The following is a 144,179-nucleotide window of genomic DNA, read 5'->3' as shown; positions in this document are numbered from 1 at the left end:
GAAAATTACCTTATGACCTGCCCCACAGTTACACACACATTACAAATAACAAAAGGTAAAGTGGCTAACCCCATTAAGTCTTTGGGCCCCCAAATGCGTAACAAATGGCTGATCATAGATCCTATTGCTCCCTGCTCTGCCAAATCTTTAAACCCTATTGTTATCTTCGTCCCGCTTCATTGCCAACCAGCTGATCTTTTAACTATAAACACCCTATAGACGGCTACCCCTGTTATGGAGATGGTGAATCCTAAGCCCCCTGACGTGAGGGTCCCAATGCAGCTCCATGCTCTGTAGGTGCACCACTAATAGCGATGGCTGAAGAGAAGTTCTCGGCACAACTTGGCCCTGATTTATGAGCACAGATGGGATGTATTTGTTCACGTTGCCAGCGTGTGGTGATTTTTATCAGATTGTCTAAATGCCTGCAGAGTTCTTCCTCTAAGATTTACCCATTACATCATTTACATTCCCACCCTGACTGTGCTTATATAGATAGACTGTAGGATCCATTACCGGCCCAGGTGCCATATAACAAGAAGATGAAACATTAAAGTCATTTTGCTGCACAGATAACAATGTATTTAGCTCTCGCTGCTCGGATTTAATGAATGTGGCCCAGATAATCTGCGTTCCCATAATCAAAACCTTAATCTGCAGACCTTGATGTTATAATGCACGGATAATACTACACTATATATTCTATTAATTACATTGTCAGGTTCCTTGCAAATGCTAATTTGTTGCTGATTAATTTTCCACATCTTTAAAGATCAATCTATGTATATTTTATGTTGGGAGACAAAAGACTTTGACATAGCTGGGAGTAAAATCAAAATTCTTAAAGGGAACATGTTATTGGCTTTTACACCACTAAATTACCAGCTCCCTCAAGTAGGGTATGAAATGTCCCTTTGGGTATTCCTTTTTAATAGTTAAACTCACCCGCCTAGCTTCACCTTCAAAGCCATATGCAAATGAGTTGAGAAGAGCCACCATTTGCCTGCCATGAGTCAACTATAGCACCTAGTAGTGATGATTAGGTTAACCAATCACAAGAATGGAGGTAATCCAAAACTTTTCCAAAAATGTTGAAATGATTGTTTTCCCCCCAAAGCCAGCAGAAGGTTTCCTGCACCTGGTCTACACATGGACATCTAAGCCCAGAGTGAAATTGGAAGAGGAATGGTACGGTAAGTGTGCACGGAAGATAAAACCCCTCTAAGAGCCCTTTTGATAAAAGTTTGAATGAAACTGTGGCACTACATGTGTTCTGCTCCTTTCACATTGTTTTGGGATAGGATAAAGAACATTAAGTAAGTGTAAGATGGTATATTTCCTATTTGTGGTTGAAGATTGTTGACGGTGTACATTGGTAGCTCACTCCAAGACTTTGAGGCTTTTTTTAAAGACTGCCTTTCACCACCTCCACCGACCCGGTAACTATTTGCATTCCTTAATAGGCCACGATTCCTGACACTGTTGGAATTATTGCTTGACCACAGATTGGTAACAGGTGGTGCAGGGCTGTCTGCTTAAACAAAGATTGGTAAAGAATTGGTGAATCCCAACTGTGCCGGAATCAGTACAGCACCAAAATCAGTTGAAGAACTTTACAAATTTGTGTTTTCTATTTGAAAATGTTGCCGCCCCCCCTTTACTAGTTTGAGGGGCTCAGCATCAATTAGATAATTTGTCCCCTTTATGAGTAAATACAATAGTACCTTAAAGGTTTCCACCCAGGCTCACTGTCCATCTCTTTAGGAATTCTAGGAAGCGCTTAGAACAAAAATTCAGCTTCTTCTTCAGAGGAAATAGTTTCCAGGAAATTCTTCATCAAATGTTGAAGGCCCTGCATCTGAACACTTGACGCTACGGTTTATAATTGCGCTTCAATTATTAAAACTAAACCAATGTTTTCTATAGAAAGTTGACTACACAGTAAATGATATCTCCAACGTCCTTGAATATAAAATGTCAAGAGCAGCGATCGTGACTCTACTTACAGCTGGATTTCTTTGTTTGCTGGAACTTTTGTGGTTGTGGGGCACGTGATTCCTGTGCGATTTCCAATATAGGTCAGGAAAGAGTCTTGGTCTATTAGAAATAATTATTGTAACTTTTCTTTCACAAGGCATGACATTTTATAAAATAGGAAAAAAAATGTGCAAATGTCATCCGGTTGTTTTCAGGCTAAAGTGAACGTCTAATGAAGAGTGAATATCCATCCAACTGAGGCTTCTGTCACCCGAAATGCTACATAAGAAAAAAACAAAGCTAAAGTAAGCAGCTCCTATTGCTAAAACAAACGCTGCAGTGTTAGAATGATAGCGTTATAAGGCTATCTAACACTGCAGTGGAGTACAATGTAAACGCCGGACAGCTCTCAAAGCTGTCACCCCTGTCTCACCCCTCACCCCGTTCCACTTGCGATTGTGATGCGATGAACTCGCATCACACTCGCAACGCATTCTGCTCGGATCGCACGGCCCTAACGCTGCATACTGGGAATGAACTGACATGCTGAATTCACTCCCGGTTTGCAGCGTTCAGGCCATGCGTTGCGAGTGTGATGCGAGTTCATCGCATCACACTCGCAAGTGTGGAACGGCCCTAACACTGCGATGTTTGTTTTAGCACTAGGAGCTGTTTACTTTAGTAAGCAGCTTCTAGTGCCGAATTTCTGGGTGACAGATCCTCTTTAATGCAACATCGGGATTGTTTTTCAGACCAAAAGCTGCACAGATACCTCTAGTCTGTGCCAATCACTGCAATTGTTGCCTGTGTCCTTCTGCATACAGTTTAAACAAATCACCACTTCCCTACATCTCTTCTCTCATCTCACTCTATCCCCCAATCTGTGCTCTTCGATCTGTCAGTGATTTTGGATTATTTCCTACCTTAATTCGAACGTCTCATGCACGTCTCCAGTACTTGTCCCGAGCCGCACCATTTCTCTGGAATTTCCTTCCCTGGGCTATCAGACTAATACCAGACGTCCAAAGTTTTAAACATGTTCTCTTTAGGCAGATCTATCACACTCAATGGGCACATTTACTAAGGGTCCGAATCGCTCTTTTTCGTTGGGTTTCCCGAAAATTACTGGTTTGCTCCGAATTACCCCAGGATTTTGGTGCACGCGATCGGATTGTGGTGTATCGCTGCCGGCAGGCATGCGATGCAAATCGGGGGCCGTGGCCGTCGGAAATCCCGACGGATTCGGAAAAACCGAAAGTTTTTTGAAAAAAAAAATGTGTTGCTTGACACACGCTTACATGCACCAGGAATAGGTTGGTGAACTCCGGTGGACCTCGGTGCAGCAGCGACACCTGGTAGACATTGGGCGCACGACCTTAGTGAATCGCCGGAAGAACCGAATCCTCAATAGAGAACGCGCCGCTGGATCGCGACAGGACCGGGTAAGTAAATGAGCCCCAATAACTGCATGAGACTTCAACTCTCTATTTATTAATCATTTGTCCTCCTCCAGGCTTCTCTGCAGTCACATTCACCTAGGACTTTGTATATACGATGCGGCTGATGGCTGGTTCTAACAGCAGCATCTTTATTTATAATAATCTATACTTTGGAGTGTGTATGTGAACTAGGCCTAAGGCAGTCAGTGATCTAGGATTAGAAAGTCTGAATGTAAATTGACATTTTAATTTAACTCAAAGCTTTAGGACGGGCCTGGGGTTGGGACTTTGTGCTGCCAAGTTGCCACTTATGATTAAACAAAGTGCAGCGGGGGTTCACACACTCTAACCAAGAATTGGAAGGGGTAATGTCATAAAACTTTTTTTTTTATACTGTTGCAAATAATTACCCTTCACCAGAAATAAATGGCTTAGCCCAAAATCTAAAAACAGAAGTGTTCTCAAGGCAATGCAATGTTATCAATACTCCTGTAGCCTTCTGATTTACAATAATCTACAGTGGGCTAAGGCAAATTAAGCAAATCATACATTTCAAAAACTGAAATGTGGCATTCTCTGATTTTCAACGCTATGTTGGGTTCGCAAGGCAGACATGCTGCTGCTCTCCGGGAAGGGATGGTAAGGCGCGGTTTGCCCAAATGGGAGATAAGTCCAGGGAGTCAGGGTCTCCATGGAACAGTTTTCCTCTTTACTGAAGAAATTTAGGTGCAAAACAATGTAAGCAAATCAAAGGGTTGACTTCTTCAATCTACTCCCTAGCAGAATAAGGGTTAATGCTGAGGTAAGGCTAGCTGTCCCTCTTTTTCTCAGAAGGCTGGTACCCTAGTCACAGGCTGGAGCCCAGGGTCTATGGAAGAGTATCCCCTTCTTAGCTTCTTCTTCCGGTTGCTCAGGTAGCCTGGAAGTCTTCTCCTCCAAGCTCTGTTACCTAACTGCAAGACACTAAGGACTGGGACTATTCTCCTTATATACCTTCCACCAGGGGAGAAGTCGTTACATTTCAGCACAAAAACAATGACAAAGTGTTTCTCATAGACTTGCACTGAGTCTCCATTATATTCTATGGCAGCAAGATTCTAAAGTGTAAACAACTTTCCAGACACCACCTGTCATTCTAAAGGTCAAGGTGCCTGCTTGTCTGCTAAACAAGTCTGTTTTCTTCTAAAAAAACAATCTGTGGGAAAATACTACTACTCGCTTCTCTGAGAGATAGAGATACAGAGAAAGGTCTCTCAATATTCATGAATCCTTTCTACTAGTCTATACAGATACAGTAATAATAAACAGAATATATAAAACAAAACCCTATAGATAAATGCAAGTTAACCCTTGATGTATAATAAAGTAGGAAGTTCTGAGTTCGCATAGGGGAAATATTCAAATGTTGACAAATGTCCAACGTTCAATGCTCCTCTTATACAGAGCACTGCAAATGTCATGGAACTCTTGAGTACATCCCATACTATTACTACTTCTTTATAGAGGTTGTATTGCTGTGAACAATACAATAGAGACTTCTAAATTCAATCATCCACAAACATTTTGACATATAGTTTATTTAGTCTCCCAGTAGTACACTAAGGCGGTTAGCCTCACTATCTGCTTTTCTTGTGCCAATCTACACAGTATGTGATGTCACAGGGAGGGATAATCGTAATCACATGTGAAAATCACATACCATTAAATACCATGGACAGCTCCTGACTATATAACTTTTTGGCATAGAATGTAAACTTTATTAAGTCTACATTTTGATTCCTAGATTTCTGGGGGGTTTTTAATTGTGGAGAGGTAAGTGAGCCCGTGCTGGGACGCTGCCACCTAGAGAGGCACGGCCACGCCTGCGTTCCGAGATGTGGATCGCAGGGGCACCCCTGACACTGTGCCTCAGTTGGAAAACAGATAGAGCATGCTCTATCTTTTACTTTACATACGGCGCAACTGCACAGCTTCCTATGTAGACAGGAGGGGTGAGGAGCGCTCCCCTTCTCCAGCTAGCCATATGCTAATTCATTCCGGCATATGTGTATGTGATAGGATAACTGTGATAGGATTTTCTCTGCCCCCTTTAAGAGCCTATGTGGTACAGTCCAGTTAAGATGCTTGTAATAAGTGACACTTAGATCTGCGTAGTCTCACGTATATAATGTGTTGTCACCAGAGGCAGATTGACTTTGCTACAACATATCCATCCCAATGTGATATATAAGGGCTCGTTTACTAAGGGCCCCGCGGAAAGCACTTTCGTCGGTCAACCCCGACAATTCCCATTTTGCGCCACTAGGAAAGGGATTTAAAAGGGGTTTTTGGCGCACACGATTGGATTTTGGCACAATCGCACCGGCTTTCTTGCGACACAAATCGGGGGGCGGGCCGCCGGTCGATCCAAGTGATTTAACTTCAAATTTGTGTTGCAAGCCATGCACTTACATGCACCAAGGAGAAGCTGGTGAACTCCGGTGGACCTGAGCAGGGAAGCGACAAATGCAGGATATCGTGCGCACGATCTAAGTGAATCGCGGCAGAGTCTATTTCGGATGGAACGGGTAAGTTAATGTGCTCCATAGAGTTAGAAGCAGCAAAAATAAGAACAGGGGAATATATCATAAAAAAAAAATATTAAAAAATATGATAAAAGAGCTCATGGAAAATTTTCGTTTTGGTTTTTTGAGTGTCCCTTTGAAGTTCAATAAAAACATGTCTCTTGTACTTGACACCTAAAATAGTAAAAAAAATCAAAATGTATTAAATATATAAATATAATATATTCCATTTGTAGACACATAAAATTGTGTTATGCACATATTACCCAGTACAAAACTGTCTATGCCACGTTTGTGAAATCCCGCAATTGTCTCAAATCTTAGCCACCTGCAGAGAAACGTATAGGAATAATTTTTAGAACAGCGAGGAATTAAATCAATACTTATTACGAGAATTGACTCGCAGCCCGCAGGCGACGACTTCTGAGAGACAAAATTACAATCCTTCCAAGCATGAATGGAGTCGTTGAGGAGAGGACGCCCAGATCTCAGAACCTTTCATCAACCTTCCACTTTGGGAATGAAGACTAAATATTAAGGTTTTTCCAGTGATGCTCCATGACATTTCTGAACACCCGACAAAGGCAATATACGAGTCACAACAGCCATTCCTCCAGACGTCGCTGGAATTTTGATTTCTTTTGTGTGTGTAAGGAGAACTCGGTATTTTCTGCAAAACACTTAAAGGAAATGTGTCACACATCACTCACACTAATTTGTACCTACCCAGGCATATAAGCTATGCATCTTTTATCTTCCTATAATTGACTCCTTGTGTTATTTTGGTAAGAACATATTTACATGGAGATGAGTGGATGTTTGATGGTTGGGATACAAAGACACATGGGGCACATTTACTTACCCAGTGCGGAGGAGTTCCCGAAAGTGCATTGTCTGACAACAATGCACTGTGCCGCGATTCAATAAGATCGTACGCCCCATATCCTGCATGTGTCGCGTCCCCGCTCAGTTCCGCCTTCTTCTTCCCAGTGCATGTAACTTGCGACACAATTTTTAAGTTAAATCCTGCGGTTTGTCGAATTCGTCCGATGGCCCGCCATACGATTTATGTTGCATAAAAATTGGCACGAATGCGTCAAAATCCGATCGCATACGTCACAATCGCCTGCTAAATACCTGCCCCAGTGGCGCGATCCCCGAAAACGCCGGAAAACCTGATGGAAATGCAATCCACAGACCCTTAGTAAATAAGTCTCGTGGTCAGGCTAAGCAGGCAGTCAGGGCAGGCAGCAGAGATGGAATGGGAACACAGGAACACGGAACAGGAACGTAAGAACACGGGAACATGGGAACACAGGAGCAGGAACACACGGGAACAAGAACACAGGAACGGAATACAGGAACACTGTAACAGATACAGGGACGCAGGAACACAGAGGGCTTTCACTTCATAGAAATAGCTTTAAGATCCGACAGGGAGTGATGGGAACCGCTGGGTTATATAGCAACCCTGAAAGTGATCAACGCCAATCAGTGGTGCGTTGGTCCTTTAAATTTCCAAGTGCCGGCATGCGCACACTCTCTAGGGCCTAGCCGGGAGAAGAGCAGGATCGCAGAGAGGTAAGAGCGGGCGGGTAAGAGCGGGCCGGGGACTGGGGCAGCGCCGCCACGGAGAGGGGTACAGGTGTGCCTGCGATCCGAGGCATGGATCGCGGGGACATCCGTGACAACTAGTATTAAATGTGTGATGGATATCTTTTTTCTCTCCAGATGCCATTTTGTTCACTGCCCAGTGATAGCTTGTCCATGCAAACCTCTGTCTTTCTGTAGCCTTTGCTTGGAGGTCATGTTTTGACTTCTGGGGAACTTTCACAGTACATTTGTGGCTAGGATAGTGATAAGTTTCTGTTTCCTGGAGAACAGTGCTTTCCAGAGAAAATGAAATTTAGAGCCGGTCAACATTATTTTGGGAAAATAGTCTAGGGGAGTTTCTGGGAGGTGCTCAAAGTAAATTCAAGCTAACCTATAACATTTTAGTATTTTCTCACCTGTTACGTCTTATGCAAAGTATTTATGTTTTCTATATACAAGACTCCGCACCTTGAATAAAGTGTGATTGAGTGCAGTTACGACCTCTGAGGCCCCTTCCACACTTGCGTTGCAGATCACATCAGAGTTTGATCAGGGTGCTATCAGGGTTTGGTCAGTGAAAAACACACATTTGTGGTCAAATCCAACCATGGGTCATTGATGTGGCCATCTTGGAGCCTCCCAAAACCCCCTCATGATGTCATAAGGACACTTCAGGTTGGCCCATTACAAACAGCAGTCCTGCATCAATTGAGAGTACTTAGTGTGATGCAAAGGACCTTCAATGATGTCACAAGCATGTGACTCATCACATGCTTCATATCAATTACGAATATGCTTGTCTCTTCTGGTTTCAGTGAACCCAACTGAAATAAAAATATATAAAATAAAAATAATAAAACTAACCAAGTTATAAACACTCTGGGGGTCATTTACTAAAGGCCCGAATCGCACTTTTCCGGCGGGTTACCCGAATTTCACCGTTTTGCGCCGATTTTCCCTGAATTGCCCCGGGTCTTTGTCGCACGTGATCGGATTGTGGCGCATCGGCGCCGGCATGCACGCAACGGAAATGGGGGGCCTGGCCGTAACAAAACCAGACGGATTCGGAAAAACTGCCGTATTTAAAAAAAAAAAAAGGTCGCTTGACACGCGCTTACCTGCACCCACGATACCTTGGTGAACTCCAGTGAACTCCGACGGACTTCAGCGCAGCAGCGACACCTAGTGGACATCGGGTGCACTACCTCAGTAAATCGCCAGAAGACCCGAATCCTCCACAGAGAACACGCCGCTGGATCGTGAATGGACCGGGTAAGTAAATCTGGGCACATTTACTAAGGGTCCGCGGACTGCATTTACGTCGGGTTTCCCAACTTTTTCCAATTTGTGCTGCATTTAACTGGGGTTTTTGGTGTACGCAACTGGATTTTGGCGCAATCATGCCGACTTTCCTGCGACACAAATCGGGGGTGTGGCCATCTGATTTGGACTGAGTTCGGGATTTAATATTCAAAATTGTGTCACAAGCCATGCACTTACATGCACCAGGTAGAAAAGGTGAACTCCGTCGGACCTCAGCGGGGAAGCGACACATGCAAGTAATTGGACGAACGATCTTAGTGAATCGCGGCAGCTCCGAATCCTCGTCGGGCAACGCACCTCGGGGATCACGACTGGACGAGTAAGTAAATGTGCCCCGATGTTGGGTTTTTATCAGGAGTTATACACTACAAAAGTGTTGTAAAAGCCCTGAAATAATCCCCAATGGGCGTGACCGGCGGTGTTGTGGCGTGGGGTGTTCCTGTATGCACGCCGGTGCACTTGCTGTTGCCAGTGACTTCCTAAATGTGAGAAGTCGCTGGCAGCACTTATTTCTATGTCAGATAGCCTCAGGCTATATTCACACAACTGTAGGAGGACCTATATACAACTGCAAGCTTGTGGCCGTACATACGTCCCACATAGACCGGCAATCGGCGCACGGAGAGATGTAGTGCAGCACACGTTCGGCACTGTACCGCTCCGTACACGGGGAAAAGATAGGACATGTCCTATATTTCCCTGTGTTACAGCGCCGTACAGCATGCATATGGAGAGGGGAGTGGTCACCATTCTTCCTCTCCATCGTGGCAAACATACGCCGGCCGCATACGTTCGTGTGAATGCAGTCTCAGCAAGGGTTTTAATACGTTAATACGTTAACACCCTAATAGCTATATCTGTGTCTCAAACTGCCTTTTAAAAGATATAAATAATTATTCTAAATAATAAACATGGTAACAGAAAAAAACAATATCCAATTTTTTTTAAATAAAAAGTGATCAAAAGATCATAAAGATCCACAAAGCTAACTAGTAGAAAGCAAAGTTTTTAAAAAATACTGGGGCAGATTTACTTACCCGGTCCTGTCGTGATCCTGCGTCGCGTTCTCAATGGAGGATTCGAGTCTTCCGGCGATTCACTAAGGTAGTGTGCCCGATGTCCACTAGGCGTCCACTGAACGCTGAGTTCACCGTCCTATCCTCGGTGTAGGTAAGCGCGTGTCAAGCGACCCTTTTTTTTTTAAGTATTTCCAAATCCATCGGGTTTTCTTATGGCCACGCCCCCCCATTTCCGCCACGTGCATGCCGGCGCCGATGCGCCACAATCCGATCGCGTGTGACAATATTCCAGGGCAATTCAAGGGAAAATCGGCGCAAATTGGAAATATTCGGGTAACGCAACGGAAAACCGTGATTCGGGCCCTTAGTAAATGGCCCCCACTATTTATTTAGATATTTTTAGAGGTATTAAAATACAAGAAAACTATATAAGTTTGGTATCTCCCTGTTCACACTGACCCATCAAGAAAAAGGTTGGTGTCATTTGGACCTCACCGTGGAAGCTGTAAAAACGGAGCTTATAAGAAAATGTCATAGTTTTTTTTTTAGTAATTTTCACGTTTCCATTTGACATTTGGAATTTTTCTCTATTGAATTGTGGAACAGAATTACCACATCATTATGTGAATAAAAGTTTACGGGTCACATTTACTTTTTTCCGACGATAATGCACTGTGCATTCACTAAGGTTGTGCGCCCTACATCCTGCATGTGTCGCTTCCCCTCTCAGGTCCGACAGAGTTCACAATCTTTTTAGTGATGCATGTAAGTGCATGGGCTTGCGACACATTGGGGCAAATTTACTTACCCGGTCCATTTGCGATCCAGCGGCGCGTTCTCTGCGGTGGATTAGGGTCCAGCTGGGATTCACAAAGGTAGTTCCTCCGACGTCCACCAGGTGGCGCTGCTGCGCTGAAGTCTGCTGAAATGCACTCAATTACACCGGCCTAATTCCTGGTGAAGGTAAGTGCAAGCTCCGCGACACTTTTTGTTTTTTAAATGCAGCGGTTTTTCCGAATCCGTCGGGTTTTCGTTCAGCCATACCCCCTGATTTCCATCGCGTGCATGCCAGCGCCGATGTGCCAAAATCTGATCACGTGCACCAAAATCCCGGGGCAATACAGGTAAAATCGGAGGAAATCGGAAATATTCGGGTAACAAGTCGGGAAAACGCGAATCGGGCCCTTAGTGAATTACCCCCATTATTTGAAAGTTAAATCCCGCACTCAGTCCGAATCAGTCGGATTGTCTGACGGCACCCCCCCGTTTTGTGTCGCATGGACGCAGTGCAGCTGCGACGAGAAATCAATCGCGTGCGACACAATCCCAATCCCAGCACAGACACTTGTTAAATACCTGTCCAAGCCGTGCAATCCCTGAAAAAGACAACAGTCTGACGAAAGTGCGATCCGCGACCCTTAGTAAATAAAACCCAGAGGGGCAGATTTACTTACTTGTCGCGATCCAGTGGCGCATTCTCTGTGGAGGATTCAGGTCTTCCGGCGATTCACTAAGGTAGTTCGCCCGATGTCCACCAGGTGTAGCTGCTGCGCTGAAGTCCGCCGAGGTCCGCCGGAGTTCACCGTCCTACCCTGGATACAGGTAAGCGCGTGTCAAGCAACACTATTTTAAAAAAAAAATACAGCGGTTTTTCCGAATCCGTCGGATTTTCTTATGGCCACGCCCCATGATTTCCGTCGCGTGCATGCAGGCGTGTGCGCCAAAATCCCGGGGCAATTCAGGGAAAATCAGCGCAAATCAGAAATATTTGGGTAACGCAATGGAAAACCGCGATTCGGGCCCTTAGTAAATGACCCCCAGTGTGTTATCTTATGCATTACACTATGCTATATTTTTCCTTTGTAGTATTGACTCACATTGACATTCTGTGATGTACATTCTATGGGCCATATTTACTAAGCAATCCGCGCCAGTATTTTGGCGTAGACTGCACATAAATATATGTGCAAACTGCTTGCTCATGTATTTATGAAGTGTTTCCGCCATTGTTCTGTCGCGGCTTGTTCTGTATGACCTTTGCACACTGCGATACAGTACTGTGCACATAAAGGGGCGTTCTCAAACCATGCACCACAGTTATGTCGGAATTCCAAGAGGCGTATTCGAACCGTGCACCACAGTTATGTCATGTTATGTCCAACATAATTGTGGCGCACGCCTGTTAAACTGAGTGCATGAGGAATGAGGGAGTTGAGAAAGACGTTTGCTGTGTGCGAGTGGCTGAAGAGATTTCCTGAGGGAGGGAAAGTGACTGAGTTGAGAAATGTTATTTTCTGGTACCTCCCAAAACAATGAATTGCCCCACAGTGAATTAGATACAGGGGCACATTTACTTACCCGGTCCAGTCGCGATCCAGCGGCGCGTTCTCTGCTCTGCATTCGGGTCCGGCCGGGATTTATGAATGTAGTTCTTCCGCCGTCCACCAGGTGGCGCTGCTGCGCTGAAAGTCATCTCATCGCGCCGGAATTCACCACCTCGGACCAAGTGAAGGTAAGCGGTCCCCAAGCGACACTTTTTCGGTTTTTAAATGCGGCGGTTTTTCCGAATACGTCGGGTTTTCGTTCGGCCACGCCCCCCGATTTCCGTCGCGCGCATGCCGGCGCCGATGCGCCACAATCCGATCGCGTGCGCCACAATCCCGGGGCAATTCAGGTACGATCGGCGCAAATCGGAAATATTCGCGTAACACGTCGGGAAAACGCGAATCGGGCCTTTAGTAAATGACCCCCACAGTGTCCCTCACATGAATTTTATTATAAATAGTGCCTCCTATTACTTTATTATACATATATGCTGCTCAAAAATATAAAGCGAACACTAAAATACCAAATTTTAGATCTGAATGAACAAAATATTTCTTTTGAAATTCTTTATTTATTACATAGTGGAATAAGTTGAGAAAAAAAACATAAAAATGATTCATGAAATAATAATAATTTCGGACGTTGGTTTGGATGTGAAAAATGTTAATCTCAGGCCGATCAAACTTCAGGAAAAATGTCTCAAGAAAAGAAAATGAGGCTCAGTATTGTGTGTGGCCTCAACATCCCTGTATGACTTCCCTACAAAAACCTGGGAATGCTCCTGATGAGGTTCAGTAGTGTGTGTGGTTTCCACGTGCCTGTATGACCTTCCTACAATGCCTGGGCATACTCCTGATGAAGTTCAGTAATGTATGTGGCCTCCACGTGCCTGTATGACCTTCCTATAATGCCCAAGCATGCTCCTGATTAGGTTCAGTATTGTATGTGGCTTTCATGTGCCTGTATGGCCTTCCTAAAATGCCTGGGAATGCTCCTAATGAGGCTCAGTATTGTGTGTGGCCTCAACATCCCTGTATGACTTCCCTACAAAACCTGAGCATGCTCCTGATGAGGTTCAGTAGTGTATGTGGCCTCCACATGCCTGTATGACCTTCCTACAATGCCTGGGAATTCACCTGATGAAGTTCAGTAGTGTGTGTGGCCTCCATGTGCCTGTATGACCTTCCTACAATGCCTGGGTATGCTCCTGATGAGGTTCAGTAGTGTGTGTGGCCTCCATGTGCCTGTATGACCTTCCTACAATGCCTGGGTATGCTCCTGATGAGGTTCAGTAGTGTATGTGGCCTCCATGTGCCTGTATGACCTTCCTACAATGCCTGGGTATGCTCCTGATGAGGTTCAGTAGTGTATGTGGCCTCCACTTGCCTGTATGACCTTCCTACAATGCCTGGGAATGCTCCTGATGAGGTTCAGTAGTGTATGTGGCCTCCACTTGCCTGTATGACCTTCCTACAATGCCTGGGAATGCTCCTGATGAGGTTCAGTAGTGTATGTGGCCTCCACATGCCTGTATGACCTTCCTACAATGCCTGGGTATGCTCCTGATGAGGTTCAGTAGTGTATGTGGCCTCCACTTGCCTGTATGACCTTCCTACAATGCCTGGGAATTCTCCTGATGAGGTTCAGCAGTGTGTGTGGTTTCCATGTTCCTGTATGACCTTCCTACAATGCCTGGGCATGCTACTGTTGCGGTTCAGCAGTGTGTGTGGCTACCATATGCCTGTATGACCTTCCTATAATGCCCAAGCATGCTCCTGATTAGGTTCAGTATTGTATGTGGCTTTCATGTGCCTGTATGACCTTCCTAAAATGCCTGGGAATGCTCCTAATGAGGCTCAGTATTGTGTGTGGCCTCAACATCCCTGTATGACTTCCCTACAAAACCTGAGCATGCTCCTGATGAGGTTCAGTAGTGTATGTGGCCTCCACATGCCTGTATGACCTTCCTACAATGCCTGGGAATTCACCTGATGAAGTTCAGTAGTGTGTGTGGCCTCCATGTTCCTGTATGACCTTCCTACAATGCCTGGGTATGCTCCTGATGAGGTTCAGTAGTGTGTGTGGCCTCCATGTGCCTGTATGACCTTCCTACAATGCCTGGGTATGCTCCTGATGAGGTTCAGTAGTGTATGTGGCCTCCATGTGCCTGTATGACCTTCCTACAATGCCTGGGAATTCTCCTGATGAGGTCCAGTAGTGTATGTGGCCTCCACTTGCCTGTATGACCTTCCTACAATGCCTGGGTATGCTCCTGATGAGGTTCAGTAGTGTTTGTGGCCTCCACTTGCCTGTATGACCTTCCTACAATGCCTGGGAATGCTCCTGATGAGGTTCAGCAGTGTGTGTGGTTTCCATGTTCCTGTATGACCTTCCTACAATGCCTGGGTATGCGCCTGATGAGGTTCAGTAGTGTATGTGGCCTCCATGTGCCTGTATGACCTTCCTACAATGCCTGGGTATGCTCCTGATGAGGTTCAGTAGTGTATGTGGCCTCCACTTGCCTGTATGACCTTCCTACAATGCCTGGGAATGCTCCTGATGAGGTTCAGTAGTGTATGTGGCCTCCACATGCCTGTATGACCTTCCTACAATGCCTGGGTATGCTCCTGATGAGGTTCAGTAGTGTATGTGGCCTCCACTTGCCTGTATGACCTTCCTACAATGCCTGGGAATTCTTCTGATGAGGTTCAGCAGTGTGTGTGGTTTCCATGTTCCTGTATGACCTTCCTACAATGCCTGGGCATGCTACTGTTGCGGTTCAGCTGTGTGTGTGGCTACCATATGCCTGTATGACCTTCCTACAATGCCTGGGAATGCTACTGTTGCAGTTCAGCTGTGTGTGGCCTCCCTACAACTCCTGGGCATGCTCCTTATGAGGCTTCATAGTGTGTGTGTCTTCCATGTACCTGAATGACCTCCCAATAACACCTGGGAATGCTCCTAACAAGGCCTAGTTTGTGTCCATATATGTCCTTCCTATAATGCCTCAATGTACATAAAGTCACCTAGCTTCTGGCAGTCCTCTGTTTTCCAACTCCTGATTTTTTCAATTCATAAAATTGTTAACTTAAGGTTTATAGCAATAAACATACCATTATTGGGACACACTAGAATACAGGAAATCATACAATACTCGGCATCCTTGATCTGCATTACACTATACAAAGTGTTCGCTCAAATCCATCAATATGAATAGATACATAAAGTGAAATATAGACTATAAAAAACAGCTAATAACAATCCTAATGTACAATGATCAAAGTAATGTAAGATTTCCATTACTAAAGTGGAGCTATAAGGTCAGTTTGATAGTTGATGTCTTTGTCTCTAATGGCGTTGTTCTTGAAAATCCATTGACCAGGGATGACCCTGCATCTATGCAATGTGTCACTTACCTTTATGTATTATTATATATCACCAATAGATGTTGTACAATATTATGTCTTGTTAACATAGTTGTTGCGTCATTACCTTCAAAACTGCCTTTACCTTGATGATATGCTATAGAAAGTATTGAGTGGCTGAAACACGCGGAAGCCATTGATTGTGCTGCCATTGTTTGATTACCTCTGTTATACTGGAAGCTTTGTGTGTAATTTGTTTTTCAGATTGAGAATGAAATATACATTTTATATGATTTAACATATGCAGATTGACGTAAAATGAATTACAATAAACCCTACCCTGCTGCTCAGGGCCAGGGCCAGAACTGGGCATACCTGGGCAAGTACTGGGGCCCAGAGCTGCTGGGGGGCCCACATAAGGTTGTACATAAGGAATCCATGGGGGTGGGGGGTAGTTGTATATAATGAATCCATAGGGGGTGAGGGGGGCTTTATATAAAATAACCATGAGGGGGCTGTTTGGGATGATAAACTAGGGAATATTTTAGGGAAGAGGAGACTGTTTTAGTTTCTGAATTTTGTGAGTTCACTGCAAAGGGGCCTACTGAGGCTCTGTCACCCAGAGGCCTACTGAGGCTCTATCGCCAGGGGCCTACTGAGGCTGTATCGCCCAGGGGCCTACTGAGGCTCTGTCGCCTAGGGGCCTACGGAAATCTGGAGCTGACCCTGCTGCTGCTGGCCATCATCACTATTGGCCTCTAATGAGCAATCACATTAATGATTGGAGCACTCAGTGTAGGAGCTCAGGTAATAATAGGTACATCTGACAAGTTCCCTCCTGCCACTCTGGATCCAGTGCAAAGCATCAACCAGAGGATGCGTAGAACAGCAAATGGGGCATCTGGAGCCAAAGAGAAGAAAGGAAAATTTTCTTTGACTGGTTTAAATCTACCATCAAAATCCATTGTGATAAACCAGGGGCTCTTACTCATAGATCCAGGCACATCCGTCTTATATTTGTTATCCATTCTTCTAAAATTAACTTTAAAAGTTATTCTAATGAGCCAGTAGCGCTTGGATAGACATGTCATTTGGGGTGATCAGTGAAAGCCATACAATCCAAGCCCACAAGAAAATAGCAAAATTGTGTTTTTTTACCAATTTAACAGCATTTGGAATTTTTTTTCTGCTTACCAGTACACAGCATGGAATATAATATACCATCACTATGAAGTGCAATTTATTAGGCAGAAAGCAAGCCCTCACACAGCTCTTTACATAATAAATAAAAAAGTGATAGGTGTTTGATGGTGCTGAGTGAAAAATGGAAGTCCAAAAACAAGAAAAGGCCAGGTCTTTAATGGGGTAAGGAATTAAAGAATTTTATAGACTGGCATAGACAAAATCTAGCTCCTACAATAATATACAAAAAAAGAAGAAAGGCAGCACTCCACTAGTATTTCAAGATGAAAAAAAAATGGTTGCATGCTGTGGCTACATTTCGGCCTGCTAACACTGAAGCCTTTGTCAAGCAAGTCTAGGGCTTGGCAAAGGCTTCAGTGTTGGAAAGCCGCAATGTAGCCATGGAATAAAACAACCAGTTTTTTCATGTGGAAATACTACTGGAGTGCTGCCTTTCTTCTTTTTCTGTATGTATGTGAAATTTACCACACTTTGTTGGCTGGCACCAATTTCCAACAAAGATTATAGTTGATCATTGGGGAAGAGGAACATCTCAAGGAGTTGATATTCACTCTGTTTAGGGTTCTTTTGAAAATTTTCCTCAGATTAAGGCACAGTTGCTCTTCTTCGGGGTCACAGAGGAGGTCAGAGTCAGGTAATGAAATGTTATGGAAGTCATCAAAATCCTCAAGGTCACATTCTGAGAAGGAGTTGCTACTTGTAAGGGATTCAGTTTATTGATGGAGGATCTAGATAAAGAAAGAGACAATGGAGCTTATTTACTAAGGGTCCGCGGATCGCACTTTCGTTGGATTTTTAAAATTTTCTGAATTTGCGCCGTTGTGACCGGTATTTAACTGGGGACTGTGTCGCACACGATTAGATTCAGGCGCAGCTTTCATGCGACATAAATTGGACAATCCGACTGATTCGGACTGAGCGCGGGATTTAACTTTCAAATTGTGTCGCAACACAATGCACTTACATACACTGGGAAGAAGAAGGTGAACTCCGGGGGACCTGAGTGTGGAAGCGAAGGGAAATGGGGCACACAACCTAAGTGAATCGCGGCATTCATTCTCGTCGGACAACGCACTTCGGGGAACGCACCAGGGCCGGGTAAGTAAATGTGCCCCAATGTTGCACCACATAAAGGATGGCAGAGGTATAGTCCAAAAAGAGGTTAAAGGGGTATTCCTAAAAGATAAGATTCTTAAATATACGCAGGTTAACAAAATAATTCACTGTTAACAAAAATACAGCATTTTACAGATATAAATCCAACCTTTCTCTATCAGTATAATGAAGAGTACACCAGATTCATGATTTCTGGTGCACGTTCTTCATGAATCTGGCGCTCCCTGCACTGCTCCTACAAAGTGCACCAACATTTTTTGGTGCACCTTTAACATAGGGCGTGCAACACATTTCTGTCAGACTTTACCATGATAAATCTGGCGCACGGTTCGACAGATAAGTTCTTTACCAGGGGAGGGAGCTGAGAATGTTATATGCATCTCATGGATCTTATTATCTTTGATCTGTCTCATCGCTCTTTCAGGGTGTCAGATACTAGTGAATGTTCAGAAACTTGCCTCACTCATAATAAATCTGGGCCAATATGCACAATCCTAAGGTCGCATGGACACAAACATATGCTTGCCTTGGATGTAGCCCAGGTGCAAGAGGGAGGAGGGATGAATGCTCCTCACCCTTCCTCTCTCCATTGAAAGCCAAGCAGCTGGTGCCATAATACAGAAAAATATAGGACTTGTCCTACCTATGGCATGGGTGCCAGAGGCGGCACTCAGAGCCCTTTCTGTGGGCACCCGGGCCATCGCCCCTTCACACCAGACAGGACTCAAAGAATCTTCCTGCAGTTCCAAGCAACTTAAAAGATGCTGCTTTTGTCCTATATTAAAGTGATACTTACTTCACTGCTTGGGACTGTAGGAAGAGGGACAATGAGTAGATAGGGCCAAATTACCTGCTCACCCCACGATTCTCTGTGTGCAGAGGGACACTGGAAAGAAGCTAAAATGATGCAAATTTTCCATCTTGACCGCAGGAGGCCAATATGATCGAAAGTTGTTGAAGAACAGGCAGCAAAAAGTTAATGCTTTAATTTTTTTGTTGGCACCTCGCAATAAATAAGGGGGGTTTTGGTTGCAGTTTGGGTACTCGGCCACCAAAAGGTTCGCCATCACTGCTATAGGGGGATTCTATCATGCTCAAATATAGAATGTGGTACTGAAGGTCCCAGAATAAGGTGGACGTGTGACACGAAAATTAACAAGCTATAACCCAATGAATAAGAACCATTTTTACCTTCCTTACTTTGGGCTACATCAACCCCCTCTTATACTAATGACATGACAAGCATGACTCTGCCCCAGTCTATATTGCAAAGCTAAGAAGTGATTTTGAAAAAAGAGAATGTCAGCCTATCCTGTGAAAAAATGTATAATTATAATTTGAACTACGATCACGATTTTGAGAATATTATCTAACATATATCATGTTTGTCCATACATATGTCTTTGTGCATTTGTCACAGAAGCAATGAATTATACCATGGATTATGCGTTGTCAGGCATATATTTCAGGATGAGTTACGTTTCACATCACTTGTCAAGTTTTGTCACACACAGTTGTATGGAAGAGGGTCTGAATAGCAATGATACCCTCAATGTATATACTGTGGATTGGTGTGAAATTCTATGGCTTCATTGTGTATAGAAAAGCAATTTTAGAGGAATAACTAATGAAAGGTTTTCTGCATCACGTTGCCTGGTTTATCACATCAGGGAAAGATTTTAATTAAGGAGAAAAAGAGATGCAACTTTATGGATGATTTTCTTTTCCATCGATTTGTCATACAAGATACATAGCGTGTAATGCTGCTGCTTGGGAATAGACAATAAGATGGAAAAGGAAAGGGCAGACATTGACATGGAGTACTAAAGCTAGATCCCCCAGCTGTCACTACTTACTTGTCTATCCAACTGTCATGGGTGCCCCCGCGGTCCATGTCACAGATCGTGCACGCACCTGTGTCCCTCTCTGTGGCGCGGTCCCTGCTGCCCCATTCATAGGCTCGGACTCACCTCTCCACGCTCCTGCTCCGGACCCGACTAGGCCGTGCGCTCGTTCCCGTACCCTAGGGAGCGCGAGCGTCACCTCTTACGGATTTAAAGGGACAATGTCCTTGTGATTGTCGCTGGTTAATCCAACTCCGCTTTATAATCCGGCACCTCACTTCCTGCCTCGCTAGATCCTCAGCCATTTTCCAGTGAAGTGAAAGCCCTCCAGTGTCCCTGCGTGTTCCTTTGATTCCAGTATCCGTGTTCCTGTGTTTCCCATGTCTGCTGAATTCCCGTGGTCCCGTTCCTGCGTTCCTGTTCCGTGTGCCAGTCCGTCCCTGCGTTCCTGTACCGTGTGCAAGCTCCTGTGTCCTGCCGTGAGTTCCAGTGTTTCCTCCAAAACTGTTCTGATGCTGTCATCCCAGGCTCAGACTGTCTCTGCTTCTCCACTACCTTGGCTGCCATCGCAGGCTAGTCATGTGGAACGACCTGGTGGCACCCCGCCGCAGAAAGACCATCCCGCTTTGTGGTGGGCTCTGGTGAAGACCAGGTGCCACTTAGACTCCGGACCCGGGTGTCGGCTAGTAGCATCTCTCGCGGTGGTCCAGAGGGTCCACAGACTCCTCCTGAACTCAATGACTAGTCAGACTCCAGCATCTGCATCCTGACTAAGTCCTCTGTGACACCTACCCTAGATGGTTGGTGATAGCTGTTCAATGTCCCTTTCCTGTGCCAAAGAGAAAACACAGAAACAAAAACAGGACAAACAACACAATAGAATGTTCTTTCAGATATGGGTCAAAACCAAGAGGACAATACAGTACAGAATCAAGAGACAAACGGATGGTCAGAAGACTAGAAATGGTCAAAAGATCAGCAATTATGGAAGTCCAGAAAACACTAACAAGGTGGAAGGTAGGTAGACAAGCATCTTATCAGCGTGCCAGTCCATAGAGTGATTGGACTGGTCTCCTCACATCCAAAAAAGTCAGATTAGTAGGGGAAGAATGTGAGTGGAAGAGACATCTGCCTATCACAGTTAGCTTATCTGTCTACACTCCAGAACAAAGTCAACAGGAAATGGATGCGGTCAAAAAATCAATTCAAGACACCCAGGAGTGAAATAAGGCAGTGTTCAGACTAGTGCAAAACAGAATGAAAGTAGAACTTTGAAGCATCTGTGGCTTTATGGACAAAGGATGGTGCTGAACCCCAACCAGATGTTACACAGCAAGAGATATAAGAGATATAAGAACATGTCAAAAATTTTCTGCATATTGTAGCAAAGGCTTACACCCGCGATCGGTGCCGCATGGGCGCCGCCATCTTGCGCGTCATCAGGGAGCGGTGATCCGTCTCCATGACAGCCTCGGGTCTTCCGAAGAACCGAGTCTGCTCGTTTTAACCCATTCATTACAATGTGCTGTAAGCACATTGTAATGAATGAGGAGGAAAATCCTCATATACTGCCATAATGTAGTATGGCAGTATATGATAGGATCGATCAGACAGTATCCTAGGGAGTCTGAAAAATAGTAAAAGTAAAAAAAGTTTTAAAAAACTATAATCAAAATATAATAACATTTTTTCACGTGTTTTACTCCGTAACGAAAAATAGCGCCAAAAGTCGAAAATGGCACTTTTTGCCATTTTGAAAAATATAAAAAAAATCAATAAAAAGTGATCAAAAGGTAACACAGTCCAAATAATTATAGCAATGAAAACTCCATCAAGTCGCAAAAAATGTATGAAAAAGTTAAAAAGTCTGAAAAAGTTATTGGCGCCAGAAGATGGCAAAATGAAAAAAAAATGTTTGTACATTTTTGTAAATGTATAAAAACATTGTAAAACCTATACAAATTTGTTATCCCTGTAATTGCATCGACCCAAAGAATAAAGTAGACATGTCATTTGTGGAAGCAGTAAAATCCAAGCCCACAAGAAATGGAGCAAATGCGTTTTTTCACCATTTTCACTACATTTGGAATTTCCAGCTTCTCAGTACATGGCATGGAATATTAAATACCATCACTATGAAGTGCTATTTGTTACGCAAAAACAATAAGCCATCACAGAGCTTTTTATGTGGAAAAATAAAAAAGTTATAGATTTTTGAAGGTGGTGAGTGAAAAATGGAAGTAAAAAAAAACTAAAATGGGCCAGGTCGTTAAGGGGTTAATGTTATATCCGGAATCAGGGCCCCAAACATAATTAAAGGGAACCTGTCATAAGGCATTGACCTAATAAACCACTACCAGTATACACTCACCGGCTACTTTATTAGGTACACCATGCTAGTAACGGGTTGGACCCCCTTTTGCCTTCAGAACTGCCTCAATTCTTCGTGGCATAGATTCAACAAGGTGCTGGAAGCATTCCTCAGAGATTCTGGTCCATATTGACATGATGGCATCACACAGTTGCCGCAGATTTGTCGGCTGCACATCCATGATGCGAATCTCCTGTTCCACCACATCCCAAAGATGCTCTATTGGATTGAGATCTGGTGACTGTGGAGGCCATTTGAGTACAGTGACCTCATTGTCATGTTCAAGAAACCAGTCTGAGATGATTCCAGCTTTATGACATGGCGCATTATTCTGCTGAAAGTAGCCATCAGATGTTACAGGGTACATTGTGGTCATAAAGGGATGGACATGGTCAGCAACAATACTCAGGTAGGCTGTGGCGTTGCAACGATGCTCAATTGGTACCAAGGGGCCCAAAGAGTGCCAAGAAAATATTCCCCACACCATAACACCACCACCACCAGCCTGAACCGTTGTTACAAGGCAGGATGGATCCATGCTTTCATGTTGTTGACGCCAAATTCTGACCCTACCATCCGAGTGTCGCAGCAGAAATCGAGACTCATCAGACCAGGCAACGTTTTTCCAATCTTCTTCTGTCCAATTTCGATGAGCTTTTGCAAATTGTAGCCTCAGTTTCCTGTTCTTAGCTGAAAGGAGTGGCACCCGGTGTGGTCTTCTGCTGCTGTAGCCCATCTGCCTCAAAGTTCGATGTACTGTGCCTTCAGAGATGCTCTTCTGCCTACCTTGGTTGTAACGGGTGGCGATTTGAGTCACTGTTGCCTTTCTATTAGCTCGAAGCAGTCTGCCCATTCTCCTCTGACCTCTGGCATCAACAAGGCATTTCCGCCCACAGAACTGCTGCTCACTGGATGTTTTTTCTTTTTCGGACCATTCTCTGTAAATCCTTGAGATGGTTGTGCGTGAAAATCCCAGTAGATCAGCAGTTTCTGAAATACTCAGACCAGCCCTTCTGGCACCAACAACCATGCCACGTTCAAAGGCATCAAATCACCTTTCTTCCCCATACTGATGCTCGGTTTGAACTGCAGGAGATTGTCTTGACCATGTCTACATGCCTAAATGCACTGAGTTGCCGCCATGTGATTGGCTGATTAGAAATTAAGTGTTAACGAGCAGTTGGACAGGTGTACCTAATAAAGTGGCCGGTGAGTGTATGTTGTCAAGTGGCCGGGCAGCTTCTAGATCATATTTCTTCCATCGCCTATTGTGGATGAATCACCTAGAAAATCAACTTTTATGCCTTAGAACGTCCCCTTCACTATAATTGAGGTCTTACATCCACGGACATCATTGATCAGATCTCTTTATGTCTGGCTCATGATGTCAATCACATGGGAGGAGGTGTTATGAGGCAGGGAGAGCTTGACTTCAGTGCTAAACTCTCCCCCTCCCTGACGTAACCAATTCACATCTTCCTTCAGAGATGATTTTCTGGGTGATACCAACAAGCTGGGCCAGGAAATAAACATGATCTGGAAGCTGTTCAGCTGCTTGAAAACATACTGGAATTGGTTTATTAGGCCAATTTCTGATGACAGGTTCCTTTAAAAAACAGTTCCACCTTTTAAGGCCCCAAAATGAGTCCTCCCCATTGTAATAGACGGCACAAAAAGAAATTGAACAGTCGAGATGTCGAGATATGAGCTTCTGTCATGTTCTGTAATTCCATTCTGTACGGGGCATCAGGTAAGGGATTCAGATAAAATTTATCTGTAGTGCTGGTGGCATATGACCTACCTGACTCACAGGGGGATATTTATCAGGACCTCTGCGCACCGCCAGTGGCGCAGAGGCCCTGAAATAATCGCAAATGCTAGCTTATTACTAGCTTTTGCGATTATTTTCCCCAATCCGCCACCTTCACGCCAGTGGGGCGTGAAGGGGGAGGCGCAGCCGGCCGAGCGGAGGGCGCGACCAGACGGGAGTGGGCCGGCGCGGGGCGTTACTGTCCCCGTGCCTGCGCACTCGCTGCTGCCGGCGACTTTTTTTTTTAATGCCAGGCGTAGGATAAACGCTGCGCTGCTGGCAGCCCGATACATCAAGAGACAGAAGCCTCTTGATGTATCGGGCTGCGAATTTGCAGCGGCGGGGCTATCATACGCTGGAGCACGATGTATTATCGTACTTGCACCCCAAAATTGTCGGTTTCGTGGGGGGGGGGGTTTGGTACAAAAGTGTAATGTGTCATTTATAACGAGTTTGCGCCAGAAAGAACAGATGTTTCCGACTATCCCGACTCTTCTGTCTTTTTTTGGCGCAAGTGGGCGCGGCCTTACTTTTCCACATTGTCAGTCACATTTATGTGTATTTTGTCTGCATTTTTTTGGCGAATGTTTTGCCGCACAATGGATGGAGAAAAAATGGTCAGAAAGCAAAATTAAGGCGCAGTTCATGTAAACTTTTGGCGCACATCTCATTGATGTCAGCATTTTTATGCATCAGGCTGTGCTTTCAGTTGATGCCGACAGTCTTGCTTGCGCCTGAATTAGTAAGTCCCCCCAGTGCATCTCGTAGCTTTGTCAATACCATGGATAGGGATGAGGTGAATAGTTTGTTAAATAAGGCAATGCGTGACGTGCTTTGAGGGATGCATAGAAATAGTCACAGGGCGGCAGAGGGTCACGTCAATTTTTCATGGTGGAAAGTAGCAGTGACCGAAGTGTGACCTTGGGTTACATGAAGGGAATCCATCAGACACATAACAATCGTAGTTCGCAAACAGCAAGGTGACAAGGTAAATATTTCCAGCATGTCTCAAGGAATTAGCATCAAGTACAGAAGACACACGAGTATGTAGATTGTGATGAAACCAGCGCATATAGCAGCACATTCAGTGATCATTACAAGGGATTTCCAGTAAGACAATTTAGGTCAAATGCAGGGAATGGGTTAACACATTACTCACAAGTGACAGATCTGTATGTAACAGCGTGGTTAAGGATGTATGCAGAGCGCTCTTGGGCTGAGCCCCCTTGTGTGCGTTTGCTGCATGATTCTGGCACTGATAATAAAATATACCTCCCAACTGTCCCAGATTTATTGGGACAATCCCCGATTTCGGGATCTGTCCCACCCTCCTGCCCAGTGGGATCTATATCCCGGGACATCAACCCTATCTATGTCCCATGGCTGCTCTCTGGCTTATTACACCACAAATGTTATGGCTCTCTGCATGCGCCACTCTTTTTGACCTTCTTTCTGCAACGCAAAAGTTGGGAGTGTTAATTGTTTAAAGGACATCTACCAACAGATCACCTGATGGTAGATGGCGATTACTTACCTCCTCGTTCCTGTGTGTACCAAGGTAGATGTCCTTTAATAGCTGCAGACAAAGCTGCATGTATCATTTAAAGGAGATCTACCATTTGGTGGAATGCATTTGAAACCATATATATTCATAAAAACACCCAACCAAGGTTTCGCCTCTTCAGACTTCTTCCGGGGCATGGTGCTGAAGCAACAATGGGGCGTTTAAAGGAAACCTACCACTTGTAGTGGCAGGTTTCCGATGGCAATATCGGGCACCAGCTCAGGGTGAGCTGGTGGCGGAGCTTATTTTAGTAAGTGTTTTAAACCGCGGTATCGCGGTTTAAAACACTTTTTAAACGTTGTAGCCGGCGCAGGCAGGTACGCGCTCGGCGCTTACCGTGCACGCGGCTCTCATTCACTTCCTATGTAGCCGCGTGCATGGTAAGCGCCGAGCGCGTACCTGCCTGCGCCGGCTACAGCGTTTAAAAAGTGTTTTAAACCGCGATACCGCGGTTTAAAACACTAACTAAAATAAGCTCCGGCACCAGCTCACCCTGAGCTGGTGCCTGGTATTTCCATCGGAAACCTGCCACTACAAGTGGTAGGTTTCCTTTAAATGCAACACAGTTCCACATTTATATCCTAAATTTTCATTAAAAACATTATCCCTACCTTCTGTTATTTATTATCTAGGTCCTAAGACCTCTTGCTTTATAGCAAAAGTTCTTTATGTCCATAATTTTTCATAACATAAATCTCTACCTTATTCCACCAATTCATTATAAATTGTTAACTTATAGTCCTAATTCCCTTGTATATGGGTCATATCCAAAATTGCAGGTTTTTTTTTTTCACTTCACTTCAATGTCCTGCTTTCTAATAAGTCAATCCCGATCATAAGAGTATACACACCCCTCAGAATGAGAAACTCCCACCTTGAATTCTTTTTTCAATAGTTCCCCTTCAGGTCTGTTCACCTGTGTGGGATCCAATCAAAAAACGCAAAAGTTCTTTTTCTGGTCCACTCATTTATCAACCAATCAGAACCCATCTTAAATTTTCAAATCCCAAATACCCAGTCAACATAGCTAGAACTCCTTCCGATATCCACATTAATTCTCCACCCCAAACTCCCACCTTCCAATTCTTAAGACCAAGAAACCCATTAGTAATACCATTCCTAATTAAGGTTCAATACTTCATTAAGATAAAAAAAACTCTTCATCTCAAAATCTATATTCAAGCCAAACGGTTGTAAGGTTTTTAGATGGGAATTTTAAAAACCTTCTCTAATGTTAAGTTTTTCTACCCATATCTTCACCCATCCAATCAGTTTGTACCATCTCAAGCCCAAAAAATGTTAACCCTCTAGGATCTTGTTTATGTGTGGTTTTAAAATGTGCAGACAAAGTATGTGTTGTAATCCCCTTCCTAATTTTCCTAATGTGTTCTCCTATTCGTACCTTTAATTTACCCCCTGTCCCTCCTTACATATTTTAACACACACAGGAAAATAATCATGAAGATAACGCAACTCGTTTTCATTGCTATAATTTTGAGGACTGTGCGACCTTTTGATAATTTTTTATAAAATTTTTTATGTCATGTAAAAAGGTGTAAAAATCACGTTACAGACATTTGGGCGCCATTTGCTGTTCTGGAGTTCACCGCCGGCCGGAACCGTTTTTATATTTTGATAGATCGGGCATTTTGGGAAGCGGCGATACCTAATGTGTTTGTAATTTTTAATGTTTATTATATTTTATATCAGTTCTAGGGAAAGGGGGGTGAACTTTTAATATTTTATTAATTTTTTTACATTTTTAAACTTTTTTTTTTTTCACTGTTTCTTAGACCCTGTAGGGTACAGTAACCCTAGATGGTCCGATTGTTCCTACCATATACTGCAATACTTCTGTATTGCAGTATATGGCATTTTTGCACAGTATTCATTACAATGAGCCACTGGCTCATTGTAAAGAATCCTCAGAAGCCATTCAGCCTTGGGTCTCACGAAGGTTACCATGGCAACCGACCGCCGCCCCCCCCCGATGACGTTCGCCGCCATGCTTCCAGTGCTGCCTGCAACTTTGCCGGCGGCAATCAACAGGTTAATACCCGTGATTGGTGCAAGCACCGACCACATGTGTTAGCAATGATAGTTCAGAGGGATGATAGTTCTCCCTGGGGCACTCCCGATGTAGGTGTAGAGATCCCTGGCTTAATGGTAAACTGGGTGCCCTTGATGTTAGCAGCTTTAAGCAGGGATCACGGGGAGACTGGGGATGTCAACCATAAACAGTCCCATTCCTCCAGAACATGGCAACGGGGGTCAGAGTGGTGGGACCCCTCAGATCACGAAAAAGGGGCTCCGATGTACCCTACTTGGACCCCTCGTTGCTTCCAGAGATGACCGGAGCATCACTGAGACCCTCACGTTCTAACTTGTTTCCCGGGAAAACCCCTGTAACATCTGAGTTTTATTTCGTAACACTCAGCGTTGGCAGGGGTGTTACACCTGGTTGTATTTGCCAATATAGACCCATAATTCGGAAACAGTCTCAGATTTTTGGAACCAATTGTCCTTTATTGGGTGGTGAGAGGTATTTCCTGAAGGATAAATGGGGTATATTGCAAGTGGGGACCATATAGGTTGGCGAGTCACATTTGGGGGGTCTACAAGGAGCATTATACAGTTTCTAGGGGGGGGGGGGGGGGCACAGACAGAGTGGAGCCATTTTGGGGGGCATTATACTCTGGGCACACTGTGTGTTGAGATTAGGGGTGGGATGTGTTTGTTATCAGTTATCAGCCATTTGACCTATCAAAAGCAACACAAATATTTGAAACCAGGGATATATGATTTACTTCCATATATTTCACGCAGGGCAACATGCCTGAGATTTTGTTTTTCTTGAAAATGTATATATTGTGGTAGATTTCAGGTTTCACATCTTTTATTGTCATTGATATCAGGTTTACAATGTGCAGAGCCTGTTACCATGGTGATGTCTGGGCTTGCAGCTCCCTGACACCTTGAGCAGCTTGAGCAGCGGTCTTGATCACATGACCCGGTGACGTCACCAACGCAGGACCGTTCTGCTCACAGAAAGACAACACGTGGGTGTATGTGGAGAATGTGGAGAGCGATAGTGACGTCATAAGTGGGCGGAGCCACGTACCGCGTTCTGTTATGCGGACAGGTAAGAGGCGAGTGGGCGTGGTTGTTGTGAGAACACACGTGGAGGTGGGCGTGGTGTAGACTCTGCGGCTGCGCGGTGTAGTCTACAAGGCTCGGGGCGAGAAGAGGAGGATGTGGCGGAATTTCCGGAGCCGGAAAAATGAAGACAGACACCGAGCTGCTGCAGCGGGGGGAGGACATAGGTAGGAGACACCGGCAGGGGGCGCTGTCACTGAGCCTGCGGTCTCCTGTACCTACAAGACAGTGAGCCGGCGTACTACAGTGTTATCAACAGGCACTGTCACTGCTCCCCCTGACAGCTGCTGCACCTCCCCCTTCACCCGACTCGACTCACTGCCCCCCATACAAAGTTATATTTTTTTCCATAAAAGGAGTAAAAAAAATGTAATCATTTTATTTTTATATAAACCCAAACATTCCCCCACAGTGTCCCCAGTGTCCATCTGCATCCCTGCAGCACTTCCAATTTTTGGCGCCAGCATCATCCCCTCTTCAACGTTTACAGGACACAACACTCCATTAGCTAGTGGCTGAGCCCGGTAATGCATCTCTTTTGCTCAGTCCATATAAAAAAAATTGGACAGAGTTGCAATACCAGATTCGGGCCACTTACAAGTAGGAGTGCTGCCACTGGATAGTTCATAGGAGAGCAGCCATCAGGGGGGGTTTAGTGCGACTGTGTTCAGGGGTCCTGAGGAGGAGAAGGGGCCCCAAGTCACAGAAAACCCTCCTCCACAGGTGCAGGGAACTTGCTGTGTACACAGGGCCGGATTATCATTCTGATTTACCAGCTTGCTGACGCCTCCTGCTGGTTGCAGGCAGTGCCGCCACTAGGAAGTCTGCCCCCCCCCCCCCCCCCCCCAAAGTTTGCAGATTTTGTTTGCAAACTTCCACCCCAGCTTCCCAACTTTGCAATATCTGCAAACTTTGGGGAGGGCAGACTTCCTAGCGGTGGCACTGCCTGCAACCAGCTGGAGGGGTCAGCAAGCTGGTAAATCTGTTTGGTACATAGAGAAAGTAAAAAAAAATATAGGAATAAATGTTACTTCTTTACAGTTAGAACATCAGACATGTTGACCTGTCAGATATGTGACAGCAATGAGTTGTTCATATACGGAGGGTCAGATTGGTGAAGTCCGGCATTCGGAACCAGAATCGGAACACTCTATCTACTTCATAACGTTTCAGCCAGCATCTCCGCCTCCTCTTTGAAGCTGAGTGCAGTTCCCCAGCATGACCACTATAGGCTCTAGTGCCAGAGACAGTAATACCTGAGTATTGCAGGTTCTGAGTATGTAGAGACTGAATTGGACTTATGCAGACGTCAACATTTTGGTGTTCATTGACCATTGAAGACGGTAGGCAATCGTGGAGGAGAAAAAGAGAGCCCAAAATTCAAGTGCAACATATGAAAACCTTAGCGTAATTGAGGTTCCCCTTATAGATGTCCTGTATACAAGGTATATAGAATCAATGTCTGAGTGCAGCTTATAGTTCTGGACCGGAACAGGCCCGGCATCCAACAGGCAATGTGGTCAGCGTAATCCTGAAGAATAAAGCGTCCTCAGTGGCTGGAGGGGCCCAACATCCAACCACTGACATGGGAATGGTTATGATGTTGGAGGCCTGTAGACAGTATTTAGGGTCTTGCACATGAACGTGTGGTCACATGACTCTCTGCTTCCGGTAAAATGTAAAGGAATGCTCCAGTCAAAGCAAATTCTTTGAATAATACATGGTGCAAGACCGGGACGGAGGAGAATGACTCATTTTCAGTGGCGTAACTTGAAGTTGACGGGCCCCAGAGCAAATTCTGTACCAGGCCCCGACTATAATCTATGGTTTATAATACTAATCTCCTCATATGGGAAATTGACACCTTATGGGCCCCCTAAGCCTCTTGGGCCCAGTTGCAACCGCACCCTCTGCACCCCTTCAAGTTGCGTCCCTGCTCATTTTCATTGTTTACCTAGAACCTTACGGGAATGTTACAACGTTACAAGTGGTAAGGTATGGGCGCATTCACACGATGCGCTGCGCTGCGTTTTTTAACGCATTCCAAAGGCTTCAGCCTTGATCACATGCTAAGGTTACATTGCGTTTCCACTGCATCTGCTAAAACGCAATGTAACCTTAGGATGTGATCATGGCTGAAGTCTTTTGAATGCGTCAAAAACGCATCAAAAAACGCGACGCATCGTGTGAATGCGCCTTCAAAGAAATCTACCACCGGGATCAAGTAATACAAAACAAACACACTAATTTGCTGGTTCCCCCACCCCTGATCCGGATTCCATATTCCTTTTTTTTTTTTTTTTTTTTTTTAATACTCTTGTGTTTTGCCAAAAAAAAGCTTTTAAAATTCTACAAATTATCCTGAGGGGGTGTTTGTGTGTGTGTGGGGGTGTGGGGGTCATCACCAGAGCCTTCCGGGCTTCTTCGTCTGTTAATTATGCATTCCGTGAGGGGAGGGAGGCGCAATCCGCAGTTTTTTTTTTCGCATTTTTTTTAAGTGATTTTAAGCTAGATCTGAGCTTTGGGTTTTTATCCAAAAATATTGTGCAGTCTGAAAACTTGTGTGGGAATCGGTCATTAGGTTTAATGGTGAAAAGTTTAAGGCGTTAAAGGATGCAGAGAGGTGGAGTTGTTGGGGGTCCGCTGTAAACTTTTTGTTTGTGCTAATTTACCTTGTACTTCTGAGAAGCGGCGAGCGCTTTTCTTTTTGAACTCTTTAGTCTGCAAACTTTTACTGAACCTGAAATGAGTTTTGCATGAAGTCTCCCTAATGAAACTCCGTCCTTTTTTTTTTCCCCCTGTTATTTTTACTTCTAATTCAGCATTTCTGTGTTTTAATGAGAAAGTTAAAAAAATACATAAAAAATCAGCTTGATGTAATGACACCGTGTGGTGTACGGGGCTGGGAATAGACGCACAGATGTTTACAGCCTCTGAAGATGGAATGAATGGAGCTCGCTGTGGAAATAGGTGACGGGGGAGGGGGGGGGGCACAAATATGATGCTAATGTAATCGGGAAGAAATCCGATGAAAACATTTTCAAATATTTAATGAGAAATACATTTAAAAAAATGAAATATGAAATGAAAAGCGACTAAAATACAATTAATGGTAATAAAAGGAAATATCTTAAAAAAACAAATGAACATCCAATCTTATGTAAATTGGGGTAAAATTTAAATAAATGTAAAGTGTAAGTATAATTGGAAAAATGTTGATATACAGGCAGAGTAAGCGGCTCCTAGTGCTAAAACAAAATCCGCAGTGTTAGAAAGATAGCGTTATCAGAAACCTCCGATAACGCTATCTAACACTGCGGCGGAGTACAATGTAAACGCTGGACCGCTCTCAAAGTGGTCTCTCTTCCCCGGACCGCCCCGCTCACTCCATAGGCCCTAAACCCATCCACAATCCTGCCCCCTCATGAATACATGGGACCGCTTTGAGACTGGTTCGGCATTTACATTGTACTCCACCGCAGTGTTATATAGCATTATTGGAGGTTTCCGGTAACGCTATCCTTCTAACACTGCAGCGTTTGTTTAAAGAGGACCTGTCACCCCATTTATCGGCACTAGGAGCTGCTTACTAGAGTAAGCAGCCCCTAGTGCTTGATCAAACGCCGCAGTGTTAGAGTGATAGCGTTACCGGAAACCTCCAGTAGCGCTATCTAACACTGCGGCAGGGTATAGTGTAATTATCGGACAGCTCGCAAAGCTGTCCGACGTATTCATGAGGGGGCGGGGCTGGGGCGTGACTAGGGGCGGTGACTGCCGCCTAGCACGCGGCAGTCAATGCCGGCCTATGGAGCGAGCGGGGCGGTCCGGGGAAGAGGCAGCGCCTCGGACCGCCCCCTCATGAATACAAACACTGCGGCGGGGTACAGTGTAATCATCGGACAGCTTGCGCTGCCTCTTCCCCGGACGGCCCCACTCGCTCCATAGGCCGGCATTGACTGCCGCGCGCTAGGCGGCAGTCACCGCCCCTAGTCACGCCTCAACCCTGCCCCCTCATGAATACGTCGGACAGCTTTGCGAGCTGTCCGACAATTACACTATACCCTGCCGCAGTGTTAGATAGCGCTACCGGAGGTTTCCAGAAACGCTATCACTCTAAGGCTATATTTACACGAACGTTTGGGGGACGTATATACGGCCGCCGTATATACGGCCGATATATGTCCCCCATACACTTCTATGGGCGCACGGCACCCTACGGGAGCGGTACGGTGCAGCACACGTGCGGCACCGTACCGTTCCGTACCCAGGAAAAAGATAGGACCTGTCCTATCTTTTCCCGTAATACGGCGCCATGCGCCATAGGTTGCTATGGAGAGGGGCGGGGGTGAGCTGCGCTCACCTCCTCCTCCTCTCCCCGTACACTGCCGTTGCCCGCTACGGTACGGTACGGTACGGGCGGGCAACGGCAGTGTGAATATAGCCTAACACTGCGGCGTTTGATCAAGCACTAGGAGCTGCTTACTTTAGTAATCAGCTCCTAGTGCCAAATTTCTGAGTGACAGGTCCTCTTTAAGTTGAATTTGTATGTAAGTCGGAACTGTATATTTTATAATTGTAAATCCAGACAAATTTTTGGGGGGATTTTAAAAATGTTAGATTGTTAGGAACCAGGACTAACAATAAAGCTTAATTGCAGACACCTGTGATAACTGTTATAGCTGTTTTATTGTAGCCTAAGGCTAATGTACAGTACATCCGGGGGTCCGTTTGTAACTAGGGGTTGTCTGTAAGCTGGGTGTTCTTAAGTAGGGGACCGCCTGTACAACTGCAATTTTAGTGATCCACTTAATTTATTGCATATTTAAAGTTTTTTATGAACTGATGGACACATTTTAAAGAGACACCAACTCTTTGTGGGGGCATTTATTTTGGGCACAGTTATGGCACATATGCCATATGGTCCGAAGTGTTCGCCAAGTTGACATAGATTTTTAAAGACCCTCGTTGCCACCAAACCTCAGAAGCCCTTTATTGTTTTTTTTACGATTCCTTTTTTTTTTTTTTTTTGGCTCCCCTTCTTTAAAAATACCTAACTTTTATTTTTCCATTTACAGTGACAGTTTTTAATTTTTTAACTTGATAAAAAAAAAATGCTTCTGCGCCATATTCTTGTGGGCTCTGTTTTCTCTGTGCACTCCAAATGACACCTCCCCTTTTATTCTTTGGGTTGGTGCGATTACGGGGATAGCAAACTTCTAAAAGTTTTAATAGTAATTTAAAAAAATTAAAACCTTTTTAAAAAAAAAATAAAATACAGGCGGTCCCCTACTTTAGGACACCCGACTTACAGACAACCCATAGTTACAGACAGACCCCTCTGACCTCTGGTGAACCTTTCTGAATGCTTTGCTATAGTCCCAGATTGCAATAATCAGCTGTAAAGTGTCTGTAATGAAGCTTTATTGATAATCCTTGGTCCCATTACAGCAAAAAATTTTTAAACTCCAATTGTCACTGGGGCCAAAATTTTTTCGTCTGGATCTACAATTATAAAATATACAGTTCCGACTTACATACAAATTCACCTTAAGTACAAACCTCCAGACCCTATCTTGTACGTAATCCGGGGACTGCCTGTATATATATATTTTTCATTCTGGCATATTCTGATACTAATAACTTTTTGATACTTTGGCGTATGGAGCTGTGTGAGGTGTGTGTGTTTTGGGACATGATGTTTTATTGCTACCGTTTTAGGGACTTAACGACATTTTGTGTTTGCAGAAGGACAAAAAAAGTGGCATTTCAGTCATTTGGACACTATTTACAGTTATGGAGTTCACCGCCGGGAATAGAACTTTTTTGGAACCTTTTTACTGTATTTCGATACTTTAGGGAATCTGATCACTTATACAGTATGTTGCAACACTACAGTATTACAGTATTTTGTAAATTTATTGGATCTGTAGAAGACCCTGCTGACAGCTAAAACTACTCCAGTGCTCAACTGCCGTAGAGGCAGCAACCATTCCAATTTACAGAAAACGGACTAACATGTATCATGTAAAATAGGGGCACTTCGTGAATTGGACACATTGAAAACCGGCATTGGCTCAAGACAATCATATAATGGGGGGGTTGGATTCAAGCTAATGTACTGTAGAGATTCAGCCCCTCAGTCACAGCAGTTTGGGACACTGTGCAGTGACTGAGGGTCTGGATCTACTTGGTACAAAAGCTGGAATCCAGCACTTGGTCACATTGTGTAACGATGACCTCCTCTCAGTAGGTGACCCAAAGTAGTGAAATTTCTCTGGATAACTTCTTTAAGGTGGCTCATTAACTTTTTATTGTCGTGTATATATATCTGATGATGAAATGTCCTTTGAGCTCATATTAATTATGCCCATGTGAGTTTGTTTTTTTTTTTTCCTGGCTTTGCCATGTGTGTGTTCCCTTCTATTAATATATATTCTAATTACTTATCATTTTTCATCCATACTAGTATTATCTCTCTGATGTGCTTTGGCTCAGGAGTTTTTCTATGAGCGTTAATGAGCAATTATCAGTAGCGTTCTCCTCGTGTCGTTACTGAGCCCGCCGCCCAGGGTGTTCATAAAATGTAGACCACATTATGCATCCTGCATTGTGGCGTCTCTGATATATACATGGGCTAAGATGTTCACCACAGTGGAATCTCTTTCAGAGAAAGTTTCATTGAATTCGTTTACATTTTTCGGTGTTATAATTTGTTTGGGAATTTCATGTAACTTTACTGTTTTACTAGAATAATCTAGGCTGAACTTCCTGTTCTGTAGGGATCACTTTTCACCTGTCTTATTATCACTTTAGGTGAGATTTGATATATAATTTAATTTTGATGGATTAGATTTTTTCCTCTTTTAATTCATTTTTAAACTCTATTAAGTAAAATATATATAATTTATTATTATATATTATTATTATTATTTTTTTTTACTAAACTTATATGCCACTAGTGTCCCCTCTCATCTGTCTTTTTTTTTTTTTTTTTTTTTGATACTCCGTTTGTACATTGGAGAGGTCTAGGTTATTCTTGGTATTACTGTACAGGTGCTGGATTGGCCGATTGAAAAAATTTCCCAATTAGAGGTAATGACGTTGCACCTTAACCTTTTGGCAGGGACAGGGAGTTTCAAAATGTTTAAAGGCCCCCTCCTCTGCAGCCTCACCGGTGTATTCCTGTCCCGACCTAGGGTCATGGGTGTGACTCCGTCCTTCCTGTGGGGAGGGGAAACGTGTACAGGATAATCCCCTCCATAGTTTTGTTGCTCGCGATCGGGAATTACTCTTTACCTTGAGCTCAGGAAACCGCCTGTCTCACTCTGACTCTCCCCTCCTGCGGCTACAAGCAAAAGCTGGGGGAGAGCCAGGCCATTACTCCTAGCGTGGGACTAAGCATCCACTCTCTAGTGGCTACTTACACAGCGCTTAGGGTGGTGACACACATGCCGTTTTTAGTTTGGCGCGTTTTCAGATTGTAGAAACCGCATGCGTTTTTGACCAATTTCAATTAAGATAATTGGTCAAACCTGTCAAAAACGCATGCATTTTTTAACGCATGCGTTTTTTACGATCTGAAAACTAAAAACGCCACATGCGTCGCCACCCTTACCTGTTGCCTTGTGCCTACAGTCCTGCAGTCCTACAGTCCTGCGTGTACATCGCGAAGGCGGATTAGACGAAACTCGATACCAGAAGAGCTCCTTCTTGGGGTGAGACTGCGGCATGCTGATTGGCCTTGAAGGGGTATTAAGTTGAAATTTTACCACCCCACAACTAAAACTGTGAATGTGTCTATATGCAGGGCCGGATTAAAGGAGGGGCTCATGGGGCTCGAGCCCCGGGGCCCCCACCACTTTCACTTTATAAGGGGCCCCCACCAGTTTCCGACAGTCAGCGACTCAGCTCAGCTGACTCGCTGACTGTCTTTGTGTACAATGCGCAGCTGCCCGTGGCCGCCCGCAATGCACATACAGGTCTAGCTGTGTCAGTGAGACTGAGGGAGATCGCCGAGATCGCCATTTTCTACAGGGGACTAGCGGCTAAAGTCTACAGGGGGCTGGTGGCTTTATACTACAGGGGGGCTGGTGGCTTTATACTACAGGGGGCTGGTGGCTTTATACTACAGGGTGCTGGTGGCTTTATACCACAGGGGGGCTGGTGGCTTTATACCACAGGGGGGCTGGTGGCTTTATACCACAGGGGGGCTGGTGGCTTTATACCACAGGGGGGCTGGTGGCTTTATACCACAGGGGGGCTGGTGGCTTTATACCACAGGGGGGCTGGTAGGCTATATATCTCCAAAAACATTGTTGGAAGGGCCCCCACCAGTTTGCGCCCAGGGGCCTGCACCACCCTTAATCCGGCCCTGTCTATATGTCTACTCTAATGCTGTATATGTGTCTGCTCCACATGTAAGCTGGTGTATCGCTGTGGGTCCTGTTACTTATGACGGAGGATTTATCTTCATCCCCCATGTGCTGTTTTTTTTTTTTTTTTGTGGCACTTTCCCCACAGATGACATTAAAAATGCCCGGTGAGTCGTGAATCTGGGAATAGGACCTTCAATGGGGGCAGTGAATTAACTGCAATTTGTGTGGCTAGCTCACGTCCCTCAAATACAGTGGTGTGTATGAGGCCTCACATTCGATGCTTTACTTTGTTTTGAATGCTAACCAGCAGATTAGTGAACGCAGCTCTGAAGTACAGTATAACATGGGCTACATCTCAGAATCAGTACAACTTTTTATGTAGACGAACTCCCATCTAAAATTTTAAAATGGTGTTCAAAGCTGGACATGCCCTTTAATTTTAATATGATCTTCGCTGAGGGGATTGGGAATGCGTGGTAAATCTTACATGATTTCCGGACGTTGATGACAGAAAAACATCTCTGCTTGAAGAACTTTAAGCCGACAGAATATTAATTTTGAGAATTGACTGACAACTGGAATGGGGAGATGAGGAAACGAGACCTAACTATTATAATCCGCTGATGCTGGAATTCAGCGAAATTTACTTCTGGGGGATGAATCATTGCAAGTGATTTTCCTGAGGACCATGATGGTTGGAAGGAAAGTATAGAATAATAGAATGTTTTTTTGACACTTTTAGCGTTAACCCTTTCATAGTCTATGACTTGCATATAAGTATTTGCCCCTAGGGTGGAGCTTATGGCTACACCGGGGGCGTGGCTTACATCAAATTTGGGAGCTCATCCCTACATCTTGTGGAAGCTGCTTGTATTTTAGAGATCAGGAGACATCTAGAAACATGATAAACATAGAGGAGAAGAAGTAGTGGACAACAAAGCGAGATGCGCCAAAGAGAACAATGACTGTGGGGGAAATGGAGAGAATGTTGAAGTAGTGGGCTTAAAAATGCATGATGTCACGTTTGATGGTGAGGTGAACCCGTAGCCAAAGACTGGTGTCGTTTATTGGCCGAGACCATTAGGCCCCCATCGATGACAAAATGGGGTCCCTTAATAGAGCGGCAGGTCCAGCTCCATTCAATATCTATAGAAGTATTGAAAATTGCCAAGCTCAGCACCCGTTATCTCTAGTTCTCCCATGTATCGTCCATTTGGGTGCTTTGCTCAGCAATTCGTGGCCCTCCCTTAGACATTGAATGGAGCAGCAGGATACTCAACCTGTTGCCCCATTTATTATTGAGAGTGGGACCCAGTAAGTATATTTCCTAATTTCGAACACGTCCCCTGAGAGGGGCTATAGTTCAGGTGGGCCGTTGTATTAGACTAATGCAAACCGAATTATTGGTAAGTGATATCTAATTTTTGGACTTCAGAGTAATTTTTTGGAAGCTATAGTGTCCCACCCCTCGCATTTTGCGAACAAGGCACCATGTACAAGCACCTACAACTATAAATGGTGGTACATCATCTGAATTTAGGTGTTTTTTTTTTTTTGTAAGTTTTTTAATATCCACATTTTTTGGTCCCACATGTAGGTCTTTTGATATTAACAGTGTACGGCCGTGTGATCGATGATCTGACTGTTCTGGATGGACCGCCGCTCCCACTGTGTTCCCGTTAACAGAGAAGCTTGGACAGCTTGTACTTTTGACCGAGGCCCTCAGGCTTTTTTTTTTTCCTTTTCTTTTTCTTGTTTTTATCTCACAGGTCGGATGAAAAGCTAAAAATTTCAGTACCGTTACAGCAGAAAGGGAAAACGTTACAAAACTTTATAAAAGTTATAATTGAACTTTGAAGCCGTACTGGAAAACGATAGGATTGGTTTGTGTGTACTAATAACTTTATGATTCGGTGTATCATCCTTGTGTGAGTTTCACAGGTTATTACGTTGTGCAGGACCACTTATTGCCAGGGCCGACGCTATGGGTAGGCAAAGGGGGCAATTGCCCAGGGCCCCCTGAAAGGGGAAAGGGGAGAATCTCTTCTTTCAAATGAATCTTGAATTTTGTTTCTAGGTGCCATGGATCCAGAGATATTCAGGTTTAAAGTGAGAATATCAGGTGCCATTTTTATATATAAAAATCACTCCAATGGCAGTTTAACAGTTAATATCTCCATTTTCCTGACACTTAGAAACACAAATTTAGATTCATATAAAAGAGGAGACTCTCTTCTTTCATAGCAATAAAGAAGTGAGGTTCTATGTGTCACAGAGCCAGAGATACAGCCCCCTGAAGTGTAACCCCCTCCAGATTCTTAGCCATTAGGCTATAGGGAGAAATCACTGCACACAGGAGCTGCTGCTCCTCACAGACAATGGAAATAATCACTTTATATGTTACTACATTTTGAGAAGGGATAATATCAACTAATATTCAAGTTTTTAACCCTTCTCTATGCAGAACTATCTAATAACACACTTTCTCTCTTATTGCCTTTTATTTTGTGATCGTTTTTTTGTTGGGAAAATTGACTGATACAATGAACATTTGATCCTCTTCTCCTAATGTGACTACACCGCGACCGGAACATGTCCATAAAGTTAAATGTAACACCAACAACACTCACATGTTCTGGAATAAAGTTTTTATTTCCCACCATCCTCCATTATTTACACCTATGTTATGACGTTCTCACTCTCATTCTTATGATCCGCGGAGGGTTCTGTTATTGTGCGGATAATACAATGGCGCACATCTAATAGTGACTTTTGTTATCTCATTAGCCTGGTTTATGGATATATAGTTATTTATTTGTGTTTCCATTATGTAGGGGAACATACAATGATAGATCTGTGTGACGCTCAGTGCAATTTTCTGCAGTTCCCTTTGCTGCATATTTTGGTGAATATACACATGTGGGGCCTGTATGATTTCCTCACGTCTTAGGCTACATTCACACTGATGTATGGGGGACGTATATACGGCCGATATACGTCCCTCATACACGGCAATGGGCGCACAGCGCCCTACGGGAGCGGTATGGTGCAGCACACGTCCATAGTACGGCGCCATGCGCCATAACTTCCTATGGAAGGGGGCGGGTGTGAGCTGCGCTCACCTCCTCCTCCTCTTCCCGTGCACTGCCGTTGCCCGCTACGGTACGGTACGGGCGGGCAACGGCAGTGTGAATGTAGCCTTACTGTTTTAGGAAATTATATTTTCTTTATATAACTATTCTTGATTTTACATATTTGAATGTTAATTGCCAAATGCATCGTCTGGTTGTCTGCTTTATAGGTTTATATAATTATATAGGTTTATAATTCTATAGGTTTTATGGCGGTTTTACTTTTTATTCTGTTTTATTGCTATATTTTGCAGGTTGTGACTGACTTAAAATTTGTAGCTGAAAAGCAGATATCTAGTTATTACAGTTTTAGTGATATTATGTGGATTTATTTATGTAACCATATCAATATGGGACATTTGTGAACTCTACACATGTCCATCTATTACATTTAGGAGATGTGAAAGTAAATATTTTCTGTTTGGAACAAATTTTTAGCCATCAAAGTAAATTTTTTAAATATTTTTTAGAAAATGTTTCAGTTTGATTCAAAATTGCATGAATGCGCCTATGTCTATAAAATCTTTGATGCAATTTTGCAAATGGGGCAAGTGTCTGCTTTCAGAAAATATCAGTCCTTCTCCCCAATGGGCCTCGCAGTCTAATCAACCTACCAGTAATTTTTTGGCGTGTGGGAGAAAACCTGGAGGACCCAGAGGAAACCCACGCAGACACAGAGAGAACATACAAACTCTTTGCAGATGTTGACCAGCGCTGCAAGGCTGTAGTGCTAACCACTGAGCCACTGTGCTGCCCATCAATCTCAATATGATCGATCCTATAAAATTCTTCAAAATTACAGTTTGTTTTACCATACTAAAGGGAGCTTCTTACTGACTGTGACTGGTCATAAAATAGTTATATTTTGGGGCCCCACTTTTAGTTTTGCCCAGGGCCCCACTTTGTCTAGAACCGGCCCTGCTTATCGCCCACCCACTGTGTGAGATTACATCAGGCCGAGGGAGGGGGAAAACGTAATTGGGGAGACTAGCTCTTGCACAGTGTAGCGACCTGTGAAGCCAGAGGTTGATTAGCATGATTTTTGAAGTTGAATCACCAGTGATTATTCGCTGGCTTTAGAGAGTGGGCAGGAACGCCCCACAGCGGCCGCACCCCTTTCACGCCCATTCCATGCCCCCGCGGTGTAGAAATTGCAAGTCACAAGAATTATAACAGTTTCTTGTAGAAATTGTGTTTATTTAAGTGTTTCTACGCCAGGACTAATATGCCTGTAAAGGTGACCAGCAAAGGCTCCATAAGGAGAATGAATCTCTCTTTTTGAACTATAAGAGGAGGTTTACACCAGAGATTGGTTGCCATTCCTTCTCCACCACTCTATTTTTATTTTTTTCCTTTAAATTGGGAACTTTTGGGTTCTGACCTCTTAGAGAAGCTCCATATTTGGGACTTCTAATTACTCTAGAATTTCCAGACCTTTATTTATAATGGAGATCCTTTGGATGAATCCAATGCAGTGTCATGTCCCTTGTCGAGTTTCCCAAGTTCCCCCTTTCTCAGAATAGACCACCATACGTGATTTGTGGGGTACCACACCCTTGCCACATAGTGTTCCAGCACCAGAGTCAACTGATTGGTGTTGGTTGCAGTTGTCCCGTGCCCACAGGTCATACTCGAGCTTTCCCATCCATTGCCATTAAAAGCCTTTGGACTAGATCTCCCATCAGACATGGTGGTAGAGAATGATACACTTCTCCGATGTTGTGTGCTGGGCATGTACTGGAGGACGTTATCTGATTCCGTACTGACGACTGAGCTCGAGACGCGATTTTCTTTTAGGTGTCCAGTATCAAAGGCCGATGTGAGATCTGTGGATCTATCTTCAAGGAAGCGCGTAAAAAGCAGAAAATATTTATCAGCTTAACAAGAAACTTCGACCCGTAGAGAAGGTCTTCTGTTCTGCAAGTCTCTTTGCAGCGAGATGTCTCGAGCCGAGAACCATTTTTGGTGAAACGAGCGTCCGAGGTCGTTCCTTGAGCTTCATGCTCGCTGTTCGTATTTTTATTATATTTTTGCTCTTGATTTCACAGATAAAAATGTTATCCTCGAGATGGGTACAAAGTAAAGTCGTGAAATACACATGATCAGTTTACAGCACAGATATCCAAATTCTGATGCTCAACACTTGCTATCTTAGCTGCCACAGGCGATGGCATCGTTGCGGCCTTGTAGGCGTTGAACATCTTTTGATGGCAATGGGACTCTTTACCCCGTTGTAAAATTAAATGGTGATCTTGATTGCCTTGCCGTTTCCAAACCGCCCCCAAATCTCTCTACAAGACAAGCATTGTGTGGGGCAAATAATGCCGACATGCCACCCTTGGTTCCCAGTGCTTTATTTTCGAGATTATTTAACTTTTTTGGCTTTATTCTAATTAACATGGGTGGGTGTGGCCTAAGTACTTTTGCATTGGTTTTCTTAGGTTGTACAGGTTAGCACAGGAATATCACCAGCCTTGATATTTTTCTAAAAAATAGGAAAACGAGTGCACCGGTAAGCCTCCAGTAGAGCAAGAGGCTCTTTTTTTGCATAAGTATAAAATCATATATTTCTCTAAAATAAATAACAGATCGCTGGGAAACGGTATAACTGGAAATATTATCTAGAGTAATGAGTAATACGGCTTTACTAGTATGGGGCAATTTAGTAGTTTGGTTCCTGGTGGGAAAACCTCATCCTGACTGGGAAAGGAGATGACCCTTAATGTCTATTTACCCGGTGCGATATCTCATGAGGACAACCTGCAAAGTGGGACCCTGACCTAATGCTGAATCGTACTTTGCGCTCATCCGTTCACTTAAATTTGTTTAACCATACTGAAATCTGGAGAAGCCCCCTGACCCCCCCCCACTGAAAAAGTCATTAGTTTCTAATCTCGCTCTAGGTCAGGCAATCTCAGAACGATCCTCTGCGTACAATTGGTCTATAATTCTGCTCCTGGCGTGTGGCCTTCTATATGGAAATCCATACCTGACATTTGCATATCTACGGGGAAGGGGATTGCCTGATTTCCATTATTTATCCTTCTCAATCACTATTGTTGTCCATGTGATTCAACCTGCAGACATGGAAGTAATGAAGCCTCTGATTGGAGATGAAGGAAGTTCTGATGGAAACTCCGATGAAGATCAGTCCGCTCAGCGGGGTTACCACCAACGTGACGAGGACGATGGCCTGACGTATGTATAGTGACTTTCCAATTTCCTTGTTTGGGCATGTCATTAGTTTTATGCTTGGCTTGGGTCTAATTTAGGTGTAGAGTGTTACAGGGGGATAATATGCCCATGTCCACTAGTGGGCTCAGGTTAGCGATGGTCACAAAAAACACATTTTTTGGATTGGAGATAAATCTATCAAGACTTGTTTTGCCCCAGTTATGTTCTGTAGAGGGGGCATGTTGGGTGGTATAGTGTTCTGTGTATAGACTATTGTAGAATTGTATTATGGCAGGGAAGTTTCTACGTAACTTGTTGTACAGGACGGATCACAATAACCCATGCCCACGAGGTTCTTAAAATATATATATACGATGTGCCCAGATTTTTAGAAAAAACAACGCCCCCCCCCACAAATTAAAAATATTAGACATCCCCTCTTTAATTAAAATGTACAGTGTGTGTTAAATTATAATATTGTTCCTGTCATGAATTATTATTACAGCGATTTACATATATACTTCACCAGACCAAAGCTCAGTACATAAACACAGCACCAGTATGGAGTTCAATGCATAAGTACAGGACTAGAACCAAGCTTCATACAGAAATGCAGCACCAGGAACAATTCCTGGTCCCTATATACATATTTACAGTATCCCAAATGTTTTGCATGTATACAGAACCCTCATAATTAATCTACCACCAGGATGAAGGACTGTATGCAAATGAGCTCCATAGGTGTAATGGAGTCTGGAGCCCCTCAGCCTCATTTGCATACAGTCTTTCATCCTGGTGGTAGATGTCCCTTAAGCGTGGCACTCCTAAGGCATCACCCCTGCAGGAGCACCAATTACCAAAGTGTAAAAAACTAAAAACCAGTATATGGTTAGCCAGCACACTGCCCCAGAACATAAAAAATAAGCACTCACAATCCAGTGCTCCCTGCGGCTCCACTTGTATGTTCAGTAGTAGCGCTACCCAGCTCTGGGCACGCTGACTGAGCACATGGAGCTGGGTAGCGCTACTGCTAAACATCGAAGAGAAGCCGAGGGGAGTGCCAGGAATAGTCTTCGCCATTTTGAGGCAGGGACTTTAGTAACTCCTCTTTGCCACAACCATTCCCCTCTACGCCCCATCACTCCCAAAGTGGTGGCCATCATTATCAAAGCTTGATAAATTTTGGCTTATTTAAATATGTCCCTTTGCTGCAATAAGAAAGGGGGATGAATTGGCGAGGCATCTAATTGGTTGATGATTATTTTCTAGATTTGTTCAGACGCTCATACATGTCCTGAAGGGGAACATAGGAACCGGTCTTCTGGGGCTTCCACTTGCCATGAAAAATGCAGGAATTTTGGTAAGTTTGGCTGAACTGAACTGCTTTACAGCCCTTTCCTCTGAGTAAAAGCCTGCTACAGCTGTTACTAAGAGTAATTGAAGGGACTGTAATACAACTAGGTTAAATGTGGCACCTTAGCTTTTGGTAATATGTAACACAAGACATGGTCATATTTATGCACTGTACACTAGTTAATTAAAATTTTTATTCTCCTCCAGTTGGGACCTGTGAGCCTCTTATTTTTTGGCATTGTCTCCATTCATTGTATGAACGTTCTGGTTCGCTGCAGCCATTTTTTATGCCAAAGGTAAGCTAATGTTTCCACTTTTACTGTTACACCCCCACACACCTCAAACAGTACGGCCCGTTCCACACTTGCGAGTGTGATGCGATGAACTCGCATCACACTCGCAACGCATGCTGCCCGGATCGCGTGGCCCGAACGCTCGAACTGGGACTGAACTGACATGCTGAGTTCAGTCCCGGTTCGGAGCGTTCGGGCCGTGCAATCCGAGCAGCATGCGTTGCGAGTTCATCACATCATACTCGCAAGTGTGGAACCGGCCTTCCTTTCTATATATCCTTATACATGTTTCACTGATGTCTCTATCCATTGGATTAGAGCCACCATTCTTCTAAAAAAGACATGTATCTATTGAAGTCTTCTGTATCTCCGGTATACAGTTAAGCTATCTAGCCTCCTGACTGATGCTGATACTGCTTATCTGGCCAAAGAGAATTCCTGAGGGAGAGGTGAGGAGCACACAGCCAGAGTCAGTCTGATCCTCTCCTTCCTGAGGCAGTTGTAAATGATGTAGCAGAGCCGAGTCACACAACACAACTGCCTCTCACCTGCTACACAGCTCGCCTCATTCTCAGGAATTCTCTTCAGTCTTGCATAGAGACAGACACACCTTTTTGTATTTCAAGGTTCCATCAATGTAGTTGAATATTGGCAGATGGCCCCTAGACCCTGGTACAAGTTCATCCTGACGAAGAGACCTGTCAATGAGGAACAAAGGCAGAGCAGTGCAGGGGACAATTTTATCTTTTTTACATTGCAGCCATGGGAAGGAACCAGATATGTACAAAGACAATTCTTTTAATGAAGTATTTATTTATTTTGGGTGGGTTTAAAGTTGGTCCCCTACTTAAGAACACCCGACTTACAGACAACCCCTAGTTACAAACGGACCTCTTGATGTGGGTAATTTACTGTACTTTAGCCTTAGGCTACAATGATCAGCTGTAACGGTTATCACAGGTGTCTGTAATGAAGCTTTGTTACTCCTGGTTCTTATGACAACCCAACATTTTTAAAATACAATTGCGACAGAGACCATAAAATATTTATTTGAGGTTACAATTATAAAATATACAGTTCCGACTTGCATACAAATTCAACTTGGGAACGAACCTGCAGAAGCTGTCTTGTACGTAACCTTTTGCAAAACCCAGAGATTTTTAGGGGGACAGGGGTATGAATTTGGGATTCCTGGGAACCGAGGCTAAAGTTTGTCTTGGGGTTGCCACGTATACGAACTTAAACCCCATGTGCATCCCTGACTTTTAAATTTAAGTCTCTTACTCCCTACTCAATTTGGCTGGAAAATCTCTAGAATGGCAGGTTTACCATTCTTGCCTATCAAACTTTTCCAAGGAAGAATCTCAGAAGCGGTCGCCTTTGAGCATGCAACTGCTGAGCCAATAGCAGGCCTCATCAGTCACATGCCGTTAAGTTACCCGTGACTATTGAGGTCGGTGTTTTTGCTCCACCATCACATGCACAATGCAGGTGATTTTAGCACTTCAAGAAGACACAAAAACCATTTTTTTTTTTAAATAAAAGTAGTTTTTATTTTCTTTACAAATCTATATATTGAGCACCTTTTTAGAGGTCGTTTTGGGTCCATGTCTTAATGAATCCGAGCTGTAGTGATTGGACAGGCACAATACCATGTCAGTATATCTTTCTGTAATGGAGCCTGAAGGTAAAGTATAAATTCCTGTTGTGATTTTGATGATAAAGGCAATTTAAATTCTGCCTGGTGATGAAGGATCAGATCCGTACCATAGGAATTCAATAAAGGAGAATAGTCAGGAGCGTCTCGTATCCGGAGAGCCTCCTTTATTGCCTGTTAATGATGCGGTTATTACAATCCTGATGCCTCTAGAGCTGCTCCCAATAAGCTCTCTATGATTGCCTCGTGCATAGTTATTACTTCTGTATATATCACTGTCGTTTTAGGTACAAAAAAGCTCATTTAGGCTACAGCGAAACTGTCGGACTGGCCTTGGAAGTGGGACCTGTGAAATGCCTCCAGCAGTATGCCTCCGCAGGGAAGTAAGTCCGCTGCTATTAGTCTCATACAGTGTACAATGACAAGTATAGTCTTTTATTACTTGTGTCAGTTGTGAAGCTTAAAGGGGTGTTCTAGCTTCATGGAGTTGAAGGCCTCCTTAACGCTAGAGACTGCAACCTTTCTGCACCAAAAATACTATATATTCTCATAATGGTGTCCAGACAAGGAAACTATAGAATGGCTTGCATTCGAGTAAATACTGCACAGTGCTAAATAAAAGGTTAGCAAAGACCAACAATTTTTACATCTCTCTGTCATCTGAAGATGCCCCTATCCATCACTGATGCAGCCAGGGCTGATTCTACAGAACCCCGAAGATGGACATATATGAGACTCTCTTGATCTCTCCCGTACTTGATGGACATATACGGGTACAAAAAAGAAAGTAGGACCTGAGATATAGTATCAAACGGACACTATCCAAGATAAATTAAGGGGGTCTGGGTCCACATGGGATAGGTGTGGAGTTTGGGATAATATATATATAATATACATATGTTGTGTGTGTGGGGAGGGGGGGGGGGTTGAGTGAAGTGTGTGGTAAATATGGGGTTCAGGAAAAGCGGGGGTGGTTTGTGTGGGGGGGGAGGGAGGGAGGGAGGGAGGGGGGGAGGGGTGGGTCTTTGAGTAGTGTGCAATAGTTTAGGGGGGAGGGTTGGGTCACCATAACTAAAAAAGGTCACTTATATGTCTTCTATGTCACTGCACCAGCACTTTTATTCATGTTTATTGGAGTATAAATGCATTATTCAGTGTGCAACATAGATAGTTGTATTCACAACATTCATACAATCACAACTTATCACCACAGTATATCATACACAGCAACAATCTTAACACTCACACATATATATATTGTCATTTCGGTCACTTGCACGTTATCACCATCACATAACTCATGCACATTCATAACACTTTATATATCAATATCAAATCTACAATAGGATTTTAGTTAACATATACATATGTCTCAACATCCTTACCCAGCTCTTACTATTATGCCCTTTCTTACAAGAACCATGAATTTATTTTTTTCCCCCCTTCTCTAAATCTCGACTTCTCCCTCTACATTTACTATCATTTTCCGGCTTACGATGAGTCCAAAAAACTGCGTGCCCTGTAACCGACTCCCCCGTGCGGCGGAGGTGCACCACTGCCTCCGAGTAACATGTTCTCGGGTCCAGTGCTGTATTCTCCGTTCTGACACTGGGGGCGGGGACCAGGGGGGCAGCGGCGGATAGGGGAATGACGTCAGCATTAGGGCGGATCATGTGACACGGCGGTCGCCACTCCCGCGATGACGCGGTCGGGGGCGTGGCTTCTTTGCCCTGTCTGGTTCCGGCCGAAGTGGGGCGTTACCTCCTCCTGCCCACGTGACATGCCGTGATGTTTAAATACAAGAAGGCACACACATGCACACACAGGCCCCCTGAGGAAGCGGCAACGCGAAACGCGCGTCGGGGTATCAGCGCCCACACCTAACAGAACATGGGTAAGCCAATTTTGTTACTCAGTACAATGCAAAAAAAAGGCATATAACATTTAAAAACTTTTATTAGATATTTATGTCGGGTTGCACTGCCATCTATCGTTGCACTGGCACTTTACAGTATTTTCTGTGATAAGTTTACGCATGGAGTTTGTTGCACTGGCACTTTACAGTATTTTCTGTGATAAGTTTACGCATGGAGTTTGTTGCACTGGCACTTTACATATACCTCTCTTTGATAAATTTATATGTGGCTAGCAACCTGGATATATTCCTGTGTTTCTGTGGAGTGTGGACGCTATAGTGGAACTCCCGAGGACAACTCATTTCTTGTTTGTACTTTACAAACTTTATTGTCATACTGTTGTTTTTAATGTAATGATTAAATAAAAGTAATTAAATTTTAACCAAACGGTATAATGAGATTTCTATGAACCAGATTTCACTCCTGTGCTCTCTCGAGGTTGTGTTAGTAGCCTATTTGCTGCCTGAGCTGAAAATTTTTTATTAATTTATGATCTACTAGTCACCCAGGTCCTTCTCCCAGATTTACTCCCCTAAGGACACATGTTCCTTGTGGATTATTAGACCCCAGGTGCATAACCTTGCATTTATCCACATTGAACCTCATTTGCCAAGTGGATGACCAAACACTCAGTTTGTCCAAGTCCCCTGCACCCTATGAACATCCTCCATAGACTGTATTACACTGCACAGCTTTTACTACTACTCCCATTCTCCATAGACTGTATCACACTGCACAGCTTTTACTACTACTCCCATTCTCCATAGACTGTATCACACTGCACAGCTTTTACTACTACTCCCATTCTCCATAGACTGTATCACACTGCACAGCTTTTAATAAATTTCATAAATTTAATATATATACCGTAATCAACAGGGCAGTCAAAGAAAAGACAAAAATGACTTGGGTGCAGAGCATCATTCATGTACTTTTATTACCGCATGTCTAATGTGGACTGTAATTTTTGAACAGTACATGGTTTCTCACCTGAACCTTGGGATGTTTTCATATATCATATACAGCATCCTCTTTAATTTGTATATAGCCCACCATGTAATATGCCGGTCCACTTATTGGATAATATGCAGCCCCAAAAGTTTGTTCTGTCAGTGCATATCCACACTACTTCTACTTCTCAATAGTACCTCCAGACCAGGTACATCCCCAGCGTGAGGAGAACTACAGGCAGATAAGTTCTTTATCCGGGGAGGCAGGTGCATAAGATCTGATTGTGTGTAGTTGACATGTAGCAAGAGCTGGAGAGTCTCATTGTGTGTAAGATGCATCTCATGGATTTCATAATGTCATCTCAGTCTCATTTCTCTTTCTATTTGTCAAATACTGGTACAATGTTCAGAAGGTAAATTAAATTGTATATAAACCCTGCACCCTGATAATCTAAGCACATTAGCAGCACAGAGTATCTTACAGCGCTAGAAGAATCTTGAAGTTTTTGCTTAGAATCCCTGCCCACACTCTGGAATTTTACACTGACCATTACTGAGTGTCCATTTAACTCTTTACTTTTACTCTTATCAAACACCTTTAAGGGATTGTACTTACACTGGTAAACTTTCATACTTGGGGGTCATCCCCTATAAAGGAAAGCCCAGATGCAAGTGTGAACTGGGCCTAAGTAGATCAGGTGTAGGGTTTGTATCCCATGTTTGCATGGGAGATCAGTTTAAAGAAAGCAAGGATTCCAAAGTCCAGGTTACATGAAGTGGTCAGCAGGCAGAAGTACATGAGCGATACAGGAACCTTTTGCTCAGGCACCTTCCTGTGGTAAACATAGTCTTATGTAACTTGAGACTGGATTTTTTGGGGGAAATACTTGAACTAAAGTGGCGGCACATCCATTCTGGCCCACATTGAAGGGTGAGAATCTACATGGTGGACAGAGTAGGGAACCTGTCTGTTGGGTCCCCAAGAGGTCATAGGTCTCTGGTGGTCCCAATGATTGCTCAGTGTTCATGTTAAAAGTACTAATTGGTGATCCAAATTCATGAGATTTCATTCGCCCTGTGTATGCAGGTACGCTGCTGGAGGACTGTGGAGTATTTTCATCTTGGTTATCTTGCTTTGTCATGCCCCCACTCTCTTCGTATATTTCCTGCCTGCTCGTATCAGTGGTCCATATCTCTTATTCCACCTAACTGGGCACCTTCCTTCTCCTTCTTTATCTTTGTTTTCTTCATAAGCCACACATTTCTTGCCAGTCTCTTACGTGGCACGTGGTTCCTTGTGAGTGGAGCTACCGGAGCAGATACTGTATCTCCCCGCTCCAGCCTTGCGGAGTTTTGCTTCGAGATTATTTTCTTCGTTGATAAAACTTGGTTGACTTTACAGACACTAGCTCGTCTTCCTGACGGAGTCCTTGTTAAAGGCTCCACTCTTATTTTAACTACTTTTACGTCCCATTGTTGCCTGAGGAGGAGCGAACTGTCTGGAAGGAGATGGTTTGTTGGCTTGTTTTCTTGTCCCTATCTGATCCGGTTGTGACTATTGTTGAGTGCGCTGAAGGATATACAAAGGAAGACAATGATGCATAATGCCGAACCGTCTGGAAAGTTATTAGTCTCCATGGAAATCTTATCGTCTGTGTATTGAGCAAAATCTATGAAGCTTCTTGTAAGGTCACAGCCGCTGCTCTTCTACCATTCCAAAATATTGACTTTGTTATTCTTAAGCTACTTTGTAACCAGACTTGGAGGTAGCTTCACGTCATCGTCCATTCTGAAGACCCATTTGCACTCAAGCTTAAACTTCCTGGAGTCGTTGCTTCACTATTGCCACATAATGTTCTTTCTTCATGATGCATCTATTCTGTGAAGAGCTTCAGTCCTTCCACCACATGATTCCTAGTGTCAGTGGGGATGGTGTTCTCAGGCTTGTAGGCTTCTAGCTCCAAACGTAACAATGGTCATTCTCACCAAACAGCTCAATTTTACCACCGGACATATCTCCAAAGATGAAGGTCTTTGTGCCTGTGTGCATTTTCAAACATTTAATCACATTTTTTATGTTTTTTTTGGCGTAATGGCTTCTTCCTGGCAGAGTGGCCATTCAGAACATGTCAATACAGGACTTGTATCACTGTGGATAACGACACACTCTTACCAGCTTCAACATCTTTACAAGGTCTCTTGATTTTGTTCTTGGGTTGATAAGCTAATTTCAGACCAAAGCATGTTCATATTTGGGACACAGAACCCATCCCCTTCATGAGTGGTATGAAATTAACATCTTGCTAATATTTGCATATAATGGTTTGTATAGATGAAAGTGCCAACGTCAGGTATCTAGAAATTTCACCCATGGATGAACCAGAGTTGTGCAAGTCCACAATTTTCTTGCTGATATCTTGGCTGATTTCTCTAGACTTGATGTTGCACAAAGAAGCAGCTTGTTTCAAATGTGCCTTCAAATGCATCCACAGGGGTGTCTCTAACTCAGATATTGCCAATAAATCTATCAAACGTTCATAGACAAGCCATTATCATATGGGCTGTCACAAATAGTTTTTCCCCTTATCGATGCGTGACGTATCTATACGTTAGCTGGAGGGGGCTCACAGGCAGAGCCTTTACCATAGCCAGTGAGTATTTGCTGCTTATTGCAGCAAACACCCACCAGTAACACCTAGGATTGGTGCTAACGTGAACCCTGCAATCAACGCTGGCATAGCACCATTAAAAAGCTGGAGGCGGTTGGGCGCCGCCATGTTAGCTTGGATATTCACTCCCGGAGACGTCTCGTTTCACAACATTTTAGTACAATGTGCAATCATTAATAGATCATTTGGAAATTCCTCATATACTGCCATACTGTAGTGTGAAAAGTAGTAAAAGTAGTTAAAAAATATAATCAAATATCCAGTATACAAAAATACAATAATCAAAATATAATAACGGTTATTCCTGGTGTTTAACCCCATAATGAAAAATAGCGTCCAAAGTCGAAAAATTCAATAAGTGATGCCATGCAAGGCTAGGCAGTTGTGAGATGCTTTATTTGCTTTATAAAGTATTCTATAGAAATCTTCAGTGGGGCAGGACCTGGGCTTGGTTACTTAGTGATAAAGTAGTAATGTCCATAGTGCATTGATTGGTAAATTATTATATGGGTATCGCAGACAAAAAGGCTCTGTTTTCCCTGAAGTGGATCAGCTTCATCCATAGCCAGTCATCCTCTTAGTTTCAGAATCCAGCAAGCATGTACAAAATAAAAACATTTTCATTAAACATATAACAATACTTCATAACTGTGTGTAGTGGGACAGGAGTAAGAACGGTACAGCGTTGTTTACTACTCCCATAACATGGGCTTTCATGTACAGACACTGAACTAGCAGGGGGCTTCAAAGAGCTCGGAATATCTTGTAGTTTTATCGGGAGCCTCTGACGCAGCTTTGAATGTGACCAGAGCATAATGCATCACGTAACATCAGATCGATACAAGATGAGTTAAACTAAGTATTTACCGAGTAAATAAAGATTTAAATTTGAAAAACGGCGTTGTGAGCTGGAGCGGAGCTTTAGGCGATAGACGCTTCGTATACTGTGAGCAGAGCTCTGTGGGCGCCACATAAATAAATCATCTGTTTTTCTCAAGTTGTAGTTTCTATTAATTTTTTTGTCCTCACTTGTTACAATCTTGTTCCCCACAGGAATATTGTTGATTTTGCGCTGGTGGCCACGCAGTTGGGGTTCTGCAGTGTTTACTTTGTCTTCCTAGCTGAGAATGTGAAACAAGTGAGTATCTGTCCTCCGCTTCATGAGAAAATGGAGAGATTCAATTGAAGCCGAGAAGTTGTAGTATATGAGCGGAGCTCCACTATACAACAGTCATCGAGGAGATGCTTGTAAGACCAGAGTCAGATTAAGTAGAGTATGTACCTTGGTGGGGGAATTACTAGTTTGGGGACACCCTTCCCCAAATGTATACAGGCAGTCCCCGGGTTACATACAAGATAGGGTCTGTAGATTTGTTCTTAAGTTGAATTTGTATGTAAGTCGAAACGGTATACTTTATCATTGTAACCCCCAGCCAAATTTTTTTTGGTCTTTGTGACAATTGGATTTTAAATATGTTGGATTCTCATTAGAATCAGGATTAACAATAAAGCTTAATTACAGACACTTCTGATAACTGTTACAGATGTTTATTGTAGTCTAGGGCTAAAGTACAGTAAATTGCCAACATCCAGAGGTCTGTTTGTAACTAGGGGTTGTATGTAAGTCAGGTGTTCTTAAGTAGGGGACCGCCTGTATTGATTCTCCAGTGAATGCAAATTCGCCTTATTAGAGTTGCCAAGTTGTAGAGTTGACCCTCATCTAAGTAAATAACGTACTGATCAGTGGTGGTCCCTGCAATCCTATATTACGAGTAGAGTTGCAGGGTGTATTGATTTTTAAACCAGACCTAGTTCTTGTTATGGGTGGGTCAGCCCCACCCAAGTTGTTCCTAATTCTAAAAGGTTATGCCAAAAGTCCTGAAAAACTGGTGGCTGGAGCAGTTTTACGACTTCAACTTCATCGAGGCAGACTTGGTGGCGAAGACACACGACACCGAAATACTGCCACCACAACAATGTTATTTTTAGCAGGAGATCGGTTTCTAAAAGCCAATGCTAATTTTAAATATGCCATTGTCAGCATTCTGAATATTGGCAGTACTTTATAAAACTTTATTTCATATTACCTGCCAGCAGTGTGTGGCAAGACCCTGGGGGAGGGGGGGGGTTAATCGTATTGGCATCCTGAGGACACCAATACAATAGAAAGATGGAGAAATTTGAATAGTAGCTTCCCTCCAGGGTCTCCTGAAGAGAAACAATCAAGGGACCCACAGCAGGAGGTCCAATAACAATCCATCTCTATTCACACCTTCTCGCTCCTCCTGTAGGCCTGGCAGCCAAGGATGTGGCTTTAAAATAGCACTGAGCATGGCACGTCCTGGGCTGTATTGGACCACAGGAGGAAGCCCTGTGTTGGGATGAAGGCCTGGGTGCCCACATATTTTCTAGTGGGCCAGTAAAATTTAGTTGAGTCCACCATGGCCACCGGGCAAATCACCACCATGCCTGGTTGCTAGGGGTGTAAAGCCAGCTGATTGGCCGCTCTGCAGCCCATCCAGCAACATTTGAGGGTTAGGCGGAACCAGGGCCGATTCTAGCATATTTGCTGCCTGAGGCGAATATTAAAATGCTGCCCCCCCCCCCCCCCCCCGCTCCCTGTTAAGTAAATGTTGAAAACTTTACTAACAACTAACATCGCCACAGGCAGCTCCCTGACACTGTGTGACTGACTACAGGATCTGAGAGGCATTAGTGGCATCTAATACCTTATAGATGACAATCTCTTCCATCAGGAGGACTTTATTCCGGGTTCTCCAATCTATGAAGTATCACTGCTGAGTTCACGGCCAGATATATTCAGCTCCGTGCAGCATCTCCACCCGGCGTCCCTAAAAATACCACAGTCACTTACAGTATAAAGTCTCCTGGATAACAACACTGCGCTCCTAAATAATATATACCCCTCACAGCACAACTGACCGCACTCTCCCCACATATAAAATATCCCTGCATATATATTTCTACTGGAATTATAGCATACACAGCACCAATCAATATACAACACCCCCAATTTATTAATACAGACCCCCTAACATTTGGTTTAAATGATGCAAAGTAATCTATGGTATACTATAACTAATATATCCCACCCTGTTATTATGTCACATGATTTTACATACAGTGCTCCCCTGACCAATGTGAATATATAGCACCCCCTAATATACAGCCCCCCAGCTTAGTAATATACTGTATCCCATATACAGACACCCCCAGCTTAAATCTGGCCCCATTTAATATATACTGCACCCCCCCCCCCCCAGTATAAAACAATTCTGGCCCCATAAAATATATACAGTACCCCCCCCCCCCCAATATAAAACCATTCTGGCCCCATAAAATATATACAGTACCCCCCCCCCCCCAATATAAAACCATTCTGGCCCCATAAAATATATACAGTACCCCCCCCCCCCCCCAGTATAAAACAATTCTGGCCCCATAATATCCATATAATGTATACAGCATCCCCCACACACACAGTATGCAACAAATATGGCCACATAGAATGTATACAGTACTCCCCCCCCCCCCCCCCTCCCACGATAATGACACCTCCCTACTCCCCCCTTATTGGCCACATTTAATTAATGAAAATACATGAAAAATAATAAAAATCATACTCACCTGCAGGCAGCTGCTCCCTCGGTGCGCGGCTCCGGTCTTCACACGGCTCTCCTGTGAGCCGCGGCTCCGCACAGCGACACAGGCGGCGTTACGTCATGACGCCTGTGTCGCTGATTGGAACGGAGCGACGCAGCTGCCAGAAAGGCGCTGCGTCGCTCCGCATATAAATCGCGCCTGTGTCTTAAAGAGACAGGCACGATTTATTTAGCAGGTGGGCGATTTTCGCCGCCCTTTACAGGGATCCGCATTCTGCCGCCTGAGGCGAGATTTTCATCTCTCCTCATGGCAGATGCGGCCCTGGGCGGAACTAGCGAATGGAGGGCTCAGAACTTATATGTTTGTGTCTTCTCCTCTCTACTTGTGGCCATTCCAAGTACCGTATACTTCTGTCATCATTTGGGCCATATTGGAAGCTGGTAGTTCTACTTGACTGGAGCTCCGAGTATTTAATTTTACTCTTGTTGAGCAGTTCATCTGGTGGGAAAAGTCTCCATATCAATGGGACACCAAAAATAGTCAGGTGGGTGGCCTAGTTTGTGTCTTCTCAACTTGTTATAGCTGCTATTGGGAAGCTAAAAAGTGGCAATGACCGCTAAGATCACACCTGTTTCCATCGGGCAGGAAGCTAGCTGCCGCAGGAGCCCTTACCCACTGCCATGTCTGGTAAAGGGAACCCACATGAAGCTCCATCTCCTTCTGTAGAACAGCCAGCTGTTGTGGGCCTCCTATTCGCAGCATGTGGAGTAGTCTTAGAGTTGCTGTTTTGCAACACCTGGGTGACCTCAGGATGGAGACCCTTTGGGTTGGTGGATACCATCCTGACTCTGTAAGTCAGCTGGCGGTTGTGATCGTTCCATCAATGGGCACACAAAGTTCTCTGTAGAGGTGACTTTAAGGACACTGCAAAGTTGTCAAGTTTTCACATGGTGACACCATTAAGTTTTTTTAGTTTCCAATTACTTTCAGACTAAGAAGTTACATCCCTTAAGAAAAGCCAAAATAGCAATGTGTGACCTCAGTGACTTCTCCTGTAGTAAGGATGCAATGTTCTTTCAGGTATTTGAAGCTTCCTTTGAGAACCATTCCCAGCACACTGGATCAGCAGGGAGATGGGATCTTGATCTACGTCTGTACATGTTATCCTTCCTTCCCCTCATCGTGCCATTAGTTTTTATACGGGACTTGAAGAGCTTGTCTGTCTGCTCCTTTCTCGCCAACGTCTCCATGGCCATCAGTCTTGTTATCATCTATCAGTATGTATTGCGGGTAAGTACAGCTCCTCCACTCTTCTCACATCTCTGATATCCACCGCCTTGGGAAAGTAAAAGTCTTAACCTTGATCTTTTTGTTTCCAAAAACTTTTAACATGTTAAGTTTTGAGTGGTGAGGTTTGGTGCTGAGAAAGCCAAACAGAACAGGGAACAGAATCTTAACTTTTAGGTATAGATCTGTAGACTGGAAACTGCCTATCGAAAGAGAGGAAAGCAGAGACTGAAGGACCACAGCACTGAATGCACAATCTTTTAAACGTATGATAGGAATATCTGCACTCCACCCCAACCAATTAAAATGTATGTACACTGTGCCTACACCAGCAGCAGAATAGTGAGTGCAGCTCTGGGGTATAATACAGGATGTAACTCAGGATCAGTACAGGATAAGTAATGTCATGTATGTACACAGTGACTGCACCCGCAGCAGAATAGTGAGTGCAGCTCTGGAGTATAATACAGGATGCAACTCTGTACATACATGACATTACTTATCCTGTACTGATCCTGAGTTACATCCTGTATTATACTCCAGAGCTGCACTCATTATTCTGCTGCTGGTGCAGTCACTGTGTACATACATGACATTACTTATCCTGTACTGATCCTGAGTTACATCCTGTATTATACTCCAAAGCTGCACTCATTATTCTGCTGCTGGTGCAGTCACTGTGTACATACATGACATTACTTATCCTGTACTGATCCTCAGTGACTGCACCATGAGCAGAATAGTGAGTGCAGCTCTGTGGTATAATACAGGATGTAAATCAGGATCAGTACAGGATAAGTAATGTCATTTATGTACACAATGACTGCACCACCAGCAGAATAGTGAGTGCAGCTCTGGAGTATAATACAGGATGTAAATCAGGATCAGTACAGGATAAGTAATGTCATGTATGTACACAGTGCCTGCACCAGCAGCAGAATAGTGAGTGCAGCTCTGGGGTATAACACAGGATGTAACTCAGGATCAGTACAGGATAAGTAATGTCATGTATGTACACAGTGCCTGCACCAGCAGCAGAATAGTGAGTGCAGCTCTGGGGTATAACACAGGATGTAACTCAGGATCAGTACAGGATAAGTAATGTCATGTATGTACACAGTGACTCCACCAGCAGCAGAATAGTGAGTGCAGCTCTGGAGTATAATACAGGATGTAACTCAGGATCAGTACAGGATAAGTAATGTCATGTATGTACACAGTGACTGCACCAATAGCAGAATAGTGAGTGCAGCTCTGGAGTATAATATAGCATGTAAGTGTATAGTGCTATACAGTTTATTACCCAGGATCTACAGTGTGTGAAGCTGTGGACGGTGATGTGCTAGGCTATTGCACCAGCACCTTTTGATAAGTGGGATCTCTGCTATCAGTAGGTGTCTTAGTCCCAAATTTTTATTTGGATGTGTTTTTTTTTTTTTTTTTTGTCCTTTTTATGATGTTCACAAATTTTCCCTTCCGCAGAATATTTCAGATCCTCGTACTCTGCCTTTGGCATCGAATTGGAAAAAGTACCCGCTGTTTTTTGGAACTGCCATATTTGCATTTGAAGGAATAGGAGTGGTGAGTGTATTTTCCTTTTTAACTAGAGTTTACCACTAAGGAAATGTATCAAGTTTACACAAACCCCTTTTGTTTTATTATGTTCATACAAATAGCACCCTAAAAATACACAGACGGGCTTGGTCATTTATAGGGACCGGATTTCCCAGACCCCACAGCAAATTGTGGTGTAACATACCGTATTTTTCAGCCCAGTGCGCCTTATATATAAACCGTATTTACAGACAACAGCTGCCTTGAACTGTGCACAGGTCTGCCACTTGCTGGTCATTCATCCTTATAATCAGATGCGCCTTATAATCTGGTGCGCCTTATACACTCACCGGCCACTTTGTTAGGTACACCATGCTAGTAACGGGTTGGACCCCCTTTTGCCTTCAGAACTGCCTCTATTCTTCGTGGCATAGATTCAACAAGGTGCTGGAAGCTCCTCAGAGATTTTGGTCCATATTGACATGATGGCATCACACAGTTGCCGCAGATTTGTCAGCTGCACATCCATGATGCGAATCTCCCGTTCCACCACATCCCAAAGATGCTCTATTGGATTGAGATCTGGTGACTGTGGAGGCCATTTGTGTACAGTGACCTCATTGTCATGTTCAAGAAACCAGACACCACCACCACCAGCCTGAACCGTTGATACAAGGCAGGATGGATCCATGCTTTCATGTTGTTGACGCCAAATTCTGACCCTACCATCCGAATGTCGCAGCAGAAATCGAGACTCATTAGACCAGGCAACGTTTTTCCAATCTTCTACTGTCCAATTTCGACGAGCTTGTGCAAATTGTAGCCTCAGTTTCCTGTTCTTAGCTGAAAGGAGTGGCACCCGGTGTGGTCTTCTGCTGCTGTAGCCCATCTGCCTCAAAGTTTGACATACTGTGCGTTCAGAGATGCTCTTCTGCCTACCTTGGTTGTAACGGGTGGCGATTTGAGTCACTGTTGCCTTTCTATCAGCTCGAACCAGTCTGCCCATTCTCCTCTGACCTCTGGCATCAACAAGGCATTTCCGCCCACAGAACTGCCGCTCACTGGATATTTTTCTTTTTCGGACCATTCTCTGTAAACCCTAGAGATGGTTGTGCGTGAAAATCCCAGAAGATCAGCAGTTTCTGAAATACTCAGACCAGCCCTTCTGGCACCAACAACCATGCCACGTTCAAAGGCACTCAAATCACCTTTCTTCCCCATACTGATGCTCGGTTTGAACTGCAGGAGATTGTCTTGACCATGTCTACATGCCTAAATGCACTGAGTTGCCGCCATGTGATTGGCTGATTAGAAATTAAGTGTTAACCAGCAGTTGGACAGGTGTACCTAATAAAGTGGCCGGTGAGTGTATTTGAACCTAGACGTTTTAGCAGGCATTTATTGATGGTGCGCCTTATACTCTGTTGCGCCTTATAGTTGTAGCCATTTAAAGGGGTTCCCTTTAAAAAAATTTTTATAATGTTGACCTTTCCATAGGACAGTATCTTATAAGTGTGAGGGTCAAAGACCTGGACCCTGCACCTATTCCGTTAATAGTGCCAGAAGGTACCACTAAACAGAACAGTGGGCTCCCTACAGTGTATAATCTATAGGTTCTGGTGCCCAGAGGGCCTCCTGCACCTCATAATAAAAGTGGCATCTGGGTGTCAGGTCACCAGTATCCAATCAATGGGGGCCCAGTCTTGCACATGGGTTATCAGAAATCAATAGGGTATTACAAAGCGCCTTTAAAAATTTAAAGGCGTAGTACTGCTTTACAAAAATAGTGTCCAGCAATAAAAAAAAAAATCTGTCAACAGATTGGGTCTGATTTTTGCAGCGTAACAACTTTGGCTTTAAAGGAGATGAGCTGCAATACCAGTTGCAACCTATATGTAAGTGTGGCGCTATTTTGGAAGCCGCCAAATCGCCCAATCCTGTAGACCAGGAGTTAACCACCTCTTGTAATTTCTGGATGTGAGAGATGCCAAATAGTGGAGTGTCAATACCCTGCAGGCTCTCGGAGTTTGAGGTAATAGATGATTTGCATGGATATTTGCTTGGAAGTAAAGACGAAGCCAGAAAATAAACTTTATTTCAGTCTTTTAAAAACCTGCCATTGAAAAGTGCAATTTAGTATCTGCCACAGGCCTGTGCTCCGCGTCGTCTGCCGTGATAAATGGCTGCATTTTTGCTTTCAATTGATAAAAAGCACATTCCCGGCACCTCGGTGTTTGCCGTCGCTTCAAGGAACATCTGTGCTGGAGTGTAACGTGGCTATTTGTGAAAAAGGGAAAATGTTTTCTATTTAATCTTCCCAAATAGTTTGTTCTATTTTCCAATGTCTATGCCTTGGCTATTGAGTCTTTTTGGACCGGAGGCTGTCCTAAAACTTGTTTCATGTTGGCATTGGGCCAATTCTTTCATGCTATTATATGCCACTAATAAATATATATAATATATATATATATATATATATATATATATATATTTGTATTACGTGATAACCTAGAAAATCCTTAAAATCATTGTAGTCTTTCCAAACTTGTCTTGAAAATTTTTATTTGTATGCAAATTAGCTTCTTTTTCCAATGGTGGCCGACACATTCATTTTTTTCTTTTTCCGAGCAATTTCCCCTGCAAAGTGATTGTCTTCTTCCCAAGAAATAAGGAAGAAAATGAGTGTATTGGCAGGCATGACCACATCTCCAGTGCACCAAGAAGCTAACCTGCATAAAAATAAAAAACAGGCTTCAAAATAGTTTTACCGATTCCCAAACTGCATAGATCAATAGTGCAGATACTAATAGTAAACTTTTTTCGTTTTTTTGGGGTTTTTTTTGTATCTTTTGTGCTTTCCTTCCTGTACCCACACTGGCAGCCAATAAGGAGAAGCTGATAAAGTATCTAATAACTTAACTCCTTATAGTCACTATAGAATCGCATCCTCTCCCACGCAGTCAGTGGGTAGTCTAATGTTCTAACAGTCATTTAGAGATACTGGCGTACAAGCCCTGCAATGATCACATTGAAGGGGGAGCACCTGTTGGCGGAGTGGGCTGGTACCGGGCGTTCCTACCTGTGCACTATATGGTTTTTATATTGTGTTTAAGGGACTTATTCAGTATACATTAAATAGTGGATCCTGTCACACACCAGTATGTCAGTGTGCTTGGTTTACAATCCTTCATCCTGGTGGTAGATGTCCTTTAAGCTAGTGGCTATTTTTTCTATAAACTAATATTTGTCAATAAATATATTCTTCTTCGCCCTATATCAGTGCCTGCTTAATCACCCTCTAAGGTAAACTGAAAAATATTGAATAAATCCCAAAACCCGAAAGACAGGAACAAAAATACAGACTACACCTAGATGGACCCCATAGTTTCCTCTTATCTCATGCACTTAAAGATGCTATGCCTCAAAGTTTAATTACACCATAATAACACACCTCAATACAATGTTTGTTTGATTCCAGGGGTTAATGAGGATGCTCTACAATAACTTTATAATGACTATAAGGAGTTAAGTCATTAGATACTTTATCAGCTTCTCCTTATTATCCTTATTATGCTATTGCCAGCAAATTCCATAACTTTCTGATGTGTCCTGCTCTGTGGAAGTGACCTCTAGCGCCTACGTAGTTCCACCTCTTGATATATGGGCCTGTACATCATTCAGCCCCCCTTTTAATATTCTTTGGAGGAAGTTTTAGGAGTTGCAGAACTTATTATTCTATAAGATTTATTTTCACGTAAAAATCTATAAAACTATAAAAGACCATTTTCAGCATTTAAAGTTTTTCCAATATTTCCAAGTACACAGAAGATATTATTAGGAGCTGGATACTCATTTAAATATGTCAAAGCTGAGACACATCATCTACTTTTGCAATATATTTCTGTTTACAATGTGTTTTTTTTTTTTTTTGTTTCCCCTTCTGCTCGGAGGCTAAAACTTGAAATTCTCTGAAGTTTTTGAACTTTATTGGGAGGATCATTAGGATGCTAATTGAAATTAATAATAAATTGGCAACCTGCTCCTTTTGTGGAAACAGAATTCTGTAAAATTTAAATAAAGTTGCCAAACCTTTTAGGTCCAACCCATCATTCCTGATCATATTCCACTATTCCTGAAGTGGGCAGCGTGTCCTGATTGTGACATCAGCTAAGGGCAAGGGATTGATATGATTCGGGAAAACATGTATGTAATTGGCTTGTCTGTTTCACATGACTTAAGGTCCTTTGCCAGAACACTAAGGACTTTCAAATGATGACGGACAGCTGGTCTGTAATTTTACAAATCACATTCTTGTGACTTCACTCAGTGTCCTATTTTCTTGCATTTCTTTACTAGAGTCTCTCCCAACAAGCCACCGGTCTACTCTAGGTGTTCTATATGGTTTCCCATGGTTACCAGGAAGCATGGCAAATGGAGATTAGCCTGGGGGACAAGTTGAAGCCTTTGCTGGCAGCTAAACACCTGCAGATAGCTAATTGGAGTAAATTAGATAATTGTTGATTTTTGCTTAGTGCAAAGTTAGGGAAAAGTTTACATAATTTTGCAGTTGTACTTTTAAGGGATTGAAACACATTCGATTGTCATCACCTATCCACAGGATCGGGTCTTGCTTGGCTTTGACAACTGGGACCGCTACTGATCATGAGATTGGGAGTCTTGTTCTCACTCCTCTATGGACTTGGCAGGTCAAGCATGAGTCCTGCTCTTCCATTTAGTACTTTGGAAGCTTCCGAAAACGCAACACTATCTCCGGCATTCCCATACACTAGAGCAGCAGAACACTCGCTAGACCTCCTGCCCCACCCATCAGGGAGGACAGGACCCTGATTACTGAGGTTGGTGGAGGCCCAACAGTTGGACCCCCCACCGATCATATTGTGAATTCCTATACTTTGGATAGGGGATAATGCTTAAAAATGGCTCAACCCGTTTAAACAACTTAAAAGGGCAGGATGGGGGAAACCACAAATCTTTTGCAGCATACACCTGATTGTTGGCCTATAATAGGTCCTTCCGTAACCACACAAGTTTGCCATTGCTCAGGTTCATAATCTATGATGTATGTATGTATGGATGTATATATATGTATGTGTCATTGTGGTATAAGATGTTAAATTTCCTTCTATTACTTAAAGGTATTATAAGTAGGTCAGATGGCATGAAATGACGGCACAGCTACCGTACCCCCGCTTGTCTTCCCTATCGAGCCTATTACACTGTAATGCATGTCCGCAGATTCTGCTGTCACTTGTTATTCTGGACAGGCACAGATTGAACAGGACACATGTGTCGCTTCATGCTCTTCCTTCAATAATCTCAAACTGGGAAAAAAATCTCATGTATGACTTTATCGATTTTAACGGGAAAGTAGTGGAGTTTAGCGTGAATCATTTCTCAAATTACGCGGAGAAGCTCTCCTAATATAGATATTGATTTCTTCTGCAGTGGGTGATTTCTTAGCGGTATCTTACGGTCACACATTCATTTTCTCTTTTAAATTGGTTGACTTTATTTTATTTCTTTTATTAATTCCTATGAACTTCATGTGGTTAATGTTTACTGATTTATGTTGTTTTCTTAAAGGACAATGGAGCCCAGTATTGTCCTTCAAGATTTCTGTAAAGGTGTTGTGCCAAAATTCAAGTGAGCTTTGTCTGTGTTGCAAAAACAATACAAAAAAACCCTAATTGCTCCTGGTTTTCATTATCCGTTATTATGGCTGGATATTCCATAGAACATTAGAAGTGTTGATATCACATGCATTGTGAATGTCAGGACTGAACTGGTCTCTAGTCTTGACAATGACGTGAAGCTTTTTTTTTTTTTTTTTGCTGGAGGTTGAAAAATCTTGGCTGCATTTTTCCAAAAAAACACCATTCCTGATCATAATTTTTCTGGTATAGAAATGAAAAGAGTTTAAAGGAAACCTCTCGCGCAGCCAATTTGCTCAATAAACCCTGAACACTACCTTACACATGTATCGTAAAAGTATTAGAATGGTTCTAGCGCTGTGTTGGTACTCTGATCCACAAACTACTTTTATTCCCCCTTGTTTCCTTCATCGATCCAGTCAAGGAGGCGGAAAAATTCTTGGATGTACTTAAGCCCCCCCCTTGCTCTGCCTTGTGATCCTGCCCCTCTGAGCACCCCTTGGCACTGTCCCCTAGCTCCTGGTTACTTGAATCTTGTTTGAATGTCCTGCACATGCACGGTACGCCTGCCTGCTCGTCCATGGCTGGATTCACAGACGCACCACACGTGCGCCTGTGATGTGCGCGGCGCCGCTGAAGTAAATTGCTACTGCTCCTCACCTCACTAGCGCAGAGCACATTATAGGTGCAAGCAAGGTGCATTTTATAGGTGCATGTGCCATGCCCGTTTGTTCTAGGCATGTACGAGCAGGCCTACGCGGAACAGATGAGCACAGCGCCCATGTGCAGGAATTTTAACCAGGATTCAAGTGATCAGGATCTCCAGGTAGAGCTTGACTGCATCCAAGAGTTGTTCTACAGTTTTCACTGGCTCTCTGAAGGAAACTGGGGCGAGTGGGGGATGGGAATAAAAGTTGTTTTTTTAAGAAAAGCAGAAAACCAAGGATTCGGACTAGAACCATTGTTACACCTTTACAGTCTAGTACAGTGATGGCGAACCTTTTAGCGGCCGAGTGCCCAAACTGCAACCCAAAACCCTGCTTATTTATCGCGAGGTGCCAACCAAAAATTAAAGCAGTAACTTATTGCTCCCTGATCAACAACTTTCAATCATTTTAGATGGAACATTTTCATCATTTTTGCTTCTTTCCAGTTTCCCTCTGTACACATTCCCCTCTGTTCCCCTCTGTCTAATTCTCACTCTTCCTACAGTCCCAAGTAGCGAAGTAAGTATCAAAATATGACTGAAAGCAACATGTTTTAAGTTGCTTGGAACTGCATGAAGATTCTTTGAGTCCTGCCTGGTGTGCTGGGGCGATGGCAGGGTGCCCACAAAAAGGGCTCTGAGTGCCACCTCTGGCACCTGTGCCATAGGTTCGCCACCACTGGTCTAGTAAAACATACTGTTCATTGAGTAGATTTGTGGTGACCGGTTCCCTTTAGCTGCAAAAACAAGCACTACCCATGGTCAGGTGCTCAGCTGTTTTTGGAAGAAAACAGCCTTTGTGTACAAATGAATGTGACCTCAGTACTTGGGAACAAAAACCCCAGGGACAACAGCACGGGTGCTGGAATCGTGTGTTCTTCAGGGGAACTGGGTACAGGCAGTCCCCCGGGTAAAGTACAAAATAGGGTCCATAGGTTTTTTTCTTAAGTTGAATTTGTATGCAAGTCGAAACTGTATATTTTATTGTATATTAATTATAGATCCAGACCAAAAAAAATTTGCCCCAGTGACAAATGGAGTTTCTAAATTATTTGCTGTAATTGAACCAAGGATTATCAATAAAGCTTCATTACAGACACCTTACAGCTGATCACTGCAGTCTGGGACTATACTAAAGCATCCAGAGAGCCTCATAAGAGGTCACAGTGTGCTGAAGGATCCGTCTTTAAGTGTTGGTCGTCTATAAGTCGGGTGTCCTTAAGTAGGGGACCGCCTGTATGCCACCCCCCCCCAGCTTGTGGTGTTATCCTGCCTTACCTAGGCCTCCAGCTGTACAGAAGAACTGTATACGGGAGGGTATATTCAAAAAGTACGGTAAAAGTACCATTATATTGTTAACTTTTGGAATTTCTGTCTGATCTAGAACTTTTTGGGCACAAAGGTCAAGATCCCCGAATTGTTGGATTGTTTTCAAAGTGATCTGATGATAACGTGATGGTGGCCATAAAAGCCACTGGACCTCTTGCAAAATAAAATCTTCTTGTCCTATTTTTAAATTGGTTTGCAAAAAATTTTCTGGTTATTATTTTTCCATATCAGGGAAATAGGAATGGAACACTTTGCAGCAGTTATACATTTTAGTAAGTGCTGTGACGTTTCATGATATTGCATTCATCATCTATAAATCGGTCTGCTTCTTCTCGCAGACCCCTGGCCCTTTGTGCACCATCACTTGATAGATGATCCGCCTCCGGGAATAATACAAATTTAGCCGCTCTGTCCCAGTAAAGTGGAAAAGAATGGAGGGATTTTAATTGAGTGAGGTTTCATTTGTGCTAAGTGGTGCCCGAGGCCTTGGCGTCAGACGTTGGCGTCTGATAGTTTTGGAGTGAGCTCTTCGGACCCGTTGGTGGGGTCTGCAGAACATGGTAGATGCTCTGTTTTATCTGCTGTTGTAATTTGGAGGGCTCTTAAAATATCCCAATATTTGTCTTAATAATAATTCTACCATAATATTAATGGGTAGCTTGCAAAGTTATTTTGGTGAATTTTTATTTGCACGTTTTGTGAAATTATAGGGTATAGCACTAGAATCTGGTCAATTGGGATCCAACTGCAGGGATCTGCACACCGATCCTGAGGATTATGAAGGAGCTTTGACTTCAAACCTGATCTGTAGTCCCTGCATTCTTGGATTATTTTGTATCACAGCAGTGAAACCCTCAAAAATGAATTGTGAAATATTCTCTTTCCCTAAGGCCTCATGCATACGAACTTATACACGTCCAGGCGAGCATCCAGCAGGAGAGAGAAGGGGTGAGTGCTTTTCACCTCTCCCCTCTTCATAGAAAGACTAGCAGCTGGTGCCGTAATATTGCAAAATATAGGAAATGTCCTATATTTTTCAGTGCACGGTCACAGTGCGGTGAGACACCATGGGACCACAGACGTCTATGGTCCCGGGTCACAGTCCCCGTTTCGTTTGTGTGCATAACTCATGCAGCATGAGACATTGATAAAAATGAGTATAGTATTAATATTCCGTCATTCGGGATTGCAGGGATCTCCACCAATTCTGAGGATTATGAAGGAGCTGCAACTCTTAAAGGCCCTTTAGTCTAAGATTGTTGGGACGTAATCGTGAAATAACTTACAAAGCGTCCAAAAGTCTTCTGGTCACTCCGAAAGACCCTATACTCAATAAATCATATAAGTGGGATAGGAAGTAATCGTGTGTGATTTAAAGGAAACCTATCATAAGGGATCTTCTTAAGAAGTTGGTATAGGGGTCAGGTAGATGGTAGAAATCTACGGATCTGTCACTGTATAATGTTTGTATTCAGTAGATGCTGAGAAAAATCTTATCTTTTTTTTTTTAAATTATGCAAATTATTGACCCTTAATAGCCTCAGCCGATCCCACTTGCCCTCATGAGGGGGCTCCTGGTCCCTTCTGTGGCCTTGTCCTAAAGCCAGGCTGTGGAGCGTGCGCTCTGCATAGCGGCGCTCTCTTCGATGTCAGATCTACTGCGCATGCACAGATGTTTCGGCTTCGGGACAAGATCACAGGAGGGGGCAGGAGTGCGCCAAGGAGGTGATAGGTGGGTTCGGCTGAGGCATGGAGTAGCATTGACTGCCGCTCCCTGGAGAGGCTACTCCAAGCCCCCATTGCCTTTGCCGTTCATTTCCATAAATAAAATAGAAGATTTTTCTCCGCATCTACTGAATTAAAGATTAGACAGGGAAAGTATAGGGGTCAGGTAGATAGGAGAAACCTTAGTAGGTAGAACCTTTTTAATGTAGACCAAATGAAGTATGATGACTTATAGTGTATAGGGCAAATCTATGCAATTGTTTAACTTCTGGATGGTGCAAAATTATTTCACCCACCCAGTGAAACCAAGACTGTAGGGATCTGGGATGTTGACACTTTTCTATATATAGGGTGTAACTTTCTCACTCTCTGGTCAAAATTTTATGGCTTAAGTGTTTCTCCTCCATGTCCCTGCCTAAAGCTTAGAAATACAGAACGCACAGACTGTATTTTGAGGCTGGAATTTCGGAATAACAAGTTCTCATCCTTTGATGTTTCTATATTACAGGTTCTCCCCTTGGAAAACCGTATGAAAGAGAAGAGAGAATTTACCCGAGCCTTGAACATTGGCATGGCCATAGTGACAGTTTTGTATATCTCCCTGGCCACAGTGGGGTACTTGAGTTTTGGAGACCAAATCAAAGGCAGCATTACTCTAAACCTTCCTCAAGATTCCTGGTGAGTTCCCCTTTTTATGTTTCTTATCTTTGTGAAATCCTGATGCGGCTGTTACTGGCACAGAACGTTGGAGGAGGAAGGCGACGCCGGCTGTCATCTCCTTAGATAATGTCTTTACTTTTCATAAGATGAATAACAATGAGGGTTTATAGAGGTGCCCCTGGAGAGGGTTATGTATGGGGAAGGAAAGTATTAAAAAATAGTTTTGCAGAGTTTGCAAGGTAATCGGAGAAGGGATTCCCCCCACCCATTATAAGAATGGGACCCCAGCAATCCAGAGAATATGGGTTCCTTTCTTAGTATGTGATGGAGAGGTATGTTAAACCTATGTCCTGCTGCTCCATTTAATAGTATGGGAGTGTAGGGGATTGCTGAGCACAACCTTGTATCTTTGGCACTGACTTGCACAGTAAATGGGAGTGCTGGAGATACCAGCGATCAACAAATTCCGCGATCAACAAATTCCAACGCTCCCATATTATCGAATGCGGCAGCAGCCAACATGCTTGACCTGCTGCAACACCTAATAGAACATGACCCCTGTTGTCTTGATTGGTGGAATATCCGCTTGTTCTCCACTATCCTATATTTGCACTGCTCCGACTTCTCATTCCTACTTCAATGCTCCTGGTCTGCTGATATTCTTGGCTTGGCCAGAAGCATTGGCAAACACAAGCTCCAGTGCCATATAACACTTGCCATCTCAAGACTCCATCTTGATTTTAAGATTTCCTTTTCTTTCTTTTTCTGCCTACTTTGCTATTAATCCCATGATGCCTCATCACAGGCTCCCAAACAGCATAAATGGTTCTTTCTTTCCCTGTTAATGTGTTTTAGTATGCCATAATAATCCTCTCCATCTATATTCTCCAAAAAAAAAATACCATAAGTGTTTACTTTGTACCCCATCTAAACTTGTGGTGATCTTGTGCAGTACAGTCAATCATACAAGATCTCCGCTGACTGCAGTGTAGAAATAGTGTCACCAGAAGCCTAGTTACACGTCCAATAAATGAACCATCCCAATGTGATGTAAAGGAATTGTACCATCCAGAAGAAAAGATCTGATGAGAGACTGACCCTTGTAATACTTGAAATGAGACATATATGGAATTTGTAGTCTCCAATCCCAGATCTAAAACTTCTATCACAGTTACTGATGATAATCAGACCGGTTCCTGTCACACAGTTATAACTAAGGAGCTCACATTTCAGTTTCCCTGAATACTTTTGGGGTGAAGAATATAGATGGAGAGCAGTGGTATAACTTGAGGGGGTGCAGAGGTTGCGATTGCAATCGGGCCCTAGAGGCTTAGGGGGTCCATAAGGTGTCGCTTAACCATAGGAGAAGACAGGTACTATAGACCAGTGATGGCGAACCTCTTGGAGATCGAGTGCCCAAACTACAACAAAGACCAACTTGTTTATCGCAAAATGCCAACACAGAAATGTAATTAGTGATTTACACTCCCTGCTCTGTCACAGTTACAATGATAATCCATATATGTCCACACCTTCCCACTCCTCCAGTAGTCCCAGTTGGCGTTGTCACTTTAAAATAGCTCTGTGCACAGCAAGTCATGGGGTATCTGGGACTGCTGGAAGATACCTGGAGTCATCTCTGGTGATGGCCTGAGTGCCCACAGAAAGGACTCCGAGTGCCACCTCTGGCACCAGTGCCATAGGTTCGCCACCAATGCTATAGACCATAGTCGAAGTGAGGGGGGGCTTCAAGTTATGCCACTGATGGAGAGGATAATCACTCAAGAAGTAATAGAGACAGTACTGTCTCCAGGTGGTTATGTGATACTGGGCTGAGGCATCGTGGGATTGATGGCAAATCAAGATGAAGATTTGTGCGAAATACAGTTAGATGGGGTGTCCAAAGTTGAGGGTCCAAACGCAAGCTCTGGGAGCTCCCAGCTTGTTATGTAAGGATGGGGGGAGACAAAAATCTCACCCCTGCGTGACACCTTGAGGTAGTGGTGTAGTTTGGGTGTTATTGTGTTGAGGGGTGATTGGTGGGTTTCTGCGTGAAAATGGCTTTTGTACAAAGTTTGACTATTTCGAAAGCTAGAAAATACTCAGTCGTGAACTTTTCAGGAATAAAGTAAATCATAAGCGTTTGTCATCCCCGTTTATTCTCGGATATACTAACTTTAAACAAGTTAATGCTAGCATAAAAGACACGAGAACTACAAGTGGGTTTTAATATCCGTAACATTAGGAAACGGTTCTATGAATCACTAAAGGTATTTAAAAACCATTTAGCGCTCCCCGGGGAGCCATTTACTTCTCGCTACTTTGTCATGTACCTCGTGTGAATGAGAAAGATGACGGATCTGTACTAATACAGTATTTATACTCTATAAAGGGTCGTGGACTGTGCTTGTGGGGCAGCATTCTTTAACCCCTTAAAGGGAACCTGTCATCAGGACTAAGAGAATAGTGCGCACACTGCCAACGAGTTTTTATAAGAAAACTGTCATTTTCCGATTTAAAAAAAAAAAAAATTGAGTTTTTTTTTTCTCCTTTCTCTTTCTGCAGAGCTGAACTAACTAACTCTAAACTCTAAACTCACTTTTCCGGCGACCCCTGTATATCTTCTGTGCGATCTGTCCGGCAGCACTGGGGCAGGGGCTGGCAGGCTATATACACTGGGGCAGGGGCTGGCAGGCTATATACACTGGGGCAGGGGCTGGCTGGCTATATACACTGGGGCAGGGGCTGGCTGGCTATATACACTGGGGCAGGGGCTGGCAGGCTATATACACTGGGGCAGGGGCTGGCAGGCTATATACACTGGGGCAGGGGCTGGCTGGCTATATACACTGGGGCAGCGGCGGCAGGCTATATACACTGGGGCAGGGTCTGGCAGGCTATATACACTGGGGCAGGGTCTGGCAGGCTATATACACTGGGGCAGCGGCGGCAGGCTATATACACTGGGGCAGGGTCTGGCAGGCTATATACACTGGGGCAGGGTCTGGCAGGCTATATACACTGGGGCAGGGTCTGGCCGGCTATATACACTGGGGCAGGGGCTGGCCGGCTATATACACTGGGGCAGGGGCTGGCCGGCTATATACACTGGGGCAGGGGCTGGCCGGCTATATACACTGGGGCAGGGGCTGGCAGGCTATATACACTGGGGCAGGGGCTGGCAGGCTATATACACTGGGGCAGGGGCTGGCAGGCTATATACACTGGGGCAGGGGCTGGCAGGCTATATACACTGGGGCAGGGGCTGGCAGGCTATATACACTGGGGCAGGGGCTGGCAGGCTATATACACTGGGGCAGGGGCTGGCTGGCTATATACACTGGGGCAGGGGCTGGCTGGCTATATACACTGGGGCAGGGGCTGGCAGGCTATATACACTGGGGCAGGGGCTGGCAGGCTATATACACTGGGGCAGGGGCTGGCTGGCTATATACACTGGGGCAGCGGCGGCAGGCTATATACACTGGGGCAGGGTCTGGCAGGCTATATACACTGGGGCAGGGTCTGGCCGGCTATATACACTGGGGCAGGGTCTGGCCGGCTATATACACTGGGGCAGGGGCTGGCAGGCTATATACACTGGGGCAGGGGCTGGCAGGCTATATACACTGGGGCAGGGGCTGGCAGGCTATATACACTGGGGCAGGGGCTGGCAGGCTATATACACTGGGGCAGGGGCTGGCTGGCTATATACACTGGGGCAGGGGCTGGCTGGCTATATACACTGGGGCAGGGGCTGGCAGGCTATATACACTGGGGCAGGGGCTGGCAGGCTATATACACTGGGGCAGGGGCTGGCTGGCTATATACACTGGGGCAGCGGCGGCAGGCTATATACACTGGGGCAGGGTCTGGCAGGCTATATACACTGGGGCAGGGTCTGGCAGGCTATATACACTGGGGCAGGGGCTGGCAGGCTATATACACTGGGGCAGGGGCTGGCAGGCTATATACACTGGGGCAGGGGCTGGCAGGCTATATACACTGGGGCAGGGGCTGGCAGGCTATATACACTGGGGCAGGGGCTGGCAGGCTATATACACTGGGGCAGGGGCTGGCAGGCTATATACACTGGGGCAGGGGCTGGCAGGCTATATACACTGGGGCAGGGGCTGGCAGGCTATATACACTGGGGCAGGGGCTGGCAGGCTATATACACTGGGGCAGGGGCTGGCTGGCTATATACACTGGGGCAGGGGCTGGCTGGCTATATACTGGGGAAGCTGTGACTAATGCATTTACCACCCTCGGCTTATACTCGAGTCAATATGTTTTCCCAGTATTTTGTGGTAAAATTAGGGGCCTCGGCTTACACTCGGGTCGGCTTATACTCGAGTATATACGGTAATTATTAATATATTATTATTATTATTATTATTATTATTATTATTATTATTATTATTATTATTATTATTATTATTAGTTTAAAAACTCCCCATATCCCTTCTGAGTTTCATTTTTTTTTTTTTTAAACAGAGCCGTATGTTGGCTTGTTTTCTGCTTAAGAAATTCCTAGTAGTCATGGTTTTTAATATTTCATGCCGTGTACTGGGAAGATGGAAAACAAAAAATCCAAATGCAGTGAAATTGATGAAAAAACACATTGCACCATCAGCTTTCACTGTACGGCTCAAATTTCACCTCCCCTTTTAAGTTTTAGTTTTAATTTAAGTTTTATTGTGTTTTAATTTTTAAATAACTTTTAATTTTTACATTTCTGTACACTGACTACAGAAACAAAGTTTTTTTTTTTTTTTTTTTGCGGATGAGGTGACATTTTCATTGCGATCATCTTGGGGACTGTACATTTTTTTTTTTTTTTTTTCACTTTAAATTCCAAATTTAGTGTTTCAAGAAATTGGCATTTCATGACATTTGGGTGCTGTTTTTTGCTGCCAGGAATAACTGTTTGTATATTTGGATAGCTCTGTGCAGCGCTGCGTAATCTGTGTGCACTATATAAATAAAGAACAATTATTATTAGTAATAATGTCAGGACTTTTGAGATGTGATGATACAGAACATCATGTTTTATGATTTTATTTATCTTTATAGAAGTTGTAAGGACAAATGGGGGTGCTTTTAATTTTTTTTGTTTCCTTTTTTTTATTTTTTTTCTTGCATTTGCAGACCCCCTAGGGTACTTTAACCCTAGGGGTTCTGCAAATACAAGAAAAAATTAAAAGTAAACAAAAGAAAAAAACTTTAGCTCGAGGGGGTCTGATCGCTCTTACCATATCCTGTAATACAGGTGTATTGCAGTATTCAGTGGATTTACTGATGATCAATTGCAATGTACCACTTCACAGATCCTACTTAAATATCAATGCCTGCAGTCTCATACAGACTATCGTGGCAATGGATCATCACTCCTTGATGACGTCTGGACTCTAAATGCCTCTGTCCAGTGTCATTTACATGGTTAACTGCTGGGTGTTTGCTGTATAATGTAGCAAACACCAGGTCTGTATGAAGAAGACTCAGCCCCTCCTCTCTGCTAAGAGTATTTGCTGTATCAGTACTTTTTCGTGCCTGCAAAAAAAGTTCTATATATTACAAAGTTTCACAAATAGAACTTGTGTACAATGGCAGTGACCTGTATTCCACTGCATGCCGTTGTTTTAGGTGTTCTGCGACTACCCCCCTGTAACTTTTGGTTGTCTTTGTCGCCTTCAGGCTCTATCAGCTGGTAAAGGCTCTCTACTGCTTTGGAATTTTTGTCACCTATGCAATCCAGTATTATGTTCCTGCCGAAATTATCCTACCTCTGATTACCTCAAGAGTGTCCAAGAGATGGAAGCTGCTGTGTGAACTCGCCGTGAGGTCATTGCTGGTCTGCGGGACATGTGAGTACAGTGGACGTGTTCATTCCGACATATTATAGTGTGAGGTACCTCCCAAAATGTGGGGCCATTCATTTTAATATATGCTATATGCTATGTAATATTAAAAGAAAGTCGCCAATTTGCACCTGTACCAGTTTTGTTTTGTAAAATTGATATTTTTCTCTGCAGCTGCTAGTGGTAAGTTTCTGTATGACCCCAAGTGCTTTTGTTCATGTTTGTATTGAATACTTTTCTATAATGTTATCACTGCTGTATAATCTTTCTTTCAATATGTACTTTCTAGTCCCCTTTCCGCAAAGACAGAAAGTATATTGGAAAATTGTATACATTTTTTTTCACACAAGCAATATGAACTAATTTCTCATGGTTTTCTAGATCTCTGCTCACGGTCCTTTAACAGGAAGCTTCATTGTTTTACTTCCTGTAGATAAAAATCTGTTCCTGGTCATGTGATGTCATAGATGTGTACGGCTCATGATATCCCTGGTCATGTGATGTCACACAGGTGCACGGCTCGTTATAGCCCTGGTCATGTGATGTCACACAGGTGCACGGTTTGTTATAGCCCTGGTCATGTGATGTCACACAGGTGCACAGCTCGTTATAGCCCTGGTCATGTGATGTCACACAGGTGCATGCCTTGTTATATCGCTCGTCACGTGATGTTACACAGATGCACGGCTCGTTATATCCCAAGTCATGTGGTGTCACACAGGTTCACAGCCCATTATATCACAGCATAACAGAGCTTTAAATGGGGAATTGATTGCAGTTTCCATAGCAGTTTCCATCCATTATAACTATACGTTATAACGCATAGCTCTGAGTCCCTTTTTACTTTTCACATGTGGGATGCGAAGATAGTAAATAGATGAAAGCAAATGGAGTTTTTTAAATTTACCGTTTTTCTAATCTATTTTTTTTTTTACTACTTTTTTTTTTTTTTTCCTATAAACAAGTCCATTAACATCTGATGTTTTTCGCTTTTGACTATTATTGTTCTATTGTGTGGCAGCATGAATGATAAAACCAGTACACCGTATCATCATACCATTCATAGTCGGGGCTCTGCTTTTTTTTTTTTTTTTTTTTTACCCTGCAAAGCTTTTAAACTGTGCAGAAAATATGGATTCAATTATTTGCAGCAGAGGCACATGAAAGGGAGATTTTTTATTTTTTTTTTTCCTTCCAACTTTTGAAATGAGTCTTGTGAAATGACCCCATTCTGTCTCATTCATCTGATAGGCGGCTTAACAAAATATATTGTGCAAACTAATTTCAGAACATGGATATCCCTTTTTTCCTTTGCAGAAAAATGTAAAAAAAAAAAGCCACTGGCATGGGGCTTGGGATGATTTCCAATACTAGTGTTGGTATATTTCTTAAAAATCTTATAAGTTTGTAGTATTTAAATTTATTGAAAATGAGTCTTGGTGCTGTATAGGGAAGACATTTTTGTAATATATATATATATATATATATATATATATATATATATATATATATATATATATATATATATATATTATAATATGTATGTGTGTGTTTTCTAGTATTTTTATTTTTTGTATCAGCTTTCCTTTTAAAGGTCTCCTTGTAAAGTTTGCACATACTGTACATTTGATACTGTCATTTTCAAAATTTTGGAGAGGCTCCATAGAGCTGGAGCCCCTCAGGCTCATTTGCATACAGTCCATGTCCTTTAAGTTGAAGTTTATCGTTTATCACAAGCACAGCCAGAGAGATCCTTTGACAGTTCCAATGATGCCTATATTTGGCTGCTGCCTTCTTCCTAGCCAGCAGCAAATCTCAAAAATCTATCATCACTATCTGTTAAATCCTCTCCAGCTTCTTCTGAAGTGGGTAGGCACCTCCCTGTTGTGACATCAGCTATGGCCAGAGCAGCTTCCCTCACTTCCCATAATTCTTAGCTTTCCTCCCACACACACCAGCAGTCCAGTCTAGTGATGGGAATTCCATCACTTCTTGGTGAGGTGGCTCATTAGGCTCCGCTCATTAAGAAGAGCCGTCTTCACCTCCAAAGGCCAGTCAATCACCCCACAACACTCTACTTTTAACCCGATTTTGTATCGGGTTAAAGGGGGTGTGGTGAGCCAGTTAGGGGTGGTGTTAAGTGAGCCGCCGGCTCCCGTCCTTCTTGAACAAGAGACGGCTCTTTCGGGAACAACACATAACTAGTCCAGTCAATCATGACACTATGATGTAAACTGGCTCATCCAAACCAAGGGGGACATAAACCTTTGATTCGGTTCCATGAAAGGCAACATGGTCGCCCAACTAGTGGGTGGTACCAGGCTGGCGTGGGGAGTTGCTGAGAATTGTGAAAACTCTTTAGGGCTGAGGCATGTGTAAAATAGACAAATATACCTTCAGATTCCAGAACAGTATACATTTCTGTTGTCCTGCTGCTACTAACATGGGTAAGATTACCGCTAGCAGTGTAACACTGCTAGGACTGTTGTAGCACAAGGAGCTGCTTGCTTTAAGGTCCTCCTTAACTCTTAATTGGCCAGATCTATAGTAGGTAACAGGTGGTGCCACAAGCTGGATTGGTTGCAGTTGATTATTAAGAAGAGAGGTAAGTGCATGGGTATAGGTACTGTAGGTGTTGTGTTAAACTTAAATGGAGGGGTTGGAGATGGCTTGGGGCTTGTAGCTACTGCAGATGATCCGTACTATGATTTTTTTTTTTTTTTTGACTTGTGGTTTACTTCAGTTCTGAATGCGGAAGTCTTGTAAGTGCACTAGAGGGCGCCAGAAGATGTCCTGCTGTATTTTGGTCTCGAATAACTCTTCCAAAACAGTATCTACACCTATACTATGTGTTTAGATCGAAAATAGTGAGTTATTTGCTTCTTCTCTTTACTTTTTGCATAGCTGTAGATTATTTGTGTTCTGTTATTTATTTTGGATATATTTTAGTATATAATTAGCATATAGAATTAGTAAAATTTAATTAAGATGTGAAAGACGAGGGGTGACACTAAACTGGGACATGCAGTTTCTATGATTCGATGAACAGTGTTGTACATGAAATTAGTTTAACTGCTGTAAGCCTGTGAGTCCTGCTATTCCCTACTTTACTTGTCTATATCACTATAAAAATCTATACTGTCTTACATGGTGAACACAATATAAGAATTGAAAGAAATCAAACAAAAATGAATTCTTTGCATATTGCAAAAGCTCTAACTTCTCCTGCAAAAAAACAAGCCCTCTTATCAATTCACTGTTAATGGCAGCACAGAAATAATAATAATAATAATAATAATAATAATAATCTTTATTTATATAGCGCCATCAAATTCCGTAGCGCTTTAGAAATATATTTTTTTTCTTGTAGAAAAAAGTTATAAACATAACTATTAAGAAAATTGGATATTGGATATGGTGTTTAGAATGCAAATAAAATTTCACAATTTTTAATTTTTTTTTTTTTCCTTCAAAAGTTGATATTTTTTTGTTTTGTTTGTAGATTTGCAGTGAATTGCCAAACATTAAGAGCACCCTTCATCCCTTTCACCAACCCCCACATATTTTCAGCATTCAAAAAAAAAAAAAAGTTTCACTCATTCTGGAGTAATTAGGATTTTTTTTTTCTTCCTTTCACCTTTACCTAGTTATCAATGTCATTGAAGGGAACCTACCACCACAAATATACCTATAAAGGTAGATTGGGTGGTAGGTGGATCAATAGGACGTGAGGATAGCCTTTTAAGGGCTAATCCTCACGTCCCCGCACTTTTTTGTTAACTTTTATTAGACTTTTATGCAAATTTACTTATGCGACTACTGGGGCGTGGAGTAGCCGCATCTGAGGTTACATGAGGCGGCTACTCCAAGCCCCGGTAGCCTCATTTCCCCTCCTACTCACCATCTTCGGCGCGCAGAAGAGCAGGCCCGCGCTCTCGCCCGCGAGTAGCCGCCTCGTGTAACCTCAGATGCGGCTACTCCACGCCCCAGTAGCCGCATAAGTTAATTTGCATAAAAGTCTAATAAAAGTTAACAAAAAAGTGTGGGGACGTGAGGATTAGCCCTCAAAAGGGCTATCCTCACGTCCCATTGATCCACCTACCACCCAATCTACCTTTATAGGTAGATTTGTGGTGGTAGGTTCCCTTTAACTTGTCAGATGTGCGGAGCCAGGCCCAGGACTATCATTCTGACAGTAGAGAGGTTAAGTGATATATTTCAATATAGTTTCAGTGCACAGTATGCTAATTATGTACTTTGTCAGATAGGTGGCCCTGATGGCATGGCTCCTCCCATTTGATGGTAAAGATTGAAAATGATTTCTGGGTAACGGTGATGGCTAAAGAGACCAATCTGCAGTGTAGCACCTCTAAACGTGGCAAAAGACTTTGAGTTGATGAGTTTAGTGTAAGGTCCACTTTAAATTGGTTTATGTGGACGTACTGGGGCGCGTTTACTTATTCGTCCTGTCGCGTTTCAAGAAAGTGTATTGTCCGACTGGAATGCACTGTGCCGCAATTCACTAAGATCGTGTGCCCGAGATCCTGCATGTGTCGCTTCCCCGCTCAGGTCCATCAGTGTTCATCTTCTTCTTCCCAGTGCATGTAAGTGCTTGGTCTTGCGACACAATTTGAAAGTTAAATCCCGTGCTCAGTCCGAATCAGTCGGATTGTCCGACAGCCCGCCCACCGATTTGTCGAATGGAAGCTGCGCCAGAATCCAATCGCGTTCGACACAATTACCAGTTAAATACCTGTCACAGCAGTGCATATCCCAAAAATTTTGAAAATCTGGTGAAAGTACAACCCATGGACCCTTAGTCAATAAGCCCCACTGTGATGTATTCTGTTGGAGTTCTCTGTGTTTCCAGATACTTCTAGAAATTACAATGTTCAGATAAGATCTCGCATGGTTACGCACTTGTATACGGAATTGGATCCCTAGAACAATACAATTATTCTGCATCATCAAATTCTCTATTTCTTCAAAAAAAAATGTTTTAAGCTGCAGGTTATTATCCGCACTTTTGCAGACTGGAGACGGCAACACAAAACCTTGCAATTTGCATAACAAAGGCCGCCAGCCTTCGCTCCATCTCTGTGTACACAGTCATGTCACTTCTTTCATTGTGTTTTTATAGATTTCTCTGTTCTGTAAAAAAAAAAAATTGTTATAAAAGAATAATACTAGTGTTGATTTTCTCAGGGTGAAATGTTGTTCAGCGGGTCCATGTGACAACAGAACTACAGTGTGTTCAGATTTTGTCATGTTTAGCATTGGATGAACTGTCAAGAACCTTTTAGTGTCAAACGTTCATACTTAAAGGGATACAGCAAAATGTTGGTTGCACCAACTAAGAATGTGGCAACGTTATAGAGGGGGTTTTTAACTGAGAGTTGGAACAACCCTTTAAGATAGGGGGGATAACAATCCAATCAGTGAGGGTCTGACCTCTGGGACCCCCATTGATCACAAAAAGGTGGGTGAAAGGCTCTGTTCATATTAAGTAATTGAGCAGCAGGTTGGGCACATGTTCTACCGCTCTGCTCAATATCTATGGAAGTGCTAGAAGTTGCTCAGCGCTTGGCTTTTTCAGCACAGTTTGGGGTAGACCCTTTATCGAAAGATTGGGGCATAAAGATATGGGTTGACTATTTTGGCCTACAGGACTGTGACTGCACAGACCTCTGACCTCAAACCCTTCCAACTACTTTGGGCAAGCTACTTGTGAGCCTGACCTGTTGGTCCGGGACACCAGTGCTTGGCTCCACAAATGCTCTTTTGGCTGATTGGCTGCAATTTCCTACAGAAAAAGCCCCACAGTCAAACTTTCCAGAAGATTTAGTTTTAGATGCAAACTTCTCCACATAAATGACCCGAATTCGAAATTTGACATCCTTCAAGCCTGTATGGTTCTAATAGGCTGGAGACCACGTGAAAAACCAAGCTCTGTTATATATTAAATCTGGGGCAAGGGAAAAACTAGTAGGTTGTTAGTATTTCCACAATGGGGCCGCCACATCGCAATGTACAATCTTAACAAACGATTTTACCCATTTTATGCATTTTTATAATTTCTTCAAAATCAAATTCTAACTATTTGGAGATTGAATAGAAAATGATGTGCATCTCGGAGACCTGGCCTTTTAGGATGTGCGGATGGAGGAAAACACTGCAATTATGGACAATTTTGTGGCTTCCAGTCAGACGAACAACCCTTAGAGCACTAATGGCCAAATGAGCTGGTTAATGATTCCCGATGCATATTTTAGAAAATGGCAAAAAATAGACATGGGTTTTTTTTCTTTCCTCATAAACAGACAGTGGAGTGGAAACACTGTCATACTGTTAATTGATATACTTCTTAAAGATTTTTTTTTTGGGGTAGAGATTTTTCAGGTTCAACTTCGGCACTCTGTAGCTGACCAAAGTTGGATGCCTCAGGGATGTAATGCAAGGTCCGGATTTATCTTTGTAGCCCAGATGTTTGTTCAACTTGTGAGACTTTTGCGCTCTGAAATTGTCCCTTTCTTGCATCTAATAAGTCCCAAAACAGAGCATGCTAAACCCAGACTTATTTTTGGGAACTAATATTTTGGGACTAAAAAGTTGCCACAAAAGTGAGGCTAAACAGGAAACTCATCACATGTATCACAAAGGGGAAAACTTAAAATACATTTCAATGACTAAGTAGGCCAACTACAGGAAACTTGAAAAAGTGGCAGCCAAAAAACGATGATACATGTGCCCAACAGTATTTAATATTCCATGCCGTGTACTGGGAAGCAGTAAAAAAAATTCCAAATGCAGTGAAACTGGTTAAAAAAAACGCATTTGAGCCATTTTCTTGATTTTTACGGGTTTTACTGTGCACCACAAATGATGCATCTCCTTTTTATTCTTTAAATACATTCTTTATATAGGTTTTTAAGGGTTTTTAAAATACATTTTGAATAGTGTAACCCCTCTGTACAAAAAATTATTTTTTCCATCTTCTGGTGCTAATAACTTTTTCATAATTCAGTGTACGGAGCTCTGTGTCATGAAATTTTCTGCGAGATAAGATGACTTTTTCATTGTTGCACAGCCTTTTTGGTAATTTTTTTTTTTTTTTTTATATATGTTGCAAAATGGCAAACAAAATTGAAGTTTCAGACATTTGGGCACTATTTGTCCGTTATGGGGTTAAACGTAACTACAGTATGGCAGTATATAGGGATTTAAGGTCCTCCGGTTTCCTCTCGCACTCCAAAACATACTGGTAGGTTGATTAGATTGTGAGCCCCGTTGGGGAAAGGGACCGATCTGGCAAGTTCTGTGCAGCGCTGTGTCATCTGTGTGCTATATAAATAAATGAATTATTATTATATTATCCTGATAAGGCCACAATTTGTGTGGTCGAATCACTGGCCTCCATACGGTAGTGTACATGGGACCTATGCCTGGTTGAAGAGGAATAGATGCATAGTTCAGATCAACTAATAGGAAAACCATGTTCGAAAGATAATTCATTGCACTCTCATACGGTTAAAAAGCACTTTTGTATAAAGTTAGATCAAGAGCGAAAACTATGCTGGACAGTGGGTTTGAAGTCTTCTAGGGTGTACACAACATGCAGGTGCTGTAAAGCTCCGGACAGTAAGTATAAATGTTGTTGTGTTTTGTTGTTTTTTCATGCAGGGGGCTATTTGGGAAACTTAACTACCGGCCCATAAGACATTGTGGGTGGTTTAGTGGTCCAAATCACCCTGACAGGTTCCCATTACCTGCAAACTGGAAGGAATAGGACCTACTCTATTGTTTTGTAGGTTGTGCAATCAGCTCACACACTGGGGGAGTGCTATGTAGGTCTCGTGAGTCTTTGGGGAAATATAGTATTCCTATGGGGAGAAAAGTATATAGATTGGCATATAAAAAATACATACAGGCGGTCCCCTAAATAAGGACACCCGACTTACAGATGTCTAGTTAAAGGCAGAGCTCTCCACTGTGACCTCTGGTGAAGATCTCTGGATGTTACTATAGTCCCAGACTGCAATGATCAGCTGTAAGGTGTCTGTAATGAAGATTTATTGATAATTCTTGGTCCCATTACTGTAAAACATTTTGAAATTCCAATTGTCACTGGGGCAAACAACATTTTTTTTTCTGGAGCTACAAGTATGAAATATACAGTTCCGATTTGCATACAAATTCAACTTAAGAACAAACCTGTGGAACCTTTCCTGTACGGAACCCGGGGACTTCCAAAAAGAGGCTCTGGCGCCATCATTTAGAAAGTTCTCTTTAAAGTCAACGTCCAACTCTTTAACCAGACCTTTATAACATTTCCAAACTAAACCCCTCACATGAGGGTCGAAGCAGGGGAACTATTTGATGGTATTTAATTTTAGGCACAGTTTAGGACAACTGTTGTCCTCTACTTCATCTTCGTTGACCTAATAGAGCACCAGGGGCATCATGTAAAGTCGATTCCATTATTCAGAGTGCAGACCATCAGAATAAATCCCTTAATCAATATCCCATAAAAGGGGAAAGACCAAAGACAAAAATAATTTACTGGGCTTTTAAAGGCATATTTTGATGACCCTTAGGATAGGCTGTAACTGTGTCATCAGTGGGAACCCGAACCCTATGATTATTCGGATAAAGCCCCACAGTCTTTATCCAATCACAATGGCACATCCGTAGGTGTAACTATGCCTGGTTCTGCAGATCGGAGCTATCTAGTTATGTAGCTATTGCTCTATCATCTCCCTATAGTGTTCCTTGCAGCTGTCACATCTAAAAACTTTGGGCTTTTTATTTATTTTTTATTAGGATTATTTTTTATTTATTTTTTTAATTATTTTCTTCCCGATTTGGCATCTTCCCCACCTTTTAAACCTTTACCAGTGATCTTAGAACAGACAGATTCTAATTTAATTTTGGATGAAGGCTTCGAGTATCTGTGCACATTTTAATCAGGAAAATGGAGTGCCCCCCCCCCTCCCCCCTCGTCCCCTTGCATCTTCTGCCATGGTTTGGGTTGAAAGACTCGCTGCCATCATAACAAGTTTAAGCTGTTGCACAAAAGCCTGAAAGCTCAGAACAACAACAAATGAATTGCTGATGGATAAAGGAAGCGCACAAACGCCGGCAATCCATTTAGAGCTGTCCGCCACGATTCCCTTGATCAAAGGATCACAGGTATTGCTCTTGTTGCTTCCTGTGACAAGCGAATTGGCACCCGGGCAGCTCGACAAGATGAAGTAATGAGCTTATCCTACGTTTGGCTTACCCTCCACGTGTGCCCAAATCCCCACAATGCTTTGTTCTTAAGTGTTTGCTCTCTCTCAAGCCTCCTTGCCTTTTATTTGTTGAGATGTCATTTGTCATCCTCTTGACACCATAGAGGGTCATACGTGATTGCTGAGTGCATCTCCACGTTGTCTATTGCATGTTTTCGCGTCTTTCAGACTTCACACAGCATTTGAAATGTGACTTGTCTTTTTGATTGTTTCGATAGAAAAAAAAAATTATCTTCTAGATCTATAGTGTTTTTGTTTTTGTTTTGTTTTTATGAGAAATAGTCTTCAATTGAGAAAGCCTTGTAGAAGCACATTGTGTTCCTGAAGAGTACCTTATATACTCGAGTATAAGCCTAGTTTTTCAACACAAAATTTGTGCTCAAAAACCCTAACTCGGCTTATACTCGAGTCAACTAAAAAAATAGTCAAAACTTACCTTTCTGACATCACCTGTAGGTCCTCTTCTGTCTGGGACAGTCTGAGACAGAAGAGGACCTATGGGGGACGTCGGAAAGATGAGTACAGTGTTATTTTTTTTCCTACTACAGGGGCTGGGCAGGCTGTATGCTACAGGGGTTGGGCAGGCTGTATGCTACAGGGGCTGGCAGACTATATACTGGGAGGCTGTAACCAATGCATTTCCCACCCTCGGCTTATACTCGAGTCAATAGGTTTTCTCAGTTTTTTTGTGTTGAAATTAGGAGTTGCGGCTTATACTCGGGTCGGCTTATACTCGAGTATATACGGTAGGCATTCCCAAACCAAAAAACTTCTACTGGATTTAGTAGTATCATATACCATAGATATTCACAATATTTTGGTGTCCCAATTTTTTATAGTTTTTTAAATCGAGTTCCCATAACATAGGACATTTTGGAGAAAGACCCCCAGATCCCTCCTGTTCAATGTACCCAGCCAAAACATCCCGTTAACATGAATTGCATATGGTCACTGCTCTTACAGTAATGAATCCGGTCTATGATGGTGGTGATACGTCCTTCTTATCATGGTTACAGGCCTGGGTATAAAAAGCTCATTAAAAGATCTCTGTCCATTCATGTGTTCATTGCAAATAGATCACCCCATAAAACTTTTTTACGTTAAACTGAATAGACCCAAATCTGATAACCTGTCCTTGTACTCTAATCTACTCCTCATTGTGAGAGATCTCCAAGTCTGTTCCCACTTCTCTGTAGAGTAGTAGTAGAGCAGATGCGCATCAATATAGTATGGAGACTGTCATTCTTGTCTAGTTTTCCTTCAGCGTAACCTATAACACAGTATTTTAGACCCAAAATGAGGGACTCCATTGCTTTCCTCATACTCTCCTCACATAGCTTGTTTTCCGATTGCATTATATTGGGAAGGGTCCAAGGTCGATGCTCAACATAAAGTTTGGATGGATTCTATTTGGTGATATCCATCTCCTAGATATTGGCGCAACAATAGACCTGGCCCACAATCTTCTGTAAAATACTGTAGTCGCCATTTGACATTTTACAATTTAAGCATTGTAAGTACTTCAACCTTCCTCTATACACTGAGATTTATGATTTAAGCTGCCGATGTCTTTCCACCTACTTTAGGAGTAGCTGTCAGAAGTAGCAATAGGTCAGTTTAAAATCTAGTAACTGAGGCTATAGAGAAATGTGCAGCTTCAAGGGTTACAGTATTCTCCGTTTACTCCATTTTCACTACATTGAGATATAACTGGAGCATAATCTCTTCTCACTATGTACAGCTGAAATGTCTACAAAATTATACAGAGATGGATCATACAGAGAGCTGAGCTTCTGTATCTAAGCTTCCATTATATAGGCAACCACCTTACATAGAACTGAGCTACTGTATCTAAGCTGTTTTGATAAGAGGTATTTTTGATATTCTGTTTACAAGATACATTCAGGGTAATGCATTTTATAGAACAAGATGGCTTTTAAGGATGGACCTTGACATCTGGCTTTTCTCTCGCATATTCTTTCTTGGAATCCTCTTGCAAGTTCTAATAATGTTCTTATATTTTACTGGAAATTGTTCAGGTTTTTGTCATAGACGACTCGGCGTCAGTGAAGACCTGATCAGGTTTATAAACGGTTGACTATGTGACGGATGGAGAGCCAGAAGTATTTTTTTTATCTTTTTTATTTGTTTTTTCTGTGCATAATTGTAGGACATCGGAAGAATTTCTGGAGGACATTATCAGATCGTACCAGGTTTCGTTGGCATTCGACAATATTGCAACCTCCACGGTTTGTCATTTAGTTAAAGCAGATCTGTTTAATTTCACTCGTGTTTGTGTTTGATGGATTGTGCCAAGGAATACACATTACCGGCACTCGTGCGGGTTCAGTATGCAAATGTGACCTTCTTTGTTAAAATAACACTCTGCGCGATGCAGACAATTAATTAAAAGTGAGGCTGCGCACGCAGAAGGACCAGTGTGTCTGATTTCATGTGTCCTTCTCTTTATTCGCCGGTTTTATGTATTTCTAGGAAATTTATCCCTGCATAAACTTTGCAGAAGGGGCATGAGACCGCAATTTAACTACAGGTCACCTAATTATACAATGACGGCTTTATAGAAGACCTGCCATAAATCCATAAAATTACAATTTTTGGGTCAGTTGTCCTTGTATCAACCACCAACCTTCTTCTAGACACAGTGCGTAGTGCAGCAGGACTCATCCTCGACCTACTACTCCATTCAGTAGTGAGAATACTACTGAGATTGATAGGGTCCGAGAGGTCAGCCCCCCCACTGATCACATTGATTTCCCTTCTAGGACACCAAGTGTTTGATCAAGTTTGAAACCCAGAATAAGTCAGAACCGGAGTATCACTGATTTGAAGTTTCTTTAAAAAATATATATATATAAAAAAAAAATAAATGAATACAACTAGATATTCAGGGTGTCCAGAAAAAACTCAAGATAACTTGGGTACGTGTTATTGCACCCAAAAGCATGGAAATGGTAACGCTCAAACCCGTCAATATAGTACATCACTGTGGTAGGATCTTTTGGCGCTGCCGGTGTAGATCAAAAAAATTGGATTGAAAGAAGCTCTCTAAAATCATGGATAACAAAATATTGTGGTGGTCGGTCCCATAACGAGGATAAATACCATCGAAATATAGGTACAACCAATTTTGATATTGGATCATTCGAAATGTACTACCCACCAAGACTGCACATTGCTGTAAACACAAGGGACTACAAAGACCACCACCACGGCACCCAGACGTACGTTTCGCTGACTCTTCCATGAGGGGGTGTCAATGTTTCAACATTGGAAAGTATTAGCCTGATGAAGACATGCAACCAATTTAAAATTCGAAATGGATTTAAAATCTTAGCTTTTGGACCTAAGCCAGTGGTGACATGGACCTCCTCCTCCTGTGTTATGTCCTCTTTCCTGCTTCTTTTTTAACAGCCTGATTCGTCAAACATCATCTTTGGGCACTGGTCGTCCTGGAAGTCTGTGCCAATGTAGCAAAGCAGAGCAGCCTTGTTTGGAAACACCTGGTACTTGAAGCACTCTAGTTGAGTACCTGACTGTCGCATGAGGTCCTATCTTTATTGACTTATTGCTTTTGCATTATGGAAAAGTAGAAAACGATGAGAGAAGGTTTACGTGTGGTCCAACCACAGGAGAGGCAGATGGACGACATGCCGAGCAGTTCACTATGGCCTATTGATTCCAGAAACCTTATTGGTATGGAACATTTTATGCAGGATATAACTTCTATATCAAGAAATAGAATCAAAATTACCTATGAAAAATAATTGGTCTCGGAGAAAGATAAAACTTTTTTTTTCCCCTTTTGATATCCACAATTTAATTGATGCCAGTTCTAGCCAGAGCAGCCTTGCGGAAACGGGTCGAATGAACTTTTTGATTCATTGTCTTTTATTTTTGCCACCTATCCTGGGGAATGGAAAATTTTGTTGCTTTGTTAGTTTTAAATATGACCGGTTAGTTTTTTTTTTTAGCACCTAATAGTTTTTTTGCAATCCTTAGTTATCCCTGTGTGAAATCCCATAACAGGCTTTATTTTTATCCATCGTTGCTTCAATATTACAATGGAAATGTGTCTACGTATACAGGCGGTCCATGGGTTATATACAAGATAGGTTTGTTCTTAAGTTGAATTTGTATCTAAGTCGGAACGGTATATTTTATAGTTGTAACCCCAAAGAAAATTATTTCGGTCTCTGACGATTGGTTTGTCATAAGAACCAGGATTAACGATAAAGCTTAATTGCAGACACCTGTGATAACTGTTATAGCTGTTCATTGTAGCCAGGGACTAAAGTACAGTAAGTTACCAATTACTAGAGGTCCGTTTGTTACTAGGGGTTGTCTGTAAGTCGGGTGTTCTTAAGTATGGGACCACCTCTATACAACTTATAGCTTTCCATGCAGACACCTTCCCTCCATGTAGCTGAAATAGTCTGATATCATCTTGCTCTTTAGCCAAGAACGAAATGTAACCCTCTTTTTTGCTGTACTGTGCACAGGTTTTAGTTGTTTTTGATTTGTATTACAAAATAGATATTGGTGTACTGGATTAGTGTCTATCTGGGGAAAATGCGATAGTAACATATCTACTCCATCTATTCAATCCGCTGGCCTTGTTTAATATTTAATAGCTGGAGTGGTGACTGGATATGCTACTATCGCATTTTCAAGAGCAGGTTCCCATATCAATGCTAATTTATTTTATTTTATTTTTATTTGGAATTTTGCAGTACATTCCAATGGGTCTAGTGATGCCTGAATGTTCAGACCTGCCTAATAAATAAGACCTTACAGAATGAATACACTGATTTATTTAGAAGGGAAAATATGATTAGGAGTGAGATTTGACAGTATGTCAAGCCATTCAAAAGTCACTCTGGGTTATTTAAGGCGCTTTCCCAAATGAGAAGGCATCTGAGTAGAGATGAGTGGACCCGAACTTTCCAGTCCGGGGTATGGGTGCTTCCTAATCGAATCGGGCATATTGCCCAGCCAAACGGCCAATGCGGCAGATTGACTTCACTGGCCAATTAGCTATTGTTGTGATTGGCTAGAGGTGCCTAACTGGCCAATCACAGCCATGACTAGCTAGCCAGGGGCATAAATCTTTGCAACCCAGCAACTTGTCTGGGTCACGCATCTGAACTCCGAACGGAAAGGTCATCTTTACACCTGAGTAATAAAGTTACTAGGTTACCAGTTTAGTCCAAAAGAGTCAGTACATGTTTTCCTGTTAACTTTTGCTTGACTTTATACATGTAAACCCAATTCTGACCCTGATTTGCTGCCATGACCCTCTAAAAGTATAGACCCTTTAATGCCTACACAATCACTTTTGCCATCTTTGCTTGCCCTGATGGTGTGTACACGGGCTTGGTCTTTGGCATAACTTGACAAGTCTGGGTCAGCACCAACTTATGGCTGACTACTCATAAAGGTAGCAATCTTAAGTTTGAGAAAAGCCCGGATCCTTGTCCTGTGGTGAGAAGGCAAAAAACCAAATGACCACTTGGACCATAGCCTTTTAGGAGCGGCTGAAATCCACATCTAATTTGCAAAGTGGCTCCATATCTATTACATTACCGATCAGCAATGGTGCTGTTGTCAAAGACTAATCCCCTTGTGTTAGGTGGTGGCGTAGAATTGTCTTAGTTTTCCAAGAAAAATTTAGATTTTTAGGCTTTCTTTTATTTATATTAGAATTCAAGCCCATTTGAATGGGTGAAGTGATGCGTAAATGTTCAGACCTGCCTACCAGGTAAAGCTTTAAGAAAATAATACACAGAGAAATTCAGAAAGGAATTGGGATAAACCGTGAGATGTGACTGTGTTAATTAACTGTTTGAACGTTTTTCCGTTCCATTTTTTTCTTGATACGAGGAGCGGCACATACACAGCAGTCTCCAAAGTAAATTGAAAGTAGTCATTTACGGAGGGGGGAAAAAAAAAATAAAAACTCAGCTTATATTCAACAGAGGAAGGTTTTCTAGGACGAGTCATTAATGCACCATCCATGTCGACTCTCATTTTCTCCGACTTTGAAATATTTTGATTGCTTTCATTAGTTTTGGTTTTTATTCATGTTTATGGAAGCAAGTTGGAAAATTGTATTACGTGATTCGCAGAGGAAATTTCTTTGTGCAGTTTTAATTAACGCTGCTATTAAAGATGAGTTTGGCTTGCAAGTTTTGTTCATAGTTTTCATTTTATTAAATTTGATCCGGTTCACTTTTTTCACTTTCTTTTTGTTTCTTTCTGATTTTTGGTCCATTGAGAATTGTTCTCCATGGCTGTTTCAATTGCTTTCTTATTAAATTATTTTTATCTACCTTTTTTTTAAAAGATTTTTGGTCTATTGAGGAATGAGAGGAACCAGCTTTTTAGCACTGAGTGAGTTCTGCAACGTATATAATTTTATTTAGTCCCTTTGAAAGCAGAGTATATAAATTTATAGGACATCCTAACCAAACTTCTTAAAGGACGCATGCTTAAAAATATAAGAAAAGGGGAAAAAAAAACATTAGACGTTCTCAATCAATGGAAATTAAATTTCAGGCCGATCCATAAGCCAATGCCTAAAGAAAAAGAAATGAGGCTCCACAGTGTGTGGCCTTAATATTCCTGTATGACTTTCCTACTATGCACGGGCATGCTCCTAATGATGAGGCAGTGGATGTCCTCCTGATGCTCTACTCTCTGACCTGGATTTGGTAAAATCCTGGACAATCTGTGGTGCAACGTGGCGTTTCTAGATAGAACAAGACCTGATGTGCAACATGTGCTCAATTTAGATTCGGGTCTGGTCCGGTCCATAGCATCAATGCCTTCAACCTGCATGAACTGCTGATATATTTTGAGGCCTTGCAATGTCATGCACAAGAAGTAACCATGGGTCCACTGCATATGGTCTCACAATGGGTCTTAGAGTTTCATCCTGGTATACAATGGCAGTCCGGGTGCCTCTGACTAACAAATGAAGGTCTGTGCAACCCTCCAAAGAAATGCCTGCACCGGTACTGGCCTACTTTGAAACTAATCATGCTGGAGGATGTTGTTTGCCACAGAAAATTCTCCTTGGCTTCTTCAGACTGTCAATTTAGTGTTCTTTGGCAAATGCCAATCGCTGTACATGGTGTTGGACTCCAAGCACAACACCAACTTGTGGATGTTGGACCCTCTTGCCACCCACGTGGAGTTTGACAGCAAAGAGGCAGGGGGCGACCCTGCCTCTTCATCCCCTGTCCCCCTTCTTCTGGTTTCAAAATCCAGCTAACCTCATTGTGAGGGAAGGGTCAGAGCAGGCAGCAGGCTTAGACACACTTTGGTGGTGCGTGAAACCAAAGCCTGGTGGGGCTTCGGTAATGCCTCTCTGAGCCCTTCGGGCTAATTTAAATACACATTCCACTATTTTTAAACCAGGAAAGCTACTATCTTTCTTTAAAGTGCTTTTTAACCTCTACAGCAGGTGTTGTATTTAGGCGCGTGGAGTCTTAAAGCCATGGATGCTCCACTAGGGGGATTCTGGGAAATATGCAAAGTTTTCCAGAATTGGATAAGGAAAACCCGTCTCCTCTAACTACCTTGTGAGGCAGCTCCCTTGACATCAAACATGACCTACAAGAGGCCTTATGACATGATGCGGGATAAAACCAAACCAGCATATCTATTCCAGAAGGAACAGACTCCCAACTATAGACAGCGCTGTTGAGCAGAATGAGACCAGTAATGGATATGCTAGTGGTATACTTCACAAAGAAACTTGCAATTTGCTGAAGTCCTGTGATCACAGCAGCCTCTGCATTGATTTACAAACTATAACGCGGTTTTGGAAGTGGTGAACATGTAGGCAAGTGTGATGATCTAATAAAAGTTTCCAGTGAAGGGGTTAAATGTCCAATATATATATGTCATATTGAAGACAATTGTAACTGAATTAGCAGCCTTATCCAGTGATGAAAGTATCTATCTGGTGGCTCAACTTGTGAGAGTGAAGCAGTACCAGGTAGGAACTAGCATATATAGGGTGTGAAATGCAGCTACCCCTCGGTAATGAAATGCCCGGGAGCAGCCTCCCCTCGTTAATGAAATGCCCGGGAGCAGCCTCCCCTCGTTAATGAAATGCCCGGGAGCAGCCTCCCCTCGTTAATGAAATGCCCGGCAGCAGCCTCCCCTCGTTAATGAAATGCCCGGCAGCAGCCTCCCCTCGTTAATGAAATGCCCGGCAGCAGCCTCCCCTCGTTAATGAAATGCCCAGCAGAAGCCTTCCACACAGGGCTCCTCATTATTTAAAGAAAATAAACTCTGTACTTGTTTCTGGCGATCCCCGCAGCTCCTCTCCTCTCTCAGGGTTCCTGTGGATCAGCACAGTGGACCTCTCACACACTAGGTTGTCAACAGATGGCGACATCATAGCGTGTTCGTGGGCAGAACGCATCGACGTGTCTCTACCTGCGCTGCTACACAGAGAGAAGAGGGGTGGCGGGGAGCACTGGAGGTAAGAACTAAGTTTATTTTCTGTATATACTCCAGTATAAGCAGAGTTGGTCTTTTTTCAGCCCAAAAATGATGTTGAAAAAACTCTGCTTATACTGGAGTAAATCCAGCAAGTGCAGCGTTTTCTCTCCTGAACATGTAATCTAGTCCGCTTCCCAGTATAATAACAATGGTAACTATAGTTCTGTATTCTGGGTAATCTCCACTTCCTATCATTAACACGTGGCCCATGCCTTCATATCGACTCCTGGGTTTGTATAGTAGACTATAACTCGTTGCGATATAATTTTACTCCATGCTTGGCAGATAAATGTTTCTGAGGAGAGTATAACAATGGTATAGAGCATAAAGTGCAACAAGCGACTGTAAGTGAGCGATTCCTCGAACAAATTGTCAACATTTACATATAAAGAAATCATTATAATTCAGAGCGGTTACCATTACGCTACATCAATATCTCTCTCCAGCAGAAATTACATTGTCAATGGCAGCGGTGCATGCCTGTCATATCAAGAGGGTAGCGGGATGCCTTTACCACAAAGGAGGGGATTTGCATAGACGTGGACTGTAAACTATATTCTACATCGCGTTGTGTTTCCGCTGTGCAGTGTGGGGTGTTTTTTGCTTTTTTTTGTTGAACATTTTCTCTCTAGTGATAAGAACCTACATTGTTCATATAGAACATTAACCCCTTTAAAAGGATCAGGAAGTAAGAGCTCTCCTTATGGAGACTTTGCCAATGAAGGGAAATCTACCATCAAAATCCATCAGGGACACTTACTATCGTGACTGTGGTAATCTTCTTATATTTGTTATCTTCTCCTTTCTAAAATCAACTTTTTAGCCCCATTGTGCTGCAGATTCACAGGATGTTACACTGTGCAGGAGCACTTGCCATTCCCACTGTATGATGAAACTTCCCCTCTGCTCCTGCTAGCTGCTTCCCACTCCCTCTGTCTCCCCCTCCCTCTGCAGAGGGAGGGGGAGACAATATAACAGCCAGCGAAGCTGCAGCACAGAGGGGCTCTGATGACACCCCCAAAACCCTACAGGATCATTAGCATAATTGTAAAAGTTGATTTTAGAATAAATACATAGAAGAAAGTTAACAACAGATATAAGAAGATTACCGTAGTCAACAATGCTTGGATCTATGAGCAAGGGCCTCTGGTTTATCGTGATGGATTTTGATGATATATTTCCTTTTTAAGAGCGGCTTTCAGGCCTTTGGAGATTTATAGCCATTGATGCTCCACTAGGAGATTCTGGGAAATATAAAAATATGTTTTCCAGGATGGGGTAAATTGTTTCCGCTTTTGCTAACTTATAAGGCAGTCTTTCCTTAACATGGAGCATGACTTTTAGGAAGCCTAATGACATAATGAATTAAAGTCGAAGCAGTATACCGTAACTATTCCATAAGGAGAAGATTCCCATCTGTACATGTTTTACGTATCCCATCCCTGTTGGGTATATCTAATGGCAATTATTTTACGGTGTATATCCATAATTTTTAGTTTTTATATTAGCTATTAATGTAGATGTATAAGTGTGTGTGTGTGTGTGTGTGTGTGTGTGTGTTTTTTTTTTTTTCTCCTCCTGTTATGATTTTGAGAGAGATTCAACTTTTGAAGAGGACCTGTCACCCCCGAAAAATACCCCCACCAAATTAGTTCCCCCTAATCCTGTCCCCAGTCCCTTTATATTTATTGAATTTTTATTAAAATGCGGCCCCAGAGGGGCTTATTCACATCGCTGGTTGCGTGTTTGGCCGGCGCTGTGCATAAGCCCCTCTGCGGCCACTGTCAGCGTGCCGCATCGCATAGAGCCAGCAGCGCTTGCGCAATACATGCGCTGGTGCCGGCAATTCTTACAGGTCCCTGACTGACAGGGGAGTGGAGGTGGTGTGTCGCCTGGCCCCCTCAAGAATACGGCCGACTGCCCGGGGACCTGTATGATGATCCGACCTCTTATTTGATAAGAGATCGGATCGTTTAAAACTAAGTATGCACACAAACATTTTAATAAAAAATCTATAAATATAAAGGGGCTGGGGACAGGATTAGGGGGAACTAATTTGGTTTGGGTATTTTTCAGGGTGACAGGTCCTCTTTAAGTTTATGCGGTTGTCCGAGACCTGAAAAAATGATGTGTCTGGGATAAGGCTGCTAAAAAGAAAAAAAAAATTAAACATTTTACTTGCCTTCGGGGTCCCTCTGGGTGTCCCGCGCAGCTGTCACTCCTGGCATTGCTCCTGTTTGTTTACAGCTTCAGTTCAGCATCCGGCCGAGGTGGCTGGCCACTCCGACCCGTCCCCATATGCCAGCACTGTATCCGCACTGAGATTTGGGGACAGATGGGAGCTGATCTTGGCGCAGCTTCTGTGCCCCGGTAAACAAACGGGCACGGCCGGGAGATAGCAAGAGTAGCAGGTCCGAATTTCTTTAAAAGGTACTAAAAGGCCCGAAATCTATTGTGCTTCGGGCACCTACATGGTGATTCGTGAGTACAAAAGGCAGTTTCTCTCTCAGGGATTAACTGAGGGACTTAATATTGGGTAAAACCAGAGACAAAATAATTTTAAGCAGTCAGCATTTACACTCACCGGCCACTTTATTAGGTACACCATGCTAGTAATGGGTTGGACCCCCTTTTGCCTTCAGAACTGCCTCAATTATTTGTGGCATAGATTCAACAATGTGCTGGAAGCATTCCTCAGAGATTTTGGTCCATATTGACATGATGGCATCACACAGTTGCCGCAGATTTGTCGGCTGCACATCCATGATGCGAATCTCCCGTTCCATCACATACCAAAGATGCTCTATTGGATTGAGATCTGGTGACTGTGGAGGCCATTTGAGTACAGTGACCTCATTGTCATGTTCAAGAAACCAGTCTGAGATGATTCCAGCTTTATGACATGGCGCATTATCCTGCTGAAAGTAGCCATCAGATGTTACAGGGTACATTGTGGTCATAAAGGGATGGACATGGTCAGAAACAATACTCAGGTAGGCTGTGGCGTTGCAACGATGCTCAATTGGTACCAAGGGGCCCAAAGAGTGCCAAGAAAATATTCCCCACACCATGACACCACCACCAGCAGCCTGAACCGTTGATACAAGGCAGGATGGATCCATGCTTTCATGTTGTTGACGCCAAATTCTGACCCTACCATCCGAATGTCGCAGCAGAAATCGAGACTCATCAGACCAGGCAACGTTTTTCCAATCTTCTACTGTCCAATTTCGATGAGCTTGTGCAAATTGTGGCCTCAGTTTCTTGTTCTTAGCTGAAAGGAGTGGCACCCGGTGTGGTCTTCTGCTGCTGTAGCCCATCTGCCTCAAAGTTCGACGTACTGTGCATTCAGAGATGCTCTTCTGCCTACCTTGGTTGTAACGGGTGGCGATTTGAGTCATTCTTGCCTTTCTATCAGCTCGAACCAGTCTGCCCATTCTCCTCTGACCTCTGGCATCAACAAGGCATTTCCGCCCACAGAACTGCCGCTCACTGGATGTTTTTTCTTTTTCAAACCATTCTCTGTAAACCCTAGAGATTTTTGTGCGTGAAAATCCCAGTAGATTAGCAGTTTCTGAAATACTCAGACCAGCCCTTCTGGCACCAACAACCATGCCACGTTCAAAGGCCTCAAATCACCTTTCTTCCCCATACTGATGCTCGGTTTGAACTGCAGGAGATTGTCTTGACCATGTCTACATGCCTAAATGCACTGAGTTGCCGCCATGTGATTGGCTGGTTAGAAATTAAGTGTTAATGAGCAGTTGGACAGGTGTACCTAATAAAGTGGCCGGTGAGTGTATATTCTCCATATTGTGCAGCTTAACCGTTTTGTTCCCAAACGTTCTATGTTATTTTCAGCACCTAGTACATTGGTCACCAGGTTGCAATCAGTCTTGTCAGGACACCGCAGCTCTCAGCACGCAGCAATCAGGACATCATGAAAATTGTGTGACAACAATTTGAGAGTCACAGATTGAGCACTCTATGGGGGTCTTGTGAGACCCCTGGGGACTGAGATGAAATGAGACACTTAAGAGCATCTGTCGTAAGAACAGCCCCTTTTGTACCTTTAACCTCTGGGTGTCCATAAGTTATATGTTATATGCACATCTCAAGATTGTGACAGAAGCCACTCATTCGAGTGGCAGCTATTAGTTCTACTTCCAATATATTCTGTCTCGAATGTTGCAAAGTCAAAATAACTTCATTTATGCAGCACTTACTTTCCGCTCATGTTAAATGAGGTATGGAGTGATGGAGATCAATCTGTTCTCAGATCAACCATTAGCCTTGTTTCAATGGGTTTTGTTCTTCCTCCTAACAGCTACGACTCTACTTCCGGCTGGATTTTGGACAATCTTGACTCCTGCCGGGATAGTGGGTATTGTCCCCTGATATAAAAAGTGTAACTCCGCTCCCATCTCTGGTTGCCACATCACGTCCACGTAACCACTTATATTACATCCACATCATTGTTATGTAGACGTAGCCAGAACCTGTGATGGTAACAAGTCTTTTAATAGTCAGAGCAGTAACTCTCGCACAGCAGAGCACCATTGATATCCTGCGCTGCTGTTTGCCTCTATGTGGAGATAGTTAAATGGTATAATCTGCTTCAAGTGTTCTGAGTCCAGGGCCATTTTCTGCTTCATAGTGTTATCAAATGCTCATTCGAGTGGCAGCTATTAGTTCTACTTCCAATATATTCTGTCTCGAATGTTGCAAAGTCAAAATAACTTCATTTATGCAGCACTTACTTTCCGCTCATGTTAAATGAGGTATGGAGTGATGAAGATCAATCTGTTCGCAGATCAACCATTATCCTTGTTTCAATGGGTTTTCCTCCGAACAAAGAAATGCTACCTCTTCTACCCACAGGATAGCTTGCTGATCGGTGGGGGTCTCGGTGATGAGACCCCATCAGATGACAAAAACGAGGGGTCCCACGTACCTCATCGCTCCATCAGAGTAATGGAGCAGATGGCCGTGCATGACCGTTCTGCTCCATTCATCTCTATGGAGCCGATGGATATCGCCGAGTGTGTCGCTCATGTGGATAGGGCCTTTCTTGAATTTGTGGGAAAACCGCTTTAAGGCCCCTTTTTTAAATGTGTTTTGGGGACAAATTTTCAGCCAGACATGCGGTGTAAAGATAAGGGCATGCTCTATCTTTTCCCGTATTTAAGGCCGGGCCTTGCTATGGAGAGGGGAGGGTTGTGCAGCACTAGCCCCTCCTCCTCTCCGGTACGTTGCCGTATACTTGCCCGGCCTACGTTTGGGCGAGCATATGTCAGTGTGAAAGTAGCGAAGTTCTAATTGCACAGTCGGGTAAAATGTTGGATTGAATACATATGACTGAGAATACCTCGATCAGCATAATTTTCTTCATCCAAGAACGTTTCTGTAGACTTTTACATTCAGTTGTCGATGCTAGTCATTTGTCGGTACATGTGAAACACAGATTGAAAGTGTCACCCAGCTATAAGTGTGACGCTAGATGGTCCCCTATGGCGCAGAACTCGCTCACGATGTATAGAAAGTGCAATTACAGATAATTGTCATCTGTATGGAGGGATTGTTTCAGCAGCTGTGATTCAGCGCAGAAAATAAAGGGATTTTGCAGGCTGTATGTACTTGGATAGTTCCGTAATGCTGTGTTTCAGGATATATACCGGATTTGATTGCTTATCGCATGGATAGGCCATATTTAGAAGAATGATGACACCTGCCACCACATGGATCAGCAGATGGAAGCAGAATTCATTAAAATGCTTCAACCCCTTTAACTTCGCAGAGTTGTGATCTCATGCCTAGAAGTATATATGACCTGTTTTATAATGCAGTCCCATTCAAATAAATGGGGCTGGGCTGCAATGCCTAACACAGCCACTGTGCTGTGTATGGTGCTATACAATGTAGACTGTGAAGAAGTTGCTGCCCCCCAGTCTCCTCTAAAGCATATCACTGGGGGTTAGACCCCAGCTGCTCTGATATTAATCGCCTACATTAAAGGGGTTTTCCTGGACATTGGAACAGGGTGGGAAAAAAAGAAGTTCTATACTTTTGGTTTTTATCAGTGCTCCCAGAAGGAAATTCCCTGAGCACAGGGCCTGCTTCAACTATTGAGTGGCTGCCTCATTGGCCAAAGGTCAAGATTGGGTAAATAGAATGTGCCATTGCTTGTCCCAGGAGCCACAGTGCTAACCCCACTAGCCAGTGCTTGCTTCCCCAGTAGTCACAGTGCTAATCCCAGTATCCAGTAGTCAATGCTGTCCCCCTCTAGCCAGTGCTGCCCCCTGTTCCAGTAGTCCACGTGCTGCCCCCACTAGCTAGTGCTTGCCCCCAGTAGTTCCAGTGCTGCCACCATATTCCACTAGTTCCAGTGCTTGCCCCCAGGAGATCCATTGCTGCCCCCAGTAGTCCCAATGCTGTCCCCACTAGCCAGTGCTTAACCCCTTACCGACATGTGACTTAATACTACATCACATGCCGGGTGTGGGTGCATGAAGAGGGCTCTCGGGCTGAGCCCTCTCCATAGCCGGTAAGTCTTTGCCGCATATAGGTAACACCCGGGTGTTTTCCGCTGGCGAAGCTGCTGGCTGCTTCAAAAAGATGGCTGCTTCAAAAAAAGTCCGTCGCCATGGTAGCCTTGGGTCCTCCGAAGACCCGAGGCTACTTCGTGATAACCTATTAATTACAATGTGCTATCAGCGCATTGTAACGAATGAGGAGTAAAATCCACATATACTGCTATACTGTAGTATGGCAGTACATGATAGGATCGTACAGACAACCTAGGGTTAAAGTACCCTAGGGAGTCTGAAAAATAGTAAAAATAAAAAAAAAGTAAAAAAAAAAAAAATTTTTATCAAAAAACCTCAACTCAAATCACCCCCCTCTCCCTAGAACTGATATAAACAGTAAAAATCATAAACACATTAGGTATCGACGCATCCGAAAATGCCCGATCTATAAAAATATAACGGTTTTTCACTGCGTTTTAACCCCGTAACGGAAAATTGCGCCTAAAGTCGAAAATGGCACTTTTTTGCCATTTTTTTTAAAAAAAGAAAAAATTCTATAAAAAGTGATCAAAAGATCGCACAGTCCTAAAAATGATAACATTGTAAACCTCATAATAATCCGCAAAAAACGACACCTCCCAAAGCTCCGTACACCAAAGTATAAAAAATTTATTAGCGCCAGAAGAACACAAAATATATAAAAAAAAAAAATTTGTACACAAGGTTTTAATTTTTTTTAAATGTTTAAACCAATACAAATTTGGTAGCCCCGTAATTGTACCGACCCAAAGAATAAAGTAGACATGTCATTTGGGGCGAACAGTTAAATCTATAAAATCCAAGCCCAAAAGGATACGGGGTGAATGCGGTTTTTCACAGATTTCACTGCATTTGGAATTTTTTTCCCGCTTCCCAGTACACGGCATGGAATATTAAATACCACCATTTTGAAGTGCAATTTGTTATGCAGAAAATAATCCATAACATAGCTCTGTACATGGGAAAAATAAAAAAAAGTTATAGATTTTTAAAGGTGGGGAGTGAAAAATGAAAGCGCAAAAACTAAAACGGGCTGCGGCGTTAAGGGGTTAACCATAGTAGTCCCAGTGCTTGCCTCCACTAGCCACATTTTATTATGGCACCAAGTTTGGTCCCCAGGTAACTACAAACATCCCTGAACACTGTGGGATATTAGAATGTATTTACCAAATGTTTCTTAAAAGACCCCGCACCGATGACTTTAATGTGACATTTTGCTTGACACATCGAATTACCTTATTCAAAGTATTGGATGTCCTGCAGAGCCCAGTAGGGGATAAAAGTTATACACCAGTTCCCAAACTTCACAGCCATAACATTTTGGTTTGAGTCAGAGGATCCAAAAATGAAAAGAAATGCAAGGAATACCCGAAAGAATCTTATTTTACATAAACTGCTGTGTAAGGTATAAACCACCTTATCCAATGTAAAACAGAGGTAAGTCTGTCCTTAAAGTTTTGACATTTTGCAAAATACATCGTCAGAATTATATATTCTGCTGATTTGCTCTAATTTCGCGATAAATTTAACCTTGCCCCGGCTAAAGACATTTTTAATTCTAATTTTCGAGATGTGTTTACCGGAGAGATTGACCTCTTTAACATTTGTTAATTTGAAGTTAATTAGTTTCTGGATGGAAAGATTACATTTTGTCTTCCTACATTGCTGATCTACGTGCCTGTTGTGGATGTGAGGGGTCTTCATTGTTAAGGAATCCAACCTGTATTTGGTTAAAGGACCCCTGGGTCCAACAATAAGGGTGAAGAACACAGGAGGTCGTCCACCGATTTTCTTCACCAGCTGCTAATTGTCCGCTAGAGTTACTGTTCTTATTCCAAGGTCTCATTAGTATAACACATGTAAAACTATTTATGGAGTTAATTTGATTTAATTAAAGTAAATTTCCAATCTGCTCTTGACTACGTAGTTCCAGGGAAGGATGATTCTACATTTCCTAGATCAGTGGTGGCGAACCTATGGCACGGGTGCCAGAGGCAGCACTCAGAGCCCTTTCTGTGGGCACCCGGGCCATCACCCCAGAACACCAGACAGGACTCAAAGAATCTTCCTGGAGTTCCAAGAAACTTAAAGATGCTGCTTTCAGTCATATTTTCATACTTACTTTGCTACTTGGGACTGTAGGTAGAGGGAGAATTAGACGGGGTCGGATTATTTTTGGAGGACCTCCTGCTGGTCCCAGAGGGAAACTGGAAATAAGCTAAAATGATGAAAATTTTCCATCTTTCTACTGTGTTGCTGTCCTCAGGAGGCCAATCTGATTGAAAGTTGTTGAACAGAGGGCAATAAGATACTGCTTTAATTTTTTGGTTGGCACCTCGCAATAAATATGCAGGGTTTTGGGTTGCAGTTTGGGCACTCGGCCTCAAAAGGTTTGTCATCACTGGTCTAGATGATTGTACCCAACAGCAATTTGTCTTCAATAGCGAAGAACTTTGTAAGCAGCAACTCGTAATAATTTACGAAGAACTTGTAACATCTCTGTGGCTGAGGATGTCCTGATTTTTTTTTTTTTGGTGTCTTTTTGTCTTTCTTAAACACTGGGGCACATTTACTTACCCGTTCCGAGGAGTTCACAAAAGTGCGTTGTCCGAAGACAATGCACTGTGCCGCGATTCACTAAGATGGTGTGTCCGATATCCTGCATGTGTCGCTTCCCCGATCAGGTCTGCCGGAGTTCACCTTCTTCTCCCTGGTGCATGTAAGTACATGGTCTTGTGACACCATTTGAAAGTTAAATCCAACACTCAGTCAGAATCAGTCGGATCGTCCGATGGTACGCCCCCGAAATTGTGTTGCATGGAAGCCAGCACCGCTGTAACTGTAGTAGCTCAACAAGGATCGGTTGTTTACCAATCCTGGCAAAGTTTTGCGAAAGTATGCAGGTTTTTTAAAGTATGCCGACACGGAGCAAGAACGCCCGCCCACTCTGCCAGCAGCCACGCCTTCTATGCCTGCTCCGCCCACAGTCGCTATTATAATTGCAAATTATTATTATAATCAGTATCAATATCAATGCTTCTATGGCAAAAACGTGTCGATAAATTCCCCCCTGTGTGTTTATCTGTAGGTGTATTTAGTTTTTGTGTTTTTTATTTATTTTTATTTTTGTAGCTCACAGAACCACAAGCCTGTTTTTGATTTCAAAGAAGGTATTCTCATCTGTAATATGATGCCATGGGTCTAGGTATTACTCAAGTTATGGGCACCTGAAGTGAATTTTTTTTCTTCTCCACTCTGAAAGTGACTCATGTCAGGCAAAAAGTGACATTTCTTAGTTCATTTGCATCTGACTTTTGAGAGAAAATGCCCTTGAAAATGCTGGTAGTTTAGTGGTGCCAAAGCTAGTAGTTGTCTTTTTAAAAAAATTTTTTTTATAAATGTATAATGACCCGAGTATAAGCCGAGGTACCTAATTTGAACTTAAAAAAAAAAAAAAAAAGGTAAATCCAATTGACTTGAGTATAAGCATAGGGTGGGAAATTAATTTGTCATAGCCTTCCTGCTCTTTATAGCTAGCCAGCTCTCTGTCTCCCAGTATAAAGCCAGCAGCCACTGTTCCCGGGATATAGCCAGCAAGTTCCAGTCTCCAGTATATAGCCAGCAAGCCCCTGTCCCCAGTATACAGCCAGGAAAGGTGAGTACAGTGTTTTTGTTTTTTTTTAATTGACTCGAGTATAGGCCAAATTAGGGTTTTTCAGCTCACTTTTTGTACTCTTAGCCGAGTATATACGGTAATATATATTTCAATAATTCTTGTAGTTAAGTAGGCAATTTTTAACAAAAAAGAGGGAATGCTTAAATGGATATTTGTTATCCAACCTGAGAGCTCTGGAAATGTATTTGTGAGACCGCTTCCCTTTAAGGCCAGTAAAAACGTGTATTGGTCCTGACAAGGGGTTAACTAGTTTGGAGGATACAGATGGGCTGGATTTTTTTTTTTTTTCCTAAATTTTTTTTTTCATATTATAAAAGAACAATTAAAGGCCCGAAAGTACAAATGGAAACTTGGCCTATTTTGATCTAAGGCTCTTCAATACTCTGTGCTGGTTTGATTGTAAAAAGAACAGGATAAAACAGAATTTCAGAAATGTCACCTTTTCCCGTTTCCTGGTCCGAGCACGCGGGGGTGATAGTAATTTTATCGAGGGCGACTTTGTAAAGAATCAAGTAGTTCTCTTAAAGTACACACAAGTGGTCATGAAAGACAAAAAAAAAATGGATTAGGTTTTTAATGCGAGAACCAATTACAGCGGGGAGATGCTCCGGCTGATTTAGCAGAGAGTTTAATTTTCTCTATCTGGCGTCGGCGATTTATAGGCGCTAATCTTAAATGTGTTGCTAATTATTACAGTGGCCCATATTCAGGTGTTTCCCGGATAGAATAATGGAATAATAGTCTGCAAATCAAACCTAAAATTGGAAGATTAAAGTACATTTCATGTTGATTTGCAGTTTGCCCAAATGCGTTTTAAAGGAGAAACAAGGTCAAAAGGAAATCCACGGAAATCTTTTGCACTTACACTTGCAACATAAGAAGTCCTTTATTTAGATCAATTTAATCCATTGCTTTAAAACATCGATGACTACATTGTAACATTATAATTGGGGATGAATGGACCCGAATTTAAGTTGTCTACTGCCTGGTACCGAACGCGGAACCCTCTCAGATAACATTCGGTTGCAGCACCGATCATGGATGTTACTGTTTAAATGCCACTTGGATTTAAAATGAATGTTGGCTGCGGGGGTCTTATCAGCCACGGCCATTACTCCGCCATTTTGGTGGGAGCACTGACCCTCCCCCACATATGGCGGCGCATGTGTGCCATGGGCTCTACCTGTGACATTTAGACAACATCTGTGATTGATGCCCGCATTAGCAGCATTGTTGAGCCAGACGCAAACTGACTGATGTTCGGGTCCGGGCCCAAACATAGACTCAAACTTTGCATGTATTATTATTAGTGTTGAGCGGGTACCTCTGTCCAGCAGTTTCTTTGCTATGCTCCTCAGTTTAGCCGGTCCCTGCAGTAGTTTTCTACTCTGCCTGTGTTACATATGTCTGCAAGTTCGACTTAACAAACAAAAAGAGCCTATCTTGTACGTAAACCGGGAATCGTCTGAACAAGCATAAAGTCCCTGAAAAGCCACCTTTCTGTGGAAATATCAAATAAAGTATAAATAACCCCCCCCCCCCTAAACAAATACAACCACATTTGGCATCATTGAATCATAGCAATCTCAAAAATAAAACAAAGGCATCATTTCACTTGCATGGTGATCGCCATAAAAACAATTCAGGAAAGACTCTACTTAAAAAGCTTTCAACCAGCTATGTCTGCAAACAGATGGCGATGCCAAAGCCAATTACCATACTTGTGTATAAGCCGAGTTTTTCAGCACAAAAAATGTGCTGAAAAACATCCCCTCAGCTTATACATGAGTCAACATAAAAATAAAAAATACTTAGAAAATAATAAACTTGTATACTCACCCTCCGGTGGCCCTGATGTGCTGCACTGCTCCCCCGATGTCCGCGCGGCTCATGTTCAGGCTTCCGCGCCGTCTTCTTTCTTCTGCAGGGCGCCGCCATGTTTTTCCCCGGGGCGGCGCCTAGTATGACGTCAGCAGCGGCGCGTCATTCTAGGCGCCTGCCGGGGAAGATCAATGGCGGTGCCCTGCAGAAGAAAGAAGACGGCGCGGAAGCCTGAACATGAGCCGCGCAGACATCGGGGCCACTGGGGGGTGAGTACCTTATATACTCGAGTATAAGCCTAGTTTTTCAGCACAAAATTTGTGCTCAAAAACCCTAACTCTGCTTATACTCGAGTCAACTAAACACAAAGACAAAACTCACCTTTCTGACGTCACCCATAGGTCCTCTTCTGTCTGAGACAGAAGAGGACCTATGGAGGACGTCGGAAAGATGAGTACAGTGTTATTTTTTTTCCCTACTACAGGGGCTGGGCAGGCTGCATGCTACAGGGGCTGGGCAGGCTGCATGCTACAGGGGTTGGGCAGGCTGCATGCTACAGGGGTTGGGCAGGCTGTATGCTACAGGGGCTGGCAGACTATATACTGGGAGGCTGTAACCAATGCATTTCTCACCCTCGGCTTATACTCGAGTCAATAGGTTTTCCCAGTTTTTTTTGTGTTGAAATTAGGGGTCTCAGCTTATACTCGGGTCGGCTTATACTCGAGTATATACGGTATACAAGTTGTTTTTTTTTTGTTTTTTTTTAATGCTGGGCTGTATACTACATGGGGCAGGCTGTATTCTACTGGGGGCAGGCTGGGCTGGCTGTATACTATAGGGGGCTGGTTGGCTATATATTGGGGGGGGGGTCTGTGACCAATGCATTTCCCACCCTCGGCTTATACTCGAGTCAATAGGTTTTCCCAGTTTTTGGTGGTAAAATTAGGGGTCTCTGCTTATACTTGGGTCGGCTTATACTCGAGTATACACACTAGATTTTCTCATACATGTAAGCATACTGTAGCATACAGCCAGCCCAGCCCCCTGTAGCATACAGCACAGCACATAAAAAAAAAACTGACATACTTACCTTCCGGCACTCCGATGCTGCCGTCCCCGGCTCCTCTTCTGTCTTCTCTCTGCTGTAACAGCCGGCAGAGACCCGTCCATGCGCTCTGCTGGCCAGCGCACACTATGACGTCATCAGCAGAGACACCGCCGCATCATAGTGTGGGCGGGCCGGCAGAGTGCACGGACGTGTCTCTGCCGGCTGTTACAGCAGAGAGAAGAGGATCCACAGCAAACATTGGGGGCGCCGGAAGGTACCCGGATCCTGAACAGTGTCTGAAACGTTGCACTTTTAAATTTAAAGTCTCAATTTTCTTTGTAAAATATATACTATATATATATCGTAATATTTTTTTTTATTTATTTTTTTACTTTTCTGTTTCTTCTATGAAATACCATTTACTATTGGGAATTTTCTCTGTGGTTTTCTTTCTCGGTTTACCTAGATTACAAACTACTGTATTTGCATGATGGTTCTTTATACATGTAGCCACCTATAGCGATTGACGTCTCTGTTGGTTGAGACGCTCTACAGGTCGCTGGTATCAATCTTATGAATAAACATCCTTCATTGTCGGATTGAGATGGCTGTCTCCAGGAGGAATGGAGAAGTCTTAAGTGCTACAAGATGAAAAGAGAAGACTCATGCTGGGGTGGTGAGATGTTGGCATCACATCGTATGTGAAAGTGTTTTTTAGATTTAATGGGCTGTCATTGATCGGAAGGGTATATGTGTGTTGTTATATAGCGTTATGTTTTTTTACCTGTTCAGATATGTAGAAAATATACATTTTTGGGGGGAAAATCTCGATTTTTACTTTGCCTACAAAAATGGTCATTTTTTTAAAAATATGGCTTTCGAACCCTGTCGAAAATGAGACTTGAAAGATACAGCCTTATCTTTAGACATGTCATGCCTGTACCTTAGAATGAAATGCTGAATGACGCACCTCATGTGATTTGCCTCTGACCTCTTTAATATTTGTTTTATTAAAAATCCATCCACCCATTCAGTAGATCTAGTTCCCTGAAGTTTATACATGAAGTATCTCTTATGAGACAAAGGGGGGGGAACCTTTTATTTTTATATCTCACAGTGACACGCCCCCAGAAAAAATTAAAAAATATTCAACCCCTCATCTAGTAGTCTCTTGTATATCGAGTATTTTAGAGACTAGAGACTTGAAGCTCCTTCCCTTCTGCCGACTGGGTCGAAAGGACTGATGGGGAACTGGACATTTTACCTCGCTATTCTTTGCAGGAGACTTCTGCATCCATAGGTCTGCACAGACACACAACTCCCCTGCTAGCTACACACAGAGAGCATCATGTGACCTCCCTACCTCGAAAGTGAGGTTGAAAAAAAGTTACTAAAAGTGCTTGGACACAAAGGGGTTAAGAGAAGACTATTCCGGCTTTCCTTTGTTTTGTCCTTCCGTCCTGTGTATGTGTATTGGTTTATGTAGGCACTTCATTATCCACAGACATTAGTTATTAGAATTCATTATAACATCTGCCGTTTTTCCCCATAGAGATTTATGATCCGTCTTCGTACAATTCCTTTTCTAACAAAAAGGTAAATGGAGACGGATTGGAGAGGAATGTCTGGCGGAGATTAGGATACAATGGCAGACTAATTATAAGAAAACATACGGATTCCACTAAAAATCTCTATTACGGGGAATCGGCACCTCCTTTCCTGTCAGGAATGTTTTCATGACTTCCAAAGGCTTAGAGGACAAAGTTTAATGACGATGACCTTGCCACAAGGTCGGCGCTAATAGATGCCAATCTACTCCCCATGCATATTAATGTAATTAGTAAGAAAGGGCGGATGGATGATTGTGTCCCTTAAAATATTTACCTACTAGGAATTAAAAACTTCATGAAAACTTTTGGAGTAAGATCTCTAAATGAAGTACCCCCTACTATACAACTATATGGAATTAGTGGGGACAAATTCTGATTTCCTAGTGGTGTCCTAGCAAATTTTAAATATTCTGGTTTAACAATAGACGGGGCTTGTAACACTTTGGCGAGTGGGTGGATCCATTGGGTTTAGAGGCAGGTCCAAGCAGTCCAATATGTGTCAAAGTTGACTAATGGTAAATTTTGTGTCTATCCTTACATGGAATTCAAGGGGTTCACATATTTATTACTGGCCCCAGGACAATTGAAAATGACTACCCTTGGTCCCTACCTCCGATTGCTATCACAACTCCTCAGGTCACTGCCGGCCACCATTGGTTATACATAGGCTTGGTGGTGACATTGGGTCAGCAGCAAACACCCTATGGCTGTGGGTTGTACTGGCCTCTAGTGGGATCACGTTGTAGTCATAACTGGGTCAGGTTCCAGTGAAATGTGCTGCCACTATTCGGGCTTAAAATTAAAGGTGTCTTATTATCGATGATCTATTGGGGTCTCGAAAGGTGGGCTGGTGTACCCCTGTGGCACTCAGATCACTGGAGCCACCGATTGCGCATGCGCGGGCTGTTCCGTTCATCTCTAAGGAGCTGACCGAGATTGCTGTGTTCGGCACTCAGCTATCTCTATCAGCTCCATAGAGATGAACAGGGAAGCCAGCGCATGCATGATCGGCTTCTCCGATCACCTCCTTGTGCGACGGGGATACATCGGACCCCCGTCTTCATGATCCCATCACTGAGACCTCCACCGATCCTGTGGGCCTACCTTAATACGATGGGACATGTTGAAATCCAACATGTCTACTCCTTTTTTCCTCCGAATCTTTGTAATTGGGAGTAAGCTATAACACCTCTACTTATTATTCACTCAAACCTTTCTTAATGTGTGTAGAGATGCCTTTAATAGTTAGTAATTTTTTTTTCTCTGATATTTTTTTAGTCCCTTTCTCCGGTAAAGTCTGGTAACATGAGGCAGGTGTCCGAGCAGTTATCTGCTGTCCTACATTTCGCGATTATAGTCGCTGGGTGAAATTACCCATCATACTTTTACCTGGAAAAAAAAAAAATGATCAGAACTACTTTTATTAGTTTTTATATTTCAACCTACTTGTTTGAAAAGAAGACGGAACAAAAAAGGATAAATCATATTTCACAGGTAAGAAGCGGTCATCATCCGCGGAAATCAATAAAGTGGCGTACAAAATTGGGACCGGCAGTGAAAGAAAACTTTAATCTGTGCTCCATCTGCCATTTCATTGTGAGGTCAACAATACAAAAATACAGAAAAAAAAAAACATTACAAAACCAGTTATAACAGCCAACCTAAAAATCAAAATTACCATCTTATGTGCCCCCTTCTAAAGGGAGATTTAAAGGGAATGTCTTTTGTATTTTATTTCAGTCGTCTTAATATATCTGCCCCATTATTTCTCTTTTGTAGATGACAAATTGATAAACCGTCCATACAATAGGCCCTCAATATTAGATTGGTAAAGGTCCATCAACCAGCCTACACAAAGAATAGAACAGAACCATTTTCTCTTGTGGTCAGGCCAGGTTACTGCAGATGGGTTACTGTACATTTGAATTAAAACTAAGCTGCAGTGACTCAGTTTCAGCCACTACGCAGAGTGTGGTGCTGTCCTCAGCAGTTAATAAACTTAATAGAAGTGGAAGCGGACAGCGCCGTGCTCTGTGTAGTGGCCAAACAGAGTCATTGCATCTTAGCCCCCATATAAATGAATGGAAACTGATCTGCAGTAACCTGGTCTGACCACTAAATAGAAAATGGTCCCGTCTGTTTCCATTTCTGTTTTGAGAACTGCTGATAACCTGTTGAGGTGCTAGTTGTTAGATCCCCACACAGTGGCTTACAGATTCTTCTAAAAAGTCTCCAGAAAATAGCGAGGATAAATTCCCAGAGATCCGAGTTGCAGAGTAACTCCTTACATAACTCTTTCTATATGTATAGTTGTACTATCCTGCCTTACCTAGCTGTATAGCATAGCTGCTTTTAAAATGTTTTTTATGGTGCTAACTCTGTCCTAGTCTACACAGCAAAGCAAGACGATGTTTTATTCACTTCTAAGCAGCTGCAGGAGATCTCTGCACAGGAATTCCATAAAAGTAAATGGAACAATTGTTAGCAAGTATATTATTCACGTTTCCCCCAGGGGCTCCTTTTTAATGGGATATGTGGAGGGGTGGCTGTGTGTGTGTGGCTGTGGCTGTGTGTGTGTGGCTGTGGCTGTGTGTGTGGCTGTGGCTGTGTGTGTAGTGTGTCATGAATTGGCATTGTTTCATTGTTGCTTAATGGTTACCTCCAATATCCTAAAGGCAGGGGGTATCTCAGACGCTCTCAATCGCTGCTTTACAATTTCTAACACTCCCATAGGATTGAATAGAGCTTCCGGACTCCTGCCCAACCTGCCACTTATTAAATAGTGTGCATGGGACTCCAATTTCTTGTGATTGGTAGGTTTTGTTCTTGCCGGATTCCCAGCAGTCAGATCTGATAGGGCTTTACCGTAATACTTGGAAGAACCCCATACTATAGATACTTTGGAGTATCCCCAACACTATAGATGGGGGATAACAGTGGGACTTGGAGAAACCCCTATAAAGTTCCAGATCCTGTTAAATCTTTAACCCTTCTGTTAGTCTGCTGAGCAGAGACTTGGTAAGTCTTCGTAACCTTCTGCCTGCAAGTATTGTATACAGTAAAGAGATAATAGAAGTTGTGCTAAAAGGCATTAGTGCGGTGATACAGGCATATCAATGCGGCCAGAGACCTTATTGTGTAAGCCGTCTGTTTTTTTTTTTTTTTTTTTGTGGAGCTCCAGCGTTGGACGAATAAGTCTATCTGAACGCTACAGACACGAGACCCATACTGTGATATTGTGGTTGCGTTATCTTCATTCACCAGGTCAGTGACATACCCTGTGATAAAGTAGGTCGTGAGCTTAAACTTCTTCTTGGGATTATAGGGTCCTGGCACAGTGTAATCACAAGAAGCGGGGAATAAGACTGCCAAGCTGTAGAGAGACATTTGCATAGCAGAGGAGCATCTCATTAACATAGAAAGCAGCAAATTTTTTATTAGAATCGTGTCGGAGCTTGTCGACATGCCATGTCCGATCCCTTCTGGGGCGGTGTGTATAGTTATCAACAGACACTACGTACCATAAAATCCTACAGATGACCTCTCTACCTTTTAGTAAGTTAACCTAGGCTCTCATTTCAACCTTTTTCTGACACATTTTTTCATTTTTTTTTACCTTCTCTCTAAGAACTGGAAGCAGAAGAGCTTGGCCTTAGCCAGAGGAACTCTTTCGATGCATTGGAAATTTCTGAACCCAACATCTGAATGGTTGAATAGTCATTGCCTTTTTAGTTAATTCATTTTTCCTTCCTTTTTAAGGACATAGGTTTTTATGTTTCCACTTTTCAATAGCACATTCCAAGTTTTTTTTTTAAAAATGTTTGCAGGGGCTTTAAGGAACACATTGTAATTCCTTGCATCGGCATTGCATCTCCTCCTAAATGTACTGGGACTCGCTGTGCATGGGGTTGTCTTCATGGGCCCCCTTTTGAGACCTTACTGGCACTACAGTATCTAGGAACAACTTTGGGAAGGGGTTATTAAGTAGAAAATCTGAAGTTCAGGGCTCTGTCACATTTCTTTTCTTTTTGGCCATTCATCGGGGTTCTGTTGGGGGTTTAATTCATTTCTTTGCTAGAATAGTGCAGACATAAACTTCATTGGAGCCACCGCAAAACCATCCTACAAGTAGATGTTGCCCATTGAGCTCCAATTTCATCTTTGGATTATATGGTACAGAGACCCTACAATTTTTTTTGTTTCTTGATTGAACAGGTAGCCCCCCCCCCCTTCAACTGGTTGTATGCTCAAAATGATAGGGCACCTAGATCAGTCAATAAAATATGTATGATAGATCTGGACATGTGGAGTTTGACTTTTTGTCTCCAAGTGAGTATTTGTCAAAGACTATTATGACCACAGAGATTAGATCACGGCATGGATAAGTGTAATGTATTTTGTAACGCACCCTATAGTATGCAAGATACTTCCACACTAGTATCTACTTTGGTCACTGCCAAAAGTGTTTTGAAGAAGACATGTTTGTCAAAACCCAGTAATGTTTGTTCCATTAAATCATGACCAGGGGTGGATTCAGACTGCCATGGTCCCTGGGCTGTATGAATATTATAGCCCCTACAAGTCCAGAATTCACTTCCTACATATGGAAGTAGAATCAAGCTTCTTGAGGAATGGAGGATGTGTCCCTTCTGCCTGATTTCAATTTGTGGTTTTAGGACCTTTTTGAAAGTTCCTGAAATGGCTCTTGTCTACATGTGTATTGAGAACAGGAACAGATGTGTGAGGATATCATGAGTGAAGGTCCTTCTGAGTATAAACTTTGGTGGGTGGTTTTGGTGGACATGCCGGCTACCACCCAGGCACCTATATTATAATCCACTACTGATCACAACTAATATTCATCAGAGCTTCAATCTTGGGGATCAGAAAGGTTCATTGAGAATTTTAGGATTCAGGTTATGACCAGTAAAAGTCCAGCCTATGGGATCCTCCTCAATCCCAATATCGAAAAGACCTCAGCTCTGGCTCTTGGTACAGCAGTTCTACTCCACATCTGGCTGTTCTAGGAACTCCAGCCAGCCCTATTCACGTCAATTGAAATGTGTAGATCCCTGTGGTCTTTCCATTCCCCTATTCATTAAAGGTTTTCAAGATTGAAACTCTACTGTACATATTAACCTTGTAACATATCCTAGAGAGGTGCCAACACTTTACGAGATGGGAATTTATTTTCTCATAAACAAACCCTGTGGGGTATCTGGTAGTCATAATGGATCACGTGGTTATTCGCTAGTGTTGTTATTGCTTTTTTTCATTTTTTTGGGCGGTATAGTCTGTATTCGCAGGGAAGGGGATTTCCAATTGTTAATAAAGTCAACACAAACTTTCCTAAATCTTTTTTACTTGAGTTTTTAATTGCATACAAACCAAACAATGGCAAACTTTGTAATCCCCATTACTCCCCCTGTGTTGCTTGGTAACCTAAATTATTGAGTCGGGAGTGTATGTCCTGTACTGCTCCTGATAATTTTGAAACATTTCACTCCGCTCCTTTTGAGTAACACACGGCACATTGCAGAGTCATATTTAACCGCGGTGTACCCAGAAGACCGGCAGACACAGAAGCCGTCCGACCTCTGCCAGACATTACGTCGACACAAATATTCTGCTCAGTTATATGCAAATTATAAGGAAAACATGTTAATCACGGCAGCTATAATCCCGTCTGTCGCCCGCCTCTACGTTGATAATCTTTTACTAGCAGATGCCTGGAGCGCTGTCCAACATTTAGTCACATTTCCTAAAATCTCAGTCCCAGGGAAGTAATTGAAGTTCCTCGATGGTTGCGGCCGTGAATAAACCGCAGCGAGTTCCTGCATTTTGTGATAACTTTGAGGAGTGAGCAGCCAATGATTGAACTGTGACACATCGTATGAAAGCTCTCCAGAAGAAGGCATCCTTCAGTAAGGAGTTTGGGACATTAAGTAGTTCATTACAGGAGCTTGTTTTATGTTACTGCAAGATGATTGTAGTCTCCTTCTGTCTTTTATTACGGGTCTCTAATCCCTGTAGTGCACTATTCATTACAATGGGATCACCAAGAGGGACTAAGAAAGTCTTGAGTACCTAAGTATCTCTGCATTACCCTCATTATGGGGGTCTAGGGAAGTACTTTTCTTGTACCATTTTCAAAGATGAAGTATTAACGAGTCCAGGACTACTTTACTGAGAAGTTTGTCCAACTGTAAAATTCTTGTACTTTCAATAAAACTGCTTTACTTTAAAACTTGCATTTAATATAAAATAAGAGTTCTGGAACATCTTGATCTTCTATTATTCCTCCTATGGCATTGGAAATTCGAATTATTCATAAATCTCAGAGGTGAACGTGGACGATTTTTTTTTTTTTTTTTTTTTTTTTTTTTAGTAAAAACTGTGACCTTAATCTAATTGATAGTCATGCAAAGTCAACATTTTATACAATTTTTCTATATGGGAGGGTACATGGAGACATGAGGTGGGGTTATTGCATATTGTAGGCGATCTTAAACAGGTAGGTTTACAGATTACGTATTTAAGTCTTAGAAAATTTGGGACTGTCTTAGACATTTTGGTAGAGGGTTGCGAGTATGGGAGATGCACGGGAGAAGTCCTGGATACGGTTGTGAGAAGACAACCATATCCAGTAATGGAGTGAAGCAGAAGGTCCTGTGAGGAATGGAGATCATGTGTGGGATGGTATTGGTTTATTAGTTCAGAGTTGTATGGAGGGGACAGGTTGTGGACGGCTTTGTAAGTCCTTATCAATATATAAAATTGAGTTAGCTGTGAAATGGGTAACCAATGGAGACACTGCAGAGAGGAGAGGCAGAGGAGACATGAACGGACTAGATGGATTAGCCGGGCAGAAGAGTCGAAGATAGATTGAAGGGGGAGCTAGAGAGTTAGGTGGGAGACAATTGAGAAAAATGGGCCATGGACTAGTTATTTTGTAGACTGCTGCGATTTATCCTGTAAGAATGTACAGTTTAGGATTTTTTTATCAGCTATATATATTGTGAGACACTGAAGGGGTTAACTGTGGATGGGCGGTATGTTTCCCCTAGGTTTTGCTATTATGCAAGGCCTTAGTGCTGAGGTTGGGTGTCCAGCACCTTGGACACAGGTGGTGGGAACAGCCCAATTAGCCTCATAAAGCCGCTCAGCAGAGTTGAGAGTGTTCTCTCTGGAAGGAGGCTGGAGAGCACACAGCCTTGACCTCTGCCTGGAACAGCGAAAGTGTTTTTGTTAGTGGTGAGTCAGAGAACCATTGTTTAGTTAGCACCCTGACGGGTAGGATATTTTGTTTTTGATGCCTGAATGTGAAGGCTGTTTATTTTGTTCCTGCTGAAATAAACGCAGGCGAGACCTGTTTTGGACTGTACTTTGGTGTCACTGTCGTGAACTGCATCACAGCACCCCGCTACCACGGTCTCTACTGGGCCAAATCTCCCAATATATATATATATATATATATATATATATATATATATATATATATATATATATATATATATATATATATATATATATATATATATATATATATAATATTATATTATCCGTTGAGTTGGAATAGATAACTGAAATCCCCATCATTTAACCCAATAAAAGTAGTGGAATTTCAGCTTTAATGACCCTTGAAAGAGTTTAATACATTTTACCCGGTAAGCAATATGTCTCCAAGAATACATCTCATTGTATAAAAGGATGCTCTTTTGTGCAGAGACTGTCAACATAAAGTCCTATGGGCCTTGGTTACATAATTTTTCCATGAAGGGAACCTGCCACTTAAACTAACCCATAAAAACTAAAGATATTCTGAAAACTATCTTTATGTTGTTATCCATGCCTGAAAAGTTCCCTAATCTGTTTCTTTCATGTTATTGTAGCTCAGCCTCTCCTCCAGCTTCCTAATTGACAAGGGGCCTGCTTTCTCGTTATCACAGTGAACTCCGCTCTGCTACATAATTCACCTCTCTCAAGAATGAGAGAGACACTGGCTCTGTTAAGAGAATTCCTGAGAGAGGGGTAAAAAGGGGGTTGAGAGAGACTCTGGCCGAATTAGAAATAGTTTCACCCCTCTTTCAGGAATTCTCTTCAGCAAGGGGAAGAGCTAGGGTCACTGCTGATCAGGATGGACATAATTATGCTGGACTGATGGTGATCTATCTCTCATGGGGTCATTTGCATTGTGATTCAACCTTACAAACAGCTTGTGGAACTTTTCAGGTGTGCGGAATATCAATATAAGGATAGTTGAATTGCTGTATAATAGAAGGTTGGTATACGGTGGAATAATTTAAGTGACAGGTTCCCTGTAAGAGGTCACAAACTTTGCAACAATCCACTAATGCAAACCAATGGTGCAACTGAATACATTTAACTCTTATCACAGCAGAGTGCATACTTCTCCACTTACTTTGGTTCTTATCATCATCATCCTCCTCCTCCCTCCTTCCTAGTTTACTTTATTATTATGAAATTTCCTCTGAATTCTTTCCTGTAAGGTAGAAGCTCATTGAGGTGTGAGTTTACACAAAAGTTCCAAGCTGAGGGATGGGGGATCAGTGAGTCACCATAAACATATCTCCTCCAAGCAGCTGGCAGTGCACTGCAAACTTATAGACAGCGAAATCCCTGATGTAATCTGCTTGAAAATGAAAAATACAAGTCACATAATTTCCATAGATGGTTTTACTCCATGTACACTGGATTTCTGGAAAATTTGTTAAATGTGTGATAAGTTTTCATGCCATATTTCATTCGGTACTTAAGGGGTTAACATCTTATTCACAACATAGAGAAGTTATAATAAAACACGCGGCGGTCAAAACACGTAGGCGGCTCCTTATCTTTCCCGGTGACTGGCTTCTGGACTGTAATTTTATCATTGGATGCGAATAAAGCAGAATTGACTTTCATCCTCCGTGCCGGACAGGCTTTTCTCCAACATGCCTGATTTGTTCTGTGAGGAGATAAGTGGCATCAGAGGTATCCAGCTTATCACCTCTAGCAGAAGATTTCGGCACAGAAGCAGAGAACCTGAACCTGTAAGATCTGTGCATGGCCAGTGGGATGTCCCCCACAGATACTCTGGATATTTTGAGGGAACCTACTTCGTAACATGGTGGATGGTGCTCAGCTCAAGGACTTTGCTTCCTGCTGTTTTTCCAACTCTTGTGAATTGTGGCCTGCAAGAGTAGTTTCGATTCTAGTAATTGACAGCAACCATCAGTAAATGTCATTAAAAGTATAAGCGCCGATTAGAACTGCGAGTACTGTACGCTTCAAGGTTATTCACTTTCCATCAATAATTTCAACACATTTCTTCTCGCTGTCACAAATACCAGAACCCAACATGTTCCACTCTACTCTAAGTCAATAGGGTCTGTCAAGCTCCATTAAAAAGCTAAAGCATCACCGCTGTAATGACTCGCTAAAAGTTAAAATTTTTATCCTGCTCATGGACAGCATGTCGTTGGCTGCTGTCCGTCACGCTGTTTGCAGTTGAAGCCCCCTGAAGTGGGCCCTGGGGTAGATGTAAGCTGAAAATGGTAACAGGTGGGAAGGGGGTCTTCAAGACTGCTAGCAGTGCTGTGTTCTGCCGAATGAACACAACTCCTACTGAGTAGCTCGAAACTCTAATTTTCTCTAACTTCTGCCGCCATGGCCTCTTATTCAGCCAGTACAGTGGTGCCAAATGTGACCTTAAGACTGTTGATGGAGAAGGATCCCCTAATGTGTCACTTGGTGTTCATGGTTATATTTTTTAGGCTTTTGTTCCTCTGTGTTTAGTTTTTTTTCTGTTACACCTTACAATGAACAGTAGGATTTGAAACCTCTCCTCCAGATAACAAATTTGGCTTTGGGCCTTACGCAAAGGCATTATCCAAATGAACTACTCAGTTTTCACTCATTAACCTCCTCACAGGGATCTGAGGTTTTGCTTTTTGAAGGTCACAAAGCCACTACCTCTTGATGCAAGTTGCTGCTGACCCAGAGGAGTCGATAGAACTTGCTGGAGACCTCTGGAGTCGGACCAAGCTGAAGTGGAATCAAAGGGCAGGCCAATAGTTGGGTAGGACTAGACTGATTCAATGTCACGATAATGTTGGATCCTCAACAATTGTCAATAGGACAGCAACTCAGAACCAGGAGTAGAACACAAGCTGAATTAGGAAAAATGACGATAGATGGTAAAAGTACAAAACACCTTTGGAAGGTTCTAGCAGGCTAGGCACCTATAATGTTCAGACACCTTCCTGTGAGGTTGGTAGAATCTTATCACCAAGGACCCAGAGTGAATGGCACCGGAACACTTTAGTTATGGATACATTGGCAATTGGGCAGGAGATGGTGGATCAGACCAAATGTAGACGTTGCACATTGGTCCCTGACCATGACTTTGATTTCCAACGAAGATTCCTAGCGTGCCTATGATTTGATTCGCACTACATGGAGCACTTCCTATGCTTCTGCCATGCCTCCTACTCTTATCTTGCATTTGTCGTGTGACAATTCTTGGAAGCAACCTGTTAATCGTCATCTCCATTTTCACATTCTTCTCAGTCTGTTCAGTACTTCCAATTATACATCCCATAATATATTTTCAGATCATTTGCATTCCATAACTTCTAAAGTTATTAGACCTTCATATAACAATTATCATTTGCATTATTTGTACTTCTCCCTCTAAATTGTTCTGACGGGGAACGAGTCGGTAAAGCATGTAAATGAAAGGGGCGATAGCTCTCGAAAGACCTTATCTTCTAATACTTTTTATTCAATGGAAGTTAAATGGAGTGTATCCTGATAAGCCCTCACAGTAAATAAAAGCTTTCAGTACAGTATGAGACAAGCTTTCAAGGCGGACATACTTTTGAGTAATGGAGCCAGGTTCACAACTATTCAAAACTCAGCACATGAACATGGAAATTCTTAACATTTATCAGTGGTTTTTTGAATAAAGAGCCAACGCGTTTCATGAATATATGATATGCATTGTACTGTGCAAAGGTAAGAATAGAATAAGCCAAATACTTGTAGCAGGATACAATTATGACCTTTGCTGCACCCCCCCCCCCCCCCCCATTTCTATGTCCGATTTTGGCAGTGTTCATACTTTGGAATTATGGCTATGTCACAGTTTTCTGTGGCTTAAAGGTAGTCAACCTGGAGTTTTTTTCCATACAAAACTATAGAAAGTATTTGGTATCGTTCCTGGAGGGATGTATGTGTCGTTGGGGGCAGCAGTACTGTGAAATATTCATTAATATTCCAGGATTGTAGCTGGGCTTTGAGCACAGGGGGAAGTCTCCTCAGACTGTTGTTGTGTTAGATCTCTGCTTGCAAAGTGCGATCTAGTACGCCTCCAGGGTTGCCTCCGAAAACCACTGGTTGACTCATGATGCCAAATCCTGCTCTGTGCATTTGGACCCTGGTTTCTAGCAGAAAGTGAAAACTACAAAGTAGTTCTGGTTCCATCACACAAAATATACCAGTGATGATGAATCCTATTGAGTTCACCATGGTGTAATGATATTGGCCTTCTCATAAATAACCAAATATTTGAATTCAGCCTTTAGTGCTGATGTAAACTTGGCTTTAAAGTGGTCACCAATGCTTAAAAAAATGTAGATAAATCTGTAGTGAAAGTGAATACATGCAGTCCCTGGGTTCCGTAGGTTTGTTTTTAAGTTAAATTTGTATTCAAGTCGGAACTGTATTGTTTTATAATTGTATTCCCTAGCCAGAATTTTTCTGTGACAATTGGATATTTAAAATGTTGGATTGTCGTAGGAACCAGAATTAACAATAAAGCTTATTTGCAGACATTTTATAACTCCTGCAGCTGATTATTATAGCCTATGGCTAAAGGACAGTGAATTACCAACATCCAGAGGTCCGTTTGTAACTAGGGATCATCTGTAAGTTGTGTGTTCTTAGGTAGAGGACAGTCTGTATAGAACTTTTTAGTTATTTTTTTTTTCCCCCTCCATTTATTAAGGTCTTTTCCTGCTTCCATCTGAAACTGACATTCACACTTTGGAAACTCTCTACTTGGGCTTCCAATACTGACTTCAACCGATAGGGGTCAGATTACAGCTCTCCATAGAAGTCTTTGAGAGTAAAAATGCTTGTGAGGGAGAGAAGCAGCTCAGAGGTCCCCAGATGTCAATGGAGGGGTTTAAAGGACCTTGGTGAACAAGATACACACATTACTATTATCTGCCAGTAAAGAATAACCGAAGACTTTAGGCCAATAACCCAAAACTAGAAGCTTGGCGATCAATCAAGGACAAATATGTACTTAGGACAACACAATAGCAGAAATTATAATGTAACCCCATACCTTCTAATACCTGTATGTGATGACCCGGAAGATCTTCTCAGAGGGTATCAGGTGAAATGTTGATATAAACAGATAGAAACAGAGGTAAATAAGATATACCTAATGGTAAATAGTATAATTAAATGGTGAGTCCTAATAGACCCTATGATATGGAACGTGTCCTATTGTGCCCTAAATGCCTCAACTTGGAGTAGTAATCCTAAATGATTACCCTCCGACTGGAACATGTCACTAATCTTCTAATTTTTTTAATCCAAGGTTCGAGGAAAATGGAACAGTTTGTCCAAAAATTAGATTCAGTAAGGTGAATAGGCCAAAATGTGCATGTGTCCCAACGTGGCATGTTTGCCTGTAAAAACTGGCTCATCAGGGGAAATTTATGACCCAGCTATATCTTGAGTCAGGGTGCCTGATAGATGTTTTCAGGCAGTCTGTGGTGAACATAATGCGTTCCTTACATAGGTGAGGGGGAACCCCAGATTCGTGTCAGTGGACTCGCTCACTGATATAACAGGCAGCACTGGTTATGTGTTTCAATCTTATCAAGGGCAACATCCTCATGGAGTTTATATCTTCGCCACATGTTAGCCTGGGATTCCTTCCAATATATCAAAACATACTAACATAATTTAACATTAAATTAATTCACCAGGTAGAGTACATATGCGATTTGTCTTTTTCCCATATGCCCATATTTTGGCTTCATTGGTCAACTTATAATTTTATTTTTTTTTTTTCCCTAGAAAAGTGTTGTAAATAACACCAAAAATCTGCTCCTTACATACTCCAATGCTTGCTCCCTTTGCCATTCAGCCCTTAAGCTTAAAGGGAACCTGTCACCAGGAGAACCCTTTTTAGCACACTCGTCCCCATAGAGCAGTGGTGGCGAACCTATGGCACGGGTGCCAGAGGTGGCACTCGGAGCCCTTTCTGTGGGTACCCAGGCCATCGCCCCAGCACACCAGTCAGGACTCGAAGAATCTTCCTGCAGTTCCAAGCAACTTAAAAAAATACTGCCTTCAGAAATATTTTGATACTTGCTTCTCTACTTAGAAATGTAGGAAGAGGGAGAATGAGTAGACGGGGCCGAATTATCTTTGGAGGACCTCCTGCTGGCCCCATGATTCTCTGTGTGCAGAGGGACACTGGAAAGAAGCTAAAATGATGCAAATTTTCCATCTTTCTACTGTGTTGCTGTCCTCAGGAGGCCAATCTGATTGAAAGTTGTCGAAGAACAGGGAGCAATTAGTTACTGCTTTAATTTTTGGTTGGCATCTCGCGATAAGTAAGGGGTGTTTGGGTTGTAGTTTGGGCACTCGGCCGCTAAAAGGTTTGCCATCCCTGCCATAGAGCATTGTACATACACTGCTAAACATTTTTTGTATTAAAAATCAGTTTTACAGAACAAAAGATAAGTTATATATTACCTTTTGGATTAACGTGTGCTCTGTGACTAGTCAAGTCGCCCCCTGGGCGGGGCAGACAAGGAGTAGTTTCTGTGCTGAAAAGGGGTCTCCTGGTGACAGGTTCCCTTTTAAGTCTTATATTTTCAATTCGATTATGTGTCTTTGGAGGCAGAATAGGGTAGATTTATTAATCTGATTGCAACAAAATTTTGCCTTCATTTTCCAAAAATGTGACGCAAAGCATTAGAAACCCTTTTGTTTAAAACTTTTTTGCAACCAGCCAGACCAAAAATGCAAAATCTGAATAACATGAATGTGAACTAATTAATGGTAAGGGGAAAGTTTAAAGGGGTTGTCCGACAAAAGACCGACAAAAAATAGTGAGGTGGCAGGCCGGAAGCTGCAAGAGCCTAGTTTCCATCCTCCTTTTAAATGAGCAGGGGTACGGCATGGAGAGGCTGCGGCATGGGACACTGGGAAGGACCATGAAGGTAAGTACATTTTTAGTTTTTTTTTTTTTTTTTTTGCATGATCCTCCCCTATCCTTGTCCACTTCATTATTTTGTGTTCGTCTTGGACCACCCCTTTAAACCAGACAGTCTTAAACTACCTACATTAATGTAGGTATCATCCAACATTAGACAATTTGTCTAATCAGGTGGCCTAAATCTAATCAAGTGGCCTAAAACTCCAAAAGCGTGGTGCCCTCTAGTGGCACCAATGGCTAAACACATGATTTGTTACAATACTTATGTGACACTCATGTTCTGCATGCATTATTCCCAGATTTCCCTAAGTTCTAGAATCTCCTATACTTCATCTGAGACATTTGATGTTTAATCATCCAGATTTTCATCTCCCCGTCAGCGCAGAAAATGTGCCACATCATAATCGTGTCTTTTTTTTTTTTTTTCTGTCTTAAGTGGTAATGGGAAATAAAAAAACAAAAAAGTCCTTTGTTTAAAACTGCAGGCAGTTCTCGGACAGCATTGTGCCATAAATAATCCTCTTGAATTAATGATGCCTCTGTTCCTCGCGCGATCCGGCCTTGATCACCACACTGCATATTGACTTCAATTGCGCGGTTATTGTAGCTGGGTTTCATATGTCTTCAAAAAGTGATTATGCCTCAGGTAACCGGATTCAATTGGCTGTTAAATGCCTGGGGTCAGATACTTCTGTTCTGGCTCCATATCGCTGCAGCTGGGGTTGCTCTGGCTTGCCAATAAATCATGTTTCCTGCCCATGTTTCCTTATTCTGACATAGAATATTATCACACAGAATTATCCCTGCCGCCTCAGTGTAGCGAGAGTTATTGCCTTTTACCAGAGGCGGAAATTCCTCAGTTGGCAGCGAGGTTCAGTGATCTTCCCTAACATTGTGAAATTCATTAAGAAATGAATAATAAAGTCCTATCACGGATGCTAAATCTACACCTCTAAACTATTCAGCAATGCTTTCAAGTAGGGCTAGGCAATTTAACTAAATTAATTTGATAATTTTTTTTAGGAAATTGATGTTAAATACACAATGTGGGAGATTTAATATTGAAGCAAGAAACTGATATATTTAGATGTTTCTACTTTCTACCAGTGCTCTAAGACCTTAGATTGTTGTTAGACGTCAATCCTCAGGCGCGGAACTAGCATTGACGTGAGGAGCTGAAGGTTTCTGCTTTCAGTAATGTTTCTCCTCTGTAGCGTTGCTCTAACACCTGAGACTGATATTAGCCACATCCTCAGGGGCGGAACAAGCTCCCTTTAGAGGAAGGCTAGCACCTCCTTCCCCCAATTCCAGAACCCATGTTGGGCATAGATGGAAGCCTGTTGCAATGCACTACAATAGGAGCAGAGTACTGATGTGAAGAAGGTGGATCTAGAAGTGGTCTAGGTCATGACAACAGTGCTACAGGAACTACTGAAACTCCTTGGGTGCACCAGGGTTCTAATTAACATACGGATTAGTTCTCTGAGGACACTATCGTGATGAGAGTGGGGAGGAATGCCTGGGCATCGGGACAAATGCCCTGCTGACCTGGGGCGATCTGGGGCTCTGGCCAAAAGATATGAGCATGAGCCAGCAGCCGCACCACAATCCCAGCGCGTGCAACACCATCCCCCCTTCTAAGTACCTGTCCCAGCGGCGCAAATCGCATCCGTGGACCCTTAGTAAATAAGCATCAAAGAGTTGAAGGTTGTGAAAAGGTTCTTTTTATAAGGTTCTCAAACATGGTAATCTGTACCCTTTAAAGGTGCAAAACCGGTAGAGTACACCACTTGACATATCATTAACCATAGAGAATAAATTCCATCCCCAACATTTGCTTTCACGTGGAAGACGAAATGCATCTGAATTATGATCAAAACGGAGAGAACATTTCCAGATATTATCCACCAAGTGTGTTAATTAAACAAGCCTAGCTCCATTAACATGGAAATCAGTGGAAATTGCACATTTTGGGCCTTTTTAGAATAACAATTGCCAATCAACCCTATTGCGAACTGTTGAGGTAGAGGAGATGAGGAGTGGATTGCTCTTTGAATTCCGTTCTCCACACTTTTTACAAGACGAGGAGAAACAATTTTGCGACTAAAGTCACATTGCCAGCGTCTGGAGGAACGTCTCATTATGTCACGGGGTTGAGTAGTATGCACAATGTTCCTTTCCTGCAGTGCTGATATACCTGAAACAATATCTGAAGGTCCTTTTATTTAATACTCGCCAAGGCGATGCTGTTTTGGAGAACGTTTTGCCATCCCAAGCACTTTTTCCGCTAACTTCATAGTAACATATGTTAATCTGTCGGCGCCCGGCGACGCTTTAGAACTGCGGGAGGCTTTTGAGTTCCCATATGTGGCGCGACTCTGAAATGTTGATTTAACTAAATGCATGGAAATTCTGCAGCAGATTGATAGTAAATATATTATACCTAGGGGTGTGGAACATCTGTAGATGACTTTTTATATTTGTTATAGTAAAATCTGGAAAAGCCTAACTAATGAGGAATTGGTGGTATACGTGGGCATTGAAGGAAAGGAAAGTCTTGTCTACAGTATGTTTGTTTTATCACAGGAAATATACTTAATATTTTACCACCAAACTATATATGTAACTCGTGTTCTATTTAAGATCTTCTCCCTGTGACTATGAATTAAATTTTTGTCCAATGGACATGGCCACCAGGTTTCTGCTGTTTCCCTTGCTCTTCACTCCTGTCTTAATGTGAGTAAATGGGTATTCCCATGAAATCAAGATTCTTAAATATACTTGGTACAACAAAATAACACCCTCTAAATCACTGTTATTAACAACAAGACAGTATTTTACAGATATAATTTTGACCTTTCTCTAGTGTTGACAATTTTGGTTGCTCCTAGATACGACCATAAAGCTTATGACTATGGTCGGATTTTTCTCATGAATAGCTTCTCATGCCTGCACACTGCAGTGCTCTCTGCCTCCTACCTCTCCCCCTGCATTACAAGACTAGCTCCAACACAGGCACTTTTTGCTGGTAAGCAGCAGTGTGCAGAGACTTGCTCTAGAAGCTACAGACAGATAAGGTCTTTATTCAGGAGGGAGGCATTTAGCATAGCTGACTTTGCGTGTGTTATAGGTGAGTTAGCAGAGCTGAGAGTGTAATTGTCTTTTGTATCCATCTCATGGATCTTCTCATCTCTGATCCATCTCATCTCATTTTCTATGTGACAGATACTCGTAGAATGTTCAGAAGCTAATTAAAAATGTATATAAACCTTTACCTTGATAATCTAAGCACATTGTCAGCACACAGCATCTCTAACTAACTGGGTCTGGTTTTGGAGTCTTAGTGTTGCAACTTAATTGGGTATTGCAGGCAGGAATTGTAGTCCGGAGGAAGCCAGAGGTCAGCACACAGGAGAGGCCTAGGAGTACAGAGGAGTAGGCAGGTATGATAGTCAGGAGGAAGCGGTGGTCGTTGCACAATAGAGAAGTCAGTCGCAGGAGAGGAGACAAGGCAGGCTTGAAGCACAATAATCTTGCAAGGAAATGTGAGCAAGGCTGGGTTTAAATAGGAAGTCCAATCAAGGAAGGAGTGGAGCATAGCCAGGGAAACGGGAACTAAGAACTGGAAGATCAAGAACTAGGCCAAGGATCAGCACTGAAACTGTCCAGAGAACTGCATAGCTCAGTTGGTAGAGCTGCAGCCTGTGACAGCGGAGTCAACTGGTTCTAGTCCTGACAGAAGTTCCATCCTTTCAGGATGGCCTCTGGACATCCTAGGGGCTGGCTTTTCTGGATGTCTCTGATGAAAAGCTTTTGTTAGTCTAGGGGCATGAACATTATTTTCTGTCTCCCAAGAATTTTCTTCTGGTCCATACCCCTTCCATTGCACTAGATACTACAACCGACCTCTTGAAAATTTAGAGTCCAGGATTTTATCCACAATTTTTTCCTCTTCCTCTCTTTACTGGTGCAGGAGGTGGTTTGATTTCTTCCTGAAAAGGGGTTTTCATTGAATGGTTTAGGCAATGATACATGGAACACAGGATGTATGTTGGGAAGTTTTAAACGGAAGGCAACTTGGGTAATTTGAGCAGAAATTTGATAAGTTCCAATTAATTTCTGGCCCAATTTAGGAGAAGGAACATGCGTTTTCAGATTTTTAGTAGACCACCAAACCTTATTGCCAACATTTAGGGTAGGAGGAGTCTTGCGAATGTTTATCTGCCGCCTTGTTGTAGTTTTCTTGGGCTTCTTGTAGCATTTCAATTCGTTTTTCCTGAGTTTCATGCAATGCTGTTAGTCTGTCAGTAACTGCAGGAGTAGATGTAGAAGATGGAAGGTTATGAATAAACATAGGATGTAAGCCAAAGTTTGCATAAAATGGGCTTGCAGATGTAGAACTGTGTGGAATTGTTGTAAGCAAATTCTGCTGTTGGTAAATAGTCCACCCAATCATCTTGAAGGTAAGAAATAAAGCAGCGGAGATCTTGTTCCAGAGTTTGGTTAGTCCTTTCAGTCTGGCCGTTTGACTGAGGATGAAAAGCAGAAGAAAAATTAACTTGGATTAATAAGGCTGTACAAAAATTGCTCACTTCTATCTGAAATTACATTGTGTGGTATACCATGCAGCCTAAAAATCTCCTTAATCATTAATTCTGCAGTTTGTTCAGCAGTAGAGATTCGTTTGGTTGGTATAAAATGGGCCATTTTTGTGAGTCGGTCCACAACAACAAGGATGGTGGTCATTTCTTTAGAAGGAGGAAGAGCCACAAAAAAATCCATGGAAATTGATCCCCAAGGCCTGGATGGAACTTGCAGTGTTTGAAGAAGACCTAGAGGGGGAGAATGTGGAGTCTTTTTTTCCGTGCACATGTTAATCAGAATGCAACATATTTCTCAACATTTTTACAATTGGGTCACTAAAATGAACGAAGAAACAGTTCATAAGTTTTCATGACTCCTAGATACCCTGCATGTTTTGAATCCTGGATCAACTTTAAGACTTCAAGTCGAACAGATTCAGGGATATATTGTCTGTTATCCTGCTTCCAGAACCCCTCTTTGAAGGAAAGATTCACATCTTGAGAAGGGTGATTGAGAAATGAGTCATTCTGATATCCATATTTGATCATTGTTAAAAGCTCTTTGGAGTAAAGTATCCCTACAAAATTTTTGGAATGTAAGATGGTTGACTCGGTCTTAGACCCCTCCTTGGGTTCATCAAGAATCCTGGATAAGGCATCAGCCTTGCCATACCTGGTCGAAATTAAATCTAGAGAAAAATAAGGCCCACCGTGCTTGTCTTGCAGATAATCTTGGCAGTACGGATAAACCCTGTGATCTGTTAGGACAGTTACAGGATGATTTGCACCTTCCAAAAGATGTCTACATTCAGAGAAGGCCGTTTTAATGGCCAACAGTTCTTTATTTCCAATGTCATAGTTCCTTTCAGAAGATGCCATGGGATGGGAAAGAGAGGCACATGGATGAAGATGCATTTTGTCACCAACTCGTTGAGGCAGAACAGCTCCCACAGCAGAGTCTGAGGCATCTACCTCCACAAAAAATGGTAATTCAGGATTTGGATGAACCAGTATGGGTGCTGAAGTAAAAAGTGTCTTTAGTTTATCAAAAGTCTCCTGTGCCTCTGGAGACCACAAAAATGCTTGGATTTTCTTTGTGAGTGAAGTGATTGGAAAAATTACTTTAGAAAAGTCCTTTTTGAATCTCCTGTAAAACTTTGCAAAGCCAACAAACCGCTGAATATCTTTAACATTTTTTGGGGTAGGCCAATCCGCAACAGCTTTAATTTTCCCAGGATCTATACACAGGCCTTCTGGAGATATGATATGTCCCAGAAATTGGATTCTGGTTTGTTCAAATTCACATTTTTCTAATTTAATATAAAACTGATTCTCCTGTAAACATTCCAAGACTAACAGAACAACATGTCTTCAGTGTTCCTTCAAGGTTTTTGAAAATATTCGAATGTCATCAAGATATACCACAACAAATTGATCCAAGAAGTCTCGGAACACATCATTTATAAAATGCTGGGGCATTACATGAGCCAAATGGCATAACTAGGTATTCAAAATGTCCATATCTTGTCCTAAAGGCTTCCACTCATCCCCTGGACGAACATGTATAAGATTGTATGCTTAAATCAAGCTTGGTAAGTATCTTGACACAGCGTAGTCTTTCCAGTAACTCGGGAATCAGGGGGAGAGAGTAACGATTTTTTTAATAGTAATCTTATTTAGTTCTCCGTAGTCAATACATGGCCTCAAGGCTGAGTCCTTCTTCTTTTCTACAAAGAACAAGGGCGTACCAGCGGGGGATGAAGATGGGCGAATGAAGCCTTTCTTTAAATTTTCATCAATGTATTCTCTGAGTACTTTTAATTCTGGTTCAGAGAGTTTGTAAATTCGCCCAAAAGGAATAGCCGCTCCAGGAAACCACTCAATAGGACAATCATAAGGGCCACGGGGAGGTAACTGATCAGCTTTCGTCATTGAATTGTTGGTACTGAGGTGGCAACTTGTCTTTTTGAAGAGAAATCTCAGAGACTTGCATTTGCTTTTGGATAGATACATTCATATGACAATTGTCCTTGCAGTATTCAGATGGAAAGGTAACAGACCTTCATTCCCACTTGATAAAAGGATTATGTGTGGCAAACCATGGAATTCCTAGAATAACTGGAAACTTGGGAGAAGAAATCAGATGAAAAGTAATAGTTTCATGATGATTGGGTTCATTACAGATTCCAAAGTCAATTGTCTCCTCAGTTACAGGCCCAGATGATAAAGATGATCCATCAACTGTTTCCATTTCGATTGGCATGGATTTAGTCCTACTTGCAATGTTATTGTTGAGTGCAAACTTTAAATCCATAAAATTAACTCCTCCACCAGAATCCAACAGAGCAGAACATTGTAATGTACGGCTCCCAATGGTGATTTGTATCGGAATGACAAAATGAGATGAATTAACTTTGCCTTGAGTTACAGAAGAGATGGACTGAGAAGCAGAATCTGGTAGTGTAGAAAGTTCAACATTTGTTTACCGACTTGCCACTTATGCAGACTACAGTCCTTTTGGATCTTATTAGGACAGTTGATGGGATAATGTCCCGATTCCGCACAATAAAGACACAGATTTTCAGTACCGGCGCCTTTCTTTCTCAACTGCAGTAAGAGGTTTACGGATGACATCAATCTGCATAGGTTCAGTCTTTTGTGGTGTATTAAAAGTAGATTGGCTGAAAGAGTAGGTCGGATTGTTTCCAAATATTCGCAACGTTTCATTTCTACGTTCTCGAAGTCTCTGATCAATTTCGGTATCAACTCTTCTGGGCTGGTAAATCCCACTTGGTGTCGGCTACCCTGCAACGAAATTCTGCCATGTATTCAGCAACAGAGCGTCATCCTTGACGCAGATTATGTAATTTGTTTTCAGCAGTGGCACAACGATCAGGGTCATCAAAAACTTGATCCATGCTGGAACGTTGGTATGGGAGATCTCCTTACGGTCTTTTGATCAGATTAGTTTTTAGTTCATTCAGATCAAAGATAGTTGTATGAAATAGCTAATTTTATGTGAAATTAAGTTCTGATTGTACATCTATACCTGACTTGCCATAAATTTCAGTTTTCTGAATATTATTCATTTATTTTTTTAATCCTGATGTGTTTGAAAAATATCCACTAATGAAGCCTCTTATGTCACGGTAGTTGCGGTGTGAAGCTTGCAATAATTTTCCTTTTAATTCTGTAGTATAATTGCTACAGTTGTAGCATGGCATTCACTGCTGAGTTTATATATTAAACCCACATAACCCACATTACAAACCTCTCTACATCCGAAATGTTATCATTGATATCATAAGTAGCTGGGGTAACGGTAGACCGGTTGTGTTCAGATCTTAAAACCTTGTACTTTTATGAGGTGTTTTTTTTTAGCATAGGATGGGAAATGCAATGGTCACAGCCTCCCCAGTATATATCCAGCCAGCCCCCCCCCCACGTAGTATATAGCCAGCCCTCAGTATTATACAGCCAGACAGCCCCAGTAGTTTACTGCCAGCCAGCAACAGATGAATATTTAGCAATATTTAAGTCAATCTTTAGCTTGGTGAAGCTTCTATATGCGTCCTTCTCTAAGCTTGTCCTTGCAGCCTGCCGTTTAAGAAGCTAGGGGGGAGCACACTTTCGAGGGTTGTAACCTTGGATCCCTGGCACCCTCTCTGGGGTTTTTTACTCTAAAAGAGAATCTCCTGTTTAATATAAATCTAGGATTGTATTTCTAAGCCACCGGTGGCAAGGGTACCGCCGTCTTTGTTTTGATTCCCACTCCCCATGACGTCGGCCGTATATACGTCCCCCATACGGTCGTGTGAATGTAGCCTTCATCTAATAATGATGACCTGTTATTAGGATAGGCTATCCGTTGTCAGGTACTGAAGCGCATGTAAGGATACCTGCACCTGACCATGCTCCATCCTCGGAAACTGATCCATGTACTGGTCAGGTCTGGACCAAGTTCAGTGCAGTGGACAGGAGTCCTTGTACAACTTCCCCCACCGGGGCCTAGCCTTTTTTATGGCTTGGAGACAGCCAGGGCCCTAGGTACCTAAGTGGCTAGCTGAGCGTGGCCTTGCACTAGTCTGTGGTCATGGTGCTGAGAACCAGGTAACGGGGGTCTCGTCCACAGCCTGTCAGGTCGTGCCGTGCCATGGACACGTGCCTCTGTCCCTCCTGGGCAGTAAGAGCTAAGCGAGTATGGGGCTCGATAACCTCCCCTTTGTGAGGTGGCAAGCCTCATTATCCAATCAGCATTCTCTTTGCATTGTAACAGTACTTTTGATTGGTCACACATTTACATACTCCTTCCCAGGCAGATATTTTATTGGCTGCATTACCATAACCAGACACTCCCTCCCCCCCCCCCCCCCATCCCTCTTGAGTTGATCAAGCTCTAGAGAAAACCCTATTGAATGGAGAGGGATGTTGATTTTGCACCCTTAGATTAACCCTGCATTGGCAGGGATGTTGCACTTGTTGATGCTTTAACAGCAAACAAATTTGATTCCAGAGACTGAGGATGCTCTTGTGCAGGAGGCCTAAATGGGTTTTCAGATCCATGGAAAAATTAGTGATGGAAGGTTTTGTTGCATGGCACGGGTTACCGTAATGTAGCACAACACAGACTACCAACCGCATTTATTTTCATTAGAGAAGTGAATGGTCTTTTTAAATTTTTTGCAGTAATTGCAATATAATTGGAGTAAAACAATGAGAAATTAGGCATCCATCAGAGATCCAGGAGGTGAGCGCCAGTCCTCCTCGACCTCTTATTTTTCATAGAGCTCTACAAGTCTTACTAGACTCTGCCATATGCTTAGTAAATTCTTGGCTGAATGAAAGCTAATTAAACCGTATGTGAAAACACATGGCCCATTTCCATTTTATTTACTATTTTTTTTTTTTCCATACAGAGTTATTTAGGATTTACCAAATTGCAGCATTTTTAGTAAAACACCTGTAGCCTCTCCTATTCACTCGTAAAAGCAATTACTTGTGACCCAGTTTTCCCGAGTTGTCTAAATATGACATTACTTTGCGCTCTCTCACAAGCGGTTCTCGGAATGATGATGAGTTGGGCAGCAAAGACATTTCCGCAGCTATTATGTTATTCTATGAAGTCTGGCTTTCATGCTGAGAGCGCTCCACACATCTTCGGTGAAGAAACGTCATGGTATAACATAGGAACCAAAGAGAATTCTTCTCCGGTGACATTACAGCTCGCTGAATTCACTGTGGAAGATTCCCAGATGATGGCAAATTATATTTCATGAAATTCTAAGTAGACGTGGTGACATTGCCTGCCGGATCTCCTGGCGACCTGCTTTTTGGTGTAGAAGTTTCTTCTCTTTTGGGCTCAAATACTTCATTTATTGTTTTTCATGTTGGTTGAGCGATTTTGCAGCTCTGGTTTTAAATGGAAAACCATTCAGTTGTTCCAAGCAGATTACTCACCCTTCAAGCAAACTTTCATTAAAAGTTTTAACTTCACAGAGCTCTCCGATCATGGTGAGTCTTTGTAGAACTCTCCTGCCGAATTACCAACCATTCGTGCTGCCGATCTAAAGTTTCTCCTAATTCAGGAACTATAAATTCTCATTGTCTGCTGTGTAGGTATATAGTGCAGTATATAGTGCAGTTACAGCTCAGTCACTATGAAGCATACTGGCTTACATTTCACTTACCATTGCATATCTTTTCAATCCTTCCTGTTGCAGAGGCTGCTATAAGCACATGACTTTTATAGCAAATTATTTCTAAAGACAAAAATTGTTTATCTCATTGCGTTATTGTTTTACCGTATATACTCGAGTATAAGCCGACCCGAGTATAAGCCGAGGCCCCTAATTTTACCACAAAATACTGGGAAAACCTATTGACTCGAGTATAAGCCGAGGGTGGGAAATGCATTGGTCACAGCCTCCCCAGTGTATATAGCCAGCCAGCCCCTGCCCCAGTGTATATAGCCAGCCAGCCAGCCCCTGCCCCAGTGTATATAGCCAGCCAGCCAGCCCCTGCCCCAGTGTATATAGCCAGCCAGCCAGCCCCTGCCCCAGTGTATATAGCCTGCCGCCGCTGCCGGACACATCGCACAGAAGATATACAGGGGTCGCCGGAAAGGTGAGTTTAGATATATTTATTTTTTTGACTCGAGTATAAGCAGAGTTTGGGTTTTTTCAGCACATTTTTTGTGCTGAAAAACTAGGCTTATACTCGAGTATATAAGGTAATTACTTTAACTAATGATGGTTACATAAATGGTTTTTATCCATGTACGTACTCCAGAAGCTATCAGCAGGGGGGAGTAAAGGGATGCAGAAATAGAGGAAGCTTATTCTAGCCCCCATTTTGTTCTACAAGAGGGGGAACAAGAGAAAAAACGTGTGTACATGTGTCACCTCAGGACCACCCTGTGGGTATAGTGCCCATTGTAAGATAATTTTTTAAGAAGGGCTGATAGATATACCAGGATAGATCTCCAGCTTAAAAAAAACAGCTGTTGTCTAGTTGGTTTTTGTGTTTTTTTTTGTGCCATTTTTGGCCTGGTACCGTCAGTTACGCTTTAAGTCTTTGAAATGTTAAATGATAAGCATTTCAAGAAAACTATAGGTTACAAATAAGTGAAATTTTACATTTCCACATCACTCCGAGGTGTTAAGATATACAAAAATTTAAGACAATTAGTTGCTATTAATTTCTCCATTAGCAGTGTCCCCTTTTATTTGGGCTTTGTTTTCTCTTGTAACTTTAGAGGAAAATTTTAATGTGTTGGCTCCAACGCTGGCGTTGTGTCTTTTTGGATGACATTTCAATGGCAGACGTTCAGTAATGGATTTAAATTGTGTATTTTATGCCTTTTTAGTTTCCTGATAGTAAAAATCTGCTTAAAACATTTTTATCTGTTACTGTTCATCTTGAATACTTGAAATGTTGGACTATTTTGTTGCCAGGACCATGTGCCAGCAGATCAGTAGATGAAAATCGAGATGGAAAGTCTAGAAGAATTAGAAGATATCTAAAGTAACACCTTAACACAGAGTTTTAGAAGATCATTTTGTTGGCATCACAATTGCAGTGGAAAATAGTGTTTTTGAGTGAAAATGAGCTTTACTGCAGATGCAACATGAACAAAGTCTTGGCTAATCTCCTATACGCCAAATAGATGTAGATTTTTCCCAATGTTAAAAAAAAAAAAAAAAAATTTAAACTTAAAGTATTTTTCACAATTCTATACTATAAATGTCAAAACAAAAATAAGTTATTAATTTATTTTTATTTTTTTTACACCTTCAGGACCAGGCCTTCATTTTTTGCATTTCCGCTTTTCATTTCTCGTATTTCAAAACCAATATCGATTTTGCTTTTCAATTTACAGAGCCATATGAGCACTTGTCATTTGTGGGGAAAAATTGTTCTTCCACCATTTAATATTCTGTGCTTTCTGCCGGGAAGCGAGTAAAATTTTCAAATGTAATGGAATTGACGTGTGTGTATGTGTGATGTGTATGTGTAAATATTATATATATATTTATATTGCGGCCCTCATGACATATTCCCTTTATTCTTTGGGTTAATATGTTCACAAAGATGAAAAGTTAATGAACTTTATATACTGTCCATTTTCATTTACATGCTAGCTATACCATGACCTCCACATCGCCACACCAGCAGGGGGCACTGTGTCTTCCTATCACTGTTAGTGCTTACTGACCATCTTATGCCATGGCCCCTCATATTATCAAATCACTCCTCCTATCTTTTCTAGGAGTGACTGTCCTATGCCATGGCTCCCCACATCATCACACCAGCAAGGGGCAGTGTGTCCTCCTATCATTGCTAGGGGTGACTGTCCTATGCCATGGCTCCCCACATCACACCAGCAGGGGGCAGTGTGTCCTCCTATCATTGCTAGGGGTGACTGTCCTATGCCATGGCTCCCCACATCATCAGACCAGCAGGGGGCAGTGTGTCCTCCTATTATTGCTAGGGGTGACTGTCCTATGCCATGGCTCCCTACATCATCACACCAGCAGGGGGCAGTGTGTCCTCCTATCACTGCTAGGGGTGACTGCCCCCTGCTGGTGTGATGATGTGGGGAGCCAGGGCATAGCATAGGGAGTCACTGTTGAACCCTTAACCTACCCTTGATTCAATAATCAAGGCAATGTGGTTCCAGTGTATAGAAGACCAGGGTTCTCCATTGCCACACTATTGCAAACAGAGGTGAAGTTACTGTCAATAGTAAATGTGGCACCAAATTTACTTCTGCTAAGCACCTAAAAATGGACCGAGACAGGGGTGTAATAATGAAGCCACTTCGATAATGGACAAGGATGCTCTTGGAACAGTTTCTGCTATTCAATAGATCAATGGAGCTCCCTATTTGCTGTGTCTGCATGCTTCATACATGGACAGTAGGCCAAAATGGCCGAGATGGTGGGAATCTTGCTTAGACTGAGAGGGGAAAGTTGTCAACTGGGAGATGACTTTTTGTGCATCGTAGAGGCACATTAAGCAGTCACCGATTGGTTTACCGACGGGTACGCTACTCAAAAGTATTCACCTAAAGCTTTATGGGGCAGATTTATCAAGCTGTCTAAAAAGTAAGTATTTTCTTAGTTGCCCATGTCAACCAATTACAGCTCAGCGTTCATTTTACCAGGGCTCATGAATATTTTAAAGGGGAGCTGTAATTGGTTGCGATGGGCAACTAAGAACATTCTTACTTTTAGACAGCTTGATAAACCTCCCCCAATGAGCGCCCTGTATTCAATCTACTTCAGTTATCACTTACGTGTCTAAGACATTACTGCCTGATGGTTCTAGTTAATAATAATAATAATAATTCTTTATATATATATAGCGCACACAGATTATGCAGTGCAGCATAGAGCTTGTCAAATCAGTCCCTGTCCCCATGGGGCTCACAATCTAATCAACCTACACAATCTAATCAACCTTGGAATGTGGGAGGAAACTGGAGGACCCGGAGGAAACCCACACAAACACGGAGAGAACATAGAAACTCTTTGTTGTATTTACCGTATTTTTCAGACTATAAGGCGCACATCCTTTGATTTTCTCAGAAATCAAAGGTGCGCCTTATAGTCCAGTGCGCCTTATACATGAACCGTACTTACAGACAACAGCTGCCTGGAACTGTGCACAGGTCTGCTACCTGCTGGTCATTCATCCTTATAATCCGGTGCGCCTTATATATGAACCTAGACGTTTTAGCAGGCCTTTATTGATGGTGCGCCTTATAATCCGGTGCGCCTTATAGTCCGAAAAATACGGTAATTATTTTTCTCAATGATTGTATGGAGTTGAAGCATTTTTCTGTTACTAGTTTCTAGTTTGTAAAATAGTAATCGGGATATTTTACGCTACAAATAGACTCGACAATCCCGTGGCCACTTCAGGTTCCCGGTCCCCAACCACAATGATTCCTCCACACCGTTCAATCACAGCAATAAACAGTGGAAATGAAGAAGTCGTTCTGCTCAGACATATTCTATTAGTATGATTCGGCTGCTCACTTTCTGTCTGCACACACACATTAGTATTCATCAGTGGCAGCCGCTAGCGCTAATAGCAAAATGCTAATATCCAGGCTTATTGTCTTACTGTTACATTTACAAGTCAGGGAATAATACACAGTGGTAATTACTGTGCAAAAACAACTTCAATTATTTTCATTTTCCCCCCTTCATTCAATGTATCAGTATTCATATTGGAGGATCACACAAGACGGGTAATTTCAGGACAACGTGAACGTCCTAGAACAATAAAGCGCAGATTTTTATGCTTGACTTAAATAGTCACTATGTAAGTACAGTATATTAATTAGGCTACATTCACACCATGTATGTGCCGGTTGGCACTGGGGAGAGGAGGGGATGAGCGCCACTCGCCCCCGGCCCTCTCCATAGCGATATATGGACGCGGTGACTTGTCCGATCTTTCTCCCAGCTATGGAACGGTACGGTGCGGCACTGTACCGCTCCCGTAGGGCGCGTGAGTCCATTGCCATCTTATCCTGTACTGATCCTGAGTTACATCCTGTATTATACTGCAGAGCTGCACTCACTATTCTGCTGCTGGTGCAGTCACTGTGTACATACATGACATTACTTATCCTGTACTGATCCTGAGTTACATCCTGTATTATACACCAGAGCTGCACTCACTATTCTGCTGGTGCAGTCACTGTGTACATACATGACATTACTTATCCTGTACTGATCCTGAGTTACATCCTGTATTATACTCCAGAGCTGCACTTACTATACTGCTGCTGGTGCAGGCACAGTGTACATACATGACATTACTTATCCTGTACTTTTCATATGAGAAATCCCTAATGCCAGGCGCAGTGTGATTTTATGTTGCAGAGTGTGTACTGTATGTGTGCTGAGCTTATTGGTGGTGTTGTCTTCTGGCAGTAGACTCGATGCCACTTATTTCGGTGGCAGAGATCACTGTGCATTAGAGCTGCTCTCCCATCACTATGAGATTAGGTGCTATAAATCACACATCCCATTGATGTGGAGTCTTGTCTGCGGGCCACTCGACCATGTGCCTGCTGTATGTCCTAATGTTATCACCGCCAAGTGCTGAGAATGTCATTGAGAAGTTTAATGTAAATCCTTTTATCAAACCGGAGCGGAACTAAGCTTCCGATTCCGGGAATCATGAGACGTCGCTGGGCCCGGTGCATGATTATACCCTCTATACTTCAAGCAAAACTCTCCTGAAATATGACATTTTTGGAGCAGATGCTGTTACCAAATGTATATACAGTGATGCTTATCCTAGAATTTTCTTTTTTTAGAGGGGGCTGTGAGATGGCAGACATACGTGAAGACCATTGCATCAAATATAGGTGTATTGTTATCCGGTCCTCCCCTTGCAAGTTGCGTTTTACGTACCTCAACATTTAATATTTAGGTCACACAAATCTTTGTATGTGTTAGTATCAGCTGTACTGTGAAATATGGATTGTAGCTTCTTCAAATGCACTGGCCCATGTCCTCACCCTGCTGTGCTCCCTGCAGTCAATGCTGGATATCGTCTCCGGAGATCTGTGTAATAATACCTATGTGTATATCGTTAGTAGCCGCAAAATGCTAATAACCAGGCTTATTGTTACATTTACAAGTCGGGGGAATAATACACAGTGGTAATTATATGACAGTAGCAGCAGGACTGTGGATTTATATTCCAGGAATGTAACTTTTCCATATGCACTGGATCCACCCATCAAAAATTTTTTTTTAAAAATGTCCCCTGTAACACTCATGAAACCAATTATCCTAAATTACACATGGAATCAAAGTTTACACTTAAAAAAAAATGTATGGATGTTTGAGCTAACTCCGGAAATGAAGCCTGGTGCGGGGTGGTAGGCCTCCACCAATCTGATGTTGCTGACCAATCCTAAGGCAGCTGTTCCCGTTGCGGAACTTCTGTATGTTATCAGTTTCCATGCATTCTGTATATTATATATTCATAAACTGTAGAATCTCCCCAGGACTGTCGGGCTTTGTCCCCTCTTCGTGTGACGTCTCCTCATCCTCGGTTATGGCGTCTCACTGACAGTCCGTTATCTTTTCTCCTTGCACAGGCTCTGTCGCTGCTCGCCCCGACTATGGCTGTTGTAGGGGAGAGATAATGTAATGAACGCTGGCTCTACGCCCTATCTGACTTCCGAGCCAGGACTGCAATGTATTGAAAAGTCAGATGTTTAAACCTATTGGTTTAATTGTAAAATTAACTCCTTGATGTATTTTTAGCGTTGTTTTAGTACCACCATTGAGTTTCAAACTTCGTCACTTTGTTATGTTAAAGTACAGTTTTGAGTTTGTATGATGGCTTACTAGGTGTAGGTTTCCGCAGACCACATTGTGATGTAAGTGGCTATGGGGATGTCTGCTGAAATGTATACTGAAGAGTGTATCTCCTCCATTAATGCATAGTAGGGGGGGGGGGTTCTCAAAGATTAAGGACCCTTTACAGCTATTTGGTCTATATTTGATCTGAAAGCCAGCCAGAATATCTGGACAATGTCACAGTTCAGCACAGGCATGTTATTGTTCCCTGCTGCAGTGATGTCCTCAATCTCATTCCTCAGGATCTGTTTTAGTAGGTCAGTTTGTAATCTAGTAAGGCCATTGTCCATGGTTGACCATGAAGTCAACTGACAACTCGAGGTCAATGGTGCCACCTCAAAAAATGGTAAACTCTGGAGCCAACTAAGACCTCATCTGACTCGGCCATCAGGAGCTTCACTTTTAGTTCAAGGTGGAGCCACATGAAACCCTGATGGTGCCAGTGACGTCACCATACATGAGCTGACGTGTGGCCCAGTCTTGACTAGTTGATTTCGACCTGCATTATTCCACCACATAGTTGTGATAAGTTTAAAGTTGGCAGTAGCCAGGCAGGTGGGATAGATTAGGAGCTCATTGTTACGGTGGCCTAAAAGTTGACATCGCCTGGTAATTTCTGTGTATGGCCTCATGCAAACGAACTTATCGAGCCAGGTGCAGGAGAGAGCATAGGTGAGCGCTCCTCACTCATCCCCTCTCCATAGAAAGACCGGTGGCAGACTTCGTAATACGGCAAGGTTTCACGGTGCGGTGAAACAGCATGTGCTCACTGCACCATGAGCGGGTACCAAAGACCTCTATAGGGTCAGTGATTTTGTGGCCAGATCGTTGTCCCCCTTACGGTTGTGTGCTTGAGGACTAAGAAGGTAGACTTGAAATGCCAAATCCATTCCTTCCACAATTTTCAAATAACATAATCTTTCAAATTCAATGGGGAAAGTGCCTTAAATAAGCTATATTAGAAATCGGTATGGACGGCAATAAATTTCCCGTTTTCTTTCTCTCTTCAGGTGCCATGGCCGTCTCCATTCCACGTTTGGACCTTGTGATCTCCTTTGTTGGTGCCGTGTGCAGCAGTTCGTTAGCCCTAATCCTACCCCCACTGGTGGAAATTATCACTTTCTACAAAGACCACCTCCATCCGCTCACCATAGTGAAGGACCTTTCTATCGCGGTGATCGGATTTGTAGGTTTTGTTATGGGAACGTACGTCACAGTTGAAGAAATCATTTATCCGACTCCATTGTTATTAACAGCAAATGTCACAGAGAGTCCTCTTATAGACATCAACAGCACCTCCTGGAGAACTCCATGAGAGGAACTTCATAGAAGAATATTCTTACTCCTGTGCCTTTACATTGGGAAGGAGGTGTCGACACTGTTCTGTAGAGGTTACATAGACTCTATTTATTCAAAGCAATACTTTATGGATTCTGTTTTTATATATTTTATGCTGTTTTATATCTAGGAAATCGTTAATATTCTTATGTAGCTCTCGGGCTATAGATAGGAATTTTATATTGGGAGGTACTGTGCATTGATCCAAAACCGCACCACAAATACCTACAGGTTATGTGTGGTATTGCAACCCTACTAGCTTAAATTGAGCTGAGCTGCAATACCCAGAACCTTTTGTAGAGGCGTGGCTAATTTTTTTTTACTATTTGTGAACAACCCTCAACCCTAAAAATTCTGGTCTATAACCTCTGGCCCTGTAGCAGTTCTGTTGACAGTATGCTGGGTGTTGTAGTTCCACAGCAGCACTTTTCCTGATCTGTCATCAGAGGATGTTGGTGCAGCTAGTATTTTAGCTCAGTTGAGAAAATGCGCAGATAAAGATTCCTGTATTTTAAAGTGAAAATTGTCTTTTAATTTTTGTAAACTTAGGTGCTACATTCTGTCCCATTGTATTCCCTTTTATATTTTTTCTTTATACATATCTGAGCTAAATGTTTCTCATACAGAGGTCCAGATCCCCCTGCTTAGACGTATATATAGCCAAGTAATAAAATCTTTTCTGCCTGCTGCCACCACTAGGGGGAGCTAACAACACATTTTTATTTACTGCATACAGGAAACTCCCTCTAGTGATCACTTTAGGCAGTCCAAATATCACTCTTTTTCTATATTTGGAGGAGGGTTGAGTAAAGAAAAACAAACTTTAACTATTGTTAATATATATTTATGATTTTTAGAAGGTTTATGTAGAGATTAGAGTGGAGATTCTCATGCTCTGTAGACAGGATCATCTTCCTGTATAAGTAGACAATTTATAGAACTGCTAATAACGATAAGTCGATTAGTAAATTAAGCTGGGGCTTGTGGTTCCACTCCACTAGATAAGTATAATGTAACTCTGTACAAAGTGTAGCAATGGAGTGAGCTTCAGAGCTTCTATATATAGTGGGTGCATTCAGGGAGATGCTGAAATATGGCAGGTGATCATTAGAGGATGGCATTACGAATAGATTCTCGCTGCTGTTCACTTTTTCAGGGTACATTCTGTGCTTCCAAGTCGACACAGATTATTCACACAAAGTACAGCGACAATCCAGCTCCTCTACCACGGGAACTTGTGTCACTGCCAAAAACCCGGTAATATAGAAAACCTTAAAGTTTATGCAGTCATTTTTTTTAACTAGAGATGATGGTCCAGAACTTTACTTGTTATACTGATAGTAAAGTGGTGTTTACAGAGTAGAAATGTTTGAATAGATGACAAATTTGGTTCTGCTGGGAAATCGTTGCCTAATATCGCAATGTGGTACCACAGTGTAAGGAGTACACATCTCTGTACAGACCTGAATGGAAGATGAGCTGCAGTAACCCTGCCTAGCCACTACACAGTGTATGGAGCCAAAAGTACACAGCCCCATGAACAGCGTATGCTGATCAAAGCCGAATATCAGAACCCCCTTCCATATTAATGACCTATCCTGAGAAAAGCTCACCAATATCTCCCTAAATATTTGGAAAACCCTTATAAAATCTGTGTCCGACTCCTGCAAAATCACTGGTAATTAGAAGTGGGAATTTGATTTCAGACCCTGACTACGGATGCTTTGTTTGTAGTCTGTTACCTTAGAGACACATAATTTTTTATAAGCGCTGTAAATAAAAAAAAAAAAAAACAGTATGAGGTTTTAAATCAAGAAAGTAGCTTTTTCTTGAATGAAGCTGCTTTGTTTTTATATAAGACTGGCTCATTGTTTTCATTAAAGTGGAATGCCAGCAACTTTTAAGCATTAATAGGCGCTACTCCACAGTCGGCGTTACTGGCACAGTTGGTATTTTTTCCACTAGGTATTGCCATTCCAGAGTCTAAACCAACAGCACTAATTAAGCTATATGCTATCCGGTGGGCAGTCTCGGCTGAAGTAGACCGCCTGGCACCACCCACCTGACAGTACAGTGCCTAATTAGCATATTGGCAAGCAATGGCACAGATTCTTGCTGCCACCGGATTAAAGGGTGCAAAGTATTGGATATGGTGAAAGATCATCTTGAATTTTGGGGGAATAATTGATATTAATCTAAGGAGCTACTAACCTGATGTGTATTATTGCCAAACCATTGTTGATGAGTATTGATCCCACAGTAGCAGTGTTTAGTGACTGCTTTTAATGCAGTTCCCTAATATAGTATTGGAAGGGTTTTACAAATGACAAAACTTGTCTGCCTTTGTTGAGAAACAACATTACAACTGTCTATGGATTATCTGTTGTTACTGCTTACAAACACAACTTGTGGACAGTTGTTATGCTATCTGTATATCTACTGTAATAGATGTCTACATCATTTTCATACTTGATAATTCCCGTGGAATACCTAAAGTTGTCGGCTAACCAATGTTCACTATTTATCTGCACTGAGGGTCTGCAGTGTTATGCATTGTCTATTCTGTATCATCATTCTTTATTATTACACTTGTCTGCTCTGGGGTTTCCAGTATTATACGCTCTGGGGTTTCTACTAGAATTGCCTGCTCTGAATGCAGTTTTTGGTTTCCGGGCTGGTATTTATTGCTGTACTATGGTATATATGCTTTTGGGGGTGACTGTATGTGCTTGTTGGTGCATCTAGGTTACTGATGTGGCCTCTTAACATTAAGTATGACAATATGGCCCTTTGATCAATAAATGTTCACCCCTGGCCTATATCCTTAGATCATGAATTGAGTAGACATTTAAAAGAAATTTCAAAAATGTGTATAATTTATTGTATGTTCATGGAATCGGTCCATCTGAATCACAGAATGTCACCGGCTCCGACTCGATTCCACAGCCCTGGTTCTGAAATTATTTGTATAAAAATATTATTCCACGGCTGCAGTAAAGTGGGCAGAAAGTAGCATCCTCTTGTATCTGCCCTGAAGCTGAGTCAAATTGAGATTTCCCTTGCTCTGCTGCACACAGAGAGCACTGTTACATGACCTCCTCATCATTCCTCCTCTGTTAGCAGGAAGCTCCTCTCTTAAGTCTGCATTTAGTTTACAAGTCTATGGATCATCAGAGAAAACTGCACAGCCAGGAGACAAGCGATTGCAAAACTGAGAAGGATAGCTAGTAGGCTAAAATGAGTAGGATAGCAAAGCTACTCAAGATAATAGGCAAAGTTGTTCTACACCCTAAGAGCTATTGATGTGTGAAAAAAAAATGTCGGAGTTGGGCTTTAAACCTTTTATAAGGGTTATTTACTTTGTTATTCTGGACCAATTTTACAAATATCAGTGAAGGTATTCTTACTCCTAGACATAAAACTTGTTGCATTTGATTATGATTTCTATCAGTTAACAGGATCAATTAATTTGGTATATTTTAAAAGTTTGTCTGCACTCACTATTTTTCTGCTGGATTCACTGTGTACATTTGACATTATTTGTCCTGTACTGATCCTGAGTTAAATCCTGTAGATCTTTTATTAAAATATATAATATAAAACATAACAACACATGCAGTAAGTAACCTCCCTCTTGATTAGGTTCTGCCTATTTCCCCATAACAGCTGGAAGAACAGACTGTACACCCGGGTCCAGAGGGGTTCTGGCAACATGCATACACTGCCCTGATATACCAGGAGCAGGTAGGTTTTGATCAGTTTAACTTTCTTTGAGAGTTGTCGAAGACCAACCCTTCCACTGGTCCACCTTCTTAGCGTTGATATTAAGCCCGTCGTCCCAGTTTTGCAGGGCGTAACCCCCCTTGCCAAATTCGATGCAGAGAACTTTGATCTCCCGGACACACTTCCAGGGCCCCAAGACTCTGCCAAAGTCCGGACCTCCCTCTCCCAGCCAGAGACTCTCACGCTTATCCCGGTTGATCTTGGACCCAAAAGCCTCTGGGTAGCGGTCAACCTCTGACATCACCCATTGCGCCTCCCCTCCCAAGGACATGAAAACGTGACATCATCGGCATACGCTACCACTCTAAGAGTGAAACTCTGTCCCTGCATAGAAAACTTTCAGCCAATCAACAAACTCCCCCGGTAGGCCATACCTCAGAAGCACAGACCAGAGGTACTCGTGGTTAACCTGATCAAACGCTTTTGCCTGATCCAAGGACAGCAAGCACCCCTTCCAGTTACCTGCCCTGCTCCACTGCCTCCCGGACACAAAAGCAATGCTGTGTCCCCGAAAGGAGCCGGGGCGCAAACTGCACCAGCCGATTTAAACAGTGCCTTTGCCAAAACCTTTCTGTCTGCATTGAGAAGCGCTATGGGACGCCAGTTCTCAATACAAGATTGGTCCTTACCCTTTGGCACGATGATCAGGGCTGACCTCCTCATTGACTTTGGCAGAGCGCCTGAGGAAAGACACTCATTGAATACCTCCGTCAAGAAGGGAACTAAGGCGTCCTTAAAGGTCTTATAAAACTCAGATATTAAAGGAAACCTACCACTTGTAGTGGCAGGTTTCCGATGGAAATACCGGGCACCAGCTCAGGGTGAGCTGGTGCCGGAGCTTATTTTAGTTAGTGTTTTAAATCGCGGTTTAAAACACTCTTTAAACGTTATAGCCGGCGCAGGCAGGTACGCGCTCGGCGCTTACCGTGCACGCGGCTCTCATTCACTTCCTATGTTGCCGCGTGCACGGTAAGCGCCGAGCGCGTACCTGCCTGCGCCGGCTATAACATTTAAAAAGTGTTTTAAACCGCGATACCGCGGTTTAAATCACTAACTAAAATAAGCTCCGGCACCAGCTCACCCTGAGCTGGTGCCCGGTATTGCCATCGGAAACCTGCCACTACAAGTGGTAGGTTTCCTTTAAGCCATCCAGACCAGGCGATTTCTTGAGGGCGAGCCCTT

General features: G+C 42.7%; 1 protein-coding gene across 3 annotated transcripts; it reads left to right on the top strand.

Annotated features, from left to right (window-relative positions):
- Nucleotides 1-28,530: 28,530 nt before the first annotated feature.
- On the top strand, nt 28,531-143,747 carry SLC36A4 (solute carrier family 36 member 4). 3 transcript variants are annotated; one of them, XM_072134113.1, is made up of 11 exons: nt 28,531-28,655; nt 43,259-43,373; nt 44,619-44,709; nt 44,910-44,998; nt 46,940-47,035; nt 53,241-53,325; nt 56,892-57,101; nt 58,581-58,679; nt 68,593-68,762; nt 74,442-74,611; nt 138,887-143,747. In XM_072134113.1, the coding sequence occupies exons 1-11, from the start codon at nt 28,646-28,648 to the stop codon at nt 139,189-139,191; spliced, it is 1,440 nt and encodes a 479-aa protein (XP_071990214.1). In that variant the 5' UTR covers nt 28,531-28,645; the 3' UTR covers nt 139,192-143,747. The 3 variants fall into 3 exon arrangements, with proteins under 3 accessions (XP_071990214.1, XP_071990212.1, XP_071990213.1); XM_072134111.1 differs by lacking the exon at nt 28,531-28,655 and adding an exon at nt 28,673-28,836; XM_072134112.1 differs by lacking the exons at nt 28,531-28,655; nt 138,887-143,747 and adding exons at nt 28,673-28,836; nt 86,066-86,199.
- The last annotated feature ends 432 nt before the right edge of the window (nt 143,748-144,179 follow it).

Source organism: Engystomops pustulosus, chromosome 2, assembly GCF_040894005.1.
Source record: "Engystomops pustulosus chromosome 2, aEngPut4.maternal, whole genome shotgun sequence".
Lineage (NCBI taxonomy): Eukaryota > Metazoa > Chordata > Amphibia > Anura > Leptodactylidae > Engystomops > Engystomops pustulosus.
This window is presented reverse-complemented; position numbering and strand designations above follow the sequence as displayed.

Excerpts from the sequence above, each read along its gene's own strand:
- SLC36A4 (XM_072134111.1), top strand. The coding sequence starts at position 28,794 with ATGAAGACAGACACCGAGCTGCTGCAGCGGGGGGAGGACATAG. Across the intron at positions 44,999-46,939 it reads AGCCATTTTTTATGCCAAAG|GTACAAAAAAGCTCATTTAG; the intron begins GTAAGCTAATGT and ends CTGTCGTTTTAG. Across the intron at positions 68,763-74,441 it reads AACCTTCCTCAAGATTCCTG|GCTCTATCAGCTGGTAAAGG; the intron begins GTGAGTTCCCCT and ends TGTCGCCTTCAG.